Source organism: Carcharhinus amblyrhynchos, unplaced genomic scaffold, assembly GCF_965287045.1.
Source record: "Carcharhinus amblyrhynchos unplaced genomic scaffold, sCarAmb.v2.hapA scaffold_38, whole genome shotgun sequence".
Lineage (NCBI taxonomy): Eukaryota > Metazoa > Chordata > Chondrichthyes > Carcharhiniformes > Carcharhinidae > Carcharhinus > Carcharhinus amblyrhynchos.
The window spans coordinates 6,130,143-6,271,280 of record NW_027649779.1 but is presented as its reverse complement, the minus strand read 5'-3'; the positions used below and the strand labels follow the sequence as shown (position 1 = coordinate 6,271,280).

The following is a 141,138-nucleotide window of genomic DNA, read 5'->3' as shown; positions in this document are numbered from 1 at the left end:
GTTTGAAATAAGTGGCTATACTAGTGAAAGGCAACATGTTTTGTTTTTGAAGACCTGATCGTGTCTGACTAACATGATCAAGTTATTTTTTGAGGAAGTGACGAAGATGATTGATGATGGTAGAGCAGTGGATATTATCTACATGGACACCAGTAAACCCTCTGACAAGGTCCTTCATGGCAGAGTGGTACAGAATTTACAGTAAAATGACATCAGAGGTGAGCTGGCTAGGTGGATGGAAAACTGGCTCGGTCATAGAAAACAGAGTGTAGCTGTGCAGGTGTGCGTTTCTGAATGGAGTGTTGTGGCTCAGGGATCAGTTCTGGTACCTTTGCTGTTTGTCATAGATATATAAATGATTAGAAGGAAATTGGGGAATCAGCTTGGAGATAATCGACACGTTGGGGGAAAGGTTGGAAAGCAGAGGATGGTGATTTAAGGTAAATGGTGACAGGGCAAAAAGAACTAATTGGTTGAATGGGCGAGTAATTTGCATATTTAATATAGTGCAGAGAAAAGTTACATGATCAGTTTTGTTCAACAGAATGTGGAGAAAAAAATGGAAATGATGAAAAGTTATGAAAGTGAATATAGACGCCGAGGGACTTGAGTGAATATGTATATAAATCATTCATGATGCAAGACAGGTTGAGAAAGCTGCAAACAAAAAAAAGTGAATAGTTTTTGTCTATTGGGGAAAAGAATACAGAAGCAAGGAAGTTGTGCTAAATTTGTAGAAAACTTGTAGAAAACACTTGGAAAATCGTCAACCGAAAAATTCGGTCCAATTTTCGGCACCGAACTCAGGCAGAATGTAAAGTCAATAGGCTGGATGTAACGGAAAACACGAGAATAAGTCCAGAGATCAGAAACTTCAGTGACGAAAATATTTTGGAGAGGTTCGGACTAATTTCCTTGACAGGAAGTTGCTGATGTGACTTTAACGAGGCATTCAAAATCCTGAGGGGTCTTGATAGAGTAGATAGAGAGAAACTGTTCAATGGCAGAAGGATCTTGACACAGAGGGCGCGGGTTGAAGTAAATTGGTGGAAGAAACATGGAGACATCACGAAAAACATTTTCAGACAGTGAGTGATCCAGATCTGGAATGTGCTGTTTGAGAGTGTGGTGCAGGCAGCGCCAATTAATGGGTTCAAAATGGGGTTGGATAATTGTATGAAAATGAACAAAATACTGGACTGTGGGGTACAGAGTGTTATTGGATGAATTGCTCCTTTCGAGGGCCAACACACACATGACGCTTCAAAATGGCTTTCTTCTCTGCTGTAAATACTTTATCAATGTTGAAAGGGTGACAGTGACAGAGTGGTAATATCTCTGTGAGGGTAGGCCAATTTCTCAAGATAAATGTTCAAGTCCAACTACAACAGGCTTCAAAATACAATTACAATTTTGAATGTAAAGGTCATTTCCGTGATTGCGGCCATGACCTGAAATATATCAGATTCTCTAATGCCCTGCAGAAAAGAAAACTTTCCATCATTTCCCAGTTTAGCCCAGAGGTGACTCTAGGCGCACACGTCCTTGGCTATTACATGCCTTTTATGATGGTCTAGAAAACCAGTAAATTCAATGTATTAGCGATTGCCAATATATGCTGGCCTTACCAGCTGGATACACAGCCCACGAAAGAATGAGAAACAGCAACTGAAATCAGCATTTTACAACACCTGCAATAGCAAAGCTTGCCCAGGAGATGGCAGTGAAACTGCATTTTTTGGCACGACAATATACAGAAGATCGTCTCAGTTATTTCTGTAATAGACTCAGTCTTTGTCCATCCTAAACGTGACCCAGTTTATATGACACGAAATCATGTTTCTGATTATAAGACAATGATTCTCAGTTGATTCTGTACTCAGCAAAATCCCAGTTGTTTGAGCATGGCATGTCTCTGTTTATATGAGAAAACACCACGCTGGTTAGAGAGTGCTAGATACTGTATACACCCTCTCAGTAATGACTGAACTGGGCCCAGTCTGCATTTATATTAGTACAGGTGCTATATTGATATCTGGTGTATTCGGCCCTGTCTCAATATTACTGCACGAAACCAGTCTCTCGATTATATTGCAACGGATAGTATTAGTTGGATTCGCCATGCAAAATTGCCCGTTATTTTCCCTCAGAATATGTGGAATAGCCATGGTAAATGTGTGGGGCTAACGGGGATATGGCAGAGCGGAGGACCTGGGGTGGGATACAGACTCGGTGGGCCAGATGGCCTTTCTTCTGAACTGTAGGAATTTTATGGTTTTATGTCTAACAAATACCATAAACATTTGCGTGCTTACTTATTTTAAATATTCTATTTTCTAATAACCCCCTTTGGAGAAATGATCTCTTTTAGCAATTCCCCTTCAGTTTTCCCAGTGATAACCTTCAGCCCATCTCTGCCTTCCATGAGTGCATGAAAACACCAAACAGTTTATGTGTTTCAACTGAAGAACGTTTAATATGTAATTATTTACTGACAACCCTTCTGTTGTGTGCTCTTGCATATACAATTATTGCAGCCTCACTATTTTGTCCCCGGTGATGACTTATCTGTCTTCAGAGATCTGTTGGAAAATGGATAAATCACGTCTCGAATGACGGGGAGATTATGAAAATTGTTCTTCTCAGCGTCTCATTAAACTTCCTGATATAGGACTCAATTGTCAGACTGGAACCTGAGAATTAGAATTAGAATTAGAACATTACAATGTGAATGACTGGCCCCAATGTATCACTGACAGAGACAGCTGGGCCCGGATTCAGACTGGGACCTGAGAATTAGAACATTAAGAACATAAGAACATAAGAACATAAGAAATAGGAGCAGGAGTAGGCCATCTGGCCCTTCGAGCCTGCCCCGCCATTCAATAAGATCATGGCTGATCTGTCGTGGCTCAGTTCCACTTTCCGGCCCTCTCCCCATAACCCTTAATCCCCTCTCTTATCAAAAACCCATCAACCCGCTTCTTGAAAATATTTAGCGAGGCAGCCTCCACCACTTCAACGGGTAGGGAATTCCAAAGATTCACCACCCTTTGAGTGAAGAAGTTCCTCCTCAACTCCGTTCTAAAACGCCCCCCCCCCCTTTATCTTGAGGCTGTGCCCCCTAGTCCTACTGTCTTTTTTGAGCGGAAGAGTCTTTCCACCTCTATCCTATCCATCCCATCTTATACGTCTCAATGAGATCTCCCCTCATTCTTCTAATCTCCAACGAGTACAAGCCTAGTTTATTCAGCCTCTCCTCATAGCTCAACCCCCTCAACTCCGGTATCAGCCTAGTAAACCTCCTCTGCACTACCTCCAAGGCCATAATATCTTTGCGAAGGTGCGGCGCCCAAAACTGCACACAGTACTCCAGCTGCGGCCTCACCAATGCCCTATACAGCTGCAGCAAGACCTCCCTACTTTTATATTCAATCCCCTTCGCTATGAAGGCCAGCATCCCATTCGCCTTCCTGATCACCTGCTGCACCTGCAAGCTGGGTTTTTGCGACTCATGCACAAGGACCCCGAGGTCCCTCTGCACCGTCGCCTGCTGCAGTTTTTCGCCCCGTAAGTAATAGTCCTTCCTACCATTCTTCCTACCAAAGTGGACCACCTCACACTTGCCAACATTAAATTCCATTTGCCATTTCCTGGCCCATTCGCCCAGCCTATCTAGATCCTTCTTCAGGCTCTCCACACCCTCCGCACAATTTGCCTTTCCCCCAATCTTGGTGTCATCCGCAAATTTCGACACCCTACACTCGGTTCCCTCCTCCAGATCATCTATATAAATGGTAAAAAGCTGAGGCCCCAGCACGGACCCCTGGGGCACTCCACTAGTCATCATCCGCCAATCCGAATAGCACCCGTTGACCCCCACTCTCTGCCTCCTATTTGACAACCAATCCTCTATCCACGCTAACACCCTACCCCCAACTCCAAGTCCCCTGACCTTCTGCAATAACCTCTTATGAGGTACTTTGTCAAACGCCTTCTGAAAATCCAGAAAGACCACATCCACCGGCTCTCCTCTATCGACTGCCTAGACACATCCTCATAGAACTCCAGTAAATTTGTCAGACACGACTTCCCTTTAATGAAACCGTGCTGCGTCTGCTCTATCAAGCAATTCCCTTCAAGATGCCTCGCAATTTCCTCCTTAATGACGGATTCTAACATTTTACCTACCACAGACGTTAAACTAACCGGCCTATAATTCCCTGCCTTTTGCCTGGCACCCTTCTTAAACAACGGCGTAACATTAGCCGTTTTCCAATCGTCCGGCACTTCCCCGGAATCCAGCGATGTCTGGAAAATAGCCACCAATGCATCCACTATAACCTCCGCCATTTCTTTCAGAACCCTCGGATGCATTCCATCCGGTCCTGGGGACTTGTCCACAATCAGCCCCTCCAGTCTGTCGAGCACCGCCTCTCTAGTAACAGTAATGTCATTAAGACCCTCCAGTCCTACCACCTTTCCATCGCTAACACCCGGCAAATTATTCACGTCCTCCTCCGTGAAGAAAGAAACAAAAAAGTTATTCAATACCTTAGCCATATCCCCATCCCCTACCACTAGGTCCCCTTTCTCATCCTCTAAAGGACCAACGTTCACCCTAGCCAGCCTCTTCCTTTTTATATATTTATAAAAATTACAATGTGAATGACTGGCCCCAGAGTATCACTGACAGAGACAGCTGGGCCCGGAGTCAGACTGGAACCTGAGAATTAGAACATTACAATGTGAATGACTGGCCCCAGTGTATCGCTGACAGAGACAGCTGGGCCCGGAGTCAGACTGGAACCTGAGAATTAGAACATTACAATGTGAATGACTGGCCCCAGTGTATCACTGACAGAGACAGCTGGGCCCGGAGTCAGACTGGAACCTGAGAATTAGAACATTACAATGTGAATGACTGGCCCCAGTGTATCACTGACAGAGACAGCTGGGCCCGGAGTCAGACTGGAACCTGAGAATTAGAACATTACAATGTGAATGACTGGCCCCAGTGTATCACTGACAGAGACAGCTGGGCCCGGAGTCAGACTGGAACCTGATATAAGGAAGGAATCATTTCTGGGGCCTGAGAGCAGGTTTCTTCGTCATGAGGAGTGAGGCAGAGATTTGTGTGGCAAACACGGATTGGAAACCCTACTACAACCGCAGGAGTGACTGACTCCACCTGACTGAGGCTTGTATTCACAAGGTGGAACAGTCATGGCGGACTCCATACATTTCTGTTACCTGAGGTACCGATGGCGAATCTGTCAGAGGAACAGAAAATAATCTCTTCCTTCTCATTTTTACAAGCAGTTTCACATTTACAGACAGAATTAGCACACGCGAGGTCTGAAACAACTAAGTATGAAACCCTCATCGGAGGGAGAAAAACAGTGCAATAAATGTTAAGGATTATTGTGTTTTTTCTAAAAAAAGTTCGATCCGATGCTAATCTGTTAAAGGGATGTTTTGTAAATAGAATGGACTTTCGGAAGGGTTCCTGGCAATTACACACACACCCACAAAAACACACACAGACACACAAACACACAACACAGACGCACAAACGCACAACACACACACACACACACACAGTCACACAACACACTGGGGCTGTCAAAAGATAAGATTAGCACAAGATGACAGTTGTATAAATATTCCATTTTATTCCGTCTTAATGAAGGACAGGGAGAGACACAAAAAGGATGCTACGACACTGATATAGATGAACCTTAAAATGCTCCCATTCTCGAGAATCCTTCAAAACTTCATCCCATGAAGGATATATCGAATTTATTTTCCAAATTTTCTGTGAAATCTAATTCCATCACCCTTCCAAGCTGTTCATTCCAGTTCATCACAACTCTTGTGTAAAAGTAAACACTTATCTTTCTGTCTCGCTGCTCAATCGAATAAATCTGTGCCCATTGGTTGCTGACCGTCCCCCCAGTTGAAAGATTCTCTCTTTAATTAACCCAATCACAACTTCATGATTATGAACACTAATAAATGTGTTGAAAAGACTGGCAAGGAGATAGAGACAGCGGGAGAGTTCGGAGAAAGCAAACCGGGGGGGCTGACAGATAAAAGCTGAGGAACAAAAATAAATAGCAGATGGAGAGAAAATGATCAAACAATGAAAGATAACAGCTATCATTCCCTCCCTTCACAGATCCCGGGGGAGTTCAGTGACTGATCCACTGACCATCCAGTTATGTCCGGGAATGGAAACTTTAACCAGATCACACCAGGCTCATTTGTAAATGTGACCGCAATGTGACCTGTCTGACTCTGCCCTGACTCTGTGGGCAGATATAAGCCGCACTGACAGATGTTCTCACCAGATTGTGGTCTCTGGATTTATTTTCTGCTCAGAAGTGAGATGTGTGGTCTGGAACCGGCAGCAGAGAAACGGGAAGTTGTGTTACCTGAGAATGAAACAACCGGGGCCAGTTTGCTGTTATCACCGTGAACAGTCTTCCTGCCTGTGAGGGTGAACTCACTCTGAAAGCATCAAGAACAGTCACACAGATTGCTGCCGGTATCAGCATTACAGTCACCCCCATTCCCTTATTAATGATTCAAGAAAATGGTCATATTTGGGGTTTAAACAGATTAATTGAAGGGAAGATGGACTGAGGGTTACCATTGAGGGAAAAGAGGGAAAATTAAAGCAACTTTTTTTTTTCCGCAGAGGTATTCCAAAATAGAAAGTTTAAGTGTGCTGGGTGTTGTGTGCGAGAAATAGAGGAGAGAGGTTAATTGAGTGAAATGGTTAAGTTCCTACAATGAATTTTCCTCTGCTGAGATTTTTGTGCTTTATCTTTTCAGTCACAAGGTGCCTTAAGGAAAAAAAAAGAAATAATCTCGGAGTCAGATCCGTCTCCTGAGAACCTGTGTGAGTTAATGGAGACTGAGAGAGAGAAGAGAGGTTATCTGATTTAGGTTCAGTCTGAGACAGAGAAAGAGAGAAGTTCAGTGAATCATTTGAAAGGCGTATTGCCTTGGCAGCGGAATGACCAGCTGTACATCACATTCAAGAGCGTCCAGGGCCATTCATTAACTTTATTTATTGACTGAGACATAGAATGTGCAATGAATACTGAATAAATTACAATATCATGCTTAAAGTTAATAGCAATTATTTACACAGTAATTAGCACTGGTACCTCACACTGTTAGGGGCACAGGTTCCATTTAAGCCTTGTGTAACTGTGTGGTGTTTACACATTCACCCCGTATGTGCGTGGGTTTCCTCCAGGTTTACTGCGTTCTTCCGACAGTCCAAAGATGTACAGGTTAGTTGGAGTGGCCATGTTGAATTGTCCTTTAATGCCCATTTGCAGTGCAATGTGACATACTTCATTCTGTTCCTCAATCTCTTTTGAACAAGAGGATGTTACAAGTTTCATCCCAAGCTTTCAATAAAATATTCCAGGCAATGCGAGAGCAATTAGATATGATGCACAACACCCAGTAGTTATTAACAAGACGAAACACATTCTTCGAACCCCATTCATCGACACAAATGTATTTCATTTTTAAAGCTAATATCCATCTTTTCATCTCGTTCTCTCTTTTTCTCCCATCTGCCAAACGCATTTTATAGAAAACCAGTTACTGAGACAGTGTTGGCTTTATTATTAGTGTCCAATATAATACAAAGTAAGGCACGGATGTGTTCAGTAGTGCATGACACAGAGCCTAACACAATCATATCTGAGATGGAGCCTAATGTAACAGAAATGGCGTCTTGGCTGAACAAAAACTCAGAAATGATGATCTGTAGCATTTCTCACGGCATGTCATCATATAATAATAAATGGAATGGTGTGTTATGTAATATAAACAAATATAAAATCTATTGTAATAATGATTCAAATGAGTCGCATGGAGTAAATAAAGATACAAGACCCAGTGTCTTGCTGTACATGTCTACAACAAATGTGTGTGCGACAGAGAGGGAGAGAGAGAGAGGGAGGCTGGGGCAGAGGCGAGGGAGAGAGAGAGACAGAGAGACAGAGGGATAGAGAGCCGTAAACCATTCCACTGATGATGAACCATCCACTGAGTGTTTCTAGCATTTTCTGTTCGGATCTCAGGCACCCACAGCATCTTGCTTTTGAACAACGAGATATTTGAACAGGTGACTGAAAGGATGGCCAATACAGGGACAGTTTTATGGATTGATTTAGACGAGGAAAGTGAAATAAGGAGACTTAGGGAGGGAATTACAAAGCTTAGGCATAGGCAGATGAAGACATCCGAAAGTGAAAAATAATTTCGAAGGTAACAATACAAATTACAGAATATATATATATATATATATATAATTCTATTCAAACAGAACCTAACTGACAACACTCGTTCTGTGGCGATTTCGTTTTATTTCTCTCTGAAACAGCTAAGTAATTAATGAGTGGATAGATATTTAGCCTCTGGGAGCCCATCTGGTGATGTTGCGAGTACAGAATTCTGTCTCACTCTGTCAGTGTATCTGTTGGATGCTATAAATAAGACAGGTCAATCTTTATCTCTAAAGTCTGTGTCAAATTGACACAGTGCAGTGCAATATTCAACTAATAAAATGTATCACAACGGTGGTTGTTTGAAGATATTGTAATGAGCACTGTAGGATTATTCAGATATTGACCTGTCCCCGAATACCAGTGACTCACTGAGAAATTGTTCAAACTGAATATTACTCACACAATAACAGAGCAATTAGATATTTCTCGCAGCTACTTATCAAAATTAGTAAAAATTAAACTTACTGCTCCAATCGAGAATGATTAGTGTCAGACAGGCACACCCATATTATATCGGAATTGATAATATCTCGGCAGGCAACATATTCAATGTCGTCTGTTAGATTAACAGAGACAGATTCTGATGTCATTCAGAGACAAATCCCGTGTAATATAAAAAAGAGATGAGATCTGATGAAATATGAACAGATCCGTGGTCTACTGTCGTATTAATTGAGAGGATTTAATGCAGCATAAATACAGAGATGGCCGAGGGTGGCATAACGAGAGAAATAACCGAATGTAGTGTGAAAAGAGACAAGAACTACTGTCATATAATCAAAGACTGGCTCTGGTACAACACAAATAGGAGTAATAAATAAAGTGGCATTTTATGTAATGTAAACAAATATAAGATCCGTTGCAATAATGAATCATTTGAGTCACATTCAGTATATAAAGAGGCATATCCTAGTGAATTGTAATCAATCTCCTGTATACTGGCCCTCTTGTCAGTGGGTAACAGTTTCTTTCTAATGAGTAAAACATTCTCATTCATCACTTTGAGCGTCTGTACTAAATCTCCCATAAACTGCTCAGTTCTCAGGGAACAAACCAAGTGTTCAGCTGTTCTGATAGTGCAGTTTATACATGATTAACGTCAAGCCCGATATGACCTTCTCTACCTCACCTGTTCCCCCTTGTCATTTCATGAATTGATGGAACTTTTACATGGATTCCCATGAATCATTGTCATTCTGTCAGAATAAGATTCAAGGCCAGGAGAAGACTTGCTTCTCACAGTTAAATGCCAGGCAACATATACATGGTCATATGTTGAATCAACAGAGATGGATGTAAATATACAAATCCTGTGTAATATAAACAGAGATGGGATCAGATGTAATAGGATCAGATCCGTGATCTACTCGAGTACTAATAGAGAGGACCTAATGTAGCATAAATAGAGAGATGGCTCAGTGTACATAAAGGGAGAAATAACCGAATGTAGCATAAATTCATTTGTGATATATTCGTGTTATAAATGTATAGTGTAATATTGGACATAGATCTCAGGCTTTAGGCACACTGAGTTAAATGTCATCATGCCAAAACACAAACTGAGATCAGTTAAGAATGGAAACAACATAATTTCTGAGTCAAATGGTAATGTATTAAATTCCCACAAGATACCTCGGGATCCAACCTGTGACCCAGTACTGAATGTTCAATTATTCCATTAATAAATACGATGATATTTCAGTCTCAGGGGTAGTATAGCAATATCATTATTAAGCTAGTGTTCCAGAAGCTTGGGACAGGAGTTCCAGTTCCACCCTGGCAGCTGGGGAATTTCAGCTCAGTTACTTGATAAAGGCATCGTGTGTATTTAAAGGTTTGAAGTTTATTTATTCGTCACATATAGGTTTACATTCACACTGTAATGAAGTTACTGTGAAAATCATATATGGTCAAAGCTCATCTTTTTCTCGGATGTCTTTCAGGGGAGGAAATTTTACTTCTTAGTTAAAAGATACATAAAATTACCAGAAGAAGAAACAAGCCTGAGGTTTCAGAGAGTTTTAAAATTCAATAAAAAGAAGTCCAAATAATCGACGGGGGAAATAGAGAATGGGAGTAAAATTGCAGGGAACATAAAAATTATTTATAACCGTTTATATCAATATCTGAAGAGAGAAGGATTTTTTAAGATAAATGTAAATCCCTTAGAGCCCGAATCCAGGGAAATTATAATGGGGAATAAAGAAATATTGAATGAATAGAACACTAAGTTTGACACTACCTTCACACAAGTACCATCCCAGAAATGTTCGGGAACCAAGGGGGTAGTTGTAAGACGGTATTGAGGGAAACCAGTATTAGTAAAAACATTCTGGGTAAAATAATAGGGTGAAATTCTGGTAGGTCACTAGGGCCTGATCATCCCAGAATATGGAAGGAAATGGCCCAGGAAATGTGGGATACATTGCTGCCCATCTTCTAAAATTCTATACAGGCCGAAACAGTTCCTACAGGTTGGAGGGTGACAAATGTAACCGCGATATATACAGAGAAAGAGAGAATAAAACTGATAAATTACAGACTGACTTTAGCATCAGTTAGAGATTGTTATCAAATCCACGATAGGAAAATATTTGGAAAGCATGGACAGAGTTTGATGAAACCAGTATGGGCTTAAGAAAGACATGTTTATCTTAACAAAACTACTTGCATATTTTAAGGGTGTAAATAATAGGTGGGGGCGGGGGAGGGAGGGGGAGGGGGGTTCTTTCGGGTAGAGAGGGGGAGGGATGCAACCAGTTTACGTGGTGTATTTGCACTTGCAGAAGATATGAGAGAAGGTTCTTCATAAAATATTGGGAGGCCCAATGAAAGCACGTGAGATGGGGAGTGATGTGTTGGCCCAGGAAAAGAATTCATTGACAGATAAGAAACAGAGAGTGGAAATAAATGGGTCTTCTTCCGAGTGACGGTCAGCTAACAGTGGGGTACCGCAGGGCCCCAAATGTTAAATGTTCATTTGTCACAAATAAGCGTATGTTAACACTGCAATGAAGTTACTTTGAAAATCCCCCTAGTCGCCCACACTCCGGGGCCTGTTCGGGTTACACTGAGGGAGAATTTAACACGGCCCAATGCACCCTAACCAGAACATCTTTTGAACTATGGGAGGAAACCGGAGCACCCGGAAGAAACCCATATAGACACGGGGTGAACGTGCAGACTCCGTACAGACAGTGACCCATGCCAGGAATCGAACCCAGATCACTGGCGCTGTGCCACTGTGGGATCTGGATGAGAGAGACAAATGTAACATGTCCAAAAGGATTGGTGATGCCGAACTGGGCGGAATTGTGAGCTGTGAAGAGGATGGGGGGGGGTGGGGGTGGGGGGGTGGGGGTGTGGGGGGGCTTCAATGTGACCTGGACAAGTTGTTTGTATGGGCGGACACATGGAAGTTGGGGTACAATGTAGCTAAATGTGCAGTTATATACTGGTGTGTAAAGCAGAAAGCAGTATATATGAGGAAGTTCGTGTACAAACGGATCTGTGTGTCCTTGTACACCAGTTAACGAAATTGGCGAGGCATATACAGCAAACCATTAGGAAACCCTTCATTACAAGAAGATTGGAGTTTGGAATTAGGGAGGTATTCCTGTGGTTATGCCGGGTCTTCATCAGACCACCCGTGGTGTAGCACATGGAGTTCTGATCTCACTCAATAAGACAGGGTCTGGGGAGAGTACAGTTGATACCAAGATTGTTGGGACTGTCCTATGAGGCGAGATTGATTTGACTGGGTCTTTATTCGCTTGACTCACCTGATGAAGGAGCAGTGCTCCGAAAGCTTGTGATTCCAAATAAACATGTTACACTTTAACCTGGTGTTGTGAGATTTCTTTCTGTGCCCACACCAGTCCATCACCGGCATCTCCACCTCATGTATTCACTTGAGTTTAGAAGGATGAGAGGAGATCTGATTAAAACCCATAAAATTGTGATTGAACCATTTAAAACATATAACATGAGGGCGGGGCGGTGGGACAGTTGCTGGCACTGCTGCCTCGATTCCCACAGTAGGAATTGAGACTCAGCCAGATTAAAGTTTTTAAAATTACTTATTAGTGTCACAAGTAGGTTTCCATTAACAATGCAATTAAGTTAATGTGAAGATCCCCCAATAGCCTGTTCGGGTAGAATTTAGGGGAGAATTTAGCCTGCCCAAAACGGACCTAAACAGCAAATCTTTCGGACTGTGTGAAGAAAGCGGAGGATCCGGATGAAACTCACCCAGACACAGGGAGAACTTGCAGACGCCAACAGACAGTCCCCATAGCTGGGAATTGAAGCCGGGTCCCTGGTGATATTGGACAGCAGTGATAACTATTGTGTCACCGTGCCGCCATCTTAACTGAAGCATAGTTCAGTAATCCAGTTTTAACTTAGAAAGTATCGTCTATCATGTAGGAGCAACTGATAATGAGCCGAGTAGAGAACTAAAGGAGATGTTGTAATGTTATCGAGACATGGCCTATTGCAATACAAACAGAGATGGGAGCTAGTTGAATGTAAGCAGAGATATGACACGGGCTCCCGGGCTCGAGTAGCCAACTCCTGTTCCAATCTTATCCTGTGAAAGGTATTGAACTGCTTGGAAACTGGCATCTGCGATGCTGGGGGCCTCAGGAGGAGGCCGAGATGGAAAATCCTCTCGGCACTTCTGGCGGAAGATTGTAGCAATTGTTTCAGTTTTGTTCTTCTCCATTTGCTGAGTTCTCACATCATTAAGAATGGGGGTTTTATTTGAGGCTCCTGCTGCTGTTAATTGCTTTAATGTCCACCACCATTCAGAACTGTGTGTGGCAGAACTGCAAAGTTAGATCCGAACTGGAGAAATTCGGATCAAGGTGATTGTGTGATGTATACATGACATGTACTGGTGCAATACTTGTTTAAACAGCGTGCTATATGTTATAATATATTATAATCATGGACAGGGTCCATTCTAACATATATACATACGGAGGCCAATTCAAAATGAACAGATGCAGGGTCCAGTGTATTGCGGCAGTCCATGCTTAATGTTATGTCACCCACCAAGATTTATTTCCATCTGCTGGCAAAACCTTGTAATTACAGTTAGTGCGAAAATATCATTGTCAGGTATGATCTATGGTATCAATGGAACAAGAATTCACACCCATTAATGTCATATCATATCCCCTTCTGCAAGGTGCCAAAATTTGTGGTGCAATGAATTGTACATGTCCGTTGCTGAATTATGCAGATGAAGTGGTGTACGGCAGGAATCTGTCTGGGGCCTCAATTATTTACAATATTCATTAAGGGCTTAGATAGTGGGACAAAAAGTCAAATATCCAAATGATAGATCAAGATATAATTTTTAGATGGGACAACGCTAAATTTAGTGGATGCCAAACAGGATTTGGGGTTCGGCACATAGTTTCTTAAAATGTCACGATCTGCTGCAGAAAATAATCATTAAGACCAATGGAATGCCTCCCTTCATATCCAAAGGACTGGGGGACACGGAGGCAGATGTTGTGCTGCAATTGTGCACAATCCTTGTTCCACCCCAATTAGAGGACTGTGAGCAAGTATGAGCAACATATCTTTGGAAAAATGTTGACTCTGGACGGAGTTCAACGCAAGTTGAAAGGAGAGATCAGACGAATTGAGACATTTTTCTCTCGAATTCAAAAGTTTGGAGCTGTTCTGATAGAAACCTATGAAATACCTCTCGGGAAGGACTGTTTCCATTAGTTGAAGGTTCGAGATTAAAAGGCCGTAGTTGAAAAAAAATAGAGAAAGGCCTTTCAGGAGAGTTGATAGAAAACATTAGTACATGTCCAGAGAGGTGAATGATTGGAACTCTCTTTGGCAATTGCCGGTGGGTGCTGGTACAATTGTTAGATATAAGTCTGAGGTCTTTTTTTTTAATTGAACAGGTGTATCAAGAGATATAGACTCAGCGAAGCCAAAATGGATTCGGCCACAGATCAGCCATGATATTATTAAATGGTGGGGCGAGTTCCAGGAGCTGAGTGGCCTACTCCTGTGGCTGTGTCCCGATGTTGCCAGGGCAGCATCAGATGAAAATGGCTCAATCCATGGGAATGTATTTTTGTTGATTTTGGTTAAAAGGAGGGATGTTGCCCAGGGAGCTGTTGGAGACCACGGGGCCTTTAATGTCCAGCTCAGCAAACATGGCGTTGGGGAAAATGTTCGTCATTCCATTTGAAATTTAGTTGGGTCCCTGAAGACTCCCAGGAAGCCAAGATGTAGTTTTAAGTTGAAAGAAAATGGGTGTGTGTGTGTGTGTGTGAAAGGGAAACAATTTGTGGGAGAGAATGAGAACGACAGAATATATGTGTGTGTGTGTTTGTGTGTTGTCTGATAAATGTCATATAGTTTACAAATCAACATCACAATTAAAACCGGCATCCTTCCATTTCCAATAGAAAAGTTAGAATCACAGTAAACACATGTCCACGGTCGGCAAGTGGGAGGCTTTCAAGGGAAAACTGAAAAGGTTGCAGGAAAGACATGTGCCGGTAAAGAGGAAGGATGGGAAAGGTAGGATTAGAGAGCTGTGGATTACAGGGGATATTGAGGACTTGGTCAGGAAGAAGAGAGAGGCATATGTTAGGTCTAAGCAACTGGGAACGGAGAGAGCGCTGGAGGAATATAGAGAGAGTAGGAGGGAGCTCAAACGGGGAGTTAGAAGGGCGAAAAGGGGCCATGAAATGGCTTTGGCGGATAGGATTAAGGAAAATCCAAAGGCATTTTACTCTTACATTAGGAACAAAAGGGTGGTTAGAGGGAAAATCGGTCCTCTTAGGGACAAAGGAGGGGAACTGTGCTTAGAGTCTGAGGGAATGGGGGAGATCCTGAATGCATACTTTGCGTCGGTATTCACGAAGGAGAGGGGCTTGGTGTCTTGTACTGTCTTGGAGGGAGCTGTAGACCAGTTGAAGGAAATATCCATTACGAGGGAGGAAGTGTGAGGGTTTTTAGGCAGCATAAAAACTGATAAAGCTCCGGGGCCTGATGGCATTTATCCCAGGCTGCTTAGGGAGGTGAGAGATGAAATTGGTGGGCCTCTGACGCAAATCTTTGTCTCTTCTTTGGACACAGGTGAGGTCCCAGAGGATTGGAGGGTAGATAATATGGTACCGCTGTTTAAAAAGGGCAGTAGGGATAACCCTGGTAATTATAGGCTGGTGAGTTTGACGTCAGTGGTAGGAAAGTAGTTGGAAAAAATTCTAAGGGATAGGGTGTATAAGCATTTGGAGCGTTGCGATGTGATTAGGGATACGCAGCATGGCTTTGTTAAGGGGAGGTCTTGCCTTACGAATCTGGTAGAATTTTTTGAGGAGGTGACAAAAACGGTTGACGAAGGACGAGCCGTTGATGTCGTCTATATGGATTTCAGTAAGGCGTTTGACAAAGTCCCTCATGGTAGGTTGGTTGAAAAGGTTAAGGCTCATGGGATACAGGGACAAGTATCTAGATGGATTGAAAACTGGCTAGTTAACAGGAGACAGAGAGTAGTAGTGGAAGGGTCCTTTTCTCGCTGGAGATCTGTCACCAGTGGTGTGCTGCAGGGCTCAGTACTGGGACCTCTTCTATTCGTAATATATATAAATGATTTGGAAGAGAGCATACGTGGTGTGATCAGCAAGTTTGCAGATGACACAAAGATGGCTGGATTGTTGGCCAGTGAGGAGCAGTATCTGGCAATACAGCAGGATATAGATAGGCTGGTATATTGGGCAGATAAATGGCAGATGGAATTTAATCCTGATAAATGCGAGGTGATGCATTTTGGAAGGAATAATGTAGAGGGGAGTTACATGATAAAGGGTAGACCTATTAAGAGTATAGAAATGCAGAGGGACCTGGGAGTGCAAGTTCACAAGTCTTTGAAGGTGGCAACACAGATGGAGAAGGTTGCGAAGAAAGCTTATGATATGCTAGCCTTTATAGGAAGGGGTATAGAGTACAAGAGCTGGCGTCTAATGCTACAGTTGTACAGAACGTTGGTTAGACCGCATTTGGAGTACTGCGTCCAGTTCTGGTCACCAAACTACCGGAAGGACGTGGAGACCCTGGAGAAAGTGCAGAGGAGGTTTACCAGGACGCTGCCTGGTATGGAAGGACTGGGTTATGAGGAAAGATTGAGTAAACTGGTGCTGTTTTCCTTAGAAAGACAGAGATTGAGGGGGGATTTAATAGAGGTGTATAAAATAATGAAGGGTGTAGATAGAGTAAACAGTGGCAGGCTTTTTCTTAGATTGGAGACAAATATCACGAGGGGCCACGGGCTTAAGGTGAGGGATTTGGATGCTGGAGGGAGGTTTTTCACACAGAGGGTCGTGGGGGTATGGAATGCCCTGCCAAGTAAGGTGGTGGAGGCAGGCACTCTGGACTTGTTTTAGGTTTACTTAGATAGACACATGAGCAAAATAGGGATGGAGGGTTACAGGAGACTGTTTTAAATAAGGATCAGAGCCTCGGGGCGTTACTGGACATCTAATGCTACATGTGTTGATCTTTTTCTCTTTTATTCCACAGGTGTGTCGGTCCACCTTGTTGTCTAACGAGGGGCATGCACACGGTGGGTCGTGTGTGGACTGCTCTTGGATGTTTCGAGAGTGGCCTAGTACTTCGCGTTGTTTGTGTATGCTTAAAACTGGACCAGCAGCTGGGCACCACAACAGCTCAGTGACTATCACTGTTTGCTGTGACGGTACATGGATTTGGGCCGGTGTCTGTGGGAAACTGTACATTCTCCCTGTGGTTGCGTGGGTTTTCTCTGGGTGTCCCGGTTTCCTCCCACACCCCAAAGATGTGCTCTTAGGCTGATTGGTGTAACAAATTGTCCCTAAATTATTCTCCCCTTAATCTGGTTTCCAATGGGGGTACCATAAGCATAGACATGGGTCAAGGGTGGAGGAGGAAAAACACATTTTTAAGATGGCGGCACGGGCTCGTTGGGCCGAAGGGCCTGTTTCCCATGCTGTGTTGCTCTTTGTTCTTTGTTCTATTCATTTTAGTTTGGTGTCTTTTTTTTCATATTTCACATTTGTTGATGACTGAGGAGGACAATTTTTGAGAGGTTGATTCAACCCTAAGTGTTGTCCATGAAGCTATCAGTTGTGTTGTAAATTGTCCTTTTCTGTGTCATGAATGAGACCGAGAAGTTTTTGATGGAGAGCTTAGTTCCCCCAAATGTTGTCGTCTCTGACCTGATGTTAGTATCGAATGTCTTACTGAGATTCACCAATGTATGGGTATGATATGTATATCTCCCAACACAAACATAACACTGTGCTTCAGGTTAATCCCGGTCTTCAAGCAGATGAGTAACAAAATTGTCATCCTATCAAAGGCCTGTCCCGTAATGTTATGATTGAGATACACTTACAGATGTTGCCGTCTCTTCTGTCCGCCTTGTCTTCGGATAGTGTGATGTTTCTGAATCATGAATCTCCTGTGGAACGGAACCTATCTTCTGGCAGAGAAAGAGAAGGTCATAAATGTTCAGAAAGTTGATATTTATTTTCATCAATTGCCATCCATTTACAAAGATACCCAACTGTGTTCATTAGTTATCATCCATTCATAAACATTGATATGTTGATGTTTTAATTTAAGGGATATGGGCGTTGCTGGCCTAGCCAGTATCTGTTGCCTATTCCTCATTGCCTTTAGTAAATTGGTGGTAAGCTATCTTCTTGAATTGATGCAGATCCTGTGGTGTAGATACCCATACAGTCCTGTGACAGAGGGAGTTCTAGGATCTCGGTCCCGCGACAGTGATGGAAGGATGATATATTTCCACATCAGGTATATGACTGACTTGGAGGGGAATTTATAGGTGATATTCCCTCGTAACTGTTACCCCTGTCCTTGCAGATGGCAACCCACCGTGTGGCTGCCTAAGGAGCCTTGGTGAGGTTCAGAAGTGAAACTTGTAGATGGTACATAATGATGCTCTGTGTGGTGGAGGGAGTGAGCATTTGCAAATGTTATTCCTGTCAAGCCGGCTGCTTTGGCCTGAATGGGATGAGGATTTTTGAATGTTGTTTGAGCTGTACTTATTCAAGTAAGTGGAGAGAACCATTTTTGTCTTTTAATATGTGTCGTGCAGGTGGTGCACAGGTTTGGGGAGTTAGGAGGTGGGTTACTCACAGCAGGCTGAGCTGATATTCCAGCTGGAGCATGTATATACCCAGCTAACATAGCGATTAGCCAATGGTAACCTCGAAGATGTTGTTAGTTGTTGATTCAGTGTTGTAATATCATTGAGTGACAAGGGGCACCGGTCAGATTCTCCCTTTTTGGAGGTGATCATCGCCTGACGCCAATATTACCAATAATTCTCCATTCACAAAAATAAATAGTAAAAATTCACAAAAATAAATAAAAATAAATACATTCACAAAAGTAAATAGTAGGAGGGATTACTATTTAAAGGGCGAAAAGCTGCAGCATGCTACGGTGCAGAGGGACCTGGGGGTCCTTGTGCATGAGTCGCAAAAACCCAGCCTACAGGTGCAGCAGGTGATCAAGAAGGCAAATGGGATGCTGGCCTTTATAGTGAGGGGGATAGAATATAAAAGCAGGGAGGTCTTGCTACAACTGTACAGGGCACTGGTGAGGCCGTAGCTGGAGTACTGTGTGCAGTTTTGGTCGCCGCACTTGCGGAAGGATATTTTGGCCTTGGAGGGAGTGCAGAGGAGGTTCACTCGGCTGATACCGTAGATGAGGGGGTTGAACTATGAAGAGAGACTAAATGGACTGAGTCTGTACACGCTGGAAATTAGAAGGTTGAGGGGGGGAACTCATAGAGACGTATAAGATAATGAAGGGGATGGATAGAGTAGAGATAGAGAGATTCTTCCCGCTCAGAAATGACAGCAGGACGAGAGGGCACAGCCTCAAGATAAGTGGGGGGCGGCAGTTTAGAATGGAGTTGAGGAGGAACTTCTTCACTGAAAGGGTGGTGAATCTCTGGAGTTAAATTAAACTAAATTAAATTGAGATTAAATCCGACCATGGCAGCAGGTGGAATTTGAATTCAATCAATAAATCTTGATTCATACTGATAGCGACGAGATAACCCTCTGATTCCTCAATGAAGGACATCTGCCATCCCTACTTGGTCTCAGCAGGGTGTAACTCAAGATGGACCGCCATATATATAACTGGGCAATGCCTTCTGAGATGCCCTAACACGCCACTCAGCTGAAAAGGGATTAAGCACAGGAAACAAATGTTGTTCTTTCCAGGGAATCCCGCGTCCCATGGAAGAATAAAGTGAAATAAAACACCAGCCGACATATTTATGCAGTATAACGTATATCACCTCTCTGAATCAACTCTCACAATCTGCCTGTATTTATTTCTATCCATCCATCACAGTGTATTGTTGGGTTGGAGAGATCATCATTGTTACTAACAAGGTGCCAGAGAATCTGGGTAGCTTTTTTTCCAATGAAATGGAAGCATTCATATAGGTTTACAGCTTTAAAAAATAATAATTAAGATTGCCTCCAGTTGTTGCTGGGCAGATTTGTTTATGAATAGGCTCTATTGACAATGCTAAGAGTTTGAAGTTGGCTTGCAGCCAACTGTTCAGCACTGAGGAAACAGATCTTTGATTTACTGAACAAACACCGTCAGATGCTTCCTGTAAATATCTTCGGGTAGTTGACAGCAGGTTGAACTGCTGCCAAATACTGCGTGGGACAGATTAGCGCGAATATGTAAGGATAAAATGGGACTTATCCAGTTATACAATAAATGCTTGATTCCCATAATAAAGACACGTTTTTAAATGGTATTCCTTCCAAGCAAACATTTTAAAGGGCTGCACTGTGATTAAACAGTATGGGGAACGAGTAAATTGGCCAGATACTATTTCATTTGTATAACTTCCAAATAAATGTCCTTCCAACAATTAAAGCGACTTTGTGAGTAACTTCATGACCTGCAAGGAAGAGATTTTGACCTCCCCACCCCTTCTGTCCAATGAGATCAGTGCAATGGCCCCAAAATGAAAATAATTAAAAGTAAAATAAAATCATACAATTGTCTTGAAAAGCGCGGATACCTGGAATATTCTAAGGGTTCTGCACCTCTTTAAAAAGACAACCTCTCTTATCCCTGATCAGCACCATGTTCTGTTGTCCAGCACCATCTGATTTCGATTATTTAACAGTCGCTCTCATAGCTGCCAATGAGTGAAGAAACGGCCTGGTTTAGTGGAAGACAAAACATTTATTTTTTGTCATATTGTGGAATATGCCACAAAGTCCTAATATCCTGAGTTCCCACTACCAGTGAATGTTCGACAGCCGATGGCCAATAAAATGAGCAGCAATGATTTGGATGTTGACAAAGAACTTTCCTGATCACCGTGTCCGTTCGGATTCTATAAATTCTCTCTCAAATGTTGATGTCGATGTCATGTCCCCCTGTCAACTCAATTAATTATAAGTCAACCAGTTTTCTTTCAGTGTTAATTTTCACAGGGTAAAGGAGCCGTTGGGGAAATCTAACGTGTAATATTGCATCACTTGAGGATTGTCCTTTTTGAATTAATTTGTGGGTGGTACGGTGACATATATGTTAGGGCTTCTGCCTCAAAGCGCCAGGGACCCGGGTTCAACTCCCGGTTTGGGCCTGTCTGTGTGGAGTCTGCATATTCTCCAATTGCCTGCTCATTTACTCACATTGTTCAAGGATATGCCGCTTAGGTTGATCCACGATGATGAATTGTCCAATCGTGTCAGGAGAATTAGCAGGGAATATACGTGGGGTGATGCGGATAGACTGAGGTGGGAATGTTGTGGGTTTGGGCCTGACAGGCCAAAAGGCCTTCTTCTGCTCTGTAATGATTCTATGGACATGGGCACCTTTGGCTGATCAGAATTGATTGCCTACTTCTTGTCCGAGGGCAGTGAGAGCCAATCACATTGCTGTGGCTCTTGGATCACACATAGGCCAGACCAGGTAAGGACAGCAGATTCCCTTCTCTAAAATACATTAGTGAAGCAGGTAGGTTTTTACACAATCGACAATGATATCATGACCATAAGTGGATTCTTATTTCCAGATGCTTTTTTTACTGAATTTAAATCCCACCATCTGTCTCGGTGGGATTCGAAGTCGGGCCCTGAGAATATTAGTTAAGTTTGTGCATTAATTGCCTCGCGATAACATTAGGCCATTTCTTCCCTCCTTCTTGTATCCAGTCCCAAATTACAGTGACAGCTACCCACACCTGAAATAAAATCATTCCAGCAATTAGTTACATAAATCGATAATAATTCTTCAAATGGATTATATTTTTGCTGCAATGTGCAAATCAGACTGACGTTTTTACCCTGATAAGGTAATGTCATCTTCTTTATGTCTATTCTCTTGTGAAGGGGGTGCAGAATTAAGGGACTTGATTTACAATCAAATTGTTTTTTTCTCTATAACAGAGGTTCAAATATAATTTCACCTTTTGGACTAGCAGAGACGTTCCAATGGATCTCACTCTTTCTGCCTCAGTGTTAGTCTGTCTCTTGAATATTCCAGTGTCAGCAATCAATTCACTGGGAATAATCCTCGGTGTTTATTGATATATTTTATTTGATTTATTATTATCACACGTATTAGTACACAGTCTTGCGCGCTATACAGACAGAGCATACCGTGCATAGGGAAGGAAGGGAGAGTGTGAAGAATATTATATTGCAGTCATAGCTCGGGTCTAGAAAAATATCAATTTAATGCGAGGTAGATCATTCAAAACTCTGATTGCAGCTGTAAAGAAATTGTTTCTGAGTCGGTTTGTAGTGTCCTCAGACTTTGTTTTTACCTAGTCCCCGGTGGAAAAAGGTGAGAGAGTGTGTCCGGCGTGATATGTGTTTTCTTTTCATGGTTTTTTTTTTAAAGTGTCAAATCGGAGGTTGTGTTGACTCAGCCAGAGGCAGAAACCGGGCATCCCTGAGGCTCCCTGAGACTGAGCTGTAAAGACAAAGTGTTCAATATGGGCAGCAACTGGATGGTCTGGGTCCGACCCGTCCCTCATAGTGTTTATAGTCTCTCCTTCAGTATGATAGTCTTGGATCAACCCACAATTCCTCCGCCCCAGAGATTCAGAATCAATTTATTCCACCCAAAGACACTTAAAACAACGTGAAGAGAAAATGCTGGACAGTCTCAGGACATCTGGACTCGAAACGTCAGCTGTTCCCGCTCCTTACAAATATTGCCAGGCCTGCTGAGATTTTCCAGCATTTTCTCTTTGGGTTCGAATTCCAGAATCCACAGAATAGTTTTCATACTTCAAACAACATCTTCTCTTTGCAAATAACTATAAACCGAATATTCCTATCTTTCTCCTGCCTGTCCTACACAGACTCCAGTTCCATGTGATGAAAATAACCCTTCACCACCACTGAAATATCCGAGAAAGCCATCCAGTTGTATTAAAGCTGCAGTGGAAAGTCACCCATCCAGAGGGCAGGTTTCAGCAAGATGGTTCACAATCACCAATTAATGTTAGCTTTGTCAGTTACGCTCGCATCCAGAGATTCAATAAAATCAGTGCAAATTGCTGCAGATTCCGGAAATCTAAAACTGAAACAGCAACAGTGCTACTCAGCATCTCAATGGGCATCATCAGAGAGAGAACCAGATTCGTATTTAACATCAATGCCAGGATGTAAAATCTCTTGATATAATTATGAACAGCAAGTCTACTCTGTCCAATATCCTACCCAAATCCTCATTTGTCAAATAAAATCGCAAATTTGTTGGCCATTTATCACAACCGGGTTTGCGGGAGTTTGTGGTACGCAACTTACCTGGTTATTTGCAACATGAGAACAGTGACTAAATTCAGCAAAGGTACATCAGTGAGTTTTACGAACTCTGGGGCGACATGAGGTCGGGTAAAATGTTCTATACATTCGAGTTCCCCCATAATTTGTAATACTTTGGAATCGCTGAGATTAATGTGAATATAATCACTCCTCTGCCTGATCATAGAAGCAGAAAATCATAGAATCCCTACAGTTCAACATGGTCATTCGGTCCAATAACTCTGCAGCGGGCTCTCCAGCAGAGCATCCTACCTAGGCAAGCTTTCATCCGATCCCGGCAACCATACATATTCACAGGCTAATCCCCCGAACCTACACATTATTGGACACTAACAGGAAATTTAGCATAGACAATTTACATTGGGCCTGGGAAGGATGCTCTGCCGGATAGCAGACTTGATGAACCGAATGGTCTCCTTCTGCACTGTAGGGATTCTATGATTCTAATTTGCACATCATTGGGTGCTAAGAGGCAATTTATCATAGCCAATCCACCTAACCTGCACATCCTGGGACTGTGGAAGGAAACTGGAGCCCTCGGAGGGAACCCACATGGATATGGATAGAATGTGAAAACCACACACAGTCACTCAATGTTAGAATCGAACCCGCTTCCCTGTCGCCTGTGAGGGAGCAAAAATAATTGTATCTCTTAGTGATAACCATATTTTTTACTCTTCCCTCGTGTGAGTGTGATCACTATTTGTGAAGGAATATTTCAGACATCAGATCTGTTTTTTTCAATTTAACTTGTCTAGTTTAAACAGACTGAAAACTCAATCAGATTAACATTCAGTAGAATATCTGCCTCTTCAGGGATGTTTTATTAACTGTGACATCAGAACTTTCAGAACTAATTCTGAAATGAAATGTATTATTTTATTTTAATTAAATACAGCCGGTGTTATGAATGTTCAAAAAGTTTTATTCATTTTGAACCAACAGTTAAAATTCTTAAAATAAATCGCTATTTTGAGTTGAAACTGATCAATAAGTGACGGTTTATCTGTTTTTTCTGTCATGAACATTTCATTGTAAACAGTGAGTATTTATGGAAATTAATACAAGAATAGTAATTCCAAATTAGATTGTTGACTGACAAAAACACAACAAATATTTCCCCACCAACACAGCACAGAAATAGAGACAACCATGCAAATCAATCAACGGATTCCAGTAATGGTTGTTTTTTTCAACATTATTTATTCATCAGTTATGTGAAGAAAAACATTGTGATGATATCTATGTTCGGAATTAGGAAATAATCCCTCTGATCCCGAAATGTAATGACACAGAAAACACAGAACATCTCCTGTGTTTCATCTCTTTTTCTGTCTTTCTCCTGTCTGGTTCTGCGTCTTGTCTCTCCACGACGGTTCATCGTCTTCACTCCACAGCATAAAGTCAATGTCTGCCCAATGTGTTCTCTCAGCCACAGTTACAGGTTTCTAAAAGAATATAATTCAATAAATTGGAATCCATGAGTGAGATTTACTCTAAAAGGTCTCTTGAGAAATCAATGATTTGAAATGCTTGATACATTTTCTTCTGCACCTAACCTCGGTTACACCTGGTGATAAGGATTCAATGTGAAATCTTTCCCTATATTTAGCCGGTGTTGTCCCTGTCCTTGGAGTGTTTGACTGGACAGTGTAGAGGAACATTTACTCTGGTTTTAACTCATTGTTCCTGGTTTATGAATGGTTGATATATCTTTATCAGGGAAGATTTAATCCGGATCTAATCTCTGCTGTACCTGGCCTGGGTGTGTTTTGTGGAACTGTGTAGACGGCTCTATCCCCTATACCTAACACTAATTTAAACCTGCCTCCTGGATCTCTGAAGGAAGAGTGCAGGAGAGTTTTTACATAGAAGAGTGTCCATGCTCTTTCTGCCTTAATTTTGTTTGAACAGATTTGTAGACGGAGTTTCACTCTGTTTATAGGCAGTATACTGTCGTGAGAATGTTTGAAATGGATAGTTTAGAGGGAGATTCACTTTGCATCTCACTCATGCTATTCCTGCTTTGGGAGTTATTAATTTGCCAGTGCAGAGGGGACTTTGCATTCTGCAGCTAACCCCATGTTACTCCTGTCCTGTAAGATTTTGATGGGAGAGTCGGCCGTCTTTACAAATTTCATGGGGATTGAACCAGTCTCTTTATATTACAGTAAATTTACCCTGTGTCAGCTTGTAGTATGAGCCATGCCTTTGTTTATTTTCCGCTAAACCCTAACTCTTTTTATCTTGCATGTAGAATGTTATGTTGTCTGTCTCTGCACATAGTAAATTGGATATATTATCTGTCTGTACTAAATTAGACGCTATCCCTGCTTATATTATATGTCACCATGTTTCTGTTTATATTAAACTAGACATTGTCTCTGTTTATATTAATTTAGATCTCTCTCTGTTTGTATCAAAGTAGATGCAATCTTATTTCTGCAATTGTCCATCTCCACGTTTATTTTGTATTAGACATGGTCTCAGTTTTTACTGCACTGGTCAATGCCAGTAATGATTAAAGTGGCTGGGAGTACACAGTTCTCTGCATCCTTCTGCAAGGGCAAACCGTGTGAGGTTTTGGATAGTGGAAAAGAAATCTGAAATCTACTTCTGCTGGCTGCAGTGAAAATGGATATCAAGTCCTGTGTAGCATGTACTGTCAATGAAGAACAAAAAATCAAATAAAATTACAGCACAACAAAATACTGGTGATCCAATACTGCCCGTTTCTGGATCTTGCCTGATAACAATCTTTTTTATCCCAACATATTATCTCTTCTTCTCACAAAACCGTGGAGTAAAACAAACATAATTCAAAGAGAGGCATAGTTAAGTGCAGGAACAAAATTGCCACAGTGAAATATATATACAGGGTGAGTATCAAATATTACATAACCAGAGAGAATGCCGTGTGCAATGTAAACTGAGCTCTGGTCTAGCAGAGTATAGCGAGGGGGATTGAATATAAAAGTAGGGAGGTCTTGCTGCAGCTGTATAGGGCATTGGTGAGGCCGCAGCTGGAGTACTGTGTGCAGTTTTGGGCGCCGCACCTGCGCATGGATATTTTGGCCCTGGAGGGAGTGCAGAGGAGGTTTACTAGGCTGATACCGGAGTTGAGGGGATTGAGCTATGAGGAGAGGCTGAATAAACTAGGCTTGTACTCGTTAGAGTTTAGAAGAATGAGGGGAGATCTCATTGAGACGTATAAGATGATGAATGGGATGGATAGGATAGAGGTGGAGAGACTCTTCCCGCTCAAAAAAGACAGTAGGACGAGGGGGCACAGCCTCAAGATAAAGGGGAGGCGGTTTAGAACGGAGTTGAGGAGGAACTTCTTCACTGAAAGGGTGGTGAATCTCTGGAATTCTCTGCCCGTTGAAGTGGTGGAGGCTGCCTCGCTAAATATTTTTAAGAAGCGGGTTGATGGGTTCTTGATAAGAGAGGGGATTAAGGGTTATGGGGAGAGGGCGAGAAAGTGGAACTGAGCCACAACAGATCAGCCATGATCTTATTGAATGGCGGGGCAGGCTCGAAGGGCTAGATGGCCTACTCCTGCTCCTATTTCTTATGTTCTTATGTTCTTATGTTCTTATGTATTAACAGAGCCAGGCTGTATTTTAATATAAACAGGGGCCTGATTCAAGAAAATAGTAATGAGTTAGTGCCGAGTGCCACGTGGGGATGGTCAAATGCCAAATTCCAATGAGACCCATATCCCGTGAAAGAAACATTTTTAAAAATAACATTGTCAAGGAAAATAAAACTGAGGCAGTGTCTCGCACAGTTTTACTGATATAGGAACTGTTTAGACATGAACTGAGACAGCGCCGAGTAATTAATGATACTGGACCGAATAAGGAAAATATAAAAAAAAAGTTCAGGAAGATAATAATTATTTTCACGAATTACCATCCATTTGCAATGTGATTATTTCATTCACCAGATCTCATTCATATATAATGAGGAGTATATTTAAAATTACTCTCTGATAGGAAGGCGACGTTGTCGAGGCCCCCATTTATTCCCCATTGCTAATTGCATTCGGTAAGCTGGTGGTGAGCCGCCTTATTCAATTGCTGCAGAACCTGCAGTGTAGGTACACCGACAGTGCTCTTAGGGAGGGTGTTCCTGGACTCCGACGCAGCGTAAGTAAAGGAGTGGCCCAAGTGAGGTTTGTGAGTGTCTTGGGGAGGAATTTCCAGGCGGGGTTATTCCAATTTCCCAGTTATCATCAATTCATACAGATAAACAATTAGTTCACCAATTATGTTCATCAGTTTGATAAAAACATTACACTGCAGATTCTGAAAACTGAAACAAAAATAATGAATGCTGGAAAATCTCAACGGGTCTGATAGCATCTTTGGAGAGAGAATAGAGCCAAAGTTTCGTGTCAGTGTGATCTTTTTTATTTGGAGGAAATTGAAGAGGGTGATGACATTGAGAAATGTTGTGGGTGGATAGGGATTAGGTTTTTTTTAGGATATATTTCGAGATTATGATGTTGATTAGTTTAGGGTGAAGAAGTTTGTTATGATATTTGGGATCACTCTGTGAATTGGTGCAGCTTGTGGGTGTCTGGAAATAGTGTCTATTATTTCTGTTATTCCCATCTCACAGGAGATTTATGCAGCTTTCCTGACACGTTGTAGGAAACAATGATGATCTCTCCAAAGCAGCAGGAATACTCTGCCGAAGGGTCATCCAGATGTGAAACAAAGGCTCTATTCTGTCTCCACAGATGTTACTGAGATTCTCCAGTATCTTCTGTTTATTTTCGGCATTTCATTCTATTCAATATATAACTGTACGTTGCTTCATATAATTTATTGATTTTAAAATTTATTGACAACACATTGGCTTTTTGACACCAAGGAATGAAATCTGTCCCAGAATTCAGTGGGGAATGGAATTAATTCAGACCGAGGAGAATGAACAGCTACCCAGCAGCCTCTGCGCTTCATTGACAAGTCATCACCTCCTCATCACACAGAAAGTCCTGGTACATAGCTGGAGTGTGTGATGGTTTTCAAAGTGATGATATAAATGGAACTACATGTACTTCATGTGAAGTTACTGAATCTTTAAATTCCGATTCATTATTACACTGTTTTGGGAAATAATGTGACACTTGTAGTTTTCCAGCGAGTTTCACAAATATTTCTGTTGCTACCTTATTTACTTTTCACCCTGTTGCCTTCACTAGTTTGGGTGAGGGTATGTTGATTGATTTGTTGTATATGAAAGAGCCAATATTTTATACAGTACAATCATTCCTCCTCAACCAAATCACGCTCTCTCTTTCTGTCCTGGATATGAAGATTCAGCATCAGCAGAGAAATGAACCATCCGAACTGCAGGAAAATCTCCCCCTACTCTTCAAGAGGCTCAGCTTGCTAACTCCCGAGATACTCGGAATGTATTTCACCCAGACACTCTGGAAGGATTGTAGGAATTAGACGGACACACATTGAAGAAAGGAGTTGTTTCGATTTATGAAGGAGTCAAACACAAATATGGAAATATAGAACAGCATCATTCAGTACCACTTATCAATGAACCCACCAATCCATTCATTGATTCCTCAATCAAAATATTCAGGCATCCAACAGTCATTCATCCATCAGTCATTCAAATGTCATTCATTCCTGTGTCAACACAGTCATACATTTATTGTTTGTGTAGATGGTGGCATCAATTATTTTAATTGATCCAATGATCCAGAGGCCCAGGGCAATGATGTGAGGACAGGGATTTCAGTGGGGCCGTTCCCGCAGGTAGATTTTGAATTCTATTGATACATCTGGAATGGATACTAATTGCGATCATTGGAACCACTCTGATTCCCCACTGGAGGAAATCTGCCATCGCTACATCGTCTCACAAGGATATAACTGCAGACTGAAAGCAAAATAGCTGAGTCTTTAATATCTACAGAAGTGTCCTAGAAAAACAGTCAATTTAAGGGAATTTGGGACAGGCAAAGAGTGTTGGTCTTTCCAAACAAACATCCCATGGAAAGATAAAAGGAAATAAAATATAAATGTGCATGCTCAAATATAACAGCATGTATCGTCTCTCTGAGCCATTTCTCAGTCAGCCTGTGATTATTTCTGTCCGTCCATCACAATATCCTGATGTGTTGGAAAAATCATCATTGTTGTTAATAGGGTGCCAGAGAAGGTGGAAAATAATCCTTTCTTTATAGATGGGAAAACATCATCTAGATTTATAACTTCCAAAAAATTCAAGTGCCTCCAGTACTGTTGCTGGGTAGATTTGTTTATAAATAGACCTTACTGACAACATGCAGTGTTTTAAGTTGGCTTGTAGCCAAGCGGTCAGTGCTGATGAAACTGATCTTTGATCTACTGCACAAACACCCCCAGATGTTTCCTGTCAACAACTTTGAGCATTTGACAGCAGCTTGGATTGCTGCCAAATACTGTGTGGGACAGATTAGCGTGAAGCTGAATGGACAACAAGGGATTCAAACATTTAAACAGTAAATGTTTCATTCCCACAATTTAAATCGTAATCATTCTAATCAAATATTTTCATTCAGTGTCCTGTTCATTACCTGAGTAAATACTATGTCAAACAATAAAGTGACCGGGTGATTTTTTTCATTTGTATAGTTTCCGAGTAAGTTTCATTCCAATAATTAAAGTCTGTTTATTAATCACTTCATGAAATGAGAGAGAGAGAGATGGTGGGCCCAGTTCCCCAGTGAAGTAAAATCGGTGCAATGACATGAAATCATATTAAAACAACATCATAAAACTGACATGGACACCGGGGATTTCAGGAATATTCTGAAAGTTCTGCATCCTATTGAAACAGCAGCGTGTCTTGTCCCTGATTAGCCCCGTGTTCTATTGTACAGTATAATCTGATTTCTGTTATTGAAGAGTTCCTCTCATAGCTGCCAATGAGTGGAGAAATGATCAGTTCATAACCTGATTCAATGGAAGATAAAACATTTATTCTTGTGATATTGTGCAATGTGCCGCAAAGTCCTGATATCCTGTATTCCCAATACCAGTGTATGTTAGACAGCCGGTGGCCAATAGAGTGAGTTGTAATGATCTGGATGCTGAAGGAGAACTTTAATGATCTCAGTGTCTGTTCCGATTCATTAACTTCTCCGTCAAAAATCAATTTAATTTTATCTTTCTCTGTCAACTCACTATTTAATTATCAGGAGGTTGGGATTCTCATTATTTTCAAAGGCCTGTCTTCGAGATTGGGACAGTTTGAAAATATAAGGAGAAACATTGTATTGTGTGAGAGTTTCTTCTCATCCCCAAACCCAACTTGTACAGTGATAGCCATCCACACTGTAAATAGAATCACTTTGTCTATTCCACACATTTAATTACAGAAATCGATGGTATTTCTTCTGATAAATTGTGCTTTATTATTGTAATGTGGCAGAGACACGGAATTGTTGCAAAATTGTCTAATGTTCCAAAATGTTAGTTCATCATTTTTAGATTTCTTGTTGGGGGTGTGGTAATAAAATCACCATATTTACAATGGAATGAGTTATTTTAAAAGTAAAGAGATGATGAACTGTAATATCATCATCAGAAATAATGCGGACAATACAATAAACATTTCAGCCAAACAAATATCCTGATACAGATAAAATGTCCATTTTAATATTAATCTATTGTAAATCTCCGAGTCCATTCTGTTGGGGGTGTGGAAGGTGGGACGTGGATCCAGGCGCCGCCTCCAGCAGGGAATCAACAGGCGGCGCCTGGAAAGCCGCCCCCTTCTGCCGGGTATTTAAATACCGCTCACTGGGACCGGAATCCAACAGTCCGGGAGCTGGTTTGTTCACTGAGTTCCTGACACAACCATTTCCCCCAAATCACCAGAAAGATGAGGTCGGCCATTTCTCTCAGTTTGTTGCTGACTTTCTTATCTGGTGAGTATTTTTTTCTTATTGTTCAAGTCTCTCACTGTTACTGTCTCAGTGTTAGTGTCTCTCTGGAATGTTCCAGACTCAGCAATCATTTCACTAAGATTAACCCCCGGTGTTTTTGATCTATTTTTACAGGTGTCCAGTCGGAGGTTGTGTTGACCCAGCCAGAGGCAGAGACCGGGCGTCCCGGAGGTTCCCTGAAACTGACGTGTAAAGCCAGCGGGTTCGATTTTAGCAACTACTGGATGGGTTGGATCCGGCAGGTTCCCGGACAGGGCCTGGAGTGGCTGGTTAGCTACTATAGCTCCGGCAGCAGCTACTACGCGCCATCAATTCAGGGTCGATTTACTGCGTCCAAAGACACTTCAAACAACATCTTCTCTTTGGACATGACGACACTGAAGATTGAAGACACGGCCATCTATTACTGTGCAAGACAACACAGCGAGAGGATCCAGGGCTGCACCCGGACAAGAACATCCTGAGAGGGGATTCCGCAACTTCCATCATAACCTGAAGGTCAGTATCTGTTTTAAATGCAATATGATCGAGGGTGGTCAGAACCAAACGATAATCGTGTTTAAAATAAAAGTAACACAGAAAGCATTTAACAGTAAAACTTCCCAAACTCACCAATATAACTGGTGAGCTTTTCACTGACTTTATATTCATTGTAGTTTCAGCAAGTACCACACACGATATATTACTCTTTTTAATATTTCTGATAGATTGTGTTATATAAACAGTTGCCTACATTTTACATTAGAGCAAAACTAATGGTCCATTTAAAGTGAATATTGAACAGCAGTACTGAACAGAGTGAGAGCAGTTTTTGTATGGGTGTGTGTCACTGTGATATACAGTGGGTCACAGTGCTGAGAAAAGCGCCATCCTCATACAAAAACCTCAGAAAAGGACGTTGCTTAAATTTGTGACCAATGCCATTGCCGAATGCCAAAGTAAATGAGGGTTCAACAAAATAATACTTACAAACAGCATTGTTTCTTTTTAAGATGTAAAATGCTTCAATTTTATTGTTATTGATTTACACGCTGAATGTGCACAGAGAGTGTAAAAGTTTCTAACCCCCTTTATCAATATCATGACCAGTAAAAATTGAAATATCTCACTGACTCACCCTTAACGAGCTGGAAACAGGCTTTTGAAATAGCAGTGAAATTAACTGTCTGTATTTTACAGTTAACAGTCCGCCTCAGTATTTGTCATGCTGTGTCTCACTGTGATAACTGGATGGCACAGCAGTTACTGTCAATACAAAAACCCCTCAGCACTGATTGACTGAAACTGGATCAGTGTCACTTTTAAATCCCAACTGTAATCACAGTACAGTATTATTTATGTCCAGCACTGACCACATGGCAAGAATAAACGTGGAAAATCTTGATAATTACTCAATTATCGATGTGTATTTTCAACAACATGTTCACGTGTAACTCTGTGAAATATAAAACATTAGGGTCATTTATGAATGTCAAATGATTTCCAGAAATACAATTATAATCTAATGAACATTAATTGATTTTATTTTTCCTCTGGTTTGTGGATATTTAAAATAATGGTGATTTTGTCTCTATTTTGTACAGGGACGGTTATTGTATGACACAGCCTACGGAATGTGACACTGTGATCCTTTCGACTACTGGGGACAAGGGACCATGGTGACGGTGACGACAGGTAAGAACCATCCACTTATTGAGTAACTGGTTTACATGTGTCTTTGTTTTATATTTTTATCTGTACTAATAATCCATATGGTAACATAAATGTGAGTTTGGTGGATTCTCGGTTGAGAATTGTTACAATGTTTCCTGTGATTTTGCTGCAAAGGGGTTTTAGAATTCCGCTCTTTCTTGACAATAGATGCTGCTGAGGGATTCAATCCCAATTGTTGGGATTTTGTGTTTATCTGTTGAGATTACTGTGTGGTTGGGTTACTTTAAAATCCGAATGTCTGTTAAACAATTCAGCGTTTCTGCAGCGTTTAATGTCGGCGACATCTAGTGGCTGCGGGTTGTACCATCTACTACACAAGTGTTTGAAATTTAAACCAAAAATTTTCAAAAATCTAAAATTTCTATATCCAGTGAAAATGTTCCACTCACTCTCAATGCTGGTGCTGCTGTGTAATATTTTCTGCTTATTCTAAACATTAATTAGTTTGGTGTTGGGCGAATTGGCTGGAATTTATATTAAACATTTCTGTAAACGTTATACTTGATTCTGTTGAAAGTGTTTGCAGATTTGCGCTGCTTCTGCATGAAGCGGGGTTCAGTCTCTCAGTGATGCGTTTTTTTTCCTCTGGTGAGGAGATTATGAATCTGGGTGACTTTAAATACGTAAAATTTGTGAATTAATTTGGTGTTTCTGCATTGTTTGAACTTAGTGACACTGAGCTGTTACACGTTTTGTGATTGAATATGAACATTCTGCGGGTTTGCAACTGCTTGATGCATGACTGCAGGGAGAAATAAAGCAGGCTTTATTGTGTTTGTATGTTTAAAATCTTTAGTGATAACGGCTTACGCCGCTCGTTCAGAACATAGTTTGTCACTGCATTCACAATTTGGGGTACCTGCAACGTTTAATCTCGGTGACATTTGATAGCTGGAACTTTTAGCATCCAAATGTTTAAATATGTTTGAAATATGACCCAATATGAATAAGATGTGATAAAGTTTCAATACTAATTTGTTGGACATATTCCACTTCCTCGCAATGCTATGGCGATTATTCCTGATTTCTGTTTAGTTTAAGAATTGGTTAAGAGCTGGTTTGCTAGATTCGATATTGAGATTTTTTTTTGCAATGTTACATTTGACCTGTTGAATGGATAATTAAGCTGCTTTTCTGTGAAACGGATTCATTCCCTCATTGATGTGTTTTGTTGTGTTTCTGCTGAGGAGATTCTGTGGTGCAGTCACTGTGAATGTTTAAAATTTGTGAAATGGTTTGGCTTTGTGGCATTATTTCAGTGTAGTTTAAATAGTGTTTGAACGGTGCCGTTGAGAGTTTAGATGTTTTCTGGTTGGACGCAAACAATCTTTGAGTTTGAAAATCCTTGTAGGGAGAAAACACGCAGGTTGTGGGGGAAAAAAAACCTAAAAGATATCACGGCATTTTTATAAATTTTAACTAACGCTCACAAATTCAAGTAAGTCATGACTTACAACGCTCATTCGGACACTTAGTCTTTGCTGCAATCACAAACTTCTCATTTACAAGTTAAATGGTAAAATTAATATAAATCAAAGAATTATTAATCGGTAATATAACTCCATATTCACCACAAATTATTTTATATTATTAATTTAGCAATAATACCCTTTCATAGTTTTGCTGTGTTTTTCACACAATTAACATGACCAGAGCATTTTCCAGACTGGAAATATTTTGTGACAATTCCAGAAGCTGTTTTAATGATCACCTGCTGTTTTCACAGCAGCGCTCAGTTGAACAAGATACAAAGAACAAAGAACAACCCAGCACGGGAAACAGGCCCTTCGGCCCAACGAGCCCGCGCCGCCGCATCGCCCTACACCTATTCTACCCTGCATGTCTACGAATGGGACCCTACTCAGTCAGATTCAGGGAAGAAATAGTGTCAATTTGGTGGAAACCAATTAGCCTAAGAGCACATCTTTGGGGTGTGGGAGGAAACCGGAGCGCCCGGAGGAAACCCACGCAACCACAGGGAGAATGTGCAAACTCCCACAGACACAGGCCCAAATCCATGTATCTGCACAGCTAGCAGTGCTAGTCACTGAGCTGTTGTGGAGCCCGTCTATCGGTCCAGGATCAAGCACACACACCGACATGAAGTACTAGGCCACTCCTGGACTTCCAAGAGCAGCCCACGCACAACCCGCCGTGTGCATGCCCCTCGCATGACACGAGGTGGACCTCCACCTGTGGAATAAAGACAAAACATATTAGTTATACAGCCTGCCCTTCCGGTGTCTCCCGAGGTTTACCCTATTTAATAGCCCCTACCATATCCCTCCATTCCCGTTTCACTCATATGCGTATCTAACTGCATCTTAAACGAGTCCAACGTGCCTGCCTCCACCACCCTACTCGGTAGCGCATTCCAGACCCCCACAACTCTCTGTGTAAAGAACCTTCCTCTTACCTCCAAATTATACCTCCCCCCCCTCACCCTTAATTGATGACCTCTTGTGTTCGTACCCAGTCTAGGGAGCAGTCTCTCACTATTAACTCTATCTATTCCCTTCAGTATCTTATATACCTCTATCATGTCCCCTCTCAATCTCCTTCTTTCCAAGGAGAATAGCCCCAGTCTCTTCAGTCTCTCCTCGTAACCCAGTCCCCCCATGCCAGGCAACATCCTGGTAAACCTCCTCTGCACCCTTTCCAGAGACTCCACGTCCTTCCGGTAATAAGGTGACCAGAACTGGACGCAGTACTCCAAATGCGGTCTAACCAACGTTCTGTATAACTGAAGCATTAGACGGCAGCTTTTATACTCTAAGCCCCTTCCTATAAAGGCTAACATCCCATAAGCCTTCCTAACAACGTTCTCCACTTGTGACACAACCTTCATGGATTTGTGGACCTGCACTCCCAGGTCTCTCTGTACATCTATACTCCTAATCGGCCTACCTTTTATCACGTAACTCCTCCCTGCATTATTCCTTCCAAAATGCATCACCTCGCATTTGTCAGGATTAAATGCCATCTGCCACCTATCTGCCCACTGCACCAACCTATCTATATCCTGTTGTATCACCTGACAATCCAGTTCTGTACCCGCCAACCCTGCCACCTTGGTGTCATCAGCAAACTTGCTGATCACACCACCTACTCCCTCTTCTAAGTCATTTATGTAGACTACAAAGAGGAGAGGTCCCAGTACCGAGCCCTGCGGCACACCACTGGTCACTGGCCTCCAGCCCGACAAGGTACCCTCCACAACTACCCTCTGTCTCCTATTTCCCAACCAGTTCTCAATCCACCTAACTACCTGGCCTCGTATCCCATGCGCCTTAACCTTTTCTACCAGCCTACCGTGAGGGACTTTGTCAAACGCCTTACTGAAATCCATGTAGATGACATCAACGGCTCTCCCATCGTCAACCGTTTTTGTCACCTCCTCAAAGAATTCCACCAGATTCGTAAGGCAAGACCTCCCTCTAACAAAGCCATGTTGCGTATCCCTAATCAGATCGCAACGCTCCAAATGCTCATACATCCTACCCCTAAGTATTTTTTCCATTAACTTCCCTACCACCGACGTCAAACTCACTGGCCTATAATTCCCAGGGTTATCCCTACTACCTTTTTTGAACAACGGGACCACATTTGCTACCCTCCAGTCTTCTGGGACCTCACCTGTGTCCAAAGAAGAGACAAAGATGTGCGCCAGAGGCCCAGCAATTTCATCTTTCGCCTCCCTAAGCAGCCTGGGATAAATACCATCAGGCCCCGGAGCTTTATCCGTCCTTACGCTACCTAAAAGCCCTAGCACTTCCTCTCTCGTAATAACTATATCCTGCAACTGAACCTCCGCTCCCTCCAAGAGACCGCACGATTCCGAACCCCTCTCCTTCGTGAATACCGACGCAAAGTATTCATTCAGGAGCTCCCCCATTCCCTCCGACTCAATACACAACTCTCCACTCTTGTCCCTAAGAGGACCAATTTTCCCTCTAACTACTCTCTTGCCTCTAATATAGGAATAAAATGCCTTAGGATTATCCTTAATCCTACCGGCCAAAGCCATCTCATGCCCTCTCTTCGCCCTTCTAATTCCCCTTTTTAGCTCCCTCCTACTCTCTCTATATTCCTCCAGCGCACACTCCGTACCCATTTGTTTGGACCTATCATACGCCTCCCTCTTCTTCCTAACCAAGTCTTCAATATCCCCCGTAATCCACGGCTCTCTAATCCTACCTTTCCCATCCTTTCGCTTAACCGGAACAAACCTCCCCTGCAACCATTTCATTTTGTCCCTAAAAGCCTCCCACTTGCCAACCGTGGACTTGCCAGCTAACAATCCCTCCCAGTCAGTTTGCTGCAGCTCCCTCCTAATCCTGCCATAGCTCGCCTTTCCCCAGTTCAGCACACTCCCGCTTGGACGGCACTCGTCCCTTTCCATTTTTATCCTAAAGTAGACGGACTTGTGGTCCTTAATACTTTGTATTAATCGGTATATCCCAGATTAAATTCGCATTCACTGGAATACGAGCTTTGCAGAATAATTTCCTTTTTGGAAATTTTTGTATCCGAGTATTAATTATTTTCTGTGCAATTGCAACCAGATTATTCGTTCTAGGTATTTCATTTTAAATTAGATACCGAGATAATTAATTACTTAACTCATCTCAAAATTTGTGAAATTGTTTGGTGTTCCTCAATTGTTGCTACATTGTTTCAACTCAGTGATACTGAGCAGATCTGGCTAAACGAAAATAAAATTGCGTTTGAATACTCTTGTATGGATAAAGCAGAAAAGTTTCGGAAAATGAAATACATATATGTTAGGACATTTTATTCATGTTAACTAATGGTTACACATTAAAATAAAACATGAATTACAATTCACTGTATCTCTGTTTGGGACATTACACTGCCCTGAATCTGTTATATTCGAAGTTCTCATTTTCAGAAAAAGAAATAATGGCTTACGTGGCGAAAAACTGCAGCAGGCGACGGTGCAGAGGGACCTCGGGGTCCTTGTGCATGAGTCGCAAAAACCCAGCTTGCAGGTGCAGCAGGTGGTCAGGAAGGCGAATGGGATGCTGGCCTTCATAGCGAGAGAGATTGAATATAAAAGTAGGGAGGTCTTGCTGCGGCTGTATAGGGCATTGGTGATGCCACAGCTGGAGGACTGTGTGCAGTTTTGGGCGCCGTACTTACGCAAGGATATTTTGGCCTTGGAGGGAGTGCAGAGGAGGTTTACTAGGCTGATGCCGGAGTTGAAGGGGTTGAGCTATGAGGAGAGGCTAAATAAATTAGGCTTGTACTCGTTAGAGTTTCGAAGAATGAGGGGAGATCTCATTGAGACGTATAAGATGATGAATGGGATGGATAGGATAGAGGTGGAGAGACTCTTCCCGCTCAGAAAGGATAGTAGGACTAGGGGGCACAGCCTCAAGATAAAGGGGGGGGGGGCGGTTTAGAACGGAGTGGAGGAGGAACTTCTTCACTCAAAGGGTGGTGAATCTCTGGAATTCTCTGCCCGTTGAAGTGGTGGAGGCTACCTCGCTAAATATTTTTCAGACGCGGGTTGATGGGTTTTTGATAAGAGAGGGGATTAAGGGTTATGGGGAAAGGGCGGGAATGTGGAACTGAGCCACGACAGATCAGCCATGATCTTATTGAATGGCGGGGCAGGCTCGAAGGGCTAGTTGGCCTATTCCTGCTCCTATTTCTTATGTTCTTATGTTCTTAAAAAAACAGTATGATATTATAAATATTATAAAAATAATATTAGCTCTGCACTTAATAACATCATGTCTCCCATTAATGTTAAACACAGAATAGAATTATAGGAAGAATAAATGACAGAATGGAAGAATTCATTCTAACTAAAGTTTATGTTTAATTCTTATTAAATATTATAATGTAGAAAAGGTTGAGACTAATATTCTGCATCGTGTTTTTAGCGTTACAGAGGATTTGAATCGATTGTCGTCTCTGTGTTTGCACTATTTAATTCACATCTTCTTTAATTAAACAATGTGTTCAGTAATGAAGTTATATGGGTGGTCTAAATTATTAAATCTCGGAAGCAGTATTATTGATTTCAAACGGCCAGGCCGTTACAGTCTATACAAACTCAGAAGTATGCATTTTTAACACGATTGTTGGTTATAATAAGACATTTGTAGTAAAAGTGAAAAAGTAAAATATTACAATGTGATTACATTTAAGTAAATGAATGACAGATGTTTGAATGTTTCCATTCAGTAATTTGTAATTATAGTTTAACATTGAGATTTAATTGTAACCTAATTATTTAACAATGTTGGGGGCAGAAGAACGTTTTGAAAGATTGAAAACTAATTTTATTACAGAGTACAAATCAGCTGGCAGGAGAACTAACTGACAATTAACAATAACTTAAAATGTAATATTGAGGCTGATTAATTCAAAACAGAAGACCTTGAATATTGCACTAGCGTGCAAAATATCATCAGTTTTAGAGAATATTTAACTGTATCAAAATGAAATAAAAAAAAAACATTTCTTTACTCAGCTGTGCTCGGTTCGATAAAATGTTTTGCCTTGATTATTTTGTTGATTGGATCTAAATTCTGAATTAAATGTAATCAGGTAACGATTTTCAATGCAAATGTTTCTCGATTTGTTTAATTCTTATTGTGTCACTGCATCTCTGTTGGGGGAAATTGAGCAGTTACTGTGTCACTGCATCTCTGTTAGGGACATTGAAACGTTGGTGTGTCACTGTCTCTCTGTTCGGGACATTGAACTGTTGCTGTATCACTGCATCTCTGTTAGGGACATTGAACTGTTACTGTGTCACTGTATCTCTGTTAGGGGCATTGAACTGTCCTGAATCTGTTATTTTTGCTCATTTTCAGCGAAATTACATTTTTACACAGTTTTCGAGAAGTGAGACAGGCAGAGAGAAATAATTAAAAGTCGAGAGGAGTTCTGAAATGAATTTCAGTTTAATTTAAAGTAGGTTATTGATGTTTCTGTTGTAAGTTGACTATTGATCAATGAGAATTCAACAGTTTGAAATCGACAGATTGAACAGATCTTTCTGCTGGGAAACCGACTGTTGAACTGTTTATGTCTGTTCTGTTTCTGGGCGTGTGGTCACTGTGTTGGGACCAGGAATCTCCCTGACTGGTTATAAATCTTCTGGTTCCTTCTCCTGGACTGCAGGAAGTGAAATTTGATTTATTTCTTCAATGCACTTGTATCTGTGAGAAATGTGACTGTTTGACTCGGCGTCTCATAAATTAAATCCCTAAAGCATATTGTGTCCATCAGAGAAGCAGAAACATCAGACTGCAGAGGGAGAATTGCGTGATTTTTAAGCAGTGATGTACCGGCCTTGGGAATGTTCGATGAACAAATACAAAGTGAGATTTACTATATTGTGCTCCGTACTACAGCAGCCCCTGAACTGTTTAGTTTGACAGTTGAAGGGTCAAATTCACTTGCATATTATTTTTAATCTTCTAAAGGCATTTTAGAGAAATTTGCTCGGCCAGAATTTTTAATCTAATTGTTCCTTCACAAAGTGCTGATATGAAGCATCCTTGAGCAACTGCAGTCCATATGCTGCAGGCATCCGCCCTGCTGTTAGGCAGGGAGCTCCAGGATTTTGACCCAGCGATGATGAATGAATTGAGATATTGTTTCAGGTCAGGATGGTATGTGTTTTGGAGGGAAGCTTACAGGTTATAGTGTTTCAGATGTGGATGCTGCCCTTGTCCTGTTAGGATGTAAAGGCAGCGGGTTTGGACAGTGTATTCTATGGAGCCTTGGTGAGTTGCTGCAGTGCATGTTGTGTATAATACACACTGCTGGCACTGCTTGTTAGTGATGGAGAGAGTGAATAGGGTGAATGAGGGGCCGGGTAATCTTGTGGGTGGCTTTGCCCTGGATTGTGTCAAATTGCGTGAGGTTTTACAAGTTTCTCTCATTGAGGAAAGAGGAAATTATTTAATTGTGACTGACTTGTTGAAGATTTAAATGTTTTTCCAACCCGTGTCCCACAGTCCGCATTGTGCTCACTTGTCACTCCCACTTACTGTGTGAGTGGGTGAGTATGTGTGGAGTGAGGGTGCTTTTCCAGACTAAATCAGCCAGATAGAGACTTACACACATCACACGTTCAGACGCTCATATTCTCTCACACATACACACGCACACTTACGTTCTCTCTCATACGATCTCTCACACACATTCTCTTTCTCTCACGGTCTACATACTCTGTCTCAAATATAAATACAGACATACTCTCGCTCTCTCAATCAGTCTCTCACATCTCATACACAAAAACACTCAGACGCACAGACCTCCACACACATTCTCTCTTACACGCAGACACACACACACATATAAGCATAGTCTCACGCACTCGCACACGCACTCTCTCTCCCAACCTCTGTCACACACGCTCAAGTTGTCTCACATTTATTCACACACACTTTCTCACAATTCCTCTTGCAAACGCATCTGTCTCTCTCTCTCTCTCTCACACACACACACACATGTATTTCTATCTCTCATGCACACACTATCTCACACCCGTACATTCTTGCTCTCACACACTAGCTCTCTCACAAACACTCTCTCACAAACACAGACCTATGCACACACTCTAACTTATACACAGACACATTCTCTCGCATAAGCACAGCCTCGTGCAAACATTCTCTGTCACACACACACACACACACACACACACACACACACACACACACTTTGCTTCTATCACCCACACACATTGCGCGCATCATTCTCTCTCACACGCAATCCCATGCACAATTCCACACACTCATGAACAGTTTATTTTGCTTTCCAGTAGGCACACTGCCCCCTCTTGCAAACGCAGCCCACTGTCTCACACATGTGCAAACACAGTCTATCACACACAGGCACCATCACACACACATTCACCCTCTCTCTCTATCAAACACACACCCAAACACCCTCTCGCACACTTTCCACTTCACATACGTCAGAGAGACTGTCATTTACACCACAGAATAGAATCACGAAATGCTACAGTACAGAAGGAGGCCATTCAGCCCATCGAGTCTGCATCAACAGGAATCCCACCAAAGCCCTATCCCCATAACCACATGTGTTTACTCTAACTAGTCCTCCTGAATCTAAGGGGCAATTTAGCACGGCCAGTCCCTTGAACCCAAAATTCTTTGGACTGTGGGAGGAAACAGGAGCATCGGGAGGAAACCCAAGCAGACACGGGGTGAACTTACTAACTCCATACACAATGACTCATATCGGGAATTGAACTGTGAGGCAGCAGCGCTAATCACTGTGCCACCTCGGCCACCCCACCCCCTCCCCCACTAACATTTGAATGAGGGTGCCACCATATGCCACCATGCCACTGTGGCCATACATCCCCCCCCACCCCCAACACCGCCAATTGACTTTGAATGAGGGTGGTATCGAGGACCCCGAGTAAAACTCAAGTGAATAAGTTTCAGCGGGAAATTCTTCTCTGTTTGGAGTCATATTTAGCACAAAGCAAGATGGTGATGCTTGTTGGAGGTCAAACATCTAAGTTGAGATATCACTGCAGGAGTTCGGCAGGGGAATGTTCTGGGACCAACAATCTTCTATTGCTTCATTAATGACACATTCCATCCAACATGAGGTCAGAAGTAGGGATTTCCATGTGTTACACCGGACACAAAGACACAATCAATAAGAAGGGATCTGGCTGAGACTAAGTCCGCCTGGCTCCCCAATACTGGTGTAAACTTGGTGTTTGATTCCTGTGTGACCCTAGTTTTGCTGGAAGCTTCCCTTCCAGCTCCCTCAGTCTGTCTATTTGTTCACTGATCCGTGTTTCTGAAAGAAAGGCCCCGACATTAAAGCAGCTGCCCGGTGATCTACACTGATTCCTGACTTTACACAGCCCTGTTACTGAAAGCTGATCAATGGAGAGAATCGGGAAAAGATCGATAGAGAGGGAGAGGAGGAGGTGGCTCACTGACTCTCTCACCCTCACCCACACTGACTCACTCACCCTCAATCTCTCATCCTCACTCAAAGAACTTCACTCACTCACCCTCACTTACCCACCTTTCCTCACTGACACACTCTCACTCACCCAACCTCACTCACTCACCCTCAATCTCTCATCCTCACTCAAATAACTTCACTCACTCACCTTATCTTTCCCACCTTCCCTCACTGACACACTCTCACTCACTCACCCTCACTCACTCACCCTCACACACTCAACCACAATCACTCATCCCCACTCACTCACCCTTACTCACTCACCCTCTTTCACGCTTACTCACTCATGCTCACTCACTTTTGCTCACTCATCCACCCTCACACACACTCCCTCACACACACTCCCTCACACCCTCACCCCCTCTCACTCACCCCCACTCAATCACCTCCACTCACCCATCCCCACTCACCCATCCCCACTCACCTGCCCTGATGCACCCAACCTCGGAAACTCACGGATCCTGATTCACCCTGAGTCACTCACAATCACTCACTCATATTCACTCACTCACTCACCCACAAGCACTCACACGCCCTCATTCAACCTCACTCGTTCACTCAAACGCACGCCCTGACTCACTCATCCTCACACCCTCACTCACTCACTCACAATCACTCACTCAAATTTGCTCACTCACTCTCTTCCATCCTCACTCACACACAAACACTCATTCAACCTCACTCGTTCAACCTCAATCACTCACCCTGACTCACTATTCTCACACTCTCACTGACTCACTCACATTCACTCACTGTCACACCCTCAGTCACGCACCCACATTCACTCACTCACACGCACTCACCCTCACGTGCCCTCATTAACTCACTGTAAGTGTTCATTCCGGAGGTATTTTTGAAGCAAAGTCTCTAATCTCCGTTTTGTGGATTGAGAGGCAGTGAGTTGTTAGAGAGGAAGGGGCATCAATCAGTTTGAACCCAGGCAATTTCCAAAACTAGTGTGGAGATGCCGGAGTGAGGTTGGTGTGGGCACAGTAAGGATTCTCACTGCACCAGGTTACAGTCCAACAGGTTTATTTGCAATCACAAGCTGTTGGAACTCCATCATCAGGTGAGTGGATGATATGAATGAAGAGAGAACTTCTTCATCACAAAGTGTTGTTATTTGAGAAATAAATAGTTGCTGCAACAATTGAGATAATCTTTGTTCTTCTCTGTTAATCCAATGAATGATATGCCATTTTGACACGATATGAATGTATTTTTCTTCTTAATTTGCTCGAGGTGGAGACAGGGATGTGAGTTTCTTCAGAGATGACTTTTCCCAATTGATAGAAATAACATAATCTGAAAGGTAGATACAGGATTAAATCTGGAAATATTGGGATAAGTTCATAATTCTAATCAATGTTCGGGATAGAAGCACAGAAAATAGAAGCAGGAGTGGTCATTTAGCCCTCTGAGCCTACTCCGCCATTCACTTTGGTCAGATCTCATCAATATCCTGATCATACCTATTACCCATATCCCTCATCAATATCCTGATCATATCTAGAACCCACATAACACCGAGAGCTATATCTAATATAGAAACATATTTGTAACAACATGTTTGATGACTTAACAAACGCAAATGAGAGTCTAACTTGTTCAATCGGCTATTCTTTCCCAGCGACACCGTCTCCGCCCACTCTCTACAGCCTGGTCTCCTCCTGTCAGCAACACAACTCCGACGGCTCCGTCACCTACGGATGTTTGGCGATGGATTACTCTCCAGATGTCTCCGAACTGACGTGGAAGAAAAATGGGCAAACGCTCACCAGTGGGTTTAAAACTTACCCGTCAGTGAGAAACACGAAGGGGACCTACACACTGAGCAGCCAGTTAACCATCACCGACTCAGCGGGAGAATGCCCCAGAATTGACTGTGAGGTTCGACACAGTGACTCAGTCAAGAGAATTGGAATGCCATGTAAGTGTTGTGAAACCTGGGTAAGAGAGGGGCGCTGTGATTGAACTGTATAAGGCATTAGTCATAACTGATTTGTAGCAATTTGAAAAATGTAATTTGTGCAACTCCAGGTAAATATCTACTGACTGATAAGTTACTCAGAACGAGAGAACCATCGAAATGTTACGGTGCAGAAGGAGACCATTTAGACCATCATGTCTGTGCTGTCCAAAAGTGACAACAAAGAAACTAACCATTCATTTTAAGCCCACTTTCTAGTCCTTGCTTCGTAGCCTTGTAGGTTAAAGCACTTGAGATACAGATACAGACACATTTTAAATGATAATTGAGCCCTACACTTGGGGAATCAATTATTTCTACTTACGTCCCGTATAAGTTTGTGAACCACAATTACGTCACACCTCAGTCTCCTATTTTTCGAAGGAAAACAACTCCTGCCTATTCAATCTCGCCTCATGGCTGCAATGTTCAGGCCATGGCAACATTCCTGTAAACCTCATCTCTCTCCAGAGTCATTACGTCATTCCTGCAACGCAATGGCCAGGACTATGGAGCAAACTCCAAACGTGGCCTAACTAGTGTGTTACACAGCCCCATCATTACATCACTGATTTTGTTTTCAATACCTCACACATTGGGGGAATTAATCCAAAATGCTTTCTTGATCAACTTGTCCAGTTGCCCTACCATCTAAAAAAAAGGTGGACATTCAGTACAAGTTCTTGCATTTCCTCAATCTCTCTCAACCTTCTGTTTTATTGCCTATTCCCTTGCTCTGTTTGCCCTCCGCAAATGCATTGCGTGACACTTTTGACAGTTGAATTCTATTTGCCATTTCCCTGCCAGTTCAACAAAACCATGGACACAATTCTCAAATCGGCAGCTCTGGTGCTTAAAAAAAAAGAACTAATTTTAATTTTTGTCAATTGAATCTTCAAGTGGTGTCTAAACATGTGTTTGTTGAAGGTGAAATCCCCCCGACCGTTATTCTCACCGTGAGTTCCAGTGAAGAAATCACAAGCAGCAAATTTGCAACCATCGTCTGTTCAATCATCGATTTCCAGCCAGGGTCACTGACGGTGAAGTGGCTGAAGAATGGGGAACCCGTGGATTCAGGAATTGTCACCTCTCCCGCCTGTCAAGTGAACGGGAACTTCTCGGCCAGCAGCCGGCTGACAGTCTCCGCTGGGGAATGGTTCAGCAAAGCGGTCTATACCTGCCAGGTCACTCACCAAGGAAACACTCAGAGTCTGAACATCAGCGCATCTCAGGGTAAGAGACTCAAACAGAGGATACAATATATCATTCCGATGTTATCCGGAATTAGAGATCTATTAATGTTGGTACAACGCATAGAATAACTTCTAAGTTATTGTCATGTAATTTGCTGCATTAGGGCAAGGCCTCCTTCAGAATTTCATCACAAAAGCAATTGTTTGTTATCCCTTCATGAGAGGCGCATTTATTTCCCAAACCCAGGGGCACTTCAGTGTCAACCACGTTGCTGTGAATCTGGAGTCACATGCATACCAGGCCAGATAAAGACAGCGGATTTACTTGTTAAAAAAGATTTGTGAACTGGAAGAGGTTTTACAGCAATGGCTTCATAACAATCATTTCAACTTTTAATTGTACATTTTTATAGAATTCAGATTTAATATTTGCAATGATGGGATTCGAATCTGTGTCCCCAGAACCTTATAGTAGGCTACAAGCCCATTGATAACACCATATGCCACTGCCTCCCCTGAAAGAGTGCCCCCCTTCCATTTTGAAGTAATATAGTGAGAGAGATGGCCTTGATGTCAACTTTTTTTTTTCCCTGAGGCAGCTGGTAAGATTCAGAGAGACAGTGGGGATCGGACTCTTTCACAAGTCACAGCACAGGGGTAAAATTTCGGAAAGTGCATCCACCCTATTTATAAACTAACGCCCAGTACTGTTTTCCCTGAGTTCAGGATGGTGTATTGTTTGGGAATCCTGCAATGTTGATTTATGCAAATGGTACCGCTGCTACAATACTTTAATAAAGGGAATAAGTTCATAGAACAAGTTGGTTCTTCATCGTCCATTGATGTTGAAAGGCTATAGTTAGAGATTGATGTATTGGAGGTGACTTCATCTCCTTCAGGCTGAAGACTGCTGTCCTGCTTCTGAAGGGGAACTAGGGTTCATTTTCATTTGTCATTCACAGGTCCTCTCCAGTGCCTTGATACCACAGTGAAGATACAGCCACCACCAATAGAACAGGTCTTACTGGAGGCGACCGTGACCTTAACCTGCATCATTTCTCATCCTCCTGATGGAGTTAACGTGTCCTGGATCCGAGACAGGAAGTATTTGAAATCAGAGACTGCCGAAAAGCCCGGAGCGGATCCTGACAGCGTGATCAGCAAATTAAGCATCTCCACACAAGCCTGGCTGAGTGCAGCTGTGTTTGAGTGCGTGGTGAGCCATCAGGATCTGCCGACTCCTCTAAGAACATCTGTCCACAAGGAAACAGGTGAGCTGAGAGACTGAAGCAATAAATGTGGGGTCAAAATGTAGGCAGGGTTCTGAGGAATGTGGAGGACCCGGAAGATCTTGGAGTTCATATCCCCAGATCTCTGAAAGTTGCCTCTCAAATGGATAGAACAGTGAAGGCTTACAGTGTGTCAGGGTGTTTTGACAGGGAGTTTGAGTTTAAAAGCCGTGTAGTTATCTGCAACTATATCGGACCTTGGTGAGACCACATTTGGAATATTGTGTTCAGTTCAGGTCACCTCACTATAAGAAGGATGTGGAAGCATTGGAGAGAGTGCAGAGGAGATTTACCAGGATGCTGCCTGGTTTGGAGGGTAGGTCTTATGAGGAAAGGTTGAGGGAGCTGGGGCTTTTCTCCTTAGAGCGGAGGAGGATGGGAGGCGACTTAATAGAGGTTTATAAGATGATGAGGGGGATTGATCGAGTGGACGTGCGGAGACTATTTCATCGGGTGGATGTAGCTGTTACTAGGAGGCATAACTATAAGGTTCATGGTGGGAGATATAGGAGGGATGTCCGAGGTAAATTCTTCATTCAGAGAGTGGTTGGGGTGTGAAATACACTGCCTGCCATGATAGAGGAGTTGGACACTTTGGGAACTTTCAAGCGGTTATTGGATAGGCACATGGAGCACACCAGAATGATAGGGAGTGGGATAGCTTGATTGTGGGTTCGGACATTGCTCGGCACAACATTGAGGGCTGAAGGGCCTGTACTGTGCTGTAATGTTCTATGTTTCCATGTAAATGCATCACTGTGTCTATCTCCAGTGAAAGTGTACTCGTCAATATTTAGTATTCAGTGCATTAATGTTCTCCCCTGAACTAAACGACTCTGGGCCGATTGATATGTTTATGGGGAGTTTGATGTGTTGATGAGTGAAAAGTGAACTGAAGGCGATGTTACTGGGTTTAGATCGAAGAAGAAGGGGCGAGTCTGATGTGGTGCATCAAAACTAGGAAATCAAAAAGGAAAGTAGATCAGTTGGGCCGAATGGCCTGATTCTGTGCTGTAAACTTTCTGAATCTTTCCACTCCGCCCCCCTGAGTTATTTGAGAAAACAATTGTGTTCACCTCTCCTCCAAGCTGGAAATCAAAAATGGAAACATTTAAAATCAAAACCGAAGCACATTTTCCTGATATCGAACCAGCGGTTTCATTGCCTCCAGAATTCTCCAGTTTATTGATATTTATTGTACATGTTCTGCAGATCTAAATCCGCGGGAACCGGTCGTCTCTGTCCTCCTGCCCTCGGCAGAAGACGTCTCCGCTCAGAGTTTCATCTCCCTCAGCTGCTTAGTGAGAGGTTTCTCCCCCCGAGAGATCTTCGTCAAGTGGACCGTCAACGACAAGCCGGTGAATCCCGGCAACTACAGGAACACCGAGGTGGTGGCGGAGAACGGCAATAGCTCCTTCTTCATGTACAGCCTGTTATCCATTGCAGCAGAGGAATGGTCCAGCGGCGCTTCTTACTCCTGTGTGGTGGGACATGAAGCCATCCCCTTGAAGATCATCAACAGAACAGTTGACAAATCCAGCGGTAAACCCAGTTTTGTGAACATTTCTCTTGCACTGATGGACACTGTTAATTCATGTCAATGAGTATCAGTCGGGTACATTAAAAACTACAATAAACAGAATAAAATCATTTTCCTGTAACGATAAATGAAATACCCAATCGCTTCATTGATTGCTTTTCAGTTTTCCTTCCAGTAGTTTTTTTTTGTTTGAGTCAGATATTTTCAGGCCTCAGATCGAAGTCTTGTTGAACCAATGCGTCCAGCTCAGATCCACCCTGTCTTAGAGACAGAATAGAGCACATTTATTCCAGGATTCTCCAAAATGTCTTCACCGACTTTCCTCCCTGAGGAAAAATCCGACAATTTCAACATTTGCGGCTAGCATTCTCAATATTTAGATCTCGGTGTTTCTATTTCTCTCATTGTCCATGCCTTTACCCTTTCATTGTCAGCTTTAAGCTGCTGCATCACACCCACTGAACAGAAGTAAGGGTCACACATAAACATAGAGAAATAATCCCACATCAGATTGAGGGAGAGTGAAATTGTTAACATACCGGATTCCTACTCACCCAACAAAGACAGGGGAGGATCAATAGTTAATCCATGTACCACAACTTCCTCAATGAAAAGAGGAGCAATGTCATTATTTAATCCACTCACCTCCACTTCCTCAGTGGTTAGAACCATCAGGAACATTGCATCACAGGATAGAGAGAGGTAAGCTATGAGCTCACTCTCCACCCTTTCGTAAGTAGCGTGCTTGGAAGGGAATGACTCTCTACAATAAGGAGTCAGTTGTCAACAGTACAAATTAGCTTCCTATTTTTGCTACAGATTTTGAAGTATCATTATCTTCATGAAAGTATCACTGAAGTATATAATACACATAAACTAATATACGTATATATATTTATGCAACATAATTCAAAAATGTTTCAACACTCTTGTTCCTGTTAATCATGTGCTGGCATTGATTTCCCATAATACAAATTTAAACAAGTAATCGAATCCTCCCCGGTTTTCACTGTTCTGTCCCTGATGATTCTGAGATGCATCAATGAATTATTTCATTCACTCTCCTGATATCACCGTGCCACTCACATAAAAGACATTTAAACAGCAAAGTCTGAAAATGTGCTCCATTGTTCGGATTGTTTGGATCACGTTCAGTTAACAATTGCCGGTAAAACTTGAAGCAACAGTTAAAACATATACACGCTGACAATACTACACAAAACTATCACAATTAGAAATACAGGTGTAGCCGCATACACACACACACACACACACACACACACACACGAATGTGTCGACTCAAACTTGTACAAACAGGCACTAAAACAACAACATACGCACACAATCAAATATATACAAAAGCACTCACACAAATACACATAAAACACACAAGTTCATACACTTCTCTGTGTCGGTACACAGACCCAGACACAAACACATACACGCATCGAAAGATAGATACACGTACATGTAGACCCACATAAATGCACAAACACATACATATACTCAAATAAGTATATATATTAGCACACATTCACCCTGACAGGGATATACATAAAGACAAAGACAATGTTATACACATTAACAGATATATATGGAAATGCACATAAACAAATAAGCAGGCTGCATATAGATGAACTGACAGCAAAACATTTGCACGCAAACATGTGGACACAAACATTAACATGCTCATACAGAACAGAATACCATAGCACACATTACTACATATCGAAACACAAACACGAATCAAGATATCGTTATGAAGAACTATCAACACGTATATACATACATACATGTTAACGGGTACACACGGTCAAATTGGGAAACAGACGCACACAGAAAGGGAAACAAACCTCACTAGAATGACAGAAATTCAGACACAGTCATAGATAGAGGCACATGTGCACCGATTAAGAGTGGCATTAATAATTATACATGGACTTAACACAATAATAAAGTCATACACACACAATACCAGAAAAATAAAATATACACTCAGATGTAGACACACAACTACACAAATCAACAAATACAGGCAAATGAATGAGTACATTAACGCTCTTGTACATATATTAACTCAGAGCCAAAGATTAATGCAGAGCACGAGATGATCATGCACACGCACACAAATGCAAAATCTTAAATAAGGTAAATGATGAAAGTAAAATTTAAACATGAATTTTAATGGACGTATCTACCGACAATTCGCCCAATGTACATTGCACCGAAAACACGTGGAAAAACTAAATTAAGCTAGTGATCTACTTACAATTTCAACCATAAATAAGAGATCAGAAATTACATCCCGGCTCTTAAACAGCAACAATCACAGTTTACATGTCAGTCACCATCTTTGGAAACAATCATTGATCAGTGAACGTTCCTCCATATCAGTCATAATATCCTTCAATGAGGGATAGTGCCAAATTGATCAAAAATGAACTGATACTCAAGAAAACATCTTCAGTGCTTTCTGACATGGACTGTCCAAGGAATGTACATAACGATCAAGTGTGAACATAGTTACGGAGATCGGTGATTGAGTGTCCTGAATGTAAGAGTAGATAGACATTGAAAATTATACAGAGAATACATTAACAGTTTATGAAGGAGAACAGGGAAAAGAAAAAAAAATCCCTGGATAAATAAAGTAATCTAATTTCAATTTCTGGTCTCCGCCCCTAGACCTCACCGACCGCATCTGGATTGAAGACAATGAGGATGATAACAGCAACATCTGGACAACCGCTTCCACATTCATCGTCCTGTTCTTCCTGAGCATTTTCTACAGCACTGCCGTCACTCTGGTGAAGGTGAGATGATTCAATTCACTCACATTTCAAACTGGCAGAATGGATTTGAAAAATCTCTCAATGTTTCACTGATTAAAAACTCTAACATTAATGCCCCACATCATAAACATCTGCTTCATTATTGTATCTTTATTTTACAGATCAAATGATGGGTTGAATTTTGGGCGCTGCAGATTTCCCTCAGCTGATTATCAAGATCTCTGTGTGGCTCATGTACAATATCTCCTCTTGGTGACTCTATCAGTAAAATTCTTACAGTTTATCATTCTGAATCTGAAACTGAAGCAATCATAGACCTTATTTCAATTTTCAGTATGAAATATACGACCCATTTTTCTTATAAATTTAATTGTGATTAATAGTTTTCCCGTAGTTTAAATTTCATGTATAAATAAGAAACGTTTCTAATTCCTTATTCACGTTTGTTAATTCCTCATTCTATTAATGTCCTGTTTTCCCTTTCTGGTTTATGGAACAGATGTACAAATATTGACGGATTCTCTGCGCATGTGTTCTGTTCTCAATGTAAAGCTCGATCGCTGTGTTCACTTCCGTGTCTTAAAAAAGTAATTTTGCTGTAAAATATTCTCTGAATTTTTGAAATAAATATTGAATTAAATTTTAACCATCTCTGGCTTGGCTTCATTCTGTTCTCCGAACCCATCACCTCCGCCCCATTTTCACTATTATAGGGTTTCCCCCTTTTCCCAGACAGGAATGTTCCCCCAGTCATGTGTGGGATGTGGTTGAACTCAAGGCCGTTCAGTGAAAGAGTCACTGCGCCACCCCGTGGCCAATCCGTGTAAATACACCTTCATCTCTGCCTTTTTGAGATAAAATCCAGAGACAGAATGAGTGAGGAACGCGGAGATATCGATGATTTCACTCATAAACTGATCTGTCACTGACCGAGTTTCAGGTAATTCTAAACAGCGAAGATTCTGCTTCATCTGCGACGAATGGGGGTTCGTGTTTGGGAGGAAATAGTTTCCTTTCCCTGCCCCTTAAAAACACTATCGGAGTCGCAACAGCGTGGGTTAACAGAGTGAGTTTCTCTGTACATCGTCCGATGCAATACTTACAAGTCAGGCATACCACAAGCTAGATAGAGAACACAGACAGAACAGAGGTGCAAACCATCGGGTGAAACAAAGAGATTGAGGCGGATTTCACGTAAGAACATAATAAATTACACATTTCCAAATTATGGCTAGTGTTATGGGATGATTTGAGGTGACCAATACTGTCTTTAACTACAGAGAATATAAAACTCACGAGGCAGATATCTCTGTATAAAGACGTAATATTTGTTTAAAACAAAAACACAACAAGCAGCTGCTCGGAGATGACAGAAAGGGTTAAGTGGCTCTGGAACAGAGCGCAGGACTTTCCAATGAATCTAACGTGTACAATCAATAACAGATCAATTATACATTTTCTTGTCGATCATTCCCGCCTCATGTTAGTTTAAAAATCAGTTAAGTTCAGTAAACATACAGCAATCATAATTCCTGACAAGTTACTCAGCCAATCGCATTTTACAACCCAGCATAATGACATCTCCTTCATCCATTTAAATCGGAGGCTGACTGTTCTGTAATCAGTATCTGGGAGAATCAGGAAGATGAAACAAAGTCGCAGAGTTTTACAGCATTGAAACAGGCCATTCGGCCCGACATATCTATGCCTCCCTTTTTAAACAACTAAAATGGTACCTATTGCCCGCGTTTGGCCCATATTTCTCGATAGCTAGCGTTTTTTTTTTCAGACAAAATTATATCCGCCTGTACCACTAGCTCTGGCAGCTTGTTCCAGACATTTGTGTGAAAAAATAAAGTACCTCTGGAATCTTTTAATTCTTTCCCTTCTGACGTTAAACCTATGCCCTCTAGATATAGACACCAATGCAGTTGGGAAAAGATATGCACTATCTAACTGATCTATGCCCCATATTATTTTATAAACCTCTATAAGGTAACCCCTCAGCCTCCTGCGCTCCAGAAAACAAAAACAATCTACCCAACCACTCCTTATTACTCAAACCATCAAGTCCAGCGAACACATTCGTAAATCTTTTCTGCACTCTTTCTTGTTTAATAATATCCTTTCTATAATAGAGTGACCGGGACTGTACACAGTATTCCAATGTCTAGTACAACCCCTGCATTCAATGTTCTCACCAATGAAACTAAGCATGTCGAATGCCTTCTTCACCATCATGTCCGCCTGTAACTCCACTTTCAATGAGCTCTGACCTTGTACCCCTAGATCTCGACGTTTTGTAATTTTCCTAAACGCCGTGCCATTTTGGTGCGTTAGTGATTCGTGTTCGGTCCTTGCAGGTTCGCAGGCTGGTTTCGATATATTAACAAATAATATTTTTGATAAGCAATCCTGAATTGCTTCCTGGTCTCAAACAATTCTGTCAGCATCAGTGGAGTGAGAATTTGTGGTTTTGCTTCCGAACTGGAAATGTCACAGGGGCAACAGGCTGAGAACAAACACAGATAGTGAAAGGCAGTGATAGGATGCAAAGCGCAGGACAGATGACGTAGTTAAGAGTTCACATGGTGCACTTGCCTTTATTAGCAGAAGCATTGATGAGACGAGCTCAGGAGTTATGCTGGTGCTGTATAAAACTCCCATTATGCCACGGTTAGTGAACCATGTGCAGATTCATTCGGATGATACTGGTGCCAAACTACTTTAACAAGGAGAATAGTTTCGATTCAGTACACATTCGAGGGTTCAGCTCACTACACATACAGATGTTGTTGTATTAGAAAGGATATTAAGTGAATTGAACGGGATGCAGCCTGGGGTGAAGTTTGCAGCGATGAAAAGAGGCTGGACAGGCTGGGTTTATTTTCCTTAATGTGGAGAAGGATGAGAGGAAACCCACTGATTGTACCAAACTATGAGGGATATGGATTATCCAGATGAGAATAACCATTCCGCTTAGTAAATTGTCAATAACCAGGGGCATAGATCTAAGGATAGGAACATGATATTGAAAGGGGACTTGCAAAAAAGAACTCGTTAACCTAGATGGTGGTGGGAATCGGGAACTCACAGCCGAAAGTATGGCAGGGGAAAGAACCCTCACATTTAAGAAGCATTTAGATGAACACTTGAAAAGTCATAGCATGCAAAGAAGAGAACCAACTGTGGCAAAATGGGATGTGATGAGATAGGAGTTATATGGCCGAAGGGCCTCTTTCAATGCTGAAAATCTCCATCACTACATTATCTCTTCCAGGAAGTTAGCAATAACTCAGCATTCATTCAGAACAATAACGGGGGCTGTGAGCACTGTATTATGGCGCTTGCATCTCCTAAGTCCTGTATCTAAAGCCCAATAGTGTCTGATTTCAGACAGACGGAGTACACATCGGTCTAAATTGATTAAACACAAGCACGTGCTGATGTGTGTTTTAGCCAGTGAGCTTGGTGAAGGGGCTCAGCAGAACCTTCTTCAGGTCCTCTCGGAACTTGGTCTGAGCGACTGCATAGATGAAGACGTTGTTGCAGGAACTGACTAGCTGGAGCATGTTTGCTGTTTCCTGAAAGATGTACCGTGGGTCTTTGAAATCCAGGCTGGTGCGGTAGCCCACACCTGTAATCCACACATAGAGGAAGTATGTGACATAGGTGACCCAGAGGAGGAGGAAGCTGAGGGCGATGGCGAAGAGCAGGATGATGGACCTCTTGCGGTTGGCCATCTCTGGGTCCCCGTGACCCTCAGTGCCCCGGAGTCTCCTGCGAGCTCTGCTGGCCACTAAGGTGTGTGTTACGGTTAGAGCGTTAAGAAGCAGGATGAGGAGGAACGGGAGAAATGGGGTTAAGATGTTGTCCAACCAGTCAAATGCCTGCCAGGCGGGCAGCGTGTAATAACTGGGCTTAAAAACACAGAACCAGGGCACCCCGTCCAGGATGTACAAGGGCTGGTAAGTGAAATAGAAAGGGACATTCCTGACACAGCTCAGGACACAGACTGTTCCTATAACCAGCAATGCTGTTTTCTCGGTGCAGTACCTGGTCTTCAGGCTCTGGCAGCAGATGGCCACAAAACGGTCGATGGTAAAAGCCACTGTCAACCAGACAGATGCATCCCGGGTAAAATAGACCAGCAGATTGGTGAGTGTACATGCGGGAGTGGTAGACAGGACGCTGTTCTGAAAGTAGATGCGGCCAATTCGGTTGAGGATGACGGCACTGATGATGACAAGGAAATCAGTCAATGCTATCGCGATCAGGTAGTAGGTGATGCACCCTGACAGTCCGCACCGTCCTCGGGATAAGATTACGATCGCCACCAAGTTGGCTGAAATAGAAAGAGGCAGAGAGAGGTATTACTGAGAGGGATGTAAACACCAGCTGCTGCGATCTCCAATCAGTTACCGAAAACCACCCCATCCTTCACTTTGCCAACTCCAGACTCCAGTGATTGTAAAGTCTTGGTAATGACGTGACATTCAAAACTGGATTAAAGTTATTTTAAATTAGGGGGTATCAGTCCAAATTTTAACTCTGCGCTCTGGTCACTGGGTTGATCCCCTCAGATAACTATCAAATTTCAGATTCTCCCAAAATTTGTTATCGCTGTTCTTCTTCGTACTAATCCCATCCATCCATCAGCCCTATCAGCCCCCATTCAGGCAGCGTCTCTGTTTTTATAATCTCGTCCTTCAAATTTTAAATCCCTCCACAATCTCGCCTTTCCAGATTTTGATAACGTGCTACAACTATCTGAGATCACACCATATTTCCGAGTGTTGTCTTCAATGCCCCTGATTTGATCTTTTCAGTGTGCCTTTACCTGCCGAGACCCAAACCTCTGGAACTCCTTCTTTCAAAGTCTAAACTTTCTCTCTGTGCTTCAGGACGATCCTTAGAAAATAAATTCGTTGAACAATTTTGTTATCTTGTCGGTCAGTATAAAGTTGATATGTTAAAGTCTTGTGAAGTATCCCCATTCTACTTATCAGGGTTCCTGAAGAAACACGCGCCTCATCGCCTTTTCAAATGAAAGCTGGAGATGGGCAAGACATATTCGCCTTGCCATATTTACATGCATACAGCTAGTGATTATAAATATAATTATCCGAAATTTACCAGAATTACTAACACAAGACAAAATGCATATGCATAACCCCCACACCTTTTTCAAAAGTTTCCATAATTAATTCTTAAAACCTCAGTAACAATGTGGGCAGCCCAGTGCCACCTCACTACAAATCAACAATTACTAACTGCTGGAGGTCGCAGTATAGGTTCATGTAACCACTGAATGCATGTCCTATGTCAATGCACCTAATTGAATGATTAGATCGCAATATCTCATTTTCTGAGACTGTGCATACCAGTGGATGAAATACGGGTGACTTTATAGGCTTTATCCTGAATAACATTGAAAACACTGGATCGGGTTTCACTACATTTGAATAAAACCCAATGTTCAACAATAAAAAGGTTAATGTTTATGCAACGCCATACATTTCAAGTCATGAGAATAATTTGGGATCTTTCACCTACCAGGAACACCAATGGCAGCGAGAATGGGATAAGAAATGGCGAAGAAGAGGCCTTTTGCTGGTCCATGCATCCTCTCCCAGAAAGTGAAATGAAGCTGAAACCTGAGCTCTGCAGTGGTTTCATTGTGTCCCACATTTATTCTGAGTGAGCGTCTCCAGAGGAATAATTAAGTTAGAAATAGCACCTTAGTTACAGGCCGGTGAACAAACAGATTCACTCACTGTTTGGTACCTCCACATTGCACCATTGGCAAGGGGGATGATCCCATTGTATACCTACCCAAACTGCTGCTTGCTCATTCCATGGTTACCTTCACCTCCCACAAACATTGCCTTCGTGTCTCCATCAAGAACAGCAGGTGAGGGGAGATATTGATCTGGGCTCTAATCTCAAATTCAAAGACCATCTCTTCTCATTTCTGCCAGGTGCCCAATTACATCTTGCTCACAGATATCAGATTAGTTAGGCACGTATTTCCTTCTGAGAGTTTTGGAAACTGAAATTAGAAGCATGAGTAGTGCATTCAGTATTTCCGAGTCTACTCCGCCCTTCATTTTGATCATGAATGATCATCAAACTGCTTTCCTACTCCCTAATTATTTTTATTAGATGTACATCGGAAACACCTGAAGTCACTATGATCATTTTGCACATCCTATCCTCCTGCTCTCACATTCAGCGAGTACAGGATGGATTTCACAGAAATGACCAATGATAACTGAGGTTAATATGCTATATTTTTAAGAAGTGATACAATGAACCCGTTTTCCGATCTACAAACAGCAAGCGAAACACTTTTTATCTACGAAATTCACCTTGGACTTTATTATTTTGGGGCGAAATAATTGCAATCCTGCATTTTATTTGTTTATTTTCTCACATAAACTTCGGTCATCTAAAGTTTTATTATCGAGACGATGTGTAAATCATATTTGGAGGAGTAAGCTTGATGAAAGTTACTCTTTAACTCTTCTTTGAAATAAAGGAACAGTTGGTGTCACACATCAATAACCATTCGACTGGAGACAGGCAATTTTTGAGCAAGTGTGTGTGTGTGTGTGTGTGTGTGTGTGTGTGTGTGTGTGTCTTGGGAGAAAGGCGTAGTATCATAGATCAGAGTGCTGTCGTTTCCACGGTGTGACACCTCGCAATGTGGACTCTCGCCGTCCCACATCTTGTATAAATTGGCACAGATGAGTGAGTGAATGACAGGGTGTAGAAGGATGGATTCGTAAATTTGCTGACGACACCAAAGCCGGAGGAGTTGTAGACAGTGAGGATGGATGTTACGGTTTGCAGAGGGACATAGATAAGCTGCAGAGCTGGGCTGAGAGGTGGCACATGGAGTTTAATGCGGAAAAGTGTGAGGTGATTCACTTTGGTAAGAGTAATAGGAGTACACAATATAGGGCAAATGGAAGGACTCTTGGTAGTGTCGACGAGCAGAGGGATCTCGGTACACATGTGCATAGATCCCTGAAAGTTGGCACCCAGGTTGATAAGGTTGTTAAGAAGCCGTACGGTGTGGTAGCTTATCTTGGGATTGAATTTCGGAGCCTGTTAAGAAGGCGTACGGTGTGGTAGCTTATCTTGGGATTGAATTTCGGAGCCATGAGGTCATTTTGCAACTCTACAAAACTCTGGTGTGGCCGCACTTGGAGTATTGGGTACAGTTCTGGTTGTTCCAAAATGTGGAAACAATGTCGATGAAGATAAGGAATAGTAAAGGGAAAAATGTCACTGATGGGCGTAGTCTATAGGCCCCCAATTAATAACTTCGAGGTGGGGCGGGCTATAAACAAACAAACAACAGATGCATGTAAAAATGTAACAACAATAATCATAGGGGATTTTAACCTCCATATAGATTGGTCAACTCAAGTTGGATGCCGTGGACTTGAGGATGAGTTCTTAGAATGCTGTCAGGATAGTTTCCTCGAACAGTATGTTACAAAACTTACGAGGGAGCAAGCGTTCTTGGATCTGGTCTTGTGAAATGAGGTAAAATTAATGATCTCCTTGTTAGGGATCCTCTTGGAAGGAGTGATCACAATATGGTTGTATTTCTAATACAGATGGAGGGTGAGAAAGCGATGACCCAAACCAGTGTCCTCTGCTTGAACAAGGGGGATACATTATGATGGGGGCGGAGTTGGCTAATGTAGACAGGGAACACAGACTAATTGATGGGGCAGTTGAGGAACAGTGGAGGATTTTTAAGGAAATTTTACTCAGTACTCAGCAAAAATATATTCCAGTGAAAAAAGAAGGAATGTAAGAAAAGGGATAACCAGCCATGGATAACTAAGGAAATAAAGGAGAGTATCAAATTAAAAACCAATGAATACAGAGTGGCCACAATTACTGAGGAACTAGAAGATTGGGAAACCTTTAAAAAGCAACAAAGGACTACTAAGAAAGCAAAAAGAAAGGAAAGATAGATTATGAAAGTAAACTCGCACAAAATACGAAAACTGATAGTAAAATATTTACAAATATATAAAATGGAAAAGAGCGGCTAAAGTAAATGTTGGACTCATAGAAAGTGAGAAGGGGGATTAATAATGGGAAACGATGAAATGGCCGAGCCCTTGAACAAGTTTGTTTTGTCGGTCTTCACAGTGGAGGATACAAATAGCATACCAATAATCGATGGACATGGGGGTGAGGACGTTGAAATGATCAATATTACTAAAACGGCAGAGCTGGGTAGAGTAATGGGACTAAAGGTAGCCAAGTCCCCTGGTCCGGATGGAATGCATCCCAGGATACTAGAAGAAATGGCAGAAGTAATAGCAAATGGTATTAGTCCTGAGTATTGTATTTTATCAAAATTTGCTGGACTCTGTGGAGGTGCCGGCTGTTTGGAAAACAGCTAATGTAACGCCACTGTTTAAAACAGGAGGTAAACCAAAGGCAGGTAACTACAGGGCAGTTAGCTTAACATCTGTGGTTGGGAATATGCTGGAATCGATCATTAATGAAGAAATAGCAAGACACTTGGGAAAGAATGGTTCAATCAAGCAGACACAGCGTGGATTCATGAATTCTTTATTAAATGTAAAAGACAGCGAGACTATGAAGTGAGTAAAAAAAGTAAACTATTCAGCTGGATAAACTTGTGTCATATTTGGAAAAGTCAGAGGTATGAAATCAGCATAAAGCTCTGAAGAATATTCTCTAAACAGACACATGGCAGGTACTGATCATTGGAAGTATTTGAAACGCCTAAAATTCTATCGCTTTCACATCGCATTTTGTAACTCCCTGTTCTCCATCTCAATTGTTCACACATCCACACAAGATCAGCCATCTGTAAATTCAGCCTGTTCCTTGTTTCGCGGATTATGGTACGTTTGCTGCAAGTAACACGCAGCGCTTGGCTCCATAGCTCAGTGGTTAGAGCACTGGTCTCGTAAACCAGGGGTCGCGAGTTCGACTTCTCGCTGGAGCCTGCTTAACTCTCCCTGGAAGATTTAGCTTATAATACAGAACTAAGTGCAACGGGGTTCAAAGGCGATGAAAGCAGCTCACATGACAGTTGACATTTCCAATGTGACTTTGAAAAATGATTAGTTATTCCCATGATCATGGAAGTAACAAAAAGAGGCATGCTTGAAAAAGTTGGTGGTTTTGTTTGCGCATAGGAGCGCAGGAAATTAGTTTGTGAGCTATCAGTTAGAAAGGGAAATGACACTTTGACCTTTCTTGTCAAAGGAATGGAGTTCAGCAATAAATAGGTATTACTACAGTTGAGAGAGTTTATTGAGACCGCATGTGGAAAATTCTTCGCAATGCTGGTCTCCATATTTAAGAAAAGATATTCTTGCATTGCAGACAGTATGGTGAAGGGTCGCTAGTTTGCTCAGTAAGCTCGGGTTTACGCTGTGATGAGGACTTGAGTAAATTCGATTGAAATTCTCTTGCGTTTAGAGGAATGAGAGGTGATCTCATAAAAACCTGCTCCATTCTGAATGGGGTCGAGAGGGTGGACGCTGAGAGATTGTTTCCACTGGGCGGGAATCTAAAACAGCATCAGCAAAAAGAGCGTTTAGGGCAGTATGGAGCTTGTAAATTCTCCCCGTTTATACGTAGGTTTCCTCCCGGTACTGCGGTTTCCTCCCACAGCTCAAAGATGTGCTGGTTAGGTGGATTGGACTTGGCAAATTGTCCCTCAGTGTCTAAAGGTGTGTAGGTTAGAGGGATTAGCAGGATGGGTGCGTGGGGCTGCTGGAATGGGACCTTGATGTGGTCTCAGTCGGATAGCCGTTGCAGAGTCAGACGGGCCGTATGGCCTCTTTCAGCAGTGCAGTGGTTCTATGAGATCAGAGGAATTTACTTCACGCAAAGTGCTGTGCATCTTTGAAACTCTCTTCCGAAGAGGGTTGTCGCTGCTCCTTCATTGAACACGTTCCAGAATGTGATGGGGCAAAATATACGGTCTGTCTGGGATTTAAGGGATATAGGGAGCTAGTGGGAAAATGGAGTTGAAGCCCAAGGTCGAATATGATGGCATTGAATGGTAGAGCAGGCTCGATAGGCCGAGTGATCCATTCCTGCTCCTATTTATTGTGTTCATGTGTATGAGAAAAACAGTAATTCATGTTTTTAATAAAAACAGATTGCTCCAGAAGTTCTCCGCAGGTTGGGAAGTCTTGCTGAAGTTGTACAAGGCATTTTAAGGGCACATTCGTAAAACCGTGTGCAAATTCTGGTTATCCTATTATACAAAGGATATTTTTAAACTAGAAAAAGCGCAGAAAAGACTTATTAGGATTTATTAGTACTTGACAGATTGAGTTATAAGGAGGAACTTTTTTTTTTCTCTGGAGCGTAGGAGGATGAGGAGTGACCTTACAGAGGTCTATAAAATAATGAGGGACATAGACAAGGTAGATAGTCAATATCCCTTCCCAATGGTAGGGGAGTCTAAGGCGCCGCACCTGCGCAAGGATATTTTGGCCCTGGAGGGAGTGCAGAGGAGGTTTACTAGGCTGATACCGGAGTTGAGGGGGTTGAGCTATGAGGAGAGGCTGAATAAACTAGGCTTGTACTCGCTAGAGTTTAGAACAATGAGGGGAGATCTCATTGAGACGTATAAGATGATGAATGGGATGGATAGGATAGAGGTGGAGAGACTCTTCCCGCTCAAAAAAGACAGTAGGACTAGGGGGCACAGCCTCAAGATAAAGGGGAGGCGGTTTAGAACGGAGTTGAGGAGGAACTTCTTCACTCAAAGGGTGGTGAATCTCTGGAATTCTCTGCCCGTTGAAGTGGTGGAGGCTGCCTCGCTAAATATTTTTAAGAAGCGGGTTGATGGGTTTTTGATAAGAGAGGGGATTAAGGGTTATGGGGAGAGGGCGGGAAAGTGGAACTGAGCCACAACAGATCAGCCATGATCTTATTGAATGGCGGGGCAGGCTCGAAGGGCTAGATGGCCTACTCCTGCTCCTATTTCTTATGTTCTTATGTTCTTATGTTAGAGGGCTTAGATTTAAGTTGAGAGGGGAGAAATCCAAAAGTGCCCAGGTGGGATTTTTTTTACGTCATGCAGAAAATTCCAGGGGTAGTAGTGGATGCGGGTAAAATTTTATCTTTAAAACAAAATTAGATAGTTACATGAGTACGATGGGAATAGAAAAATATTGGCCAAATGCGTGCAATTGGAATTACTTTAGGGGTTTAAAAAAGAATGGCATGGACAAGTTGGGCCGAAGGGCCTGTTTCCATGCTGTTAACCTCTATGTCTCTGTGAGCAGGTCTGGCAGCAAACATGAAGAGAAAAACAGAGTTAAGTTTCAGAATCCAATATAATGTTATTCAAAACAGTAACATCTTCGAGTTATAACAATTTGCACAACATCTAGACAGGGAATTGAATTAAATCCAGGCAACGAATGTCCTGAATTTAAACTACTGCTATATTCCTGTAGTAAAATTATTCCGGAAAGTTAGCTGTTATTTGAACGGCTGGAGGCTTGATCGCACCATGAGCCGCACAGTTTTGCTCTATTCCTGCTTCTACTTATATTCTCAACATAGACACACTGTGTGTCCTTCTGCAACAAAGAAACGTGGTTCAAGCTTTGCTGTTCTCACTGTTATTCAGTAAGTTGATATGCAAATAGATATATGAATATTGATTTCAAATAATACAAGAGCTATTAGATTACGCTTTGGTATATTTCCAAACTATTAGAAACACTGTGTTCACAGTAACTGATAGAAGTTGTTGCTGCGATTGCAGATATAGAACTGGAACCCACCATCACACCGAGTGAATCCACTGACTGTTTAAGTGTTGATCAGTGAAAATGCCAATCATCCTCTGTGACATACAGATACCAAATCAATAAGCAATAGCCAATCAAAATAGAAACCAGAATCAGTCAATCTTTCTCTCTGCTTTCAAACATGTTGTTATTTTCTGTACCATTTGCCAGTGAGGTGAATGAAAAAGTGAACACAGTTTGTGATGTAAAAATGTGCTCACTCCTTCTGGGAACAAAATCACATTGATGCTCAGAGCAACACACACACACAGACACAAAGACGGACAGAGACTTGGGGAGATGCAACATCCAGAAATCAAGGATGTCAAAAATTGGTTTCAGTCTTGTTCAATTTCTGGCTGGAGTTTAGCAAGTTATCGCTGATGAGCATTAATGAAGGAATCTGAAAGTGAAACAAGAAAAAAAAACTGGAATATTTGGAAGGATTTGATTGCATTGAACGAAGAATTAATTCTGCAGTCACCTAAAGGAATGAATGCTGAGCAGAGCAGTGGGTGAGGTTCAAATCTTCGTGAGAAAACATCAGTTTCAAATCCACTTTCACTGCTGTTTTGATTGCAGGTCAGGAAATGAAGATTTATTGCTCTCCTCCAATCCGTGAAAATGAATATCACTTATTTCCCGGCAGCAGGCACAAATCGCAGTCTCGCCTTGTGTCCTGTCCTTTCTCAAGTAAAGACTCGCAGCAAATTCAACAGGAAGCCATATTCTCCCATCTGAGGAGCAGACCGGGGTTAAGGACAGTTTAAATGGAGCCGGCTCTTCACTGCAGCTCATTGTGTTTCTGACTGGAGATGGTTTTTGTTTGCTGCACATCTGATTCGGTGACGATTTCTTCATCGCCCATCCCAACTCCACTGATTTTGACATGTTTCAGCATCAATGCAGTGAAATGACAGGATTATCACGTTTTCCCGTGTGGTAGTGTGGCCGAGCGGTCTAAGGCGCTGGATTTAAGCTCCAGTCTCTCTCGAGGCGTGAGTTCGAATCCCACCACTGCCAGAGAGCAGTTGAACACAGGGGTGGGTGGGTGCGTGTGTGTGGTGTCGATTTTATTTTGACAAACACCCTTGTAAGAACGGGATATTGCGCTTGACTCATCGATCGACAGTTCCGACGCGCCATTGCAAAAAGAAAAACTCACCGACCTCCTCAGAATGCATACAGGGGACAACGTTAGAGTCCCTTCCTTCTCCAGTACGTCCCCAGAGTGCAGAAGCTTCTTGGGAACCTTCAGCATGCAATTGATGAAGACAAATATCTCGCGAAGGCCATCTCCACACCCCCCTACTTGTCTTCAAAACACAGAGCAACCTCAAACAGACCATTGTTCACAGAAAACTACCCAGCCTGCAGGAGAACAGCGACAATGACACCACACACCACCGCCACGGTAACCTCTGCAAGATGTGTTGGATCATCGAAATGGATGCCATCATCAAACGTGAGAACAGAATCCACCAGGTAGACCATATATACACATGTAACTGTGGTCTACCTCACCCACCGCATGAAAGGGTATTCCGTATCATGGTATATCGCCCAGACCATGCAGACGCTACGGCAACAGATGAATGGATACCGCTTCACAGCCGACAAGGCTATTCCATTCCTGCCGGGGAACACTTAAGCAGTCAAGGGCATTCAACCACCGATCTTCAGGTAAGCTTTCTCCAAGGCCGCCTTCAAGACACACCACAACACAGAATCGCTGAACAGATCTGATAGCCAAATTCCAAATACAGAGAACGGCTTCAAACGGGATTTTGTGTTCATGAAACACGACTTGTAACCCCCACCTTTTGGCATGGGCTTGCAAAATCCTAGTAACTGTCCAGGCTTGAGACAATTCACACTGCTTTAACCTGTCCTTATCCCCCTCTCCACTTAATCTCACAGTTACTGCTTCTGAGTGAAAACTGCCTCTTCTTCACTGGAGGTAGGAGAGTTCCTGCTTAATTCAATGGAAGTGTTTTCTTGTCATTGAGCACAAGATTTGGACCCAGATCTGCGAGATATTTGTGTCAGTAGAAGGAATAAATTTTCTCCCATTAACAGCCAGATTTTAACATCAGCATTTTATATCATCTGCGCTTTGTACCCTATCGCTCTCTCTTTTTTTGGTTCTTTTCATGTGACATTTCCAATTCAGACGTAAAAAATGAAATCTCTCTAATACTGATTCCCACAGAACTGGAAGTAATGCAGGATTGTTGTACAGCAATGAATCAACATTCCCTGACCGGGAATCGAACCCGGGCCGCGGCGGTGAGAGCGCCGAATCCTAACCACTAGACCACCAGGGAAGCTGATGAAATTGTTTTAAAAGATGAAATTGTGCATGAACCAATTGCTATTTATTTTACTTCAGACTTTTGAATTCACCAAATACAAGTTTATCCTTCACATTGCCATGTTTATATCACACACAAGTGAATGTTACAGCCAGTGAAAGCAGTGATTCCTGTTAGCTGGAACAGGAAATGGACAGTGAGGTGAAATAGTCCCGCAAACTGCTCCTTTGGCGCTTTCAATTTCCAAAACCAAACAAACCCATCACTGTGGCTTCTGTGAAACGTACACGGTAATTCACGGCATGCTTTCATCACGGAGGGTAACGGGAACAAGTCATTTACCAAACTGGAAAGCAGGGAAAGCGAATGTAAGAAACACGGCATTGAGGGGAGTTGGAGTTTACAGATGACAGTACAAAGAAACACAGATATCTCATCTTCCTGATCCAGTTACTGATTACAGGAATGTACACAGTGAGAATTATCCACCGTCACACTCTCCTTCCAGCCTTGAGCACGGAGTTAAGTTTTGAAGTGTTTGAATTCTTGCTACAGTAATTCAGGGTTTTGTTGGGACCACATTTGGAACAGTCTGTGCAGTTTGGACACCCGCATTTTAAACAGAATAAAAGCAAAATCTGAGGATGGTGGAATCTGAATCAAAAACAGAAAATGCTGGAAAATCTCAACAGCTTTACTGAGAAACAATAGATAGCATTTAAAAACTGAAAGATTATTTCTCCTGATCCGGGAATCTGAAACACGGGGGCACAATCTCAGGATAAGGTGCTGATGATTTAGGACTGAGATGAGGAGAAATTGCTTCACTCAAAGGCTGGTGAATCTTGGGAATTCTCCACTCCAGAGGGTTCTGATGCTCCATCATTGAATACATTTCAGTTTGGGTTAGACAGATTTATGATCTATCGAGGAATGAATGGAAACAGGAATATGGAATTGGAACAAATGCTCAGCCACAAGTTCATGTTTCGATTGCAGTTTTTTTTTAAAGTTTAGTGGTGTAATGGAACATATAATGTTATATGTGATGTGTTAGAAATCAATCGTCATTAAATAATGTTGGTAATACCAGATAACAGTACAGCCGGGAACAATTGACAGCGATTTTTTATTGGCACCCACGGACCCTTTGCCAAGAGGCAACTGTTTACTGTGAATGCTGATGGTGAGAAAAATAGTAAAATTCCGTCCCTGGGTGGTTTCGAACCACCAACCTTTCAGTTAACAGCCGAACGCGCTGACCAATTGCGCCACAGAGACTGAGACAGTCGGTAGTAAGTATATTCTAAAGTTGTGTGTCAATGACCACAATTCTATTTCTGAAAATCTATTCCAGAACTGCAGCATGACCGCACTGTTTACAATTCTATACAAGTCTCTTTAGTTCCGGTGATGCCGCAGCACTGCTGTAGTGTGTTGGTTATTCCCTTCTCCTATGAACGGGCAGGTAAAATAAATCCACGACTCTTACCACAGGTAGGAGTTCCACGGGAGGGAAAGGAACTGATCACCATTTTTATTATGGGATTGAAACATTCAGGCACATAAATCCGGTCCGTTACAGGAAAGTCCAGTAAATCCGCACTGACTCTCGATTCCCTCATCTGTCTGATTGGTTTTTCCTGTTTCTTAGTGATGAAAAACGATTTAAAAATATATTCTTCTGTGAAATGTGTGCCATTTCCTCTAGTTCACTTACAATATCACTTGTATCTGTCTTTTTGAGCACACACTACTATCAGATATTTCAGATGGTGATTAACCATATTAGTCTGCACCTATAAACCCATTAAATCTGTTGTAGACTGAACAAGATGCGGATAAGTGCTCGGTGTCAAAATCGACTTCCCTGTCTTTTCATCGAAATAACGTGTTTATAATTTCAGAGAAAGTATTTGAGGGTGATATCGGATCAACGATAACATGTGTTTAACATCGAAGTTCGGTTCATGTTGAGCAACAAACTGAACTCAAACAGTTTCCCCTTCCACCACACAAGAAAGCTTAGTAATTGTTTCTGCCCGATTTCGAACAGGGGACCTTCTGTGTGTTAGACGAACGTGATAACCACTACACTACAGAAGCAGCTGGCAATGTAACATAGCGAATCTGCCTGTCTGCAATGTTCAACTAGGCCGTGTTGCTGCAGGTTCCGATGGTCAGACTGAGAGCCCATGTCACTGAATTCAGGGAGATAACCGTTACTTTCAATCTGATTGTACAACTTATCCCAAACACCAAAACTTAAAAGAGTTCATCTGGCAAATATCTAAGGGAGCAATGATTTCTATCCATTCATTAATGCATCATTTTCATCTTTCTTCGAATAATCCCAATCAATTGTACTCAGTGATAAAAACAAATTACTGCGGATGGGAAAAGAGGAAATGCTCCAAAATCTCCCAATGTCTGACAGCACCTGTAAGGAGTGAAAAGGGCGGACGTTTCGAGTCCAGATGACACATTATCAAACGGAGTTACACCGATCGAGAAGACAGACAGGAACACAGGCTGAATGACTGATGGTCGATATAAACTACAAAATTGCCAACATTGAGACTGCAATTCCTGCCCAGAGGATGAATTGGGAATTTCTAACTGAGCTTCAAATCCTGTCATTTTCGCTTCCCGTCATTTCTCATCGTGACTTTTTTTTTGTTGAAAAGTATTGGAAATAAAGCAATGGGCACAGAGATGGTAAATTCATTACAAATCTCTCACATCAGCATCACTGAAGGTCCAGTCATCAGGATCAGAGCCATGACGCGGTTTCGATTCCCAGTCACGGAGTGAATCATTTTTTGTTCAATTCTTCATTTAATGAAAACACGCCTCACAGCGTCTGTGAAGGGAACAACATCTAAATCTTCCAGCTGGATGAACTGGCATCGGAGCTGGAGAAGACAGAGATGTAACACTAACGATAAACTCTGAAGAACATACATGTCAGATACACAACATACATGTCAAATACACACACTGCACACGTGTCAAATCATGTCACATTCAAGTTGCGTCTTTTAACTTTCTGCTCTCCACCTCAGACATTTCCACATTCATCAAAAATCCCCCACTTCAAACCCCATCCTGCTCCTCAATCCGCTGATAATGCTACTCCTACCGCAAGGTGGCGACAGCATTTGGCTCTATAGCTCAGTGGTTAGAGTACTGGTCTAGTAAACCAGCGGTCGCGAGTTCAATTCTCGCTGGAGCCTCCACACAAAATTTAGCTACAATAAACCGTAGGAAAAAGGCAGGTAGAGTGGGAGGTGGAACAGAGTGCTCTTCTGAGTGTCGGGGCAGATCGGGTGCAACTTTGGAAAGTAAACCGATTTTCTTCTTCGTGAAAAAATATAGAAAGACCAGAACATATTTGAGGAGCTGAAAAATATAAATGTTGATATTAAGAACAGAATAGATGTATTTACACAAGGAATACACATGTAGGTGCAGCAGTTAATTGGAAGGGAAATTACATTTTGTTCTTACTGGCGGCAGACAGGAGTTTAAAAATAACGAGGTGTTTCTCCTGTTACACAGGGTTTTGTTGAAGTCAGGTTGAATATTCTGCGCAGATGTGACAGTCACATTTAAAAATGTTTATGCTTTGCATTAGAAACGGTAAGGAGACGGCTCACCAGATTGCTCCCTGGGGTCAGTGAGTTGTCCTATGATGAAATTGTCTGTAGTTTAGAAGAATATGAGGTGATCTCTTTGAACCTACACAGTTCTGATTCGGTTTGATGGAAGAAGGCTGAGAGATTTTCTTTTTTCTGCTGTTCGGGAATCTGACCCAATGCGGCACAGATTATCATTTAGGGCTAAGATAAGCAGAAATTGCTTCACTCAAAGGGTGAGAATGTTTGGCATTCTCTGTACCTGACAGTGATGTATGTCCCATCATCAAGCACGTATAAAGTTGGGATAAACAGGTTTCTGATTTCTTGGAGAATTCAGGGATATGGGGAGTTGCTGGAAAAACTAAGTTATATCCAGAGGTCAGCCATGATGATATTGAATGGTGGAAATCTCGATGGACCGAGTGGTCTGCTCCTCCTCCTATGATTCATGTTAGAATAAAAACATTTAAAAGCGTTTGTCTCGCAAATATCTAAGGGATCAATGATTTCTACCCATTCATTAATGCATCATTTTCATCTTTCTTCCAAAAATCATCCGCATTTTGTCTCTTCAGCGCTTTGTAGCCTGTCGCTCCCTTTTTTTCTTTAAATGTAACATTTCCAATTCAGGTACTAAAGAGGAAATCTCCCTGATACTGACTCCGACAGAACTGGTGCAGACCGGGAAGTAACGCAGGATTGTTGTACAGCAATAAATCGACATTCCCTGACCGGGAATCGAACCCGGGCCGCGGCGGTGAGAGCGCCGAATCCTAACCACTAGACCACCAGGGAAGCTGATGACTACCCTATAAAATATTATATTATCCATGAGCCACCTGCCTTTTGTTTTGTTTCTGTCTTTTTATTCACCAAATACAAGTTTCTCCGTCACATTGCCATGTTTATTTCACAGACAAGTGATATAAACTTGTGGCCACAGTGCAGAATCCAAACCACTGATCCAACAGGGAAGCTGGCAGTGACTTTCCCAATCAGCGGATCATCGTCATTTTAGCCATTCTCTTCGTTCTCTTCCGTCACACAATAGGCAGGTTTCTCATTAAAAAAAACGCACTCTGTTTATTTCCACACTTGACACCTGTCATCAAGCCCATGGTGGTGAAAACGATGACTTTGCACCATTGGAACACCCGGGTTCCGCCATCACCAGCTCAGTGTTACCATGTCCATCATTCCTTGTGTCAAATAAAACATCCTCCAACCTTACGTTCTGCCCCTTTTAAGGACTGACCCCTGATTTCACAATTAGAGAATGCAGGGTGAACCTATCAGACTAATTAAAATTTACAAAAATATGAATAATAGAACTTTTCCCTCAGTATTCAATAAAAAGGATTCGGAAAAAAAAACTGCCCAGTTTCATTCCATGGGATTCGGACGGGAGAACTATTGTAGAATTATTGCTGCAATTGGCTGAATACTTCCCTGGTGTTGAAAAAGAAGGTGACATTTTGCAGGTGTTAGGTTTTGGTGCAAGTGGTCTGGCGTGGAAATTAAAGTAACAAAAGGATCATGGACAAAACAAATTGTAACACCCGCTATAATCTGCTGGTCTGGTGGTTAGAGTTTGAAGCTTTCACTGCTGTTTTGATTGCAAGCCAGGGAATGAAGATTTATTCCTCTCCTCCAATCAGTGACAGTAAATATCAGTTATTTCCCGGCAGAACGCTCAAATCTCAGCCTCGCCTTGTGTTCTGCCATTTCTCAAGCGAAAACCCTGAGCCAATTCAACAGGAAGACATATTGTCCTTTCTGGGGTCCAGACGAGGTTAAGGACAGTTTAAATGGAGCCGGCTCTTCACTGCAGCTCATTGTGTTTCTGACTGGAGATGAGTTTTGTTTGCTGCACATTTCAGGATCATCTGATTCGGATACGATTTCCTCATGGCCCATCCCAACTCCACGGATTCTGATATATTTCAGTATTAATGCAATGAAAATACATGATTATGACGCTTTGCTGTGTGGTAGTGTGGCCGAGCGGTCTAAGGCGCTGGATTTAGGTTCCAGCCTCTATTGAGGCGTGGGTTCGAATTCCAGAGTTGGTGCAAGTTTTTGTCCTTGGAGCTGAAATCCAACAGCTCGGGTTGAACGCAGGAGTGTGTGCGGTTCCGTTTTTGACAGATGTCCCTGTAAGAACAGAATATTGCATTTGACTCATCAATCGTCAGTTCCGATACGACACACCAAAAAAAAAACACGCACCGACCTCCTCTGGGACCCAGCGGTCAGTGTTCTTCCTCCCCCAGTATGTCCCCAGAATTCAGAACCTGTGGCATCTTCTTCAGAGTCTTCAGTGTACAATCGATGGAGGCGAATATCACGCGAAGGCCATCTCCAAACCCGCACTGCTCACCTTCAAAAAACAGAGCAAAAGGAAATTGAGAAGCGACGAGCTTAAGGATAGTTTAAATGATGCTGTCCCTTCAGTGCAGCTCATTGTGTTTCTGACTGGAAATGATTTCTGTTTGTTACACAGTTCAGGCTTATCTGGTACAGGGAAGGATCTGGCTCAATCCTCCCGATGGTCTTTCCCAACTGCATTGCTTTATACGAATTTCAGTAACATTTTCATTAAATAATATGATTAGGATACATCCTAATGTAGTAGCGTGGCCGAGCGGTCTAAGGCGCTGGATTACGACTCCCGTCCCTGTGGAGGTGTTGGTTCGAATCCCACTGCTGCTAAAATGGGTTTGAGTTTTGGTCCTTACTGCTGTAGCCTCACAGCTCAGATTGAAAGCAGGAGTGTGTGTAGTGTCCTTTTCCTCATGTGATTCTTCTGTGAAATGTGTGTCATTTCCTCGGTATAACTCGTATCTGTCTTTTTAAGCACAGACTACCATCGGACAGTGATCAGATGGTGATTAACCATATTAGTCTGCACCTATAAACCCATTAAATTCTTTGTTGATTGAATGAGATGCGGATATGTGCTCGATGTCAAAATCGAACTTCCCTGTCAGTACGTAAAATAGGTTCTTATTTCACGGAAAGTATTTGAGGGCAATGGTAACAGGCCTCTAACATCGAGGTTCAGGTAATGAACATAAGAAATAGGAGCAGGAGTAGGCCAACTAGCCCTTCGAGGCTGTCCCGCCATTCAATAAGATCATGGCTGATCTGTCGTGGCTCAGTTCCACATTCCCGCCCTCTCCCCATAACCCTTAATCCCCTCTCTCATCAAAAACCCACCAACCCGCGTCTTCTCCCCTTCCCCGGCATGAGAAAGCTTAATGATTGTTTCTACCCGGTTTCGAACCGGGGGACCTTTCGCGTGTTAGGCGAATATGATAACCACTACACTACAGAAACAGCTGGAAACATGCTGCAGCAAGTCAGCTTGTCTGCAATGTTCAACTGCGCTGTGTTGCTGCAGGTTCCGATGGTTAGACTGAGAGCCCATGTCACTGAATTCAGGAAGATAACCGTTACTTTCAATCTGATTGTACAACTTATCCCCAACATCAACATTTAAAAGCGTTCGTCTCACAAATATCTCAGGGAGCAATGATTTCTACCCATTCATTAATGCATCATTTTCATCTTTCTTCGAATAATCTCAGCATTTGTATCATCAGCGCTTTGTAACCTGTCGCTCCCTTTTTCCTTTGTTCTTTACATGTGACATTTCCAAATCAGATACTAAAGAGGAAATCTCTCTGATACTGATTCCGACAGAACTGGTGCAGACCGGGAAGGAACACAGGATTGTTACACAGCAGTAAATCTACATTCCCTGACCGGGAATCGAACCCGGGCCGCGGTGGTGAAAGCGCCGAATCATAACCACTAGACCACCAGGGAAGCTGGCTAATTTTAAAATATTAATTTATCCATGAGCCACCTGCCTTTTGTTTTATTTCTACACGGGAACACAATCTCAGGATAAGGTGCTGATGATTTAAGACTGAGATGAGGAGGAATTGCTTTACTCAAAGGCTCTTGAATCTTTGGGAACTCTCTATCCCAGAGGGTTCTGATGTTCCAGGATTGAACACATTTCAGTTTGGGTTAGACAGATTTATGATCATTCCAGGAATGAATGGAAACAGGAATATGGAATTGGAACAAATGCTCAGCCACAAGCTCATTTTTCAATTTTTTTTATGTTTAAAGGTATAATGGAAGCATTTATACATATATATATGATATATATATGTAATGGTGTACAGATATGTTATATATATATTTAAAATGTTATATGTAATATGTTTGAAGTCAATCATCATTAAATAATGTTGGTAATACCAGATAACAGTACAGCCGGAAACAATTGACAGCTATTTTTTATTGGCACCCACGGACCCATTGCCAACAGGCAACTGTTTAACCGTGAATGCTGATGGTGAGGAAATAGTAAAATTTCGTCCCTGGGTGGTCTCGAACCACCAACCTTTCAATTAACAGCCGAACGCGCTGACCAATTCCGCCACAAAGACGGAAACCGTAGCTGTTAAATATACTATAAACCAGTTTGTGACCAATAATCAAATTCTGTTCCTGAAAACCTGTTCCAGAACTGCAGCATGACCGCACTGTTCACAATTCTATACAAGTCTCTTTAGTTCCGTTGATCCCGCAGAACTGCTGTAGTGTGTTTGTTATTCCCTTTCTCTTATGAACGGGCATCTCTGACATCTCCTCCAGTCACACAACCCTGTGAGATGTCTGTACTGATCTTATTGTGGCATCATGAGTGTTCCACATACAACATGACTTGTATCGACAAAATTCTCATCTTGAACATTTCAATTGAAATTCCAAGGCAAGCAGAGCCTTTTTGAGCAGAATGGTTCAGATTCCCATCACTTTTCATGTGAACAAGTTGTTTCTGATTTCACTACAGAGGTTGTCTATTAAACATTGACTGAACACAGGGAGGTGAATGTGAGAAGCTGAAGTTTCCAGTTGAAGAGGTTCCCAGTGTCTCTGAGCAGCTGAACTGGGGAAGCCTTTGGGCAGAGACTGCGCTGCTGCTATTTCCCTTCCCGACCACCGGGCGACGCTGTAACACGCCCGGGCGCTGCTCGGCCCAGTGTCACCTCTTGCCCACTCCGCCCCGGCCGCCGCTCGTTGGCGGAACATCCGGGTCCTGTAGAGAGGCGGAGCCAGCCGCCCTATTGTCCTGACGTCACTGCCAGCCCCTCCCCCCGTCGAGGAAAAAGCGGCGGTTCAGAAATGTAGAAAGTGAGAGAAATTCCCACCCGGAAATCCCGCCAGGAGCGGAATTAAAATTAAATAAAATACATATTTTTATAAAGAGGCAGGTGGTGGAACCGCGCATGTGCTGTAGTATTTTCCCAGAGCGCACCGCGCGGATGTGATTGAAAAACAGACGGAATAAAAAACAGAAACGATTTTCCCGAATGGAGAAGGAACCGAAAGTCTGACGGGTGAGAATGTGAATAATAATCATCAAGATTCAAAATATTAAAAGATTAAAATGTAACTATCTGGGCGCATGTGCAGGAGGGGAATTCCCCCAGAGTGCAGCGCGCGGGACGCCGTCTCCCCTGGCAACGCAAGATGGCCGCTGGCCGTCTCCCCTGGCAACGCAACAGAGGTGGGTTGGAGATGGGTGGAGAGAGGAGATTGTTTTAAATAAGGGTTATTAGCATTGGGGCGCCCCTAGTAGGGTAAATGGATCTGGTACAATTTTTTTTTCCTTTTCATTCACAGGTTTTAAGTCGGCCCACCTCGTGTCCAGCGAGGGGCATCCACGCGATGGGTCATACTTGGGCTGCTCTTGGTTGTTCGAGATTGGCCGAGTGCTTCATGTCGTTAGTGTGTGCTTAAACTGGACCAGATACTGGGCAAGACGACAGCTCAGTGACTATCACTGTTTGCTGTGCAGACACATGGATTTGGGCCGGTGTCTGTGGGAGTTTGCGCATTCTCCCCGTGCTTGCGTGGGTTTTCTCCGGGTGCTCCGGTTTCCTCCCACACCCCAAAGATGTGCTGTTAGGCTGATTGGCAGGAATATTTTGTCCCTAAATCAGTTTCCCTCAATCTGGATGGCCATAAAACATTCGACAAGCGTTGTGGGTGTAGAGGGGGACTGGTGGTGTTGAGATGGCGGGGTGGGCTCGTTGGGCCGAAGGGCCTGTTTCCCGGGTTGTTTTTGTTCTTTGTTCCCTTATCAGTTTAGGCAGTGAATTCCAAACATCCACCATCACTTGAACGAGAACCTTCTTCCTAATGCCCCCTCTAATCCTTCCACCAATCACTTTATATCTGTGCAGCCGCCATTAACCCCTCTCCCACCCTGCCATTCCCACCCACCCACAATGAGTGACTTCTCTCTGCTCAGGGGAAACAGGCCTTTTCTATCCAGCCTGTCTTGGCTCCCTCATAATTTTGGACACTTCAGTTCGATCCCCCTCAGCCTCCTCTGCTCTGAGGAAACAAACCTTGGCAATCCAGTCTTTCCTCATCACCACAATTCCCCAGCCCTAGCAAGACTGTTGTAAATCCAAATGGTTATCCTTTCTGACTAAACTGTCAATTTAACATTGTCCCATCACCAACTGTGAACAACCACCAGATACTGGCACCACTGTGGCACACTGGATCACACTGCTGCCTCAAAGGGACTTGTTTCAATTCTGGCCTCGTGTGACTATGTGGAGTTTGCATGTTCTCCCCATGTCTGCGTGGGTTTCCTCTGGGTGCTCCAGTTTCCTCCCACTGTTTAAAGATGTGTGGGATAGGTTGATTGGTCATGCTTTAGTGACGGGGGAGTTGCAGGGTAATGTATGGGATACAGGGACAGGGCATGGATGGGATTGTGGTTAGTGCAGACTTGATGGACTTAATGGCCTCCCCTGTACTGGAGGGATTTTACACACAAATGAGAAACAGAGACTTTGCAAATGTTGGGGTACTTATTCAGGAATCAATGGGATATTTGTTGACATGTTCAGGTAAATCTCAATGATGGTCATTATCCAGGTCTACAGTAAAACAATGGTGCAGTCTGAGGTGAAAAGTCATTTATCCTGAAATTGGACATTGCCACTGACTCCCAATATAACCGAGAGATGTAAACTCACACCACACCCTGATGTGGTGAAGGAGACACCTCTCAGTTATTACAATCTGAGCCTTGAATCAGTAATCTCTGCCCTAAACCTCTCTCAGTTATTACAATCTGGGCCTTGAATCAGTAATCTCTGCCCTAAACCTCTCTCAGATATTACAATCTGGGCCTTGTATCAGTAATCTCTGCCCTGAACCTCTCTCAATTATTACAATCTGGGCCTTGTATCTGTAATCTCTGCCCTGAACCTCCCTCAGTTATTACAATCTGGGCCTTGTATCAATAATCTCTGCCCTAATCCTCTCTCAGTTTTTAAAATCTGGGCCTTGTATCTGTAATCTCTGCCCGAAACTTCTCTCAGTTATTACAATCTGGACCTTGTATCTGTAATCTCTGCCCTAAACCTCTCTCAGTTATTATAATCTGGGCCTTGTATCGATAATCTCTGCCCTAATCCTCTCTCAGTTATTACACTCTGGGCCTTGTGTCAGTAATCTCTGCCCTAAATGTCTCTCAGTTATTAAAATCTGGGCCTGGTATCAATAATCTCTGCCCTAAACCTCTCTCAGTTATGACAATCTGGGCCTTGTGTCAGTAATCTCTGCCCTAAACCTCTCTCATGTATTAAAATCTGGGCCTTGTATCAGCAATCTCTGCCCGAAACCTCTCTCAGTTATGACAATCTAGGCCTTAAGCAGAGGACACAGAGATTTAATGTAATTGACAACAGAATTGAAGGGGGTGATAATGAGTTTTTTTGCACAATATGATCTGGAATGCACAAACTGACAGGTGCTATAAGCAAGTTCAATAGTAACTTTAAAAGAAAATTGGATAAATATTGACGGAGCTATGGTGAATTGGATTAATTAGATAGCTCACTCATCTTTTTGACATTTTGAATGTTTCTCCCCTAAGGTTTTAATATTTGATCTTTTCAGTCACAATGTATCTGACAGAAGATTAAACCATTGGGTTTGATGAGCAGTCAGATTGGTTTCCTATGTGTCTGTGTAACTTGAGAACTGCAGATAACCATGAGAAGGAACTGGTTATTTTCAGTTCCTCTAACAGATACACCTCAGATATCAGAAATTTCAGGAGATCCTCATGTCCTCATTATTCTCGCCACGAATATAACAGCTTTCAGTCAGGCTGAGTCAGTCACATGTGTCTCTGCAATGATGTTTCCACTTCTATATGATCACTCACTTCCCAGTGACACTCACCACAACACAGACACTTTAAAATATCATTGCTCTCTTACATCTTGTCCTCCTATTGTAATTGGATGTTTGTTGGGCCTTTTGTCCCCCTTAAGGTCAGATTACCTGCAGTTCAAATGACCTCAGAGACACTGAAACCGACCTTTGTGATTATTATTATACCAGATTCCAGTCAGCCCCAGGAGCTGCAGCTGTAAAATACAGTAAGAAGTCTCACAACACCAGAATTAAGTCCAAACAGTTTATGTGATAGTAAAGCTTGTGGGATTACTATCAAATAAACTGGTTGAACTTCAACCTGGTGTTGTGAGACTTCTTACTGTGTTTACCCCAGTCCAACGCCAGCATCTCTATGTCATGACTACCATCAACATTGTAAAATACAGCAGAATTGGAATAACAGACAGGTTATTGTTTGATACTGACAGTGGCAGAGTCACACACACTGGAATTTAAATACATTATATCAATAGACCATGACTCCGTCACACTATCAAATGAAACCTAAACTTTGGTTATGGTGCACTGGATACTGACTGTATTATCATTACATTGGATCTAATGCTGTGTTCACTAACATACTGCAATGTGACTCTTATTATGTGAACAAACACTGTTTATGTTACACTCAGAGTCAGTCAGTGTTTTGCTGGGTTTTCTCTGTGCTCCATCTCCACTCTGATTGGACTGGAGCCTGTGTGTGTGTGTCATTGTTACACTGAGACTCTGTTATTATTGGACAAGCAGCAAGTCATCGTCACAATACTGGGCTGATTGACAGCGCCTTGGACCATTGGGAACAGGGGGCGGTGCTGGAGGACTGATCGGAGAGCACGGTCCTCCAACCAATCGGAGCGAAAGAGGGGCGGGCCCAGCTTTGACTGGAGCATGCGCAGTGTGAGTAATGGCGATGGAAAACGGTTTTTGTTTTGGGCTGGGAAATCTGTTCGAGGTGATTGGCGGTACGGAGAGAGCAATGGATCGCCCAGGTGGGTGAAAATGCTGCGTAAACATGTGGTGAAAGTAGCAAACCGCGTAAGAGAGCTTCCCGGACCCAGTTTATTCCGAGCAGGGCCGCAGCTCCTCAGTTTCGTCCCGGGTTAACGTTCGCCATCTTTATTGGGGGCAATATGCAGCGGTGCGCACGCGCGGCTGCCATGTTTGTAGAGGGCAAGATGTCATTGAATGGGAGGAGCTTGTTCCCCATTGTTCAGAATGGAGACAACTTGTCCATCAAACTGCATCAACCCTCTGAGTCCCAATGTCTCATTGATGAGGCAGAGCGGTGACAGAGAAGGAAAAATAAAGGGAAATAAAAACAGAAAATGCTGGAAAATCTCAACAGATCTGACAGCATCTGTGGAGAGAGAATAGAACACTCTCTCCACTCACATTGTCTGTACCTTTAAGACTTGATTACCTGTAAAAATTTGCATTCCAATCATTATTTTGTGAATTGAGTTTGTGTCTTTCTATGCCTTGTTTGTGGACAGAACTCCCACTCACCTGACGAAGGAGCAGCGCACAGAAAGCTAGTGGATTTTGCTACCAAATAAACCTATTGGACTTTAATCTGGTGCAGTGAGACTTCTTACTGTGTTTACCCCAGTCCAGCACCACCATCTCCACTTCAGAGAAAATAGAACCAACGTTTCGAGACTGGATGACCCATAAAGCTTGTATATGTGTAAACAGAGCATGTAAACTTCGACACCTCCATGTACCTTTGTATACCTCTATCAATCTACTTTGCTCCAAGGAGAACAACCCCAATTTATCCAAAAAAAAGGACACTGCAAGAAGGTAAAAGCGAAGGTAAGAGTTTTATAAATTTTCTTAAATAATTTAATTGGTGCTGGAAATGTCAGTCAGTGGGGTTAAGTGCTGCACTTGTGAAATGTGGGAGATCTGTGACGCTTCTTTACAGATGGCATGGATAGGTTGGAGCAGCAGTTGGATGCACTGAGGAGCATGAAGGTAGCAGAAACTGTCATAGACAGGAGCATTAGAAACTTCGTCACACCCAAGGTGCAGGCAGATAGATGGGTGATTGCTACAAGGGGCAGGCAGTCAGTGCAGGAATCCCCTATTTCCTCAAGTGAAGATACTAAATTGGGAGAAGGCTAATTACAGCAATCTTAGGCAGGAACTGCAGAATGTAGATTGGGAGCTGATGCTTGAGGGCAAATCAACATTTGGCATCTTATAGAGACACATAAGATAATGAAGGGGATAGATAGTGTAGAGGTAGAGAGATTCTTCCCCCTTAGAGTCTCTGGAATTCTCTGCCCGTTGAAGTTGTGGAGGCTACCTCGCTAAATATATTTAAGTTATGGGTACATAGGTTCCTGATAGACAGGGGAATTAAGGGTTATGGGGAGAAAGCGAGAAAGTGGAACTGATCCACTTCAGATCAGCCATGATCTTATTGAATGGCGGGGCAGGCTCGAAGGCTAGATGGCCTACTCCTGCTCCGTTTTCTTATGTTCTGGAATGTGGGAGGCTTTTAAGCACAAGTTGATTGAAATTCAAGATTGGCATATTCCTGTAAGGATGAAACATAGAAGATAGGAGAAAAAGGAGGCCATTTGGCCCTTTGAGCCTGCCCTGCCATTCATTACAATTATCGCTGATCATCCATCTCAGTAGCCTCATCCTGCTTTCTCCCTATAACCTTTGATCCCATTGGCCCCAAGAGCTATATCCAACCGCCTCTTGAATACATTCAGTGTTTTGGCATCAACTGCTTCCTGTGGGAATGAATTCCACAGGCTCACCACTTTCTGGGTGAAGAAATGCCTCCTCATCTCCGTCCTAAATAGTCTATCCTGAATCCTCAGACTGTGACCCCCTGGTTCTGGACACCCCCACCTTTGGGAATATCCTCCCTGCATCTATCCCTGTCTAGTCCTGTTAAAATTTTATAAGTCTCTATGAGATCCCTCCTCATTTGTCTGAACTGCAGCAAAAACAATCCTAACCTAGTCAATCTCTCCTCGTATGTCAGTCCCACCATTCCCGGAATCAGCCTGGTAAAACTTCGCTGCACTCCCTCGAGAGCAAGAACATCCTTCCTCAGAAAAGGTGACCAAAATGGCACCCAACATTCTAGCTGTGGCCTCATCAAGGCTCTGTATAATTGCAACAACACATCCCTGCCCCTGTACGTTAGCTTTTACAATGAAGGCCAACATGCCATTTGCCTTCTTTACTGCCTGCTGCACCTGCATGCTCACCTTCAGTGACTGGTGCACAAGGATAACCAGGTCCCTCTGCACACTCCCCTCTCCCAATTTACAGACATTCAGGTAGTAATCTGCCTTCTTGCTTTTGCTTCCAAAGTGAATAAGCTCACACTTATCCAAATTATCCTGCATCTGCCATTGATTAGCCCACTCACCCAACCTTTCCAGATCATTCTGAAGGATCTCTGCATCATAATTCACCCTCCCACCCAACTTGGTATCTATCATCTGGAAAATCCATGGTGAGCCCCTGGACAATGTGGATCATTACCCACACCTTGGGAGTCTCCTATCGGCACAGGCAGACATCGGCGATGAAATTCAGCAGCGACTCCAATGCGTCAGTGCAGGCTTCGGACACATGAGGAACAGAGTGTTCGAAGCCTGAGATCTCAAATCCAGCACCAAGCTCATGGTGTACAGAGCAGCTGTAGTCTCTGTCCTCCTGTATCCATCGGAAACATTGACAGTGAACAGCAGATACCTCAAATCCCTGGAGAGATGTCACCAACATTGCCTCCACAAAATCCTGCAAATCCACTGGCAGGATAGGCATACCAATGTGAGTGTTCTGTCCTGGACCAATATCCCCAGTAGTGAGGCACTGATCACACTAGACCAGCTGCGATGGGCAGGCCACATTGTCCTCAAGCCCCACACAAGACTCCCACAACAAGTGCTGTACTTCAAGCTCCGCAATGGAAAGCTGTTGGAGAAAATTCCTAAAGTTTGAGAAATTTTAAACCATTAGGCATTTCAGACACTACCAGCATTGAGTTAAATGATTTAGAAGCTAACAAGGGAACAGTCTACATATGCAAATGCAGTAAAAGATTCTGATTTACTTGTAATTCAGAGATTTAAACAAGTAATTCTGATTTAAACATGGATTTTCTGATTTTAAAATGGATATTAGCTGTATTTGAAAAGCAAATGTAACCTTAAGCCAAAGGCAGGCTGCTGCAAGGCATGATGGTACAGGGATACTTACAGACAGGCTACATTCTTCAGAACAATGAAACCACAGAATTTGCCAGCATTGGTCAGGAAAGTTTCTAATAGAAAGGTTTTCAAAGCAGCTTCATGAATAGGATTCATTCACACTGCCCAGATAAGACAGTGCCTTCTCAGACATGAAAATTTACATTTGGCTGGTTGGCCAATGGGAACAGTAACTTTGATCTTTATAGCTAAGCGTCTGGGGTTACTAAGCAATAGGGGAAGTACATCAGCAAGAGGGGGAGGAAGCATCCGGATTCTACGGACAAATTAAATCCCATTGTGTCAGAGGATAAAATGGAATTGGCTAAAGTATATGACATATGTAATTAATGATTTTTTTGTATGGAAATTGATTGGTTCACACCTAATGAAGGGCAGGAGAATTTGACATGAAGAATCTATCCTAAGCATTCTACGTCAGAGTTATTGTAAAGATCAGGATGCTTCTCTTCTAGAGCAGTATTACACTGTCCAATAATGTCTCCCTTCGATCGTTGGTCAAATAAAAGATAAATCTTTAAACTGGGACACTGGCTTTCGTGAGTCTTTGTATTGTCTGAAGGTTTTGGCAATACCTGGTCTCCAGTGGTAATGTACCCAGTGTGTTGGGGGCAATGAACTCAGAAGAATCATTCAACATTCAAGGATTTAATCAACAAACAGTTTATTGAGTTCCCATTACCACCTGTTAGATTGTTGTTCTTTATCTGGGGTTGAGGTGACAACGAGAGAATTCTCAGTTATTCCAAATTCCTCCAGGCTACGTTTAAAATTTCCAGATTTAACTGGTTCGAATAAATCCACAATTATAAACTAAAATAGACACGAGTTTCCGAGTGATTCAAAAACAAATCAACTGAGTGCTGAAAGGGTTAACTTTTCTACAGAGCCTAAAGGGGTGGGGAGAGAGCAGAAAAAAACTTGGCTCGCAATTATGGCACTTTACATGATTTAAAAAAACTTTTCTAACAAAACAAACTTGATTTTAAACTTCATTATTCATTTTTGTTACATTCCTCAACCTAATTATTGTAATTTGATCAGTTATTGTTAGGGATGGATAACTTCTGTGCTTTGTAAACTGATTCACTCATTTTGTTAATCAGAAGCCAGACTTCTTCATTCTTATCCGTTTTTTTCCTCTCCCACCACTCCCTCTGTTTTGCGGGAGGGTCGTGGGGATTTCAAATCTCATTTTATCATAAAAGTGAAATACTGCGGATGCTGGAATCTGAAACAAAAACACAAAATGCTGGAAAATCTCAGCAGGTCTGCAGCATCTTTGGAGAAAGAATAGAGCCAATGTCTCGAATCTGAACCATCGAAATGGCTCTATTCTCGAACCATTTTATCGATAGGTTTTGTGTTCCTAGTTTCCAAATGGCAGGTAAGAGACCTGTCTGGTACCCACTCGAGCTCTGATTTTTCTCTGGCCATGATGGGGGAAGATCATAACCATTCGGATCTATTCTCAGAGGGTCCACTTTTCAGTCTGTGCTACTTGGAATATACCGTCACTTCACTGACTATTGGGACACAAATCAGTCAGTTTTTATCACAAATTTAGGATAAATTAATTTAAACAATGCCTGAGAACACCTCTTAATTTCTTAACCAACTACCTACCACTGTTTGTTGATTGGTCAGACCCCCCCCCCTTTTTACAGATTCGGGTATCTCAACCGCTGAACACCAGCCAGTCCTGGGATAAGTTTAATTCCAACTCATTCTGAGTAAATATTCCCACCAGGTCCTCCCTGGGGGCCCTGCTCAGCAGCTTTAATGGTCTGTAATTGCAGAAACTGAGCTGTCACAGGAATGTGGTCAAGACAGTCCAGTCCCATAATGCCTCACATTCAATCTGCACTCCTTCCATTATAACAGAATATGTGTCTGTATGTAGCTGCCTCGGCCATGGTCAACCCCAACACTGCCTTCCTGAACTGCTACAATGCCTGTAAATACACCCACAGTGCTGTTAGGGAGTGATTTCCAGCTACACGTTCCAGACTTTCACTAACTGTAGGTGGTTAACAGATTGATATATTCCATTCAACCACACCCAAGCTGAGTTATCCCAATTATTGTCCAGGACAATATATTCACAATATCTTTACAACAGAAATTCAACATTCCCATTTGATTTCAGGTACTAACATATTCTGTTAGTTTGTTCTTTATTGTCGATGTCAGGCTGGGGTTGTTCCCCTTGGAGCAAAGGAGGTTGAGGGGAGATTTGAACGAGGTGGACAAGATTCTGACAGGTTTAGATAAGGTGGACAAAGTAAAGCTGTTCCCATTCGCTGATGGGACAGGGACGAGGGGGACACAGATTTAAGGTTTTGAGTCAGAGATGCAGGGGGAGGGATGTGAGGAAGAATATTTTGCTGCAGCGAATGGCATTGACTTGGAACCCGTTCCCTATGAGGGTGGAGGAAGTGGAAACAATCTATTACAAAGGAAATTGGATGGAGATTTGGGGATTGGCGGGGGATGGTTTCAGACAGAAATGCTGATTAAATATCTCTGACCTCCCTAACACCCTGTCACTCTGTGATCCTTATGAAATTTAAAACCAGGTATTCACAACAAGACTCAAAGAGCATCAGCCCACTGGAGGCAAAAAAAGAACAAAGAACAACACAGCACGGGAAACAGGCCCTTTGGCCCAACGAGCCCACGCCACCATTTCAACATTGTGAGTCCCCTCTTCCACCCATCCAAAGTCATGAGTCCTGCCAGTCCAGCAGAAAGAAACCCTCTGACTCTCTCCATTCACCAACCATGAGAATGAACAAAATGCAGTCCTGGATGTAACTGAGAGCTGAAACAGTAACAGCAGAATCCAACCCCTGGAATCACTCATGAACCTGTTGGTGTCTCAGCAGCTGGGATGAAACTCTGAATCCCTTCCCACACTGAGAGCAGGTGAACAGTCTCTCCCCCGTGTGAATTCGCTGGTGTCTCTGTAGGTGGGATGACTGAGTGAATCCCTCCCCACAATGAGAACAAGTGAACAGTCTCTCCCCAGTGTGAACTCGCTGGTGTCTCTGCAAGTTGGATAACTGGTTGAATCCCTTCCCACACTGAGAGCAGGTGAATGGTCTCTCCCCAGTGTGAACTCGCTGGTGTCTCTGCAGGCTGGATGACCAAGTGAATCTCTTCCCACACTGAGAGCAGGTGAACGGCCTCTCCCCAGTGTGAACTCGCTGGTGTGCCTGCAGGTTGGATGACCGAGTGAATCCCTCCCCACACTGAGAGCAGGTGAACGGGCTCTGACCACTGTGAACTCGCTGGTGTGCCTGCAGGCTGGATGACCAACTGAATCCCTCCCCACACTGAGAGCAGGTGAACGGCTTCTCCCCAGTGTGAACTCGCTGGTGTGACTGCAGGTGGGGGAACCGAATGAATCCCTTCCCACACTGAGAGCAGGTGAATGGCCTCTCCCCAGTGTGGCTGCGCCGATGAGTATCCAACAGAGAGGGGACATTGTATCTCTTTCCACAGTCCGCACATTTCCATGGTTTATCCATGGTGCAGGTGACCCTGCCTCTCACTTGGGTGGACAATCAGGTGAAGACTCACCCACACACAGAACAGTCTCTCCCTGCTGTGAATGGTGTGATATTTATTCAGGCTGTGTAACTGGTTAAAGCTCTTCAGTCAGTGCACGGGAACACTCTCACTTGAATGTGGAAGTGTGTTGGAGTTTTTCCAATCACAGTGATGTTTAAAATCTTTTCAAATCTCCTTCCAGATTCAATGGTTGATGATATTCAGGTTCCAAGGAATATGACTCTGCCAGATCAGGACCTGACATTTGAGATTTCAGCCTGTGATTCCTCTTTCAATATCCTGTAAAACAAGTTGACACAAGTTATCAGTGTCAGTACAGGACCGAAATTCAGAACAGACAATTCTAGTTTCTATGGAAATGTTTTCCTCTCGTTCCTCAAAAGCTGTAAATCTCCATCCCACACATTCTCCCTCCATTCTCACTCTGCTGTATCTAATATTCACCCTCCCAATTCTCCTGAAGGTGCTGATTGAGTCTGATTGACAGATCCATGCTCACTGCTTCCTGTCCTGGACACAGAGAGCTGAAAATCTCCATGCAGGCTGCCAGACAGATCTATGTCTTTGTGACTGGACTAAAAATGTGTGGAATGTAAGACTGGATTCACTTTCTTTCCCTTCAGTTGGTGCAAGTCCCCAATTTCCCCGAGAATGAGAAAAGAAATGGAAATGGGGAAACATTGATTTCCTCCCAGATGTTGCACAGAGGAGGAAGTTTTAGTCTGAACTTTATTGGCCGACTTCTGCATTACGACTCTCTCTCTCAAAGACATTAACATCCTTTGCTCCCTCAGCTTGACACATTTATTTGTCTGGCCAAAAGGATGGTCTCTTTCCTAATGTTCACAATTAAAGGGCTGGTTTCCCTCAGAGATGGCTGACATTTAAGAGAATAATAAATTATTAGAGGACAGGGATATGCCGAGTGTTGTTATATTGTGGATCTGATATATTATTTATGGTTCTGTAACAAAATACATTTATTATTTCTCGTCTTGTAATGAGGCACTGTCGCTCTGCTATACATTTCCACTCAGAGTCATTACAGCACAGAAAGAATCCATTTTATATTTACAGGGTGAGGGGGTGGAGAAACTCAACTCAAAATCCTGCAGTCTCTCCGTGCTGCTTTTTAAATTTCAGTTCAAACCCTGGGCCACACGGGAAGCTGCAGAGATTGGGGAAACTTAACAAAGCAGTTTGTGTCTGTGAGTGTCTTTGAGCTTGCCGGGGTGCCAGGGAGAGAATGTCACTGTCTTCACCTCTCTGTATAAAACAGACACCAAATTACAGGACACTCAGTATACATTTAATTATCAAATATCTGTCTGTGTCTCGTTCTCTCTCTCGATTTCTCCCCCTGTCTGTCTCTCGTTCTCTCTCCCGATTTGTCCCCCTGTCTGTCTCTCGTTCTCTCTCCCGATTTGTCCCCCTGTCTGTCTCTCGTTCTCTCTCCCGATTTGTCCCCCTGTCTGTCTCTCGTTCTCTCTCCCGATTTGTCCCCCTGTCTGTCTCTCGTTCTCTCTCCCGATTTGTCCCCCTGTCTGTCTCTCGTTCTCTCTCCCGATTTGTCCCCCTGTCTGTCTCTCGTTCTCTCTCTCGATTTCTCCCCCTGTCTGTCTCTCATTCTCTCTCCCGATTTTTCCCCCTGTCTGTCTCTCGTTCTCTCTCCCGATTTCTCCCCCTGTCTGTCTCTCACTCTCTCTCCCAATTTCTCCCCCGTCTGTCTCTCATTCTCTCTCCCAATTTCTCCCCCTGTCTGTCTCTCGTTCTCTCTCCCGATTTGTCCCCCTGTCTGTCTCTCATTCTCTCTCCCGATTTGTCCCCCTGTCTGTCTCTCGTTCTCTCTCCCGATTTCTCCCCCTGTCTGTCTCTCATTCTCTCTCCCAATTTCTCTCCCTGTCTGTTTTTCTCTCTCTCTCTCCCTGTATCTTCTGCAGCAGAAACAGACAGAGACAGGGAGAGAGGAAAAGAGGCAGGGATGGAAACAGCTGTAGGTGTGGGTTAGATGCAGGGGAGAGACACAGGCTGTTAGAGGGAGGGGGGCTTCAGTGAGGGACAGGGTCTCCAGTTTAATTCTGAGGGACCCAGTGGCGGGATTTCACTGTCTCAGCCTCTCTCTGTATAAACATTTCACAAATTAAAAAAAACACTCAACACAGCTGATTGCACCTCGTGGGATCCTGCTGTGCACCACCAGGATTTTTGTTCCAAAAGAATTTGGCTTCATTTTAAGAGAGTTCCAGCCTTTCTGGAAATTTGGGATGATGCAGACACACACAAACACACAGTAGTGAATGAGGAAAGGGTCTCATAGCAGGCGAAAGGGTGGGAGCACTGTGGGGAGGGGGAAGGACTGTGTCCCATCTGATTCAGGTTTGCATTGCTGCTGCTGTGGGATCTTGCTGTGCACACACTGGGCCTGTGGCCTTTGCCCCGCACTGCAACAGCAACCACACTTTTTATTTTGAAACAAGATCAGGCTCAGGGACCGCAGAGTGGGGTTCAAGGAAAAACCTGGAAAGGGGGTTGGGTAAACTCAAACACTTTAATCTCTGAGGCATCGTAGACTATGGAGCAAGTGCTGGGGTATGGGAGGAGTATAGATTGGGATTGGATGGGCCAGCATTGAGCTGGTGGGCCAAAGGGCCTGTTTCTGTGTTGTGTGACTCCAAATTCTTTTCTCCCTCTCTGTTTTCCCAGGAATTTCTATTTGAATCATAGAAACCCTACAGTGCAGAAAGAGGCCATTCGGCCCATCGAGTCTGCACCAAACACAATCCCACCCAGGCCCTACCCCCATATCCCTACATATTACACCCGCTAATCCCTCTAACCTACACATCCCTGGACGCTAAGGGGCAATTTTTAGCATAGCCAATCAACCTAACCTGCACATCTTTGGACCGTGGGAGGAAACCGGAGAACCCAGAGGAAACCCACACAGACACGAGGAGAATGTGCAAACTCCACACAGACGATCCACCTTGTTGTCCAGCGAGGGGAATACATGCAGTGGGTCGTACGAGGGCTGCTCTAGGATGTTTCGAGAGTGGCCTAGTACTTCACGTCGTTAGTGTACGCTTAAACTGGACCAGATACTGGGCAAGACGACAGCTCAGTGACTATCACTGTTTGCTGTGCAGATACATGGATTTGGGCCGGTATGTGTGGGAGTTTGCGCATTCTCCCCGTGCTTGCGTGGGTTTTCTCCGGTTTCCTCCCACACCCCAAAGATGTGCTCTTAGGTTGATTGGTGTAACAAATTGTCCCTAAATTAGTCTCCCCTCAATCTGGAGTGTCATAAGCATAGACGTGGGTCATGGGTGGAAGAGTGAACTCACAATGTTAAAATGGCAGCACGGGCTCGGTGGGTCTGTTTCCCGTGCTGTGTTGTTCTTTGACCCAAGCACGGAAATCGAACCCAGGACCCTGGAGCTATGAAGCAGCAGTGCTAACCACTGTGCTGCTGTGCAACCCTATTTGGATGGGAGATGGTATAGATGAGAGATGGGATGGTATAGAATTTCTCTGTCCCTCCAGTGTTTTTGCCGATCCTTGCACCCCTCCCAGACACTCCTATCGATATTTCATCTTTCAACAAAATGTGGAAGAAAACCCCAGTGTGAATTGTTGTCAATTTAATTTGGAAAGAGAGGGAGAGAGAGGTGTGGATCCCATTCCCCACACACGCTCCTGCAGTCCTCACCCACAACATTTATTTAATCTGGCCCTCACCAGATTGTGTGTGTGTGTGTGGGATCTTGCTGTGTACACAGGTGGGTCCAGCTCCCTATTCCTCGCACTGTGACCGTGAGCGGAACTTTAAACAGAAAGCACTGAGGGGAAGGAGAGAAGGGTTGGCGAGGGGGAAGGAGAGAAGGGTTGGGGAGGGGGATGGAGAAGGGTTGGGGAGGGGGACGGAGAGAAGGGTTGGGGAGGGGGAAGGAGAGAAGGGTTGGGGAGGGGGAGGAGAAGGGTTGGCGAGGGGGAGGAGAAGGGTTGGCGAGGGGGAAGGAGAGAAGGGTTGGGGAGGGGGAAGGAGAGAAGGGTTGGGGAGGGGGAAGGAGAGAAGGGTTGGCGAGGGGGAGGAGAGAAGGGTTGGGGAGGGGGAAGGAGAGAAGGGTTGGGGAGGGGGAAGGAGAGAAGGGTTGGGGAGGGGGAAGGAGAGAAGGGTTGGGGAGGGGGAAGGAGAGAAGGGTTGGGGAGGGGGAAGGAGAGAAGGGTTGGGGAGGGGGAAGGAGAGAAGGGTTGGGGAGGGGGAAGGAGAGAAGGGTTGGGGAGGGGGAGGAGAAGGGTTGGGGAGGGGGAGGAGAAGGGTTGGCGAGGGGGAGGAGAAGGGTTGGCGAGGGGGAAGGAGAGAAGGGTTGGGGAGGGGGAAGGAGAGAAGGGTTGGGGAGGGGGAAGGAGAGAAGGGTTGGGGAGGGGGAAGGAGAGAAGGGTTGGGGAGGGGGAAGGAGAGAAGGGTTGGGGAGGGGGAAGGAGAGAAGGGTTGGGGAGGGGGACGGAGAGAAGGGTTGGGGAGGGGGAAGGAGAGAAGGGTTGGGGAGGGGGAAGGAGAGAAGGGTTGGGGAGGGGGAAGGAGAGAAGGGTTGGGGAGGGGGAAGGAGAGAAGGGTTGGGGAGGGGGAAGGAGAGAAGGGTTGGGGAGGGGGAGGAGAAGGGTTGGGGAGGGGGAGGAGAAGGGTTGGCGAGGGGGAGGAGAAGGGTTGGCGAGGGGGAAGGAGAGAAGGGTTGGGGAGGGGGAAGGAGAGAAGGGTTGGGGAGGGGGAAGGAGAGAAGGGTTGGCGAGGGGGAGGAGAGAAGGGTTGGGGAGGGGGAAGGAGAGAAGGGTTGGGGAGGGGGAAGGAGAGAAGGGTTGGGGAGGGGGAAGGAGAGAAGGGTTGGGGAGGGGGAAGGAGAGAAGGGTTGGGGAGGGGGAAGGAGAGAAGGGTTGGGGAGGGGGACGGAGAGAAGGGTTGGGGAGGGGGACGGAGAGAAGGGTTGGGGAGGGGGAAGGAGAGAAGGGTTGGGGAGGGGGAAAGAGAGAAGGGTTGGGGAGGGGGATGGAGAAGGGTTGGGGAGGGGGAAGGAGAGAAGGGTTGGGGAGGGGGAAGGAGAGAAGGGTTGGGGAGGGGGATGGAGAAGGGTTGGGGAGGGGGAGGGGGCGGAGAGAGATAGAGAAATGGAGGGAGAGCTAAACAGAGAGGGAGTGGAGGGTGTGAGGGTCTCAGGAGTATTGGGGGAAAGAGACACAGAGTTTGGGGGGGTGGCCTTCTCCATTGTGGGACTGCCAGTGGGATCTTGCTGTGCAGAATTCATTGTAATTTGAATCATTCATTCATTGATTAAGGGAGGGGGGATGTGATTGGGGAATTATAAATATTGATACAACGCTGCACAATTTTGGAACCCCCCCCCCACCCGCCAAAGGGATACAACTCGTCTCGCAATTTTAAGTAAGTGTGGGTGAGATAGTAGGAAGCTGCTGGTTTTAGACATAGAATCCCTACAGTGCAGAAGGAGGCCATTCGGCCCATCTAGTCCGTACTGACCACAATCCCACCCAGGCGTTATTCCCGTAATCCTGCACTTTTAACCTGCTGATCCCCCTGACACTGGGGTCAAATTAACACGGCCAGTCCACCGAACCTGCACATCTTTGGAGTGTGGGAGGAATTGGTAAATTAAAGCAGGATCTAACACTCTCTCTATCAGGAACAACTAACAGCTCTTTCATTTAGACTGGGGGGGTGACAACCTTATTAAAACAAGGAACAAACCGGATAAACTCCCCAATAGAATGCTGTTCCAATGACCAAACTCACTCGGGAATAATGAAATAAATCATTACAGAATGGAGTCACTCTCAAATAATATAATACCAGGCGGCTGTTGGAAGTGTGAACTTTCTGCTGCTGTTTCAGTCTGGAATACTTTCTGAGTTGGTTTCTATTTAGAGGGTGATGTGATGAAGGTGTATATATTGCTGCAGGATTCAGAATCAGACTCTCCCTCCAATCTGAAAAGGCAGCAAGGTCCCTCTCTCCCCATTATTCCCCCCCGTCCGGGTTTAAACACCTAGAATTCCCTCCCAGTATTCCTGCAATGTGAGCGGCTCGAGGCTGTCACCAACACTGCAATCTGAATGTAATCGGTTGTGTGTGTGTTTGAGAGCTTGTGTTAAAATCATTGGTCCAATTCAGAGCCTGTTTTGTTGCTGGGATTCTGGCTGCTGCTTTGGACACAGATGTTATAAAGTTGTCTTCTGCAGCCTGCTTTCTGCAGTTTAAAATCCCAAAGACACAGGCTTCCTAAAGACTCAATACTGGATGGGTTATTGTGATTTTCTCAGCATTTCTTTTCAATATTTACATTGGGCAAACACCAGATTTTTATATGCAACTTCATTACAATATTCGACAGGGATGGGCGGGGAGAGAGACACGGGGGTGGGGGGAAGAGAGAGAGAGAGACAGGGAGGGGAGAGAGAGAGAGAGAGAGAGAGAGACGGGAAGAAGTCTAGGGAGAGAGAGGGGAAAATAGGAAGACAGCAAGAGGTGAGGTTTGTGGGGGGTTGCAGTGAGGGGGTGGGAAGAGGCACAGGATCTGGGAGGGGGGCTGTCTCGTGTGGAGAGGGAGAGAGGAAGGTGTCTGGTTCCCTTATTTCCCACTCACTTGACCCCAATCCTGATGATATCACTTTGTATCTGGCCTTGTTCAGACTGTGTGTATGTGGGATCTTGCTGTGCACTCATGCTCTGTGTTTCTTCCCAGGGCTCGGTGGAGGAGGGTTGGGGAAAGAGACAGAAGCTCTGGGGGTGGGGGTGTCCTCCTGCAGGGGGTGCAGGATGCAGGTGACTGATAGAAGTGGGAATAAGCTCCTGTGTTTATTCACTGGCCTGTCTCTGGAGTAAATCCACCCCCCAGAATGTTTTGATATGTTTTAATAAATTAGATATCGGGACAGTCACGAGGCATTTGGAAGTTCATTTCATTTGAAAATTGTTCCCATTTTGTCAGGGTTTAATAATGAGGATGTGGAAATGAATGTCCCCTCCCCCCCTCCCTCCCTCCCTCCCTCCCTCCCTCCCTCCCTCCGTGAGATTGTGAATTTCAGCAAGTCCTGGGATCTTGCTTTGCCTTTTATTGTTTACAATCAGGTTTTGTGTTTAATCACATTTCACTTTATTTTCTCTTCCAACCAAGGAGAATTCTTTTGGAAAGTTTGACGATGCAGAGAGCGAATAGTTTTGCCGTGAAGAATCCTCGGACAAGAGCTATAACCAGAGAGAAAAATATTAATAAAAATCCCCGTGTCTTTGTCGTTCATTTTTATACACAGACTGGTGGGGCTTTTACACTGAGGGTTATTGGTCTGTGTGTCAGGGGGAGGGGGGTTATTCCGAGTGATCCCTGCTCCAATGTAATCCCACAGCTTCCAATCCCTCTCCCTGAAGCTCTGTCTGTGTAACTCCCACATCCTCAGAACTGTTTCTCCACATCTTTCCAATCCCTGTCTCTCCCCATCCTTTATCCCTCAGCCTCTCACAATGGCAGCATCTTTCCCTTTTTGTCTCATTCTATCTCTCTCTTCCTGAAACTTCATCAGTCTGTCTTCCCCAAGCTCCCCTTTCTATTCATCTCCACATCTCAGTTTGTATCTCAGCCTCTGTGCTCATCTCTCCCTCTCCGTGGGTCATTTTATCTCAATCACAGCAGCCCCTTCTCCATCTCTCTGTCCCTTTCTATCTATCTCTGCTGCCCTCTGTGACTCATTCTGTCTGAATTACAGTAACATCCTGTCTCCATCCCTATATCTTTTCACAGTAACTTCACTGAAATGTTAATGTGAGCCTACTTGTGACTAACAAGTAAAATTTTAACTGCTTCTTTCTGTCTCTAGCTATCTGCTTCCCTCTCTCGACCTCTCCCTGATTCCCACCCTCTGAATCATTGCTGCTGTAGACATTCTCCCCATCTCCATATCTGTCTCTTATCTCTCTCTGTCTGCAGCATCCTCCCGATCTCCATCTCTCTGCTTCTCTCTCTCGTGACAGGCCAGATCAGAGGTTCACTGTTTTCAAGCAGCGAGGGCCCAGGAACACAGTGGAGGGGAAGTGGCAAAAAAAACTACTGAAAGGGGGAGTTTGTAATACACAGGTAATTAGATAGAGGGGAGGGGTGTGGGGTCTGTTGTACAAGAGGGGGGCATATTATAACACAGGCTGCCCAGAGTCAGAGGTTATTACAGAAAGGGGGCAATGGAGGAGAGGGGACGGGGATATTATAACAGTGTCAGGGCAATTCATCATTCCAGCATTTTAAATGGGCAGAGTTTCCACATCCAACTCAACCAGGAGCAGTTTACAGGGGGAGTGGAGGGGGACTGACGGAGTGGAGGGGGGCAGAGGGGTGTCAGTCTGTCTAGGGGCTGTTCACAAGGAGGGAGTGGGGGTTTGCTGGAGGGAGGGGAGAAACTTAGAGGGAGATTCAGCAGAACACTTTGAGGGATTGGGCACTGAGGGGATTGAAGAGGGTTTGGACAGTCGGGGGGGGTACGGGGCTCAGAGGGATTTGGAGGGGGATTGAAGAGGGTTTGGGCTGTGGTGGGGTACAGGACAGAGGGATTTGGAGGGGGATTGAAGAGGGTTTGCACAGTTGGGGGGAGGGGGGATACGGCACTGAGAGGAATGGATTCGGTGGGTGGGAGATTTAGAGGGATTGCGGAGATGACGATAGATTCAGCTGGAGTGGGAGGGGGGGAAATTGAGAGGGATTAAAGAGGAGAGCGGAGATGGATGTGGGGAGAGACTCAGAGGGATTGTGGTGGGGAATTCGAGGGATTCAGGGAGATTTAAGGGAGGGTCTCATGGATTTAGAGATTCAGCAGTGGGGACTGAGAGGGCGGGAATCAGGGAGAATTGAGAGGATTCAGGAAGGGGAGACATAGAGGGGGTTTTCTCGGGGTCTGACGGATACAGGAGGGATGGGGGGGAGGGAACTTAAGAGGATTCAGCAGTGGGGGGGAGGGAATTAAAAGGGCTCAGCGATTAGAGGGGGTGGGATTTGAGAAGGAGCAGGATATGGGGGCAGAGGGATGTGGTGAGGGGGGCCAATCCAGGGAGATATTCAAGGGGATTCCAGAGGAATCTCAGGGGGTTTAGAACTGAGAGCATGTCTGGGTGGGAGAGAGAGAGAGTTAGTGCAGGAGGGTGAATGTCAGGGTGGAGGGAAAGAGATCGAGCATGAATGGAATTTTTAGCAATTTGAGAAGGGGGATTGAGAGAGGGATTTGGGGGGTGGGGATTGCTTCAGGGTTAGAATTGGGGGCACGTCAAAGGATTCGAGGGGAGAGGTGACTCATTTGGAGCTGGGGAGGACTTGAGGGATTTGAGTTTGGGGGCTTAGGAGGGACTGGAGGTGGGGGAGTCATAGGGAGTCTTTAGGGGGTGGTTAAGGAATTGGGACGGGACCTTGGGGGATTCAGAGGGGCTTAGAAGGCTTTGGCAGTGGGTTCTGAGAGATTTTTGGGGGGTAGGCTTCGAGTCAGATTGAAGGAGATTGGGCAGACGAGACAGGGCACTGGTGCGGGAATAGAATGGGATTCAGGATAGGAGAAGGATAGGCTTTGAGGGATTTGGTGGGGGAAGGGGCTGAGGGAACCACTGGGATTCACAGGGGAAGTGGGAATAGAGGGACTGAGAGGAGGGGGGTGTGCTTAGGGATCTAGTGAGGGGAGGGGGTGGAAAAGAGAGCAGGGCAAGGGGAAAAAGTCAGGGGGCGGGGGTAGTGTCCAGGGGAAAAAAAGGAGAACGATAGCGAGAAAGCAAAAAGAAAGCTAGAGAGCGAGAGAAAAATAGAGAGCAGATACAGAGAGAAAGAAAGATTGAGAGGAGGCTGCAAACAGAGAAAAGCAGGGCTGGGGTAGGAAAGAGGTACAGACACAAAGTGAAGAGGTTCATACTCACCATCGCACATGTTTCCCCTTGGTGATCTCTCCAACTCCTTCCATCCCCTCTCCCATGGTGGGGGAGACAGATCCTGAGCCAGGGGCTTTGTGCTGGGTAAAGGGGAGTTAAAATATCAGAGCTGGAACTCCATGACTCACTCAGAGTTTACCTGATACTTACCAACCCACGTGTAGAGAGAGAGAAAACAATGCACACCCTGCCTTTTTATATCCTCACTGAGTCACACACAAACTGTCCACACCTCCCCAATCAACCCCCATCCAACCACATCTCCTACACCTCACCTGGACACACCTCCTCCAGGTATGGCCCAGTCCAAAACCAACCTGTCTCTGAGTGTGTGGGGGGTGTTGTGTGGGTTACTGAGCACCAGGCAAATGGTTTATCCCAAGGCTCGCTCGCTCTCTCTCTCCCCCACCCCCATCCCCATCCCAGCTTCACATTACCAGCACTGGAGCTGAGAGAAAATTGGGTCAAATTAACTCGCAGCCCTGTATTGCCAGGCTGAGAGAGAGAGGCCAGTCTAAATGTAGATCATACAACTTGTTCATCCAAGACTCCATCGTTTACAGATTTGCACCCTTTGCTCGTTCTTGCAAAGTTCCCTTCTCCTTAAGTTGCCTGAAGAAATATCTTGCAAAGTCCTTTGTTGTTGCATTTACAATTCCACTTCTGATTTACAATGCAATCTGTCTGTTGTTGTGTGTCTGGGTGATTAAATGTGTCTGCCCTGTGCTTAATGTTCAATGACTCACCAGAAATCAGAACTGCAAAAAAAAACGCTTAGATTTCTTTTAAGAACAGAAGCACTGGCTGGGGGAGGGGAGGGAGAGAATGAGAGTAAAGTTTCTGTCTCATAAATGCTGCAAACCAGCAGCTCTGAAGAGAGACAGAAGCCGGATCTTAAACTCACTGGGGACTGTGCCCAGGGACACACGCAAATCTGTAACATATCACTGTGTAATTCAACAATTAATCCAGTTCTCCTGGATTTCTGCTCTGTAACATATCACTGTGTAATCCAACAATTAATCCAGTTCTCCTGGATTCCTGCTCTGTAACATATCACTGTGTAATCCAACAATTAATCCAGTTCTCCTGGATTTCTGCTCTGTAACATATCACTGTGTAATCCAACAATTAATCCAGTTCTCCTGGATTCCTGCTCTGTAACATATCACTGTGTAATCCAACAATTAATCCAGTTCTCCTGGATTTCTGCTATGTAACGTATCACTGTGTAATCCAACAATTAATCCAGTTCTCCTGGATTTCTGCTCTGTAATATATCACTGTGCAATCCAACAATTAATCCAGTTCTCCTGGATTCCTGCTCTGTAATATATCACTGTGCAATCCAACAATTAATCCAGTTCTCCTGGATTTCTGCTCTGTAATATATCACTGTGTAATCCAACAATTAATCCAGTTCTCCTGGATTACTGCTCTGTAATATATCACTGTGTAATCCAACAATTAATCCAGTTCTCCTGAATTTCTGCTCTGTAACATATCACTGTGTAATCCAACAATTAATCCAGTTCTCCTGGATTCCTGCTCTGTAACATGGAATGGAACCCGCTTCTGCTGCGGAGAACACACAAGTCTGACAACACCAGGTTTAAGTCCAACTGATTTATTTGACAGTAAACTCAGCTTTCACGACACACGACAGTGCAGAGTTGCTGAGCAGAGACTGATAGCCAAGTTCTGCACACGAGGACGGCCTCAAAAGGGATTTTAGGTTCATGTCGCACTATCTGTAAAGAACAAAGAACAACACAGCACGGGAAACATGTAACCCCCATGACTTGCCTGAACTTGTAAAATCTCACTAACTGTCCTGTCTGGACACAATACACATCTCTTTTGCCTGTGCCTGATGCTGTCTCCACTCACATTGTCTGCAACTTTACGACTTGAATAGCAGGTTAGCTGTAAAGACTCGCATTCTAATCAGTATTCTGTAAACTGTGTGTGCCTTTTATATGCATGTTTGAGACCAGAACTTTCCACTCACCTGACGAAGGGGCAAACCCTGAAAGCTTACGGGTTTACTATCAAATAAACTTGTTGGACTTTAACCTGGTGTTATGAAACTTCTTACTGTGTTTAACCCAGTCCAACACCGGTATCTCCACACCATGACACAAGCACATTCACAGACATACAAACACACTCAGAAAAAGGCAGACACACACATATGATTTCAAGAAGAAATTAGATATAGCTCTTGGTGCTAAAGGGATGAAGAGATGTGGGAGAAGGGGGGATCGGGATTTGATGATCAGCGATGATCAAAATGAATGGTGGAGCAGGCTCAAAGGGCTGAATGGCCTCCTCTAGTTTCTATAATCTCACACAAACTCGCACACATACACTATCTCAGACACTCTCACAAACACAGAGACAAAGTGAGTCCACAAAGGATCAATATCAGTTTCAGTCCAAATAATCTGCTGGGCACTAAAATAATAACAGAAGCAGATCTGAAGCTGGGTGTGTGGATTTTATTGTGAAAAGGGATAACATATCAATATATCCCCATAGCTCCTGGTGGGAGTGGAATTGATGATTTGTCTGCTGTCTATGATTGAATAAATATTAAACTGGAGAGATTATAAAGTTTGAATTGTAATATCTAATGGTGTAAAGTATCTGGAAGCTGAGTGGATGTAATAAAGGCTGGAATGAGGGTGAAACTGCTGCGCTGAGTGAATGATTCTTGTTGTAAGGAGGGATGGGAGGAGGGAGAGAGGGATGGATGGTGAGAGGAAGGGAGAGTGAGAAGGATGGATGGAGAGAGGGACGAGTGGGGGTTAATATGAGAAGCTGAAGTTTACATTTGAAGAGGTTCCCAGTGTCCCTGAGCAGCCGAACTGGGGAAGCTTTAGTGCAGGCTGTGCTGCTGCTGTTTCCCCTCCAGGCCACCAGGGGTCGCTGTAAGCCTCCCAACTGCTGCTCCTCCCACTTGGCCACTCCGGCCTGTCCAGTGCCACTCACTGGAGCCCTGGGCCATTCTTGCCATCCTGCCAGGTCACAGATACTGAGGACAACAGGAAAGTTTATTTATGAGTCACAAGTAGGCTTACATTCACACTGCAATGAAGTTACTGTGAAAATCCCCTAATCGCCATACTTGTTTGAGTACACCGAGGGAAAATTTAGTATGACTACTGTACCTGACCAGCACATCTTTTCGACTGCAGGAGGAAACCAAAGCACCCAGAGGAAACACACGCAGACAATGATCCAAGCCAGTGATTGAACCCATGTCCCTGGCGCCGTGAGGCAGCAATGCTAACCACTGTACCACCATAGCGTCCAGTGCCCTAAGGTTAAGTTTCTTCTTCAAACCTAAGAAGCTTCAGTGCCACATCAGGGTGGGGAAAGTGAAGACCATTGGTTCAAGATGTCAATAGTTAGTTAATATTCCAATTTATTTGCTTTATTCTTTCAAGCTGAGGTTTACAAAGAAAATTCCAGTTTATAAAAGTGATTAAATAAGCAATGACCCACCACATAGCTAGTTCAGAATTTATCCCTTAGGCAAGTTCTTGGCTCCTTGTCTGCTGATGTGTCATCCAGCGTTGTCTGCTGATGTGTTTTCCTGGCAGTTTTTGTCAGTGGAAGGCTGCCGTTAATATTCACAATTGGGCAGGGTGAGGAGGCAGCTCCAACACCGACCTCGGCGGAAATGGGAATTGAACTCACACTTTTGGTGTTATTCTGAACCATACATTAGCCCACACGCCAACAATGCTGCAGCAATTGCAAAGGGGTTGCACAAGGTTCCAGAATTCGAAGAGAGGGTTGTGGAGATGAAGGAACAGTCTGCAAGACATGGGATATTTTGGATTGCCTCAAATTGGCAGAACGTGGGAGCCCAATCAGGAATGTGTTGGACTCATCAAGTCTGGCGGTAACGTGTGGACGTGGGATTCAGCAGCAGTTGAAGGGCTGCACGATGGAACAGTGGTTAGCACTGCTGCCTTACGGCGCCAGGGACCTGGGTATGGTTCCAACCTTGGGTTTGTGTGTGGACTTTGCTTGTTCTCCCCATGTCTGTGTGAGTTTGCTCCAGTTTCCTCCTACAGTCTAAAGATGTGCAAGTTAAGAAGATTGGCTGTGTTAAATTGTCCCTTAGCAGCCAAAGAAATGTAGGTTAGGGGGATTAGCAGGGTAAATGTGTGAGGGTACAGGGCCCATCAACTCTACACCAACTCTCCAACAGAGCACCTTACCTAGGCCCTCATATTTACCCCACTATTCCACTGTGTTACTTATTAAATACAACAGGGAACAGAGTCTGAGGTTATAAATAGGTGAGTTTACTCCAATAGTAATTCTTTCAACACCTGACAAGTTTACAGCTATGAACATCTCGCCTATCAAATAGCTCCAGCCTACAGATGAGATTACCAACATTCAGAGCTTCCAAATCTTTATCCTGAAGTTACGAAACAGACTTTAGTCATCAGCCTGCTGATACATCAGCACATTCACACAGGGGTGGATTGGACTGTGATCTGTTTATTGTTCAACTTTAGTTCAGTACAGTTTCTGAGTGATTTAAATTTCAAATAAGATATGCAGGTGTGAAAATTTATTGACACATGAATGAGAGATGCCGTGGGGCATTCTCCAAGTCCAACAGGGTTGATTTACATCAGAAAAACTCCAACTATCTATAAACATAATTCAGTTGGGATGCAGCAGCAATAACAGCAGAATCACACCCCTGTGATCACTGGTGAATTCGCTGGTGTCTCACCAAGTTGTGTGACTGGGTGAATCTCTTTACACACATTGAACAAGTGGCTGGTCTCTCCTCACTGTGAACTTGTTGGTGTCTCAGCAGAATGGATGACTGGGTGAATCCTTTCTCACACTCAGTGCAGGTGAACGGTCTCTCCTCAGAGTGATTTCCCTGGTGTGCGAGCAGAAGTTTTCTTATTTTAAAGGTCTTCTCACAGTCAGAACATGTGAATGGTCTCTCATTTGTGTGAACAAGTTGGTGTGAAGTGAGAGAGGATAAACAAGTGAATTCCTTCCCGCACACAGGGCAGGTGAACAGCCTCTCCCCAGTGTGAATTCGCTGGTGTACAGTGAGGTCGCCTGATCGCCTGAAGCCAGTTCCGCAGTGAGAACACGTGAATGGTCTCTCGTCAGAGTGAACATGTTGTGACTGCGCTTGTGTCTTGACAGGCCAGACGATCATTTGAAGTCTTGTCCACACACAGAACACATGTACGGTTTGTCCCCATTGTGAACGGTACTTTTCTCTTCCATGTTCAAAAGCCGATGATTATTTAGATCCTGACGAATCGAGGCACTCTGTAAGATTTTGATGTGATCTTTGATTTACAGTTGTCTGTAATTCCTCACCTTCTAATCCCTTGAAAAATGATGTAAAAACAGAAAGGAGGAAACATGAGAGACAAGCCATAAATACACAAAGGCAAGATGCGAAATTGAGCTGAATGAATCTGATAAATTGTGGGATTGGGAATCAGAAAAGGGATATGAAAACTGCTGGATTGTCATAAAGCTTCAAACTGTTCACCAGTGCACTGAGGGAAAGGAACCCTTCACCCCTTCAGAGCCCATAACAAGAATCCAGCCTTTATGCGTGAAGAGGGAGAGGTCAGAAAGGAAGGTGATGGAAAGAGATTTTATACATCAGCAACTCAACTAGGATTTTGGCAGAATTGCCGAAACGCACAGTCTTTCCCACCTGGAAGTATCACAGCAGCTGAGACATGGGAAAATCACGCAACTCCTTGACTTGGACAAATATCACTATCCCTTCAATGAGACTGGGTTAAAATCCTAATACTGTTGCATTGTGGGAGCACCTTTACTACATGGACTACAGAGGTTTAAGAAAAAGGCCAACTATACAATCACAAAGGACAACTAGTGATTGGTAACACATCACTGTCAGTGCAGGATAGTAATTCAGGACAGTAATCTGGGCCTTGTCAGTAATGTCCACATCTTAAGAAGTTTTATTTTTTGCAAATCTATATGAAACCTGCAAAAAAGAGAAACCCCACGACCACTACAATCTAAAAGGACAAGGACAGTGGACAGGTGGGAAAACCACCATTTGGAAGTTCCCCTCCAAGCCATTCACTATCCTGATTTGGAAATATTCTTTCACTGTCATTGGATCAAAATCCTGGAAATCCCTTCCTAACAGCATTGTGGGTGTACCAACCACATGGACTGCTGCGATGCAAGAAGGCAGCTCACCAACACCTTTTCAAGGGCAATTAGGGATGGGAAGTAAGTGCTGGTCTAATCCAATGACACCTACCTCCATTGAATGATTTTGAGAAATGACCTGGAATATCGATGAGAATACAATTCTGATAATTACTAAGTGAAATACTTCACTCAGTCACATCACTTTCTGAGTTTACATTTGACCGGAGCTCTTGGATTCCGCTTTTCATTGCTGCTGCTTTTGGGACACTTTGGGGCATTTGCAATTCTCCACCTATTCCCACTCCCCTTCTTTCTGATGGATAATGAAGGATCTGTGCACATACATTTCTGTATAACTTGGTTCCTCCTTTAATTAATTTATAGAACCCGCCCCCGTTCTCCAATCTACACACAATAGTAAAAACGTAACGAGCTCCTAATAATGACTTGCAATGGCAGAGTCCTGACCCAGCATTCCCCGCGGTGCAGAATGTCCCCTATTCACACCACAGGCTGGCATCGCACAGGCGCACTAATCACCTATTGGAGCATGCGCACTGTCAGTAATGGCGATGGGGTGAGTCTGTGTTTTTGCCTCTGTGCAGCGGGGAAGGGAGAGGAAACTCCGAGGGAGCGGGCCCTGGATAAGGGGAGTTTCTAAATACCTGGCGAGTTCCTCAAACCCCGATTGAGACTCTGCCGCTCCCGTGTTTGCAGCTCCGGATCTTTTCCCCTCCGAGGCCCAAATCCAGGCTGACGACCACCATCTTTGTTCAACGATGACCGCATGCGCGGCGTATCCTTGACGCAACAGTATGGGGCGTGGCGAAGGTTATTCTCTTCCCACCGGGTCCTAGTGTCCGGGCTGCAACAAGATAATCAGACTTTTCAACATTTCCACCCAGTCTCAGGCTGCAGCTGATGTTTTGCAAGGTTGATAATCTACCTCAACCCCACCTCTCCATATAGAACATAGAACATTACAGCGCAGAACAGGCCCTTCGGCCCACGATGTTGCGCCGACCAGTTAAAAAAAAAACAACAATGACCCACTAACCTAAACCAATCCCTTTCCATCCATAAACCTATCCACAGACCTCTTAAACGCCCCCAAACTAGGCGCATTTACAACTGCAGCAGGCAGGGCATTCCAGTCCCTCACCACCCTCTGGGTAAAGAACCTACCCCTGACATCTGTCCTATAACTACCCCCCCTTAGTTTAAAGCCATGCCCCCTCGTGCTAGATTTTTCCATCAGAGGAAAAAGGCTATCACTATCCACCCTATCTAAACCTCTAATCATCTTATATGTTTCAATAAGATCCCCTCTTAGCCGCCTTCTTTCCAGCGAAAACAACCCCAAATCCCTCAGCCTCTCCTCATAGGATCTCCCCTCCATACCAGGCAACATCCTGGTAAACCTCCTCTGCACCCTCTCCAAAGCCTCCACATCCTTCCTGTAATGTGGGGACCAGAACTGCACACAATACTCCAAGTGCGGCCGCACCAGAGTTGTGTACAGTTGCAACATAACGCTATGACTCCTAAATTCAATCCCCCTACCAATAAACGCCAAGACACTGTATGCCTTCTTAACAACCTTATCTACTTGATTCCCAACTTTCAGGGATCTATGTACACATACACCTAGATCCCTCTGCTCCTCCACACTATTCAAAGTCTTCCCGTTAGCCCTATACTCAACACATCTGTTATTTCTACCAAAGTGAATTACCTCACATTTCTCTGCATTAAACTCCATCCGCCACCTCTCGGCCCAGCTCTGCAACCTGTCTAAGTCTTCCTGCAAACTATGACACCCTTCCTCACTATCTACCACACCTCTGACTTTGGTGTCATCAGCAAATTTACTGATCCACCCAACTATACCCTCATCCAGATCATTAATAAAAATCACAAACAGCAGTGGCCCCAACACAGATCCCTGAAGCTCAGCTTCTCTTTGTACCCAAATATTTATCAATCTTTATCTTAATTACATTCAATGGCCCAGCATCCTCTGCTCCCTGGAATATAAAATTCCAGACATTCACAACTGAATGAAGAATTTTCTCCTCATTTCAATCTAAATGATTGACTCCTTATTCAGAGGCTGTGACCCAGTAATCAAGACTCTCCAGTCAAGAGAAATAATTTCACACCATCTAACCTCTCAGACCCATGAAGAATCATATACTCTAATTAGATCACCTCTCATTTTTCTCACCACTATTAATTTGATCCTAGTCTAATTTAATAGATAAAAGTGAAATACTGCAGATGCTGGCATCAGAAACAAAAGTAGAAAATGCTGGAAAATCTCAGCCGATCTGACAGCATCTGTGGGGAAAGAATGGAACCAACATGTCAAGTCTGGATGACAGTCCATCAGAGCTGATGGAGGGTCATCCAAATTTGAAATGTTGGCTCTATTCTCTCTCCACAGATGCTATCAGACCTGCTGAGATTTTCCAGCATTTTCTGTTTTTTTTTATTTTACAGGTACCATGTTACCAAGTCCCAAACAATAAGATTTCTAGTATTTCACCTACAACTGATGTTAACTGGTCTAGATTCCCCATTCTCTCTCCTTCTACTTTCTGGACTAGTGCGGTTAATGTTTGCTAACCTCCGATCCTTGGGAACTGTTCTAGAGTTTAAGGAATTCTGGAAGATCACACTAACACAGCAACTATTTCTGAAGCTCCCGCTTCTAAATCCCCAAGATGCAGGTTGTCTGATCCAGGGAATTTGTCACCATTTAGTCCCATTAATTTCTCCAGTCTCTATTTCTAGAAGACCCTCATTCTTATGGGACAAGGGAGTGTGTAACCTGTGTTTCCAAAGCCACAACAGCTTTGGACTTGTGCAACTCCCACCATTGATCAATCAAACCCATTTTGATGGGAATTAAATGGCTTGTTTCATTTTTTAAAAACTTTTATTCACATTGTACTTGTCAGAAAGGATGATTCAATTCACAACTTTACTGTAAAGTTCCATAAAATGATGTTGGAACATGTCTGTCAGGTTTTTCATTATTATTGACATTTGATGAACAGCATTACAACTCGAACGACATTGGGGTGGTGACTCATGTTTGAAAATGGTTCTTCCTTGTATTAAAGTTCCTGCCCCCTAGCACTACCCCCTTGGTTCCCCATTACTAGAATGTTTCTTTTGTCTTCTACCATGAGGACAGATAGATACAAAGTATTTGTTGCATTTCTCTGCCATTTCCTTGTTCCCCATTATATTTTCCCTTTTATCTGCCTCTCGTAGAGAATGTTTACTTTCACTCGCTTCTTCCTATTCACAAACCTACAGAAACATTTAAAAATCGACTTTGTAAACTCTTACTGGTCTCCACCCAAAAAGAGAATTGAGCTCAGTAGTGATTTTAAAACAGTTTATTGAGAAGCGACATTTAAAACAAGATGCATGAGTTAAATAGATAGGAAAAGCACCTGACCTGTGAGAGAGGTTTACAGATCCCAGAGGACAAGTAGACGGCTGAAACCAAGTGAATGTTGATGTCCATAGCTGGTACCTATGGAAGATTCACTTCAATGAGCCTGATTGGGGAGAAGCCAGTCAATTTGAAACCTCCTTGCTCGAGGGCCTATTTTAACCTGTACATGTAGCTAGTTACCATAAGAGCCAATGGTATCGGGGTTAAAAATGTCTTGCTTCAGGGCTTGTGTTAGACACAGGTCCTTGACAGGGAGAAAGGCTTGTCCCATGTTTGTCAGCCAGCAAGCTTTCTTCCGAAGACGTTTCTTTCTATAATATTCCATCAGTATCCAAAGATTTTGTAAGGCTATTAGATGGTGATTTCTTCCAATCTATTACTTGGATTTGACTTATCGCCATTCCTGAGCTGGCGCTGCAGGGGCTGGGGTGCATTATTGACCCTAATAATCACATTTTAATTTGATGTTTTGAAGTTTCCTTTGTACTTTGATTTTGTTCAGGCTGTTCCCTTTCCTTTTGGGGAGCTGCCCCTTTTACCTTGTCCTGATTTAACTTGAGTTTATTTGGTTTAATCTTAAAAGATGCTATCCCTGTGCTGAGGGCATTTCTGTTCCAGATGGGATGGGTGACATTTGGAGAGACTCTTGATTCTCCAGCAATTCCCATTCCCCTTCTTTCTGATGGATTATGGTGGTGTCACTGTGTGTAATGTGACAGTGAGTAAGAATTCTCAGCAAGGATTAATCAACACTTTCTAATTGGAGATGTTCATTGCTGCAACCTCTCATATACTGAATAGTGGAATTTGGGCCAAGATCAGTAGGGTGACACGGTAACACAGTGGTTCGCACTGCTGCCTCACAGTGCCAGGACCCAGGTTCGATTCCTGACTTGGGTCACTGTCCGTGTGGAATCTGCACGTTCTCTCCGTGTCCCCGTGGGTTTCCTCCGGGTGCTCCAGTTTCCTCACACAGTCCAAATGATGTGCTGGTTAGGTATATTGGCTATGCTAAATTCTCCCTCAGTGTACCCAAACAGACGTGTAGAGTGGCGACTGGGAGAATTTTTACAGTAAATTCATTGCAGTGTTAATGTAAGCCTACTTGTAACACTAATAAAGAAACTCAACTTAAACAATTTGAGACGGAAGTAAAAGTTCCACATCTTGTTGTAAACTAATTTCTGATGGACAGCAGTAACTGCAACCCCAGGAGCACAATCATCTCTTGATCCAGGATATGAAACTCCAGCCCAGTTACTGGCTGTATTAACATCAGCAGAAACAAACTCCTGCTGTCAGAATGAATTAACAGCAGAATCCAATCCCTGCTGTCACTTGTGAACTCGCTGGTGTTTCAGTAATTGAGATGAATCAATGAATCCCTTCCCACACTCGGAGCAGGAGAACGGCCTCTCCCCAGTGTGAACCCGTTCATGTCTCAGCAGTTGGCATGAATCAGTGAATCCCTTCCCACACATGGAGCAGGTGAATGGCTTCTCCCTGGTGTGAGCTCGCTGGTGTACAGTGAGACCGCCTGAGTGTCTGAAGCTCCTTCCACAGTCAGTGCAGCTGAATGGTTTCTCCCCAGTGTGAACTCGCTGGTGTTTCAGCAGAGTGGACGAAAGCTTAAAGCTCATTCCACAGTCAGTGCAGCTGAATGGTTTCTCCCCAGAGTGAACTCGCTGGTGTGCCACGAGGTTCGAGGAATTAATGAATCCCTTCCCACACACGGAGCAGGTGAATGGCCTCTCCCCAGTGTGAACCCGCCAGTGTAATGCTAGATTGTATGACTGAATGAATCTTTTCCCACACACAGAGCAGCTGAACGGCCTCTCCCCAGTGTGAACACGCTGGTGTAATGCCAGGTTGGATGACTGAGTGAAATCCTTTCCACATATGGAGCAGGTGAAGGGTCTCTCCCCAGTGTGGGTGCGTCGATGAGTTTCCAGTTTGGATGGGCAAGTGAATGCTTTCCCACAGTCCCCACATATCCACGGTTTCTCTGTAGTGTCAGTGTCATCATGTCTCTCCATGTTGATGATCAGATGAAGCCTCTTCTACACACACAACACGAGAACATTTCTCCTCACTGAATGGTGATGTTTTTTCAGGCTGTGTAACTGGATTAAGCTCTTTTCACAGTCAGTTCACTGGAACACTCTCACTCGGGTGTGTCTCGGTGCTTTTCCAGTCACACTGATGTTTGATTGTTTTGTCTGTAGGAAAAGATTTCAAACATTTCTCCTTCCACATTCCAAGTACGATTCCTAGGAATCGAGTGATTCTGTCAGATCTTGATGTGATGTTTGGTCTAATACCTGTAAAAACCGTCAATAAAAGTCATCACTAACAGTCCAGGATAGAAATTCTGAACAGACAATGCTAGTTTCTCTGCAATTTTTTCCTCTCGAACTCTCAAAGTTGCAGATCCCCATCCCACACACTCTCCCTCCTCCCTGAACTGAAATCCAAATAAACTGACAGATAATCATTTCAGTATGCTTTTAAAAAATGTGTGCAACTAGAGATAGTATTTTTGATGATTCAATTCATTCAAAACACAAGAGAAAACATTAATCCGAATCACCCTGAACCCATCAGTCAGAATAGCAGGTTTAACTTTGTGTCCAGAACTGACTGTTTAGAGATTTGATGAGAATTTGTGAAGGGGGTTTCTCCAAACCTCTCTCTCTAACTAATTTACACCTGGTATCAGTGTCAGAGCCCATTCTGCTTTCTGGTTCTCTTCCTGCTGACTAATTAACCTCAATTCAAGATCAAGAATACGGAAGCCACTGTTTTTGGCCCCCCTTCCATGTCTTGTTCCTTTGCAATCCACTCAATCCCTCTTCCTGGCAAATGTCTGAAATTAAGCCAGTTTGTTCATAACCTCAGTGTCCCATTTGATCCCAAGTTTCTGGGACCGTCTATTTCCACCTCAGTAACATCACACGACCTCAACTCTACCTCAATGCTGCTCAAACCCTCATTCAGGCCATTGTTACCTCCAAACTCAACTGTTCCATCGCACTCCTGCAGGTCTCCGTTTTACCCATGGAAATGTGAAGTCATCCAAAAGTCCACCAACCCTTTCCTAATTAACAGCAAGTCCTGTCCCCCTGATCACCCCTGTCCTCCCTGATCTGCCTTGGCTCCCACGCATGTAACACCTTGATTGTAAGATTCTCATCCTTGTTTTCAAATCATTCCATAGCTTCAGCCCTCCCGATCTCTGTAATCTTCCCACAAACATCCAAGATATCAGTGCTGTTCTTGTACATTCCCTACTGTAATTGCTCCACCACTGGTGGTCATGTCTTCAGCCCTAGGTTCTGAATTCCCTCCCTGTATTCCTCTGTCTCTGCCTCACTTTCCTCCTTTAAGACTCTCTTTAAAACTCACCTTGTTGTCCAAGTTTTTGGTCACCTGTCCTATTGTCTCCTGATGTATCTGGGAATCTCACTTTGTTTTATAATGTTCCTTAAAGTTTATTTATTAGTCACAAGTAAGACTTACATTAACACTGCAATTAAATTCCCCTCATCACCAGCACCTGTTTGGGTCAATGCACCTAACTAGGTCATCTTTCCAACTGTGGGAGGAAACTGGAGCATCTGGAGAAAACCCATGCAGACACAGGGAGCACATGCAAACTCCCAAGCTGGGAATCGAACCCAGGACCCTGGCGCTGTGAGGCAGCAGTGCTAACCACCGTGCCACCCTGACCCGAGATCTAGCATCTAGCCCACACTGGGTGTTTATGAAGACTCATCGCCCAGATCCATTTATGTTCCCGGTTTGATTTCAGGCTCTGGATCCATTTAAATCCCACTGGTTCCAGCTCCTCACCACCTGCGGATCCACAACGTGTTTCCAGAACCTCCAGTGTCTGAGCCAGGATGGGGCTGTTAACCTGGGCTTGTTCCCGGGAGAAGCCCCACAGCTGCAAACCAGGAAGCTGACAATGATTCTGAAGCGGATCCACAAAGTGTTTCCAGACCCGCCCAGCCACCACCTAACGCTGACTCCGCTTCTCCGGGACAAACCAGCACCAAGGACAGCAATGACACTGCGTATGCTCCACATCACAATGCCGGGGACTGATTGACGGCGGCTATGGACCAATAGGAAGAGGGGGCGGGGCTGGAGGACCAAGCGGGAGAAGCTGGTCCTCCAACCAATCGAAGTGAATGAGGGGCGGGGCTGGAGGACCGCGCAGGAGCGGCTGGTCCTCCAATCAGTCATAGCGGCGGGGCTGGGGTGTAAGTGAAGCATGCGCAGTGTGATTAACGGCGACGGAGAAACGATTCTTGCTCAGATACACAATTAGTAAAAGGTGGGAATGGCGAGGCAGAGGGAGCGATGGATCAGGCGGGCGGTTTACGAGACTTCGTAAACACCTTACATAAACCGCGTATCCTTGAAAAAGAACCTACCGGTAATTGGGGATGGTCCCCGGCCTGTTTGTACAAAGCAGAACCGTAACTTTCTCTCAGTTACAAACCCCGGTTAACCGCCACCATCTTTTTCAGGTGGTCCCAGCAAGGAGCATGCGCAGCTGTCATCTTTATCGGGGGGCATTCGCACTAAGGCGCATTCGCAGTAGGGCGTGTGCGCAGCTGCCATTTTTAGTGGGGCGCATGCGCAGCTGCCATCTTTATCGGGGGCATTCACACGGGTGCACGCGTAACTGACAACTTTATTGGTGCATTGGCAGTAGGACGCATGCGCAGCTGACATCTTTATTGGGGGCACTCGCAGTAGGGCGTATGTGTAGATGCCATTTTTGTTGAATACAATAAGTTCCTTATTGGAAATTCCTCCCAGTGACAGAATGTGGACAACTTGCCCATCAAACTGCTTCACTCTTTCACTTCCAATTTCTCACTGATGCAGCACAACTGTGCCATCCCCTCAACCATGGTTATATAACATCATGGTTCTGAACAACCTGGTTATTTACTAGTGCTACAAGTAGGCTTACATTAACACTGCAATGAAATTAATGTAAAAATCCCCCAAGTCACCACACCGACACCTGTTCAGGTTACACTGAGGGAGAATTTAGCACGGCCCAATGCTCCCTAACCAGCACATCTTTCAGACTGTGGGAGGAAACTGGAGCACCAGAGGAAACCCACACAAATACGAGGAGAATGTGCAAACTCCACGTAGACAGTCACCCAAGCCAGGAATCAAACCCAGGTCCCTGACACTGTGAGGCAGCAGTGTTAATCACTGAGCCACCGTGCCGTCCACACAGCTGGCCTCAGACAGTTGGCAGTGAGAGTGACGGTGTCAGTAGTCAGGGAATGAAGTTTGGAGTGGGAACTGGAAAGAATGGCTTCAACTTTCCCAATATCTAAATGAGAGAAAGTTCCTGATGTTCCAGTATTGGATGTCAGACAAATCGGGATGATGTGTGAGTTGGAGGGGAACTCAGAGGTGAAAGTCTTCACATATATCTAATACCCTGGACATTGTAAATGTTGGAGGTTTAGCATTACATGATTCTGCCAGAGTTCTGATCAAGCTGATACAGAAAAATCCCTTTTCTTCATCCTCTACTTCTTCTACCCCCCTCTCTCTCCCTCTTATTCCTGTCCATAGATACTGGATCGTGTATCGGCCCAGACTGGGTGGCAGGTTCCCTTTCCTGAAGGATATAATGAACCAGTTGTTACATTTATGACAATCCAGCAGTTTTCATGGTCACTCATTCCTTGTGCCGGCCCCACAAATTACAAGATCCATTCAGCTCAGTTTCACCACCTGCTTTTGTGGCTTCACTCTCAGTTTTCCTGTTTCAGAAAGGGGTGAATTTGCAATCAGGAAGCTCAACCCCAAACATCACGTCAGGATCACCCAGTTTACTGTAGCCGGAATATGATTGGATTTTGAACATGGAAGGAAAAAGCACTGTTCACAGTGGGGAGAAACTGTACACATGTTCAGTGTGTGCGCGAGACTTCAGTCAGTCATCCGGCCTGTCAAGACACAAATGCAGTCACAGCAGGGAGAAGCCGTGGAAATGCGGGGAATGTGGGAAGGGATTCAATTATCCGTCACAGCTGGAAATTCATCAGCGTGGTCACACAGGACAGAGGCCGTTCACCTGCTGTGTGTGTGGGAAGGGATTCATTAATTCATCAAACCTGATGACACACCAAAGTATCCACAGCGAACACAGACCTTTTAAATGTCCGGACTGCAGGAAGTGCTACAAAAATTGTCAAGAACTAATGTACCATCAACGTGTTCACACTGATGAGAGACCATTCAGGTGCCGTCAGTGTGGGACTGGGTTCAGACAATCATCTCATCTCACTGTCCACCAGCGCACTCACACCGGGGAGAGGCCGTTCGTCTGCTCCGAGTGTGGGAAGAGATTCACTCAGTCCTCCCACCTGCTGAAACACCAGCGAGCGTACCAACATAAAAATTAGGAGCAGGAAGAGGCCCCTCGAGCCTGCTCCATCATTCAGTAAGCTGATCTGATTGTAACCTCAACTCTACATTCCTGCCTAAACCCCCATCACCTTTCACTGCATTGTTAAACAGGAATTTATCCAGCTTTGTCTTAAAAATATTCAAAGACTATACTTCCACTGCCTTTTGAGAAAGAGAATGGCTTTTAACATTTCCTCTGTGACAAATGTTCAGCTAACTGGGCCGAACTTTCCCACTTTCTCCCTTTTTCCCTGAATCGATGGAATTTTGTAAAATTAAAACCACTACAACAACAATCTCAATAGTCTCTTCTTTCAACGCCTGAGGGGGAAATCCATTCGGATCAGAGAATCTCTCAGCGCGCACACCCAAACAATGTGCTCAATAACACTGTTCGTAATCTTCCTGATTTGCGCCATCTCTTCCATCTCCTGATTTAGAACTATCTCTGGGAGGTTACTTCTGCCCTCTATAGCAAAGATGGGTGCAAAAGACAGGGCAGCACGGAACCATAGAACCCTACAGTGCAGAAGGAGGCCCTTCGAGTCTGCACCGAACACAATCCCACCTAGAACCTACCGCCAGATCCCTATGTATTATACCCACTAATCCCTCTAACCTACACACCCCAGGACACTAAGGGGCAATTTCTTAGCACGGCCAATCAACCTAACCCGCATATCTTTGGACTGTGGGAGGAAACCCACACAGACACGAGGAGAATGTGCAAACTCCACACAGACAGTGACCCAAGGCCGGGAATTGAACCCAGGACCCTGGAACTGTGAAGCAGCAGTGCTAACCCACTGTGCCACCATGCTGCCCTGCTGCTAACCAGTGATTAGCACTGCTGCTTCACAGCTTCAGGGACCTGGGTTCAATTCCCGGCTCGAGTCACTGTGTGTGTGAAGTTTGCACATTCTCCTCATGTCTGCATGGGTTTCATCCGGGTGCTCCGGTTTCCTCCCACAGTCCAAAGATGTGCAGGTTAGGTTGATCGGCTATGCTAAAAATTGCTCCTTAGTGTCCCAAGATGCTTAGGTTAGAGGGATTAGCAGGTACGATATGGGGGTAGGGCCTGAGTGAGATTGTGGTCGGTGCAGACTCGATGGGGTGAAGGGCCTCTTTCTGCACTGTAGGGTTCTATGAAAATCTCTCTTTAGTTCACCCACAGTAGCCCGACTTTTCACAATCAGTTCTCCAGATGCACTTTCTATGGGAGCAATGCTCACTTTTTTCTTGTTAAGTATCTATACAAATTCCCTTACAGCCAAGGGCTAGGATGGAGAACAGTTTGTTAGACGTGCCCTGGAGGGCTTTTTGATACAGTGTGTTGACAATCCATCCAGGGAGGGAGCCGTACCAGACCTGATAGTGGGGATTGAGCTGGGCCAGGTGATCAGTGTTTCAGTGGGGGGGGGGGTTGCATTTTGGGCTTAGCCGCCATAATCCCATAGGATTTGAGATAGTCATTGATAAGAGTGGCACTCAGGGTGAGGGTGGTTAATTAGGCGAGGGCCAGTTAGATCCAGATTAGATGGGAACTGGGGAACGTGGATGGAGAACAACTATTTGAGGGCAAATCCATGTCTGGCACGTGGAAGACTTTTAAAAGGCCTGTTGATTGAAGTGCAGGACAGGCAATATTCTCGCAAACAAATGAAGGATAGAAATGGCAGGATTCGGGAAACAGGAATGACAAGGGAAATTGTAAGCTCAGTAAAAAGGAAGCATGTGATAGACCGAGTCTAAGAATGGACGAAACCCTTGAGGAGCACATTGAAAGTAGGAAGGAACTTAAACGTGGAATTAATAGTAGGAGGGATTATTATTTAAAGGGTGAAAAGCTGCAGCATGCTACGGTGCAGAGGGACCTGGGCGTCCTTGTGCATGAGTCGCAAAAACCCAGTCTGCAGGTGCAGCAGGTGATCAAGAAGGCGAATGGGATGTTGGTCTTTATAGCGAGGGGGATAGAATATAAAAGTAGGGAGGTCTTGCTGCAACTGTACAGGGCACTGGTGAGGCCGCAGCTGGAGTACTGTGTGCAGTTTTGGTCGCCACACTTGCGGAAGGATATATTGACCTTGGAGGGAGTACAGAGAAGGTTCACTAGGCTGATACCGGAGATGAGGGGGTTCGCCTATGAAGAGAGACTGAATAGACTGGGTCTGTACTTGTTGGAGTTTAGAAGGCTGAGGGGGGATCTTATAGAGATGTATAAGATAATGAAGGGGATAGATAGGGTAGAGGTAGAGAGATTCTTCCCACTTAGAAAGGATAGCAGGACTAGAGGGCACAGCCTCAAAATAATGGGGGGGAGCAATTTAGATCAGAGTTGAGGAGGAACTTCTTCACTCAAAGGGTGGTGAATCTCTGGAATTCTCTGCCTGTTGAAGTGGTGGAGGCTACCTCGCTGAATATATTTATGTCACGGGTAGATAGGTTTCTGATAGACAAGGGAATTAAGGGTTATGGGGAGAAAGCGGGAAAGTGGAACTGATCCACTTCAGATCAGCCATGATCTTATTGAATGGCGGGGCAGGCTCGAAGGGCTAGGTGGCCTACTCCTGCTCCAATTTCTTACGTTCTTATGAACCCATATCTTCCTCCATTTTTTCTGCTATTTCCTTCATCCTCACTCCAACAAGTACGAGGAGTGCATGGAACTTATTTGTCATTGAAACAATCTGACCAGCTGGTTCTGCTGCTTCCCTCTCTTCCACTGGTGCACTGAGTTAAATTGTCTCTAAAGTTCCTGTTTCTGGAGTCCTAAATGCACACTGCTCTCTCCCGTCATCCCCCTTGTCAATTTCTGGGACTCGGGTGGAAGGACACGATGACACAGCTGTTGCATTCCGTCTTGACTTGGCCCTTTATTAATAATTCATTAGTATCTGCAGTGTTTTGAATTAAACTCTACTCTGTGTGATTAACTCACCAATGGCTCCTAATATCTTAATAAATTGGGCAATCAAACCTTCTAAAGAGGGTGAATATGTCTGAGAATTATCCAGCTGCAAAACTATTTCTATTAAGGTCATGGATTATTACAGTCGATGTACCGTTTTGATTCTGCCAGCAGGGCTGTGGAATTAATTGGATAGATTTCTAAAGAGACAGCATGATGGGTGAAGTGGGTTACATCTGTGGAATAACCAATAAATATTCAGTATCCATCAAGAGGGCAATATTCATCTGGAATTTTTTTATCTGGGTTCAGGTCAGTATTCAGTCTCTGGAGATAGAGACAGGAACGAATGATTATGAATTGAAAGCAGCCAGAATCTGCACCTTCAGGAGAACCAGTGTGAAAGTCATAACAGTCACAGCACTTAGAATAGAGGGATAGAAGCAGATAGTCCAGTTGGGAACACATGATGGGTGCAGGCTTGGAGGGCCAAAGGGCCTGTTCCTGTGCTGTATTGTTCTTTGTTCACTTACCCACTGGAGATTTACGTGCAAAACTTGACAAATAGAATCCTTATTGGATAGGCACATGGAGCACACCAGAATTATAGGGAGTGGGATAGCTTGATCTTGGGATTGGACATAGCTCGGCACAACATTGAGGGCCGAAGGGCCTGTACTATGCTGTAATCTTCTACGTTCTAGAATAGCAGAACTAGAGGGCACAGCCTCAAAATAAGGGAGGGGGATGCAGTTTAGATCAGAGTTGAGGGGGAACTTCTTCACTCAAAGGGTGGTGAATCTCTGGAATTCCCTGCCCATTGAAGTGGTGGAGGCTACCTTGCTAAATATATTTAAGACACAGGTAGATAGGTTTCTGACAGACAAGGGAATTAAGGGTTATGGGGAGAAAGCGGGAAAGTGGAACTGATCCACTTCAGTTCAGCCAAGATCTTATTGAATGGTGGGGCAGGCTCGAAGGGCGAGATGGCCTACTCCTGCTCCTATGTCTTATGTGGAATATATCACAGCAATCGTCCACAGATGTTGCGTATGTTTAAAAATACATCGGAATTGAGAATCAATATTGTCGTTTGACTGGGAATTGAATGGCACTGCTGTTACCCGGCATTCGCTGCGGTTATGAAAGCGCCCCATTTACGGCACCGGAACCCAGTGCGCAAGCGCAGTGCTATACTTGGCGCATGCGCAATGTCACTTTGCCCGGGGTCCCTGCGATTCAGGGCGACACTTTTTTCCAGCGGGTAAGAGTTGGTGCGGTGGGGAATGGAGCCAGGAGACGGGGCGGGGAGGGAACGGAAGCTTCACAAACACCCGCTATAGGCCGCAGGGCCCGAGTATACCCCACGGGTCCCGTATTCACAGCCGCGACGCTTTTTCCCCGGGACCCGGGGCCCAGTGCCATCACCGCCATGTTGGTTTAACGGGGAGCGCATGCGTGGCCGTCTGCGTGACGCAATCGCTGGGTGGGCGGGGCCTCAGGGTCTGGGTGACCAGGGGAGAAACTTGTCTCATTGTGAAGTTCACTTATCACATGTAGGCCTTACATTAACACCTCAATGAAGTTACTGTGAAATTCTCCTGATGGCCACCGTCCAGCACCTGTTCGGGGTCAATGCACCCTAACCAGCACGTCTTCCAGACTGTGGGATGAAACAGGAGCACCCGGAGGAAACCCACGTAGACACGGGGAGAATGCGCAAACTCCACGCAGACAGTGACCCAAGCCAGGAATCGAACCCGGGTCCCTGGCGCTGTGGGACAGCAGTGCTAACCACTCATGCATAGTATTGATGTTTTTCTCTTTTAATCCACAGGTGCTTCGGTCCGCCTTGTTGTCCAACGAGGGGCATACACGCGGTGGGTCGTACAAGGGCTGCTCTTGGATGTTTTCAAGAATAGCCTAGTACTTCACGTCATTAGTGTATGCTGAAACTAGACCAGATGCTGGGCAACACGACAGCTCAGTGACTATCACTGCTAGCTGTGCAGATACGTGGATTTGGGCCAGTGCCTGTGGGAGTTCGCGCATTCTCCCCGTGCTTGCGTGGGTTTCCTTCGGGTGCTCCGGTTTCCTCCCACACCCCAAAGATGTGCTCTTAGGCTGATTGGTGTAACAAATTGTCCCTAAATTAGTCTTCTCTCAATGTGGAATGCCATAAGCATAGACAAGGGTCATGGGTAGAGAGGAGACTCAATGCTAAAATGGTGGCGCGGGCTCGTTGGGTCGAAGGGCCTGTTTGCCGTGCTGTGTTGTTCTTTGTTCACTCAGACTGCAGACAGGCCTGGGTTAACGATTGACAACTTTATAGAATCCCCACAGTACAGAAGGAGGAGGTCATTTGGCCCATTGAGTCCACAATCCAAATCTAGAAAGAGAGACAGACCCGTTCAGAACTGGTTTGTATTGGGCTAGATGTTTGGTGATTGGCCACCAGTATTCACTCCCTTTTCATTGAATCGCAGAACCACTGAATGATTACAATACGGGGGGGGGGGGGGGGGGGGGGGCAGCAGCAATCAACCCATTACACCCATGCTTGGCTTTGTAACAGCGAATCAGCTCCTCCCACTCCTGGCCCTTCTCGTAGTCCAGCATTTTTTATCTCCTCCAGGTAATGATTCTGTTTCCTTTTGGATCAGTTTGAGCTGTAGTGGAGATGGAAGTGAAACTGCCGCTTTTAACACAGAGGATGTTGGAATCCAGTTGGGCCCAGCAATTTTCAAAGTGACACCATCAAAGGAGGTAAATTTTAGGGGAAATCGGATTGTCAAATGGGTATTGTTTTTGGAATAATTATTTTTATCAGTGATTTAATCTAATTTAATGAAATCAAATGTTGTAAAATGTTAAGAGGCAGCTAGATGGGTACGTGAATAGGGAGGGAAACAGACCGAGTAAGGGCAGAAGGTTTCTTTTCAGTTTGGTTGGGGCATTATGATCAGCATAGACTTGAAGGGCCAAGGGGCTTGTTCCTGTGCTCTACTTTGTTTTGTTCTTTGCTGTGTTTTTGGGATTTGGACAGGAGTAAATATTGCCCATCTCCAGTTACCTGTGGAAAAGATGATGTTTGTTGCTCAGCAGCTGGTAAGAGGCACTGGAGGGGAACTTGTGGGTGGAGAGGTGTCAGTAACAGTCAGTGTGGACTACAAACCCCAAATGAGAAACTGCAGCTGCAAGAAATTTGCCCAAAAACAGGCCCAGGTTAAATGTCATCAGCTTGGTTTCATGGTGAATGTGGTGCAGCCCTCTTGAATCTCTACAGTGCTGAGGGAGGCCATTTGGCCCATCAGGTCTGTACCAACTACAATCCCACCCAGGCCCTATTCCCACAACCCCACACATTTACCCCACCAATCTCCCTGATACTAGGCTCGATTGATCATGGCCAATTAACCTAACCTGCAAACACGAGGAGAACGTGCAAACTCCACACGGACAGTGACCCGAGGCCGGAATTGAACCCGGGTCCCTGGTATGTGAGGGAACAGTGCCAGGTGCTGTGAGGCAGCAATGCCAACCACTGTGCCACCGTGCTGCCCCCTCTTATAATGATGTAACAGAAAGTGGGTAATGCTTCTTCGTATCAGGAGAGAAAATTATTGATTCTTTGGTTTGGTTTTTCACTCAACCCAGACATAGGAGAGAGGGAAGGAGAAAACTGGGAGTGGAGGAAAGAAATGGTGAGATGGGTTTGGATTTCAGCCCAGGGAGGAGTGGGAGTGTATGTGTGGGAAGGGAATTTACAGATGTGGGAGAACAAGAGAGGAAAAAAATGTTCCAGAGAAACTCCAATTGTCTATTCTGGATTTATATCCTGCTCACTCGCAGTGAAGAGTTTTTACATCTCCTTTTCCAGGCTTTCAGAAGGGGAAGATGATCATAAGGGGCCAGGTAGCTCACACGGAACATCGCAGCAAGCTCTGGCAGAATCATTCAATTCATCAGGGCCTGAATATTATCCACATTTGAATGTGAAAGCGGAAATGTTTGTCCTGCCTGCAGGGAAAGATTTCAAACATCAGTGTGACTGGAAAAGCAGCGAGACACACACTCAAACATCTGAGTAAGTGTGTTCCAGTGAACTGAGTGTGGAAAGAGTTTTAACCAGTTACTCAGCCTGAAAGAACATCACACCATTGACAGCGAGGAGGTATTGTACACATGTTCTGCACGTGGACAAGGCTTCAACTGATCATCCAACCTGGAGAGATACAAGGACACTGGCACCATGGAGAAACCTTGGAAATGTGAGGATTGCGGGAAAGGTTACAATTATCCATCCCGGCTGGAATATCATCGACGCACACACACCGGGGAGAGGCCATGGAAATGTGGGGATTGTGGGAAAGGATTCAACTCTCAATACCAGCTGGAAAACCACCGACGCAGTCACACTGGGGAGAGGCCTTTCACCTGCTCGGTGTGTGGCAAGGGATTCACTCAGTCAGTCTGTCTCATGTCACACCAGCGATTTCACACTGAGGAGAGGCCCTTCAGCTGTACCGACTGCGGAAAGAGATTCAGACATTCATCCCACCTCAGTAAGCACCAGCGAGTTCACACTGGGGAGAGACTGTTCACCTGCTCTGAGTGTGGCAAGCGATTCACGGTATCCTCGGATCTGCTGAAACACCAGCGAGTTCACACCGGGGAGAGGCCATTCACCTGCTCAGTGTGCGGGAAGGGATTCACTCAGTCAGCCAACCTGGTGGTCCACCAGCGAGTTCACACCGGGGAGAGGCCATTCAACTGCACTCACTGTGGAAAGAGGTTACGGTCGTCGTCGGAACTCACTGCACACCAGCGGGTTCACACTGGGGAGAAACCATTCACCTGCTCCGTGTGTGGGAAGGGATTCGCTCAGTCATCCCACTGCCTGACCCACCAGCGAGTTCACACTAAGGAGAAGCCATTCAGCTGCTCTTCCTGCGGAAAGAGGTTCAGGCATTCAGGCAACCTCAGAGCGCACCAGCGAGTTCACACCGGGGAGAGGCCATTCACCTGCTCCGTGTGTGGGAAGGGATTCCATTGGCTATCCAGCCTGCTGACACATCAGCGAGTTCATAAACAACCACAGGAATTGGATTCTGCTGTTAATCACATTCAAAACTGATGGTCTGATAATAATTGTTCTGTTTCTGCTGATGTTCGCTGTCACCCAGAATCATCAAACAAAAACACCACCCCTCAAACTCGTATCAAATTCCCACCCCGTCTGACTGAAATAAAGAACCAAAAGCTCTCCAGGTCCCCATTAAATCCGAGAGAAATGTGACACAGCACTCCACAAAGAGAAGAAGATAAACCACAACTGCAACAACGTGACTGAACACAACAAACTCAACACATCTACTTGGAATAGGTTCCCCACAAGAGACCTCAAAACAGACACTGATGGAGAACAGAATCAACAGCCCAAACCAAGGGGAAGGAATACAGCAAGCTCACAAACACATTGCTCCAGGATGGGGAAGACAAGCGTCAGGCAGAGCGCAGCGAAAACAGGCAGAGCACAAAAGATGCCCCCACACGTAGATAATAAAGGAAGACGAGAACGCACTAACTAGGAGGATAGTGACAAGGAGCTACAACTGGAACCTTAATGAATTGGACAGTGAGGAGAAAACGCTATCCCTGAGCATCCCACCAAAGCAAGAAGTTGTGGTTTATCTCCCTCTGTTTGTGGCTGCTGTATCACATTTCTCTCAGACTTACTGGGGACCTGGAGAACTGTAAAAGGACCTGTAAAGGGAAGCACGAGACTGGACAAGCTCAGAATTCATCCCGGGTACACCCCTAAGGCAGGGAGCCCTAGGGCCAGAAAAAAGACTAAGAACAGAACCAAAGCAAACCACGAGCCAAAGGACACTCCCAGTAAACAGCAAAAGACAAAATGGTACCCAGTCCCAGACCACTGGGGGAACAGGAGGATAATGTCAAACTGCTCACCATAGAGGAACTATTCAGAATAATGATTAAGGAACACGATAAAAGAATGAAAGTTAGAGTCATCCACTGGATGGAGACCACAGTGCAGATGGAAAAGTTTAACCAAGGATCACAGAAACCGTGCAGAGGGACAGCCAGCCCAGAGCAGAACCCCTCTCAGAATAGGCAGCATTACCAGTAACATCAGCACAACTTTACAACTAACACAAACACAAAAGGTTCCAGGGAAAAGACTTTGCTTCATATCCGCCGCCAAACCCAAAACCAACCAACAGAATCAGACCTTGAGGAATTCTTCAAAAGGATAAAAAATTGACAGTTTGCTTTGGGGAAACGAACTCGGAGAAAACCCCCCTTGACACCAAAATCCAAATGGATACCACCCAAAATCAGCAGGGATACCTTAGAATTTACCAAGAAGAAGATAGAAAACATCCCATAATTGAAAAGAAACTAAATAGAATCACAGAATATTCTAGTGCAGAAGAGGCCTTTCGGCCCATCGAGTCTGCACTGATGTACGAAATGCCCTGACTGGTCCATCTAATCCCACTTGCCAGCACTTGGCACACCAAGGCTGTGGGCAAACTACTCATCCAGGTTTTTTTTGAAGGATGTGAGGCATCACACCTCCACCACCCTCCCAGGCAACACAAACCTCAGAAGAACAGGAGACAAAGGAACTAAGAGACAACACGGACATCATCATAAAACTGGCAGACAAAGGACACATTATTATCATGGACAGACAACAAAACCTACCAAAGGACACAGTTCAACTACACAACCCAGAACATTACAAACAACTGGAGAGACCAATTTATCCAGAAACAAGACAAACGATAGCACAGACACTGGAGAAACCATTGACAGATAGCTGCGTTACCTAGAAACGTAGATAATACTTAGACCAACACTCCTGCCAAAGAGTCTTTTACATGTTCCTTAAAATACACAAACGTCCTGACACAATTCTGGGAGAAATTCCTCCAAGCCTTCCATTTTGGCTACCATAGCAGTATGGTAGCTGGTCTCTCTACAGGCCCCGGATGTCCCACAGCGACTGGGGTGAACCGGGCAATAGGTGACACCAGGAGGAGGAGCAGCAGCTCAGAAGGATACAGCCATCCCTGATGTACATTTCACACCATCTCTGACCCCCCACGACTTACCCGGGCTTGCAAAATCTCACTAACTTTCCTGGCTGGAGACAATACACATTAACCTGTGCTTAACCCTCTCTCCACTCACGTTGATTCAACCATTATCTTGTAAATTGAGTTTGTGTCCATATCTGCCCTGTCTGTGAACACAACTCCTCACTCACCTGAGGAAGAGGCCTGAGACTCCGAAAACCTGTGCTACCAAATAAACCTGTTGGACTTTAACCTGGTCATTGTGAGACTTCTTACTGTACAGGAGGGGAAACAGCAGCAGCACAGTCTCGGCCCAAAGGCTTCCCCAGTTCAGCTGCTCAGAGACACTGGGAACCTCTTCAAACGTAAATTTATTTGATGAAATTTGATTTATTATTGTCACATGTCTTAGTATACAGTGAACAGTATTGTTTCTTGCACACTATACAGACAAAGCATACCTTTCATAGAGAAGGAAAGGCGAGAATGCGGAATGTAGTGTTACAGTCACAGCTGGGGTGTAAAAAAAGTTCAACTTAATGCAAGGTAGGTCCACTCAAAAGTCTGACAGTAGCAGGGAAGAAGCTGTTCGAGTTGGTTGGTACGTGACCTCAGCCTTTTGTATCTTTTTCCTGACGGAAGAAGGTGGAAGAGAGAACGGCCGGGGTGTCTGGGGTCCTTAATTATACTGGCTGCTTTTCCCGAGGCAGCAGGAAGTGTAGACAGAGTCAATGGATGGGAGGCTGGTTTATGTGATGGATTGGGTTACATTCACGAGTTTTGTAATTTCTTGCAGTCTTCAGCTTCTCACATTCACCCTGATTCATCCCTCTCTCCATCCATCCATCCCTCTCTCCAACTCAGCACAGCAGTTTCACTCTCGTTCTCCCAATCGGTATTCCAGCCTTATTCACATCCACGCTGCTCCCACATACTTCACACCATTAGATCTTACAATTCAAACGTTATAACCTGTCCAATTTAATATCTGTTCAGGTAGCTTACAGATGGCAGACAAATCATCAGTTCCACTCCACACGGAGCGACATTTATACATGATCCCATTTCACAATAAATCCCAGATTAAATTCAGATTTGTTTGTAATTATTTTAGTGCCCAGCAGCTGATTTGAACTGAAATTGATATCTGGTCTCAGCCTGGCTCTGTGTTTGTGTGGGAGTGTGTGTGTGTGTGTGTGAGATAGTGTGTTTGTGTAAAGGCAGAGTGTTGCCCATAGTTGTGTCTGAGATTGGTATCAATTCTCTAAATAGGTTGGGCTGCAGCAGCACAATCCTGCAACAAGACCCTCCATCAGTCTGAGGATACAATGACCCACCCCAGGTAGAGACCGTGTACCTCACATCACCACAAGAGGGAGCATCCTCTGGTGTGTTGACTGCAGCAGGAGTTGGCTGGAAAGAAGGAGTCTGATGTTACTGTTATTTATGTTTAAAAGATGTTTTTGTTAAAAGCTAATTGGCCGTCCAGTGCCTCTGTTCATCCACATAAAAGTTACGGTCAATTGAGCCAAGGTTTTGGGACAGTCAAAGAACAACACAGAATGGGAAACAGGCCCAACGAGCCCGTGCCGCCATTTTAACATTGAGTTCCCTCCTCTACCCATGACCATTGTCTACGCCTATTGGGGAAAATTGAGAGAAGACTAATTTAGGGATAATTTGTTACACCAATCAGCCTAAGAGCACGTTTTTTGGGATGTGGGAGGAAACCGGAGCACCCGGAGAAATCCCACGCAAGCACAGGGAGAATGTGCATACTCCCACAGACACCGGCCCAAATCCATGTGTCTGCACAGCAAACAGTGATAGTCACTGAGCTGTCATGTTGCCCGTCAGTTGGTCCAGTTTAAGCACACACTAATGACGTGAAGCACTAGGCTACTCTCGAAGCAACATCCAAGAGCAGCCCTCACACGACCCACCGCGTGTATGCCCCTTGTTGGACAACAAGGCGGACCGAATCCCCTGTGAAGTCAGGTCCAGTAATAACATTAGCTGGGATTGTAGCACTCTCCATTTCCTCTTAGCAATTCATCTCGTTCAGGAGACCCACCTTCTGTTTGTTCCCCTCAATTCCTACTAAACTGCTTTTAGATTTGGGTGAGTTTGTGTAAAATAGATAAAGGTGGACATTCAACATACTTAACAAGTGAATAAAGGCACAAGATTCCACAGATCCTGAATAAAAATAAACTTTACAAGGTCAGAAAGGTTTAAGGACTTTCGAGAGGAACAGAAGATGGGATGGTAGTTTAAAAGTGTCCGGGATTAGTTTGAGAAGTGGTTGATGTCATTGGGTTTGAGAGAGAGAGGTATTGACAATATCAGCTAACATGGAGAAGTTGCGATGTCACCCCCACCCCAACAACCCCCGCGAACCTTATGTTCTGTTGACCCTATTCACACTAAGCTGCTGACCATTCTGTGTATTAATCAATACCTTTTACAGTTCTTGTTCTCTTTTGGTCCTATCCTTCTCACCTTTAAATCCACTCTCACCACACTTTCTGAAAAAACAATCTCTGCTCTCCTCTCCAGCTTCCTTTTCCTTTCCAAGGCCCCTGAACTTGATGTTTCCTCAAGGATCTATCCGTGGCCTCTCCTATTTCTCATCCACATGCTGCCATTAAGTGACAAAAGCACCGTGTGAAACTTCCCGTGTACACTGACAACACCCAGCTCTACCTCACCCCCATCCCTCTCCATTCATCCACTGTTACTAAATGATCAAACTGCTTCTCCCACATCCAGTACTGAAATTTCCTCCAGTTAAAAATTGAAAAGATCAAAGCCATTGTCTTCAGTCACTGTTACAAATCCCATTAGCTTGTATTGGTAGAGGGATTGAATTTTGGAGCCATGAGGTCATGTTGCAACTGTTCAAGTCTGGTGCGGCCGCACTTGGAGTATTGCGTACCATTCTGGTCGCCGCATTATAAGAAAGATGTGGAGGCATTGGAAAGGGTGCAGAGGAGGTTTACCAGGATGTTGCCTGGTATGGTGGGAAGGTCTTATGAGGAAAGGCTGAGGGACTTGAGGTTATTTTCATTAGAGAGAAGAAGGTTAAGAGGTGACCTAATTGAGGCATACAAGATGATCAGAGGGTTAGATAGGATGGACAGTGAGAGCCTTTTTCCTCAGATGGTGATGGCTAACACGAGGAGACATAGCTTTGAATTAAGGGGTGATAATTATACGACAGATGTCAGAGGTAGGTTCTTTACTCAGAGGGTAGTAAGGGCGTGGAATGTCCTGCCTGCAGCAGTTGTGGACTCGGCAACTTTTAAGGGCGTTCAAATGATCAGTGGATAGGCATATGGATAACATTGGAATAGTTTAGGTTAGACGGTTATTAGATTGGTTCCACTGGATGGCGCAACATCGAGGGCCGAAGGGACTGTACTGCGCTGGAATATTCTGTGAAATGCCGGCTTTGGGCTGATGTGGGCACAGCAAAAAGTCACAAAACCAGGTTAAGTTCCAACAGGTTTATGTGGAACCATGAACTTCTGGAACGCTGCTCCTTCATCAGCTGAATGGAGATGTAGGTTCACAAACACAATATATAGAGACAGAGACACAAATGCAAAATGATGGTTGGAATTCAAGTAACCTGATGAAGGAGCAGCATTCTGAAAGTTTGCGATGCCAAATCAACCTGTTGGGGAACGTCTTGCAGTAGATGAGTGGGAATTGGATTGAGGAATCAGCTGGTGGGTCTCGTGGACAAGATGAGCTCTCAGAGGACAGGAGGGGAGCAGAAGGAAAACTGGAGAAAGATGCGAGTTCAGAAGTCAGACAAAGGGGAGTGTTAGAGGTGGTTTGGTCCAGTGGGTTAGGGGAAGGGAGGGAAGCAGCAGAGGCAGCTGGTTGGATTGTCTTCACAAAGAAGATCATGAGTTTCTCCTCCATGAGCACTCGTGGGGAGGTGAAGATGAAGGAGGGAGAAAGAGAGAACACCTCAAAAAGGAATTAACTCATGTTGAGGATATCAAAAAGATTCAACACAAAGCTAATCTATTTGACTTTTCTTCAGAATATTAAACCTTAAAACTGGCTGGAGTTCAATAACATCAGCAAAAACAAACCCAATGAATGTATTACAGTCACGGATAGGATTATCATCAGATTCCAATCACTGTGGTTACTTGTGAATTATTTGATGTCTAAGCAGTATGGAGGACTGAGTGACTCCCTTCCCACACTCGGAGCAGGTGAATGGCCTCTCCCCAGGGTGGGTGCACTGATGTCTAAGCAGTATGGAGGACTGAGTGAATCCCCACACTCGGAGCAGGTGAATGGCCTCTCCCCAGTGTGGGTGTGCTGGTATCTAAGCAGTATGGAGGACTGAGTGAATCCCTTCCCACACTTGGAGCAGGTGAATGGCCTTTCCCCAGGATGGGTGCGCTGGTGTCTAAGCAGTATGGAGGACTGAGTGAATCCCTTCCCACACTCAGAGCAGGTGAATGGTCTCTCCCCAGTGTGGGTGCGCTGATAATGCAGTGAGATTCTGTGAATGCCTGAATCCAGTACGACAGAGAGAGGACCCGAATGGTCTCTCGTCAGTGTGAACACGTTGATGTGTCAGGAGGTTGGATGACTGAATGACACTGAGAGCAGGTGAACGGTCTCTCTGCAGTGTGACTGCGCCGATGAGTTTCCAGCCTGGATGTGGGTGATTGAATTTCTTCCCACAGTCCCCACATTACTGCAGTTTCCCATGGAGTGACCGCACTGGTGTTTTGGGAGGTCAGATGATGGGCTGAAACCTCGTTCACACACGGTTTCTCCCCACTGTGAACGGTGCTTTTACTTTCCGTGTTCAAAATTCACTGATTCTCAGTTACGATAATTAGAATGACTGTCAGATTCTGATATATTTATTTTCAGTTTCCAGACTGCTGATCGTCTCCTAGTTCCTGTGAAATTTATTTGAAACGGAAAGTAACGGGATTGAGAGAGAACCCACAGAGACGGGTTATAAATGGAGTTCACACTGAGGCAACAATAAAAAAGACCCACACAGGAGGCCAGGGACCGAGTTCTGCATCCAACACATAGCCAGCTCCTGACTAGTCAGCCTGTGATTCAATGAAAAAGGGACCAACTCTGCAATCAATGCCCATTGCCCCCTATGAATATGGCAGCTGCATATGTGTCCTGCTGCCCATTGCCCCTTATAAAGATGGCAGATGCATACGTGTCCTGCTGCCCATTGCCGCTTATAAAGATGGCAGCTGCATATGCGCCCTGCTGCCCATTGCCCCTTATAAAGATGGCAGCTGCATATGCATCCTGCTGCCCATTGCCCCTTATGAAGATGGCAGCTGCATATGCATCCTGCTGCCCATTGCCCCTTATAAAGATGGCAGCTGCATGTGCCCTGCTGCCCATTGCCCCTTATAAAGATGGCAGCTGCATATGCGCCCTGCTGCCCATTGCCCCTTATAAAGATGGCAGCTGTATATGAAGTCTGAGATCATGTACCAATCACCTCAAAAACAGCTTCTTCCCTGTTGCCATCAGACTTTTGAATGGCATTAAGTTGCACTGCATTAACATTATCTTTCTCTACAACCAAAAGAGAAAATGCTGGAAAATCTTAGCAGTTCTGGCAGCATCTGTGAGGAGAGAAAAGAGCTTTGACAAAGAGTCATCTGGACTCAAAAGATCAGCTCTTTTCTCTCCTTCCAGATGCTGTCAGACCTGCTGAGATTTTCCAGCATTTTCTCTTTTGGTTTCAGATTCCAGCATCTACAGTAATTTGTTTTTATTTTCCTCTACACTATAGCAATGACTGTAACACTAAATTCTGCACTTTCTCGTTTCCTTCTCTATGAATGGTATGCTCTGTCTGTATAGTGCAGGAAACAATACTTTTCACTGTGTGTTAATACATGTGACAATAAATCAGATCAAAATCCAAGTCCCATCTACACCACAGGATGGTGGTGCGCAGGCGCAGTGCCCATTCCAATGGGAGCATGCGCACTGAGTGGCAGCTCCTGCGGGACAGACGCTGGTTTGGTTCTTGCGCGGCCGATAAAGCTGCGGAAACCCAGAGGGAATAATGGAGCGGCCTTTGATCGGGGAGGGTGTGTAAACACTGGGTGAAGGTCCGAAACCCGGATACAAACCTGAAGCTCCCGCGTTGGCAGCTCCGGGTCTCTTTCCCCGATTCGAGGCCCCCCGGTTAAAGGCCGCCATCTTGGTTTACAGCAGAGGAGTGCGCATGCGTCTTCATTCTGGTGACGTAACAGAGTGAGCGGAGGCTCCGGGTCCCTGTTCCCCACCGGGTCCTAGTGCCCAGGAATGCAGTGATTTGGACCAAAGTGTTTTAAACAGCTTCCTTCACTCCCAAGCTGCAGCTGATGTTTGCAGCCTTCAGGGCCATGCACACATCAGTGTGAGAGGTTGTAATCCCTGTAATAGTTAATTATAATTGCCTTTTAGTGTCTAAAGATGTGCAGGTTAGGTTAATATCAGGCACTCACCTGATGAAGGAGCAATGACCCGAATACTCATGCTACCCAATAAACCTGTTGGACTTTAACCTGGTGCTGTGAGACTTCTCACTGTGCCGACTCCAGTCCAATACCGGCACCTCCACATCAAGGTTAATATTAGGATGGGGTGATGGGCATAGGGCCTGGATAGGATTGTTGTTGGTGCAGGCTTGATGGATCGAATGGCCTCCTGCTGCACTGTCGGGATTCTATGATTTAAACTCGAATTATCTGTTCTGAATTTCCATCATGATGCAGTGAAAACTTTTGTCTACAGTGTCTTAGAAGAGGAAGTTTTTTCAAATGGGAAACTCAAACAATACATTTCAGAACGATCTAACAAAATTATTCCATCCATCAGCACCTGATATAGATTTTTAAACGTGGAAGGAGAAATATTTTTCTGTTCTATCTCCGGGAAAAGATTTTAAATATCAGCGTGAATGGAAAAGCATCAAGACACACACACACACTCGAGTGAGAGTGTTCCAGTGAACTGACTGTGGAAAGAGCTTTAACCAGTTACACAGCCTGAAAAAAAATCACAGCATTCACAACGAGGAGAAACTGGACGTGTGTTCTGTGTTTGAATAAGGCTTCAACTGATCATCCAACCTGGAGAGACACAAGGACATCATGGAGAAACTGTGGAAATGTGAAGACTGTGGGAAGGAATTCAGTTTTCCGTCCCAGCTTAAAAACCATCGGCGCAGTCACACTGGGGAGAGACCGTTCACCTGCACCGTGTGTGGGAAGGGATTCATTCAGTCATCCCACCTGCTGTCACACCAGCAAGTTCATCTTGATGCGAGGCTGTTTGACCACTCAGACTGTGATAATAACTCTAAAAGCTCCAAGGACCAGATCACACAACAGGGTGTTCACACCCAGAGACAGTTCAGCTGCTCGCACTGTGGGAAGGCGTTCATACGATCACAGAACCTCATCGAACATGAACGCAGTCACACTGGGGAGAGGCCATTCACCTGCTCTCTGTGCGGGAAGGGATTCACACGATTATCCTACCTCACTACACACCGATTGGTTCACACTGATAACAGACCTTTCAAATGTACTGAGTGTGAGAAGAGTTATAAAACCACGAGTGAATTGTTGATACACCGGCGAGTTCACACTGGAGAGAGGCCGTTCACCTGCGCGGTGTGTGGAAAGGGATTCTCACGATCGTCCCACCTCAGTAAACACCAACTGGTTCACACGGATAAACGACTTTTCAAATGCTCCAAGTGTGAGAAGACTTACAGAACCACGACTGACCTGCTGACACACCAGCGAGTTCACAACGGGGAAAGGCCTTTCAGATGCACAGTGTGCGGGAAGGGATTCACTCTGTCGTCCAGCCTCCAGAAACACCAGCGAGTTCACACTGGGGAGAGGTCGTTCACCTGCTCCACGTGTGGAAAAGGATTCATTCATTCAGCCAATCTTCTGACACACCAGCGAGTTCACACTGGGGAGAGGCCATTCCTTTGCTCTGACTGTGGGAAGACATTCATCCACTCATCCCACCTTTTGAGACACCAAAAAGTTCACAAATGATGGAAGGATTTGGATTCTGCTGTTACTTTTAAAAATTCATGTTACTGGGCGTGAGGGTAACTGTCTGGACCGAGCATTTATCACCCATCCCTAGCTGCCCTCCATTTCAGAGGCCGTCTAAGAGTCAGCCACATTGCTGTGTCTCTGGAGTCACATGTAGGCCAGACCAACTAAGGACTACAGATTTCCTTCCCTAAAGGACATTAGTGAACCAGATGGGTTTTAACAACAATTGACAATGGTTTCATGGTCATCATTAGGCTTCTAATTCCAGTTTAATCACATCCAAATCTGAAACATGTTCACCTCGAGAACTGGAGTTTTTTCAGGCTGAGGTTAATAATCTCCAGAACATGTTGCAGTTTATCTGATAAGTGTTAAATGAACTAATATTGTTTCAGACACACAGTTAAGTCCTTCATTTCTTCAGGATAAGAGATTAATTCTTCTCCTGTTACCGACTACTCTGTGTGTGAGGGTTTTTTTTCTTCTCTCCTTTCTAACTTTCTAGATCATTTCAGTTTTTGGACCTTCCGCCATTCTCTTGGGCCCTTACCTTCCAGAGCGTCTCTGCTAGCCTGAGGTGTGTAAGGAATGTGCCGCAGCCACTCCCTTCCATGGTTCACAGCTCCTAGACAAGGAATAGAAACTCCTTTTATGACTGTGTTTACAGTCAGGAAAAGCGATGGTGAATGCTGGAAACGTGCTGTCAGATCAGAGATGGGTGTAAAACTGGGATCTGTTCCTGACAGAGTGAAATTCCTGGTTTAACTTTACAGTCTGAAAATAGAACGAAGAATTAAAATGTTTGTGCGACATTCCTGAATCTATCAATGTATGGTAATGGTAACATCAAGTTACATATCTATCTGGAACCTTTAACAACCTCCCATTGACTTCGATGTGATAGAAGCTGACTTAAAATCTGTCAGCGTTTGAAACATATTTATTAAAGATTGGAGTATTTCTTACACTTGGATCTCTCTCTGTTCGGTCCACTTGAAGCGTCCGATAACAACTTTTTTCCTGTGAATATCCAGCTGCAGTATTGATGTGCTTCTGTGGGTTTCCTCTGAGTGCTCCAGTTTCCTCCCACATTCTGAAAGATGTGCTGGTTAAATGCATTGACCCGAACTGGCACTGGACTAGGGGAATTTCACAGGGCCTTCATTGCAGTGTTTAATGTAAGTCTTACTTGTGACTAATAAATAACGTTCTAACTTTGTTCATCTTGTTGATTCTAAATATTGAATCTTCTGGTTTTAGACACCAGATCATCAAATTGCCAACAACAGATTATCTTTTACTGACTTTCCTAACTGTGCTGCAATAAGAAGCGAGGATGTCCGGGGTGCGTAGAGTCTTTAATTGTGCTTGTTGCTTTTCTGAGGCAGCGGTGAGTGTAGACAGAGTCAATGGAGGGGAGGCTGGGTTGCGTGATAGATTGAGCAACATTCCCCAAGGTTTCTTTGGTCTTGGGCAGAGCAGAAACCTTCAATAGATTTGGAAAGATTGCTTTCTATTGTGCACCAGTACAAATTGATGAGAATCCTAGCATGTTCGATCAGAGCTGGGGAGAAGAGAGTTCTGAATCCACTCTACAATCTCTGTTCGGATAACTAGCTAGTTTGGGGGGGGATTAGCAGGGTAAATATCTGGGGTTGCAGGAATAAGGTGGGATTGTTGTCGGTGCGGGCTCAATGGGCCGAATGACCTCCTTCTGTACTGTCGGGAGTCTATAATTCAATGAGGCACACGAGATTGTCCTCTTGGAGTATGAGCCCCCTGACTGAGGGAATGATCACCTACCTAATCAGGGTGCACCACATATATTGTATATATCATATATCAAGGTTACTGACACTCCTGATTCTGATCTTGTAACTGAAGCAATCTTCGGAGTGGAACTGAGTTTGTAAATAAAGGAAATCTGTTGAAGAGACACTGGTCTCTGAGGAGTTATTTCATGTACCATGTTCTGTTCAAACTCATCCACGAGCTTTTGAGACACATTGTTACAGACAGGGATGCTTTGCGACAACAAAGCTAAAGATAGTACATTTATTCATTAAGAGAACTGTCTCACCAGGAGAGTTTAGGCAAATCCTGATCCAACAACCTGCTGTGAAAACTCAGCTCACGTTTGACAGCTGTGACAAATTCCACCCCAGGAGCCGAGATAGAATTCTAAAACAATCAAAATAAAACAAACCATAACAGTCTAAAAGAGAAAGTGAATTTGCCCCGTTGTGAATGGCTCCTGTATAAAATTCCCAGATCCCGATCTTAACCAAAAATGGATCATTTCTTCCAACGGCCATACTCGGTCAGTTTAGCAAGGTTTGGTGAAATCTATCCGTTAGTCTGTGAGATAAATTATTTACAGCAGAATCATAGGGGGAAATATTATCTCTGCCTGTCCTCAGTGGCAGAGGTACAGTCCAGATGCTACTTCTAGGTCATCATTATTCCATGAGATTCTGTGAATGTCTGTCTAAGTTGTACATGTTTATTGATGTCTTTTCTTTTAATCCACAGGCAATTTGGTCCACCTTGTTGTCCAACAAGAGGCATACACGCGGTGGGTCGTGTGAGGGCTGCTCTTGGATGTTGCTTCAAGAGTTGCCTAGTGCTTCACATCGTTAGTGTACGCTTAAACTGATGGGCAACACGACAGCTCAGTGACTATCACTGTTTGCTGTGCAGACACATGGATTTGGGCCAGTGTCTGTGGGAGTTTGCACATTCTCCCCGTGCTTGCGAGGGTTTTCTCCGGGTGCTCCGGTTTCCTCCCACATCCCAAAGATGTGCTCTTAGGCTGATTGGTGTAACAAATTGTCCCTAAATTAGCCTCCCCTCAATCTGGTTATAATTCCTTTATTGTGGAGTCCAATAGGCGTGGACAAAGGTCGTAGGGAGAGGAGGGAACTCACAATGTTAAAATGGCAGCGTGGGCTCGGTCGAAGGGCCTGTTTCCCGTGCTGTGTTATTCTTCGTTCTACTACAGAGGGAGAAGGGGGCTGGATTCACAGCTCAGCAAGTCAAGGTATCCTCTTTAAATGGTCAGGCCCCACAATGAAGGGAAGCAGCCTCGGTTCACACTGGAAGTTCCAGTCCTCCCGCACTCAGCTGGCTCGTGCTGACCCCTGGTCCTCTGGGCGATCTGTCCATAAGGATAGGAGCCTGTTGATTCATAAGGAAGCTTGCATTTATATAGTGCCTTCCACCTTTTGGGATACCGCAGTCAACGCTTGAAGATTGCAGCCAATTTGCACACAGCAAGCTCCCACAGAAGGTAACGTGATGATGACCAGATCACCCGGTCTCACTCATTAATCGTGGCATAAATATCAGGCCCCGGGACACCCCGGGGTCACAGCTGTCCTCTTCCGGCTGTTGCTGTTGGATCTTTTATGTCTACCTGAGGTGGAAACAGGGCTCTCGAGTTAGTCTCTCACTCGAGACATGGTCGCTCTGCCTGTCCGGCTCTCCCTTAGTACCGGGAATGGTTTGGAAATTCAACTCCCCCCCGCACCGACCTCCTGACTCAGGGGCACGAGAGATACCAACTGTCATGTTGTGCTGTTCAGAATCAGCGAGCTGGTAATCCAGAATGGTTAGACAGAGGGAGGCCATTTGGCCCGTTTTGTCTGTGCTAGCCCTCTGCAATGAAAATTCACACAGTGCCCATTTCCCCCGCGTCTGGTCAATTTTTCCTCTTCAAAAAAAAGATCCAATTCTCTATTGAGAACGGTGACTGAATCTGCCTCCAGCACATCTCCTTTGCACAGACTCGAAAAATTCACAGCTTTCCCCACAGTGTCGGGCCCTATAAAGAGCTCCTATTGGAGTAGGTTAGGACTGGAAAGCAGGGAAGGTCAGATTCAACTCGTTTTGAACCAGGGTTAGACCGCACTGGGAGCACTGCCAACATCAGTGATCTCCAAGGAAGAACAGCAGCCCACTGGAAGCCAAATTGGGAGACTGGCCAGTCCAGCAGAAAGAAACACTCCAACTATCGAGATGAACATAGATCATAGAACCCTACAGTGCAGAAAGAGGCCCTTCGGCCCATTGAGTCTGCACCGAACACAATCCCACCCAGGCCCTACCCCCATATCCCTACATATTATACCCACTAATCCCTCTAACCTACACATTCCTGGACACTAAGGGGCAATTTCTTAGCATAGCCAATCAACCTAACCCACACATCTTTGGACTGTGGGAGGAAACCGGACAAACCCGAAAGCTTGTGAGTTTACTATCAAATAAATCGGTTGGACTTAAACCTGGTGTTGTCAGACTTTTTACTGTGTTTACCCCAGTCCAACGCCGGCATCTCCACATCATGATCTGAAGTGGATCAGTTCCATACTTTATTAAGTACGAGAGTCAGCGTGCCATGTTGCAGATTTATAAAACTTTGTTTGGGCCGCACTTAGAATATTGCGTTCAATTCTGGTCGCCACATTCCAGAAAGGATGCAGAGGCTTTGATGAGGGTGCAGAAGAGGTTTCCCAGGATGCTGCCTGGATTGGAGAGTGGGAGCGACTGACAAACGAGGGTTGTTTTCTCGATAGTGGTGGAGGGTGAGGGGAGACCTGATAGCGGTCTATAAAATGAGGGACATAGAATCTTTTCCCCCAGAGTTGATATGTTTAATACTAGGGAGCACGAACTTAAGGTGAGACGGGGAAAGTTCAAAGGAGATGTGAGAGGTAAATGTTTTTTAACACAGAGAGAGGTAGGTGTGTGGAACACTCTGCCAGGGATGGTGGTGGAGGCAGATACGATAGGGGCATTTAAGATGGTTTTAAATAAGCTCATGACTATGCGAGGAATAGAGGAATACGGACCAAGGGCAGGCAGAAAGGAATAGTTTAATTTGGCATCATGTTCGACACAACATCGTGGGCTGAAGGGTCTGTCCCTGTGCTGTTCTACATCCTATTAGTGATCTCCATCTAGAAAAAGGAAATAGAGGCACTGGAGAAGGGGCAAGAAAGATTGACAAGAATAATCCCAGAACTGTAATCACTTGTGAACTCACTTTCCCCGAGTTTGCTGACTGAGTGAATCCCTTCCCAGTCAGAGCAGGTGACCAGCCTCTGCCCAGTGTGAACTCACTAGTGGGACATTAGTTCCCGAGAGGTTTGGAAGCCAGGCCCAGATTTAAAGAATCTCTCCTGGGTGTGATGGTGGTGTGTCTGGGCAGGCTGGATAACCGGGTAAATCCTTTCACACACACCGAGCAGGTGAATGGTTTCTCCCCGGTGTGAACTCACTGGTGTTTCAGCAGTGTTGATGATATTCTAAACCTCCTTGAAGAGTGAGAGCAGCTGAATGGCCTCTACTGCAGCAGGCGATGGTGCAGAGGGACCTCGGGGTCCTTGTGCATGAGTCGCAAAAACCCAGCCTGCAGGTGCAGCAGGTGGTCAGGAAGGCGAATGGGATGCTGGCCTTCATAGCGAGGGGGATTGAATATAAAAGTAGGGAGGTCTTGCTGCAGCTGTATAGGGCATTGGTGAGGCTGCAGCTGGAGTACTGTGTGCAGTTTTGGTCGCCGTACTTACGCAAGGATATTTTGGCCTTGGAGGGAGTGCAGAGGAGGTTTACTAGGCTGATACCGGAGATGAGGGGGTTGAGCTATGAGGAGAGGCTGAATAAACTAGGCTTGTACTCGTTAGAGTTTAGAAGAATGAGGGGAGATCTCATTGAGACGTATAAGATGATGAATGGGATGGATAGGATAGAGGTGGAGAGACTCTTCCCGCTCAGAAAGGACAGTAGGACTAGGGGGCACAGCCTCAAGATAAAGGGGGGACGGTTTAGAAAGGAGTTGAGGAGGAACTTCTTCACTCAAAGGGTGGTGAATCTCTGGAATTCTCTGCCCGTTGAAGTGGTGGAGGCTGCCTCGCTAAATATTTTTAAGACACGGGTTGATGGGTTTTTGATAAGAGAGGGGATTAAGGGTTATGGGGAGAGGGCGGGAAAGTGGAACTGGGCCACTTCAGATCAGCCATGATCTTATTGAATGGCGGGGCAGGCTCGAAGGGCTAGATGGCCGACTCCTGCTCCTATTTCTTATGTTCTTATGAATGTGCTCGGGGATCATCAGCTCCTCAGAGCTTCTGAAACCGGCCTCTCAGGCAGAGCATTTAAAGGGGCTCTCCTCGGAGTGAGTGGCTCTGTGTCTCAGCAAGCTGGATGAGTGAGTGAATCCCTTCCCACACACACAGCAGGTGAATGGTCTGTCCTCAGTGTGAGTGCGCTGGTGAACCCGCAGGTTGGATGATGTTTTAAATCTCTTTGAGCAGTGAGAGCAGCGGAACGGTCTCTCCTCAGTGTGAACACGCTGGTGGATCATCAGTTCCGGAGAGCTTTTGAATCCATTCCCACAGTCAGAGCATTTAAAGGGTCTCTCGTTGGTGTGAGTGAGACTGTGTGTGCGCAGGTTCGATGAATGAGTGAATCCCTTCCCACACACCGAGCAGGTGAACGGCCTTTCCCTGGTGTGAACTCGCTGGTGTGTCTGCAGGTTGGATGACGTTTTAAACCTCTTTGTGCAGTGAGGGCAGCCGAATGGCCTCTCCTCAGTCTCAATACACTGGTGGGACACCAGCTCTCCAGAACGTTCAAAGCTTCCCCCACAGCCAGAGCATTTACAGGGTCTCTCCTGGGTGTGAGAGAGATTGTGTTTCAGCAAGCTGGACAACTGAGTGAATCCCCTCTCACACACAGAGCAGGTGAAGGGTCTCTCCCCGGTGTGAACTCGCTGGTGTGTCTGCAGGTTGGACGATGTTCTGAATCTCTTGGCGCAGTGAGAGCAGCCGAACGGTCTCTCCTCAGTGTGAGTGCGCTGGTGGGACACCAGCTCTCCAGAGCTTTTGAAACCACTCCCACAGTCAGAACATTGAAAGGGTCTCTCGTTGGTGTGAGTGAAATTGTGTCTGAGCAGGTGGGATGGATGAGTGAATCCCTTCCCACACACCGAGCAGGTGAACAGCCTCTCCCCGGTGTGAACTCGCTGGTGTCTCTGCAGGTTGTACAATGTTCTAAACCTCTTTGAGCAGTGAGAGCAGCTGAAGGGTCTCTCCTCAGTGTGAACGCGCCGGTGAGACATCAGATACCGAGAGCTTTTGAAACCCTTCCCACAGTCAGAGCATTTAAAGGGTCTCTCCTGGGTGTGAGTGAGATTGTGTTTCTGCAGTCCGGGTAACTGAGTGAATCCCTTCCCACACACAGAGCAGGTGAATGGCCTCTCCCCACTGTGACTGCGTTGATGAATTTCCAGCTCAGATGGGATTTTGTATCTCTTCCCACACTCCCCACATTCCCACGGTTTCTCCATGGTGCGGGTGTGACTCTCCAGGTTAAATAATCAGTTAAATCTCACACAGATCACGGGTACACTCTCTCCCCGCTGTGAACGCTGCGATGTATTTTCAGGCTGTGTAACTGGTTAAAGCTCTTTCCACACACAGTGCACTGGAACACTCTCTCTCGGGTTTGTGTGTATCTCAGTGCATTTCTAGTCAGTGATGTTTACAATCTTTTGAGGCCAAACAAGTATTTCTCCTGCTAGACTCAAAGGCCGATGAAATTCAGGTCCCAGGAAATCGAGTCACTCTGGCAGATTTAGCTGTGACGTTGGTGATTTCTGTCTGATTTCTCCTTGTCTGATATCCTTTAAGTCAATTTAGCAAAAATAAAATCGCAATTCAGAAGACGATCAAAATTCAAATCTACATTTCTCATTTCTATGGAGCATAAAGACACAGTCAGGGAACATTAGACTCGCCTCACAGGGCCTCCCGTATCAGCACACAGGGAGCTGCTTTGTGAGACTGACAGCAGTACAGACAAGTCAGGGATAAGGGGGTCCTCAGAAGTGGGATTCACTGTGAAAGCTCAGGGACAGTTGATAAGATGTAGCAATTCTATGATCCTGATGAACGTTCTTTCCACTTTTATTCCCCAAAAGCTGTAATCCATGCTCACTGCTTCCTGTCCTGGACACACACATCATAACAAACAGGAGCTGCAGTCAGCATTCAGCCCATCGAGTCTGCTCAAACATTCATTGGGATTATTGGTTGATCTACCTCCGCATTACTTTCCCCACACTGTCCCCCATATCCATCGATATCTTCAATATCTAGAAACCTATCGATCCCTCTCTCAAACATTCTTGATGACAGAAGCTCGATAGTCCTCTGGGGTAGAGAATCCTAAACATCAGCACATCCTTGAGTGAAGAAATCCTTCCTCATCTCAGCTTTCTCTCCATTTTCCAGTCTGTTCCCAAAATTTATTGACTCCCTTGTTATTCTAACTCATCCTTGAATATATTCAATCCCTCCACTGGTCCCCATGGAAGAGAAATCTAGATACTAACAATTCTCTGAGGGAAGAGATTTCTGGAAATATGTAATATAGCTACAGTCCAAAATTACATAACCAGATGTAATGAGTGTATTTTGTTACAGAGCGGTAATAATATATCTAATCTTTACCATATAACAACATGGCAGTTGATAGCCTACTGGTATCATTGCTAGACTATTAATCCAGAAACTCAGCTAGTTCTGGGGGACCCAGGTTCGAATCCTGCTGCGGCAGATGGTGGAATCTGAATTTAAAAACAAAATCTAGAATGAAGAATCTACTGATGACTTTGAAACCATTGTTGGTTGGCCAGAAAAACCCATAGAACATTACAGCACAGTACAGCGCCTTTGGCCCTCGATGTTGTGCTGAGCTATGTCCAATCCCAAGATCAAGCTTTCCCACTCCCTATTATTCTGGTCTGCTCCATGTGCCTATCCAATAACTGCTTGAAAGTTCCTAAAGTGTTCGACTCCACTATCACAGCAGGCAGTGTATTCCACACCCCAACCACTCTCTGAGTGAAGAATCTACCTCGGACATCCCTCCTATATCTCCCACCATGAACCTTATAGTAATGCCCCCTAGTAACAGTTACATCCACCCGAGGAAATAATCTCTATCAATCCCTCTCATATTATAAACCTCGATTAAGTCACCTCTCATCCTCCTCCACTCCAAAGAGAAAAGCCCCAGCTCCCTCAACCTTTCCTCAGAAGATCTACCCTCCAAACCAGGCAGCATCCTGGTAAATCTCCTCTGCACTCTCTCCAATGCTTCCACATCCTCCTTGTAGTGAGGCGACCATCTGGTTCATTAATGTACTTTAGAGAAGGGAATCTACTGTCCTTACCCAGTCTGGCCTGTATGTGACACCAGAGCCACAGCAATGTACTTGACTCTCAAGCATCCTCTGAAATGGCCTGGCGACCCATTCAGTTTGAGGGCAATTAGGGATGGGCAATAAATGCTGGCCCAGCCTACAACAAAGATGAATTTTTTAAAAAATCAGACACATCTCTGTCCTATATTAGTTTACTGTCCCCTTTAATATATTTCATAAATTAGATGGACACATGAAGGAAATAAACTTGCAGGGGAAAGGGAATATAGAAAGGGAATGCAACTGACTGGATTGTCCACAAAGAGTTGGCATGGATTCAAGTTACTGAATGGACTCTTTCTGTGCTGTGCTTTAAAGCTAGCACGAGGGGGCATGGCTTTAAATTAAGGGGGGGTAGTTATAGGACTGATGTCAGGGGTAGGTTCTTTACCCAGAGGGTGGTGAGGGATTGGAATGCCCTGCCTGCTGCGGTTGTAAATGCGCCTAGTTTGGGGGCGTTTAAGAGATCTGTGGATAGGTTTATGGACGAAAAGGAATTGGTTTAGATTAGTGGGTCAGTGTTTTTTTTAAAAAAACTGGTCGGCGCAACATCGTGGGCCGAAGGGCCTGTTCTGCGCTGTAATGTTCTATGTTCTATGTAATGATTTGATGAGTGAAAATATGTAACATAGCTTCAGTGCTACATTACAAAATGAGAAATAATAATAAATGCACTTTGTGACAGAACCATAAATAATATACCAAATCTACAATATAACAACACTAGGCATATCTCTGTCCTATATTAATTTATTGTTCTTTTAAATTTCAGCCATTTCCTGGGGAAAACCAGTCCTTTAATTGTGATATTAGGAAAGGGATCTTTTAGCCAGATGAATAAATGTGTCAAGCTGAGGGAGTAAAGGATATCAATGTCTTTAAGAGAGAGAAAGACCTGGGCCAACATTTCCAGAATCTGCTCCCTCCCTGGATTCACTTCCTTACCCTTCAGTTGCTGCAGGTCCCCAATTTCCCCCAGAATGAGAATAGAAATGGAAAGGGGGGAGAAAAGAAAGTGTTTTACTCACAGATGTTGTAGACAGGATGAAGTTTGAGTCAGTCTGAAGCTCAGTCTCCATTCAGAGAGAGAACAGCAGCACCTTTCCTGGGCAGGAATGAGCAGGAAAACAAGTTCATTACCATTTCCGCATTCAGACAATGGGGAGGCTCTGATTGGCTGGCGGACCAGTGTCCTTCCGGTCCTCCCACTCTTCCCATTGGTGAAAACCTCAGCATGTCTGTCAGCGGGTGGGATTTCCCCTACACATGCGCATCTTCCCCCTCTCCCTTGGACATGCGCAATCCCTGGCCGGGGGGGGGCGGAAGGGGGAGAGAACCGAGAGGCTTCGCGCTCTGGGCGGAGCCGCCAGCCGCTTGTCTGGAAACATTGGCTCGAGGAGGGGGAGGGGAGCAATGGGTGGGGGCGGGGCTCCCGGGAGGGGGAGGGGAGCAACGGGTGGGGGCGGGGCACCCGGGAGGGGTGTAGTGAGTGGGGGCGGGGTGCCCGGGAGGGGGAGTGGTTCGGTGGGCGGGGGCGGGGGCCCCGGGTAGGCGACGGGAACAATGGGTGGGGGCGGGGATCCGCGCGCCCGGGCCTGCGCACTGGAACCCGGAGACGTCACCGCGGAGCAGAGTGATTCCTATTGGCTGATTCAGGCAGGGTTCCATTGTGACCTCACAATGCGGAAGTTGGTCAATGAGCTTCAGAGTGAAACTTCCTCCTCTGGGCAACATCTGGGAGGAAATCAATGTCTCCCCCTTTCCATTTCTCATTCTGGGGGAGATTGGGGACCTGCAGCAACTGAAGGGTAAGGGAGTGAATCCAGTCTGTATATTCCACACATTTTTAATCCAGTCAGACAAACATAGATCTGTCTGGCAACCTGCATGGAGATTTTCAGCTCTCTGTGTGTCCAGGACAGGAAGCAGTGAGCATGGATCTGTCACTCAGCCTCAATCAGCACCTTCAGGAGAATTGGGAGGGTGAATATTAGATACAGCAGAGTGAGAATGGAGAGAGAGTGTATGGGATAGAGATTCACAGCTTTTAGGGAATAAGAGAGGAAAGAATGTTCCATAGAAACTGGAATTGTCTGTTCTGAATTTCTATCCTGTGTTGACA

The 141,138-nt window shown here is 44.4% G+C and overlaps 4 protein-coding genes, 1 long non-coding RNA gene, 9 other non-coding genes and 1 gene segment (V, D, J or C); 6 read left to right on the top strand and 9 right to left on the bottom strand.

Moving 5' to 3' along the window:
• Positions 1-31,038: 31,038 nt before the first annotated feature.
• Positions 31,039-48,921, top strand: LOC145362477 (Ig heavy chain C region-like). The segment is given in 7 exon segments: positions 31,039-31,130; positions 31,263-31,562; positions 32,778-32,822; positions 44,497-44,805; positions 45,763-46,068; positions 46,991-47,299; positions 48,530-48,921. Coding segments are annotated over 7 exon segments (1,707 nt in total).
• Positions 48,922-55,104: 6,183 nt separating this feature from the next.
• On the bottom strand, positions 55,105-57,275 carry LOC145362421 (putative G-protein coupled receptor 139). Its single transcript, XM_080218457.1, has 2 exons — positions 57,206-57,275; positions 55,105-55,994 (listed from the first exon to the last, which is right to left on the bottom strand). The coding sequence occupies exons 1-2, from the start codon at positions 57,273-57,275 to the stop codon at positions 55,105-55,107; spliced, it is 960 nt and encodes a 319-aa protein (XP_080074583.1).
• A 3,311-nt stretch (positions 57,276-60,586) lies between these two features.
• Positions 60,587-60,660, top strand: trnat-cgu (transfer RNA threonine (anticodon CGU)). Its single transcript has one exon. It is a non-coding gene; the product is annotated as a tRNA-Thr (tRNA).
• A 3,758-nt stretch (positions 60,661-64,418) lies between these two features.
• On the top strand, positions 64,419-64,500 carry trnal-uaa (transfer RNA leucine (anticodon UAA)). Its single transcript has one exon. It is a non-coding gene; the product is annotated as a tRNA-Leu (tRNA).
• A 1,232-nt stretch (positions 64,501-65,732) lies between these two features.
• On the bottom strand, positions 65,733-65,804 carry trnae-cuc (transfer RNA glutamic acid (anticodon CUC)). Its single transcript has one exon. It is a non-coding gene; the product is annotated as a tRNA-Glu (tRNA).
• A 1,195-nt stretch (positions 65,805-66,999) lies between these two features.
• trnan-guu (transfer RNA asparagine (anticodon GUU)) lies at positions 67,000-67,073 on the bottom strand. Its single transcript has one exon. It is a non-coding gene; the product is annotated as a tRNA-Asn (tRNA).
• A 1,882-nt stretch (positions 67,074-68,955) lies between these two features.
• Positions 68,956-69,028, top strand: trnat-agu (transfer RNA threonine (anticodon AGU)). Its single transcript has one exon. It is a non-coding gene; the product is annotated as a tRNA-Thr (tRNA).
• A 1,128-nt stretch (positions 69,029-70,156) lies between these two features.
• On the bottom strand, positions 70,157-70,228 carry trnae-cuc (transfer RNA glutamic acid (anticodon CUC)). Its single transcript has one exon. It is a non-coding gene; the product is annotated as a tRNA-Glu (tRNA).
• A 2,470-nt stretch (positions 70,229-72,698) lies between these two features.
• Positions 72,699-72,772, bottom strand: trnav-aac (transfer RNA valine (anticodon AAC)). Its single transcript has one exon. It is a non-coding gene; the product is annotated as a tRNA-Val (tRNA).
• A 420-nt stretch (positions 72,773-73,192) lies between these two features.
• On the bottom strand, positions 73,193-73,264 carry trnae-uuc (transfer RNA glutamic acid (anticodon UUC)). The gene has a single exon. It is a non-coding gene; the product is annotated as a tRNA-Glu (tRNA).
• A 561-nt stretch (positions 73,265-73,825) lies between these two features.
• On the bottom strand, positions 73,826-73,899 carry trnan-guu (transfer RNA asparagine (anticodon GUU)). The gene has a single exon. It is a non-coding gene; the product is annotated as a tRNA-Asn (tRNA).
• Positions 73,900-78,618: 4,719 nt separating this feature from the next.
• On the top strand, positions 78,619-92,845 carry LOC145362576 (uncharacterized). Its single transcript, XR_013890006.1, has 3 exons — positions 78,619-78,714; positions 79,219-79,540; positions 92,736-92,845. It is a non-coding gene; the product is annotated as an uncharacterized LOC145362576 (long non-coding RNA).
• A 12,874-nt stretch (positions 92,846-105,719) lies between these two features.
• LOC145362479 (uncharacterized) lies at positions 105,720-128,065 on the bottom strand. Of its 4 annotated transcripts, none has more exons than XM_080218490.1 (2): positions 127,814-128,065; positions 105,720-107,506 (listed from the first exon to the last, which is right to left on the bottom strand). In XM_080218490.1, exon 2 carries the CDS (start codon positions 107,219-107,221, stop codon positions 106,520-106,522), a length of 702 nt encoding a protein of 233 aa, XP_080074616.1. In that variant the 5' UTR covers positions 107,222-107,506; positions 127,814-128,065; the 3' UTR covers positions 105,720-106,519. The 4 variants fall into 4 exon arrangements, 3 of the variants coding, with proteins under 3 accessions (XP_080074616.1, XP_080074615.1, XP_080074617.1); XM_080218489.1 differs by lacking the exon at positions 127,814-128,065 and adding an exon at positions 109,625-109,703; XM_080218491.1 differs by lacking the exon at positions 127,814-128,065 and adding an exon at positions 108,591-108,629.
• Positions 115,789-122,031, top strand: LOC145362478 (uncharacterized). Of its 3 annotated transcripts, XM_080218488.1 has the most exons (3): positions 115,789-115,810; positions 117,182-117,312; positions 118,573-122,031. In XM_080218488.1, the coding sequence occupies exon 3, from the start codon at positions 118,799-118,801 to the stop codon at positions 119,681-119,683; it is 885 nt and encodes a 294-aa protein (XP_080074614.1). In that variant the 5' UTR covers positions 115,789-115,810; positions 117,182-117,312; positions 118,573-118,798; the 3' UTR covers positions 119,684-122,031. The 3 variants fall into 3 exon arrangements, 2 of the variants coding, with proteins under 2 accessions (XP_080074614.1, XP_080074613.1); XR_013889986.1 differs by lacking the exons at positions 115,789-115,810; positions 118,573-122,031 and adding an exon at positions 118,427-118,530 and having other exon boundaries at positions 117,089-117,312; XM_080218487.1 differs by lacking the exon at positions 115,789-115,810 and having other exon boundaries at positions 117,089-117,312.
• Positions 128,066-135,667: 7,602 nt separating the features above from the next.
• On the bottom strand, positions 135,668-140,242 carry LOC145362578 (uncharacterized). The gene is made up of 3 exons (XM_080218579.1): positions 140,045-140,242; positions 136,249-137,432; positions 135,668-136,164 (listed from the first exon to the last, which is right to left on the bottom strand). The coding sequence occupies exons 2-3, from the start codon at positions 137,094-137,096 to the stop codon at positions 135,891-135,893; spliced, it is 1,122 nt and encodes a 373-aa protein (XP_080074705.1). The 5' UTR covers positions 137,097-137,432; positions 140,045-140,242; the 3' UTR covers positions 135,668-135,890.
• Between the last annotated feature and the right edge of the window lie 896 nt (positions 140,243-141,138).

What these genes read in the sequence shown, in the direction of transcription:
- LOC145362421 (XM_080218457.1), bottom strand. Translation starts at nt 57,275, where the DNA reads ATGCATGGACCAGCAAAAGGCCTCTTCTTCGCCATTTCTTATCCCATT. An exon ending in CGCTGCCATTGGTGTTCCTG is followed by an intron (nt 55,995 to 57,205) that starts GTAGGTGAAAGA and finishes TTTCTATTTCAG; the next exon opens with CCAACTTGGTGGCGATCGTA.
- LOC145362479 (XM_080218490.1), bottom strand. Translation starts at nt 107,221, where the DNA reads ATGGAGAGACATGATGACACTGACACTACAGAGAAACCGTGGATATGT.
- LOC145362478 (XM_080218488.1), top strand. Translation starts at nt 118,799, where the DNA reads ATGGAGAAACCTTGGAAATGTGAGGATTGCGGGAAAGGTTACAATTAT.
- LOC145362578 (XM_080218579.1), bottom strand. Translation starts at nt 137,096, where the DNA reads ATGGAGAAACCGTGGGAATGTGGGGAGTGTGGGAAGAGATACAAAATC. An exon ending in CGAGTTCACACCAGGGAAAG is followed by an intron (nt 136,165 to 136,248) that starts GCCGTTCACCTG and finishes CACCAACGAGAG; the next exon opens with ACCCTTTAAATGCTCTGACT.